The 144,179-nt window shown below is 40.5% G+C and overlaps 1 protein-coding gene, 1 non-coding gene and 1 pseudogene across 2 annotated transcripts; 2 read left to right on the top strand and 1 right to left on the bottom strand.

Annotated features, from left to right (window-relative positions):
• Window positions 1-20,315: 20,315 nt before the first annotated feature.
• LOC148093667 (U6 spliceosomal RNA) lies at window positions 20,316-20,422 on the bottom strand. The gene has a single exon (XR_015714183.1). It is a non-coding gene; the product is annotated as a U6 spliceosomal RNA (small nuclear RNA).
• Window positions 20,423-36,440: 16,018 nt separating this feature from the next.
• On the top strand, window positions 36,441-142,526 carry CLYBL (citramalyl-CoA lyase). The gene is made up of 9 exons (XM_016203838.2): window positions 36,441-36,541; window positions 60,972-61,158; window positions 112,721-112,909; window positions 116,853-116,954; window positions 118,689-118,782; window positions 120,093-120,260; window positions 124,764-124,888; window positions 140,719-140,838; window positions 141,844-142,526. The coding sequence occupies exons 1-8, from the start codon at window positions 36,441-36,443 to the stop codon at window positions 140,812-140,814; spliced, it is 1,062 nt and encodes a 353-aa protein (XP_016059324.2). The 3' UTR covers window positions 140,815-140,838; window positions 141,844-142,526.
• Window positions 103,584-104,318, top strand: LOC107530175 (small ribosomal subunit protein eS6 pseudogene; annotated as a pseudogene).
• Window positions 142,527-144,179: the final 1,653 nt, after the last annotated feature.

Raw genomic sequence — 144,179 nt, 5'->3', positions numbered from 1 at the left:
TTCTAGGTACTTGAGATCCATCAGTGAACAGAACAAAGATCCACCTCCCTAGACCTTAGATTTTAGCTGCCTGACAGTAGACCACAGAGATAATAAATAAGTAGGGCATGCACGATTTTACAAGATGGTGAAAGAAAATGTACAGCAAGGCAAAGGAAATGGATGGGGGTGGGAGTCAGGTTGCAATTTGAAATAGGGTGGTGAGGATTGAGTCTTATTGAGAAGGTGAAATTTGAGCAAAGGCTTAAAGGAGAGAGGTACTGTATCTTATATATATGCATATATCTTACATATGCCTATGTCTTGGGGAAGAGCTCTCTAGACAGAGGGATCAGCTCTGGGTGTACAAGGATATCAAGGGGTCCTGTGGGGCTGGAGTGGAGTGAGAGAGGGGTGCAAGACAGTGGGGGATGAGGTGAGATAAGAGAGGTATTGAGGGCCATATTGGCGTACGAATTTTGACCTGTACTCCACGTGAAATAGAGAACCATTGCTGAGTTTTGAGTAAAAGAGAGACTGATCCCTCTGGAACCTGTGTTGACAGTAGATTGTAGAGGGCAAGGGTAGAAGCAGGGAGACCAGTCTACCAGAGGTGGTTGCCTTGAGCCAGGTGAGAGTGGACAGCGGCTCAAACCAGAGTGGGAAGTGGTGAGATGTATTTTAGATATGTCCTGAAGTAGGACCAACACAGTTTCCTGGTGGTGAAAGTTTCGCAGTTGGAAAGGAGAGAGAAGTAAAGGATGGCTGTCAAGGAATTTGGCTTGAATCACTGGGAGGAAAGAGATGGCCTCAAATGATATGGGAGAGTCTATAGATAGAACATGGTTTTCTTGGGTGTTGGGGAAGGGGGAGAGGAAAGGATCTGGAGTTTAGCTTTGGACATTTTGAATCTGAGATTATCTACTAGAAACCTAAGTGGAGATGCCAAGTCAGCAGTTGAACATAGGAGTCTGAGATTTGAGAGGTGTGGACTGGAGATCTACATGTGGAAGTTGCTGGTATAGAGGTGGTATTTAAAGCAGTGAGGCTGGGTAGGGTCACTTCAGAAGTGTGCGTAAGGTTACAGACACTGGGATGGCTGTGGGCTACCCCAGCATTAAGGGGCAGGGAGGGGGAAGTGGGATGAAGAACCAGCCAAGGAGACGGAGAAATAGGGAACAGTAAGATAGGATAACTAAGGAACATGTGTCCTGGAAACCAAGTGGAAACAATGTATCAAGATGGGGTGGACTGGTGCTTGTGCCAGATATTCCTGGTGGATCAAGTAATTTGGGAATTGAGAATTGGCTATTGGATTTAGCAACAGGAGGATTGGGGGTGTCACTGGTGGGCTCAACAAGAGCAGATCCAGAGGAGGTATGGGTTTTTCCTAATTTTCTTCCTCTTCAGGGGAGGACAGTTTAAATAGAACTGTATTTGGAACACCCATCAATCTTTATGGTTGACCCAGCAGCTTACAGTGGAATATGCATTAAAGGGCCAAACACATAAGTGAGCTCTAATATATATGTGTGTGTGTGTGCGTGTGTGTGTGTATTATACAGGGTGTCCAAAAATGTGTACACAGTTTAAATAATTATTAATTTCAGTGAGTTAAGTCAGAAAAGAAAGAAACATCAACTGAGCTATCAGCTGTTAAAGTGTGTATACATTTTTTGGGACACCATATAAAAAATATATAAAATATATATAACAGCTTTATTGAAATATAATTTATACATCATACAATTTACCCTCTTAAGTGTATGCAATTCATTGGTTTTCAGTCTATTCACGGAGTTACGCTACCAACAATCAATTTTAAAACATTTCATCACCCCAAAAAGAAGCCTCATGTCCATTAGCAGTCATTGCCCCCCAAACTCCCCAGCCCTAGGCATTTGCTAATCTACTTTCTGTTTCTATAGATTTGCCTATTCTGGATATTTCATATAAATGGAATCATATAATATGGTCTTTTGTGACTGGCTTCTTTCCCTTAGTGTAATGTTTTCAAGGTTCATCCATGTTCTAGCATATATCAGTACTTTATTTTTTATGGCCAAGTAATGCTCCACTATATGGGGAGATACCACATTTTATTTATCTGTTGACCAGGTGGTGAGTGGATGGACATTTGGGTTGTTTCTGCTTTTTAGCTATTATGGGTAATATTGCTATGAACATTTGTACACAAGCTTTTGTGTAGACGTGTCTTCTGGGGTATATACTTAGAAGTGGAATTTGATTACTACTTTCTTGCTTATATTACCAAATAGACTCTATCGATATTGCCACAATTTCAGGGCTAAAAATTTAAAAAACGAGTCAAAGTTGAAGAATAGGACCTAGAGCACACATTATCTTCCGTTCTGTCCCAGCTCCCTAGGTTCCTCGAGCTATTTCAACTATAGTTACTGTTGAGTTCCTGCAGTGCTAAATGAATGGGTCTTTTTCTTTGTTCAGTTTTGAAGCACAATGCCAGAGTAAGCCGCATCAAAGAGGGCAGGGAGTGAGGGAGAGAATCCACCTGCGTTGGCTTTTGGAAAAATAAGGTTATTTCAGAATGCAGGTCATTGTTTACTTTTAGCTGCATAAAAATCTTCAAGTAGATTTTCTTATGGTATCTTCAAAATAAAGATGCGAGGAAAGGCAGCCAAATACATTGCCTTCAAGAAAAAAAAAAAAAGACTTGTAATTGCCTATCAGTCCTTGGATTTACGTCTGGGAAGCACCAATTTAAAATCTCAAATGTGGATTTTTCAGTGGAATTATATTAACATGAAAGAGTTTTATTAAACATGATCGTGTGCGCGCGCTCATGTGTGTATGTGTGTGTGTGTGTGGTTTTAAACATTTCCATAATGAGTTCCCAAGTGCTTTTTTGGCCGTGGTTATTAAAGCTTGTGTGTTTGCGATTTATTTGGCAAAGTGCCTTCAGTGAAGAAAGGATATAGTGTTCTCTTGGTTCTTTGCCCAAAGTGATTTTGGAGAAGTCTGTGACTATGTTTAGTTCATGTCATTCATTGGAGACAAGTCATTGTAATTACATTTGATCGCAATCAGTTTACAGTTGTTTTATCATGTTTTCATGCTGAATATCTACTCAGACATCATAGCAAAACTTAATGGCTACTGTTTTATTTGTATATAAAATGTTTTATAGCCTTTTTTTGTAGTACACATCGGGTTTCAATCATCACTGTTACATAGTGAGAGGAAAGCAATGGATAAAAAACTATCAAAAATCCTTAACTACATAAAATTTTATTTCGGGTCACCTTGCCATAAAAGATATTGAATGTATTTTGTGGCTTTCCCCCCTGACATGTTAACCATTGTGGAAGGGTTACAGTATTTGGAGGAAACCATATGAAATGTGGAACTTATTCACCTAAGATGGTTTACATTTGCGTTCGTTTTCCATTGGAAGTGGGCCTACCAGTGTTTTGGATGGCTCCTATGTAATAGAATAAAAGGCAACATATTGTTATTTTAGGGATTTAAAAGCAGGTTTTTCTTCTTAACTGTAAAGCTAAACACTTTGTCACTGTTGTTTCCGAAAGTCTGCACTAACATCTGCACTGTGGGGCAGAGCTACGTTTCAGGGTGTTATTTACAGCTACCAAATGCTGGAGGCTTTCATGGATCAGACAGTCCCTGATTTGCTAATTGTGGAAGACTTGCTTCACCAGTGAATTTGGGTAAATTCACTAGTTATCTCCCAAGTGTCAATTCTCACCATTCTTTTTTTTCCCCAAAAGGTCCAACCCCTCTGAAAACTGCTGTTGGTCTATATGCCTGAGTCTGTATGGTTGAAGAAGCTCCTGTTAGAAAAGTGTAATTAATGGGAAACTTTGACATCCAGCTGAGAAAATTAGTTTGCATCAAAAAAGGCAAGATAGAGGATTAAAGAAATTTTAGTCCTAATCCAATTAACACCAATTAAAAGATGCAGATGAATTTGCATCAACAAATTGTTAATTATGCACCAATTTGCCTTTTCTATGACCAAACTAAAATTAGGGAAGTATTATTATCTTTTTTTGTTTTACAAAGCTTTGGAGTAGGTTTGTTACAATCATCTTTTGTATGATTAAAGAAAAGGTAGGAGGTAAGAGTGTGAAGTATTTCACTCTCTTCATACTTTAGTGTAGGGCTAGCTCTTTAAAAACAGAAAGCACAGGATAATTCTGTTAACATTCATTCACTTACCTAACATTTAATGAGGCCCCACTATGTGCTGCCTCATTACTCCGTGCAGCGAAAAACTGAGCATGGATGCGGTGATTGATTGGTTTTTCTCATTCAGAATATTTTAACTTTTTTTAAAAAAATAAAAAGAAATTTTAATTACTGTTGATATTCAATATTATATTAGTTTCAGGTGTATACATAGTGGTTAGACATTTATGTAACTTATAAAATGATCCCTCGATAAGTCTTGCACCCACCTGACACCATTATAGTTTTTACAATATTATTGACTATCTATATTCCTTTTGCTGTATTTTACATCCCTGTGACTATTTTATAACTACCAATTTGTAAAAAAAAAAAAAATTAACAGTTTGTGTTATTAATATACTGTTTCTTGTGAACGTGTGAACTAAATTATACAGCTAATTAAACTCTGCCCTGGATACATGTTATAAAGGGAGAATTAAACTTATTTGGGACCTCAAGAAATGCTCTTTAATGTCCCAGAACTCCTCTTAAACACCATGGCCTTTTGGGGTATTCTGCTTGTCTTCCTCACTTGGCAGATCTGTGTTTCTGTTTACCAGAGTGTTACTCAGATGTCCACTGTGCTGGGACTGGCTTTTTACCTTTTGAATCACTCTTATAGCTCCTCAGATGGTGATCTGAGTAATTGTGTAGGGGGTGGTAAAGCACAGACCTGTTATATTTGCAAATGACACATCTGTCCAAGTGTCATGTAATGAGTAACCACAACCCACTTTATAGAAACCATATTTCTTCTGTTTCTAAAATGGGAGAGGGAGGGGGGAATGTCTGCTAGAAATGGGAAGAAAAGCATATTTATGAATTCATCTAGCCATTAATTATATATACAATTCATCAGCTGCCCTCAGATTTCCAGGTATCTATTGTTAAACTTAAAGAAAATGTTGGTCAACTAGGTCCTGATGTCAGAAACAACATTCTAAAGAGCATATACTATATTATGGTCTAGTGTATATACTTAGAATTTAAATAACAATAGCTAAATGCCCATGTTTTATTCTTGGGGCAGTAATAATATATAAATATTTAGGATGCTTGGTTTGTATTTTTTTTATCCTTACCTGAGGATATGTTTATTGATTTTTTACAGAGAGAGAAAGAAAGAGAAACATCAGTGTGAGAGAGAAATATTGATCGGCTGCTTCTTGTGCGCAGCCTGACCGGGGATGGAACCCCCAACCTTTTGTGGTATAGGATATGCTCCAACCAGTTGAGCCACCCGGCTAGGGCTTGGTTTGCATTTTTTAATATTTGTGTTGGAAACTTCTGTGTTTACGACTTAGGCTGAAAGCAAACTGCGATAAAGTAGCTTTTACTGGTTGGTGTTTTCATGGGTAATCGCAGTGGGAAGTTGGCCTACTAATGGGAGAATTTCAAAATGGCAACACCTATGGCAACAAATGGAAGGCATTCTTTAAAAACAACGTTTCCCTCTACACATTCACAGGAGAATATCTGATACCATCTTTGACTTCCAGAGCATCCACCGTACTTTTCTGCACTCATGCCCACAGATCTTTAAGGGTGCAGTGCACCCTTACATAGAAAACATATTCCCATTTCATAGATTCCATGGGAAATGTTTTGTGAATCAAATGAGAAGATGAGGAACGTAACTCGATGAAATGGGATTAGTAGGGTTAGGATAACAGTTGCCGTACTGATATTCCTGTTGAGTTAAAATGAGAGCATGATACCTAAATTGACCAAATTGACCTTATAAAAGGCAATTTTATATGAGGCCTCCAAAAATAATTCACAAGCACTGATCAGCTGCAGACCAAAACTCTCACCCTCCAATCCAAAACCTGAAGTTTGTCGCTATTACTAGAAAAGCTTGTTTGTTTTATACCTAAGTAAGATCTTGAGTTCTCCAGTGTGCTCGCGTCATTGAATGGGGATGATTCTTGGAATTCTCCATTGCTGCTACTGCGTGCCTGTGCAATGCCTGTGCTCCACATTCAGCCCCCACTCAGACCAGCAGCACAGATGTGGGGTGGCTGCTGAGATTAAGGGTACAGTCTGCAATCACTTTGGCTCACTAGTCATTGCATCACGCTTGAACCAAATAAACAGTCTCGTTGTGAAACTGAATCACATTTTTCATAATGTTGTACTGTGGCCTACTCTATATGCTCTTTCTAATCCCATTAAAGGAAGAAAAAAAATTATATTTTTTCTATAAATTTTAATTTTCCCCATGTGATTATTTTAAACCAGAGCCATAACATCAGAAGATTCTGAGGGGAGTCGTTTGTGAACAAAGTCTTTAAGAAGGATGTAAATTTGCAATTTACATGAGAGTCTAAAGAGGCATGAAAACTAAATGCAACGAGTGATTCAGGATTGGATCATGGACCAGAAAAACAACAACACATAAATCACATTATTTGGGACAGTTGATGAAATTTGAATAAGGTCTGTAGACTAGGTAGCAGCATTGTATCAGTGTTTTATTTCCAGATTTTGGTCATTGCAGTACAATGGTGTAGGACAGTGTCCTTCGTCTTGGAAAGCAGTTAGGGGTAAAGGGGCACAATGAATACAACTTCCGAATGGTTCAGGAGAAAAAAATAAACATGTACATAATATATGAACATCAATCAATCAGTCCATTGAGAGAAGGCAGTAATGATAGAGCAAGTGTGATAAATGTTAACAGTTGTTGCATCTGCAAAAGGGTATTCAGGAGTTTTTTGTGTGCTATCCTTGTAGATTTTCTATGAGTTTGGAATTATTTTTAAAAATTTAAAAATTCAAGTAGAAATGTTGGGTTATTTCCTCAAATAAATAAACCTTCTTGTGCATGATTCTGGAAAGAAGTCAGAGGTTCTACTACAACAGGGATTTTCAGACAAACGCTGCCACTGCCTCCCACGTGAGGATCAGTTGCACTGACTCAGCCAGTTAAAACGATTCTTAAGATGGTTTACCAGGGTAGATTGGTTATTGTCAACAGTCTAACATATTTCTTCAAAATCTACCAGCCTGATGAAACAGTGAACTAAACGACCCCCCCTCACCCCGAGTGTACAAATAAGACAAAATGTTCCCATGTTCATTCATCTCTCACTAACACCTCTCTCCCCTATAAGATTGTGCCATGGGTTTAAGTGAACATGAGAACTGAAGTTTCCTGTATTGTATGTTCCCTTTCAGACAGAACTTCACAAAGACCCTCTTTTATAAAGAGAACAACCAGCCAATAAAATACTATTAGAGTACATTATATATGTGACCAATCATTTTTATAAAATCTGATGTAAGCCTTTGGGCATAATTGAAGTTCTTAGCAAAATACTTTGGTTTTTAATATTTCTATGACCCTCTAAGGGGGACTTAGCAATTACTCTTAAATTTTCAAAGTGGTACATGGAGTTTTAGCTGTGTGACTCCCATTAAAGCCCATAGGAGTCTTGTTTCTAAAACATCACACACTCATGAAAATGTGCTCCTTCTTGTGAAATGGTTAGAGGTAATGTGCGTGGAAGGGTAGCCCTGTATTCCTGGTACATTTACAGGCTTTCTGCACTTGTTTCACATTTTATACTTTTATAAAAACTCAACAGTTCCATAAAAATTGACAAAAAAACCACCTATTATATGCATTCCAAAAGTGATGGGTAGAAAAATACAGTAGAAATGATTTTTTTTAAAGAAAAAAGCAAGTTCTAAAATCAAGAAAATCTAGATGTTTAAAAATATTTATCTTTTTATTTCAAAATTAATATATCAACGTCTAGATTTTTAAAGTATGCCTTAAAGTAACAACAATTTAAAAATGACATTTAATGACAGACTTTCAGTAAAATCACAAGGTTTTGGGTTTTCAACCGCCTCTTTTATAAAACCGTCACAGCTTAACTTCACTCTTTCAGGTAAGGGGTCTTCCCAGGGGATAGCCTTCAGGTTTGGTGAGTCCCCTCTGCCAGGAAGCTCACACACATGCTCCGCTCAGCGGCCTGGCACAGCATCAGCCTGGTTGGCGACTCAGCCCAGGGTGCTCACGGTGCAGAAACATCCCCTCTTAGGGCAGAGACATCTCTGGAGTTCCGTTTCCTCGGCCCTTTGGGGGACACTGGAGACCAGGAACTGGCCTCAGACATAGATGTATTTGTTTCAGTACATTCAGAGAGAGAGAAAGAGAAGGGGGGGTGAGAGGAAGTGGGGGAACTCAATGACTACCTCTTGAGTTAATTACCGTTGGCTCAGTTTCAGTGGTGCTGTTTTGCTGTAGATTTTTTCACTAAGCAGTATTGAATTATCACTTTTATTCATTATTGAACCTCAGGAAGATCCTATAGGCATTGTTTTTTTTTTTTTTCCTGAAATCTCTAGTAATTTCTGGGTAGTAGATTTTAGGAAAGGTTTTAAAAATAGCCAGTTTTCCCACATAGCATTGAATGAATAGTATCAGTTAGGCGTGAGCTACGCCGCCGACCTGAAGTGTCCCAGCCGGGGTCAGAATTAGGGGCTAAATAGGGAATTTCAGGAAGGCAGGGGGAGTATCAGGGTGCAAATGGGAGGAGATAAGCTGTTGTTCCTTTAAAAAGCACTGTAACCTCAACAACGAGAGGCTATGGAATAGTTCTTTTTATCACAGTGACTTCTTAACTTCACAGCCCGAAGAGCTCCCAGGGTCACTTGTAGAGAGCCCCAGGGCTACACCTGCCTCGCACAGATTAGGCCTGCTGCAGCTGTCTTCATTTGCAAGACTAAGGTGCAGCCCGGTGGGGTGGTGGGCCTCAGCAGGGAGCACTCCTTTTGGATCTCTGTAGGCTGGCATTTCAGGTTAAGATGGCCACTGCAAGCCAGGCTCAGAAACTGCAAGATGAGGCAGGTAACCCTTTCCTGAGTTTTATGTATCAGACCTTACTAGGTATGAAGCTGGATTCCATATATACAGCTGCCTTGAATGCACCATGCTTTTCCCAATCCGCTCTGCCTAAAGTATCTAGCATATCCAGGGGCCAAGCTTGCCTTTGGCACACAAGCTTGTTTGTAAGAGCGTGTGAATGTATAGAATGATCTGTTGATGAGGACAGAAGGGAATGCTCTTTGGAACTTATGCCCGTTAGCAGCGGTCTGGATTGGATACGCTTCCTCTGCAATGTGCATTTGTTTCACAGAAAATACAATTAAGATAATTCTTGTGTGTTCTCTACAGGAAGGAAGTAGTATACTGCTTGTGAATGGTAGGCTAAATGAGGGAATCATTAAAGGGTTTTTAATAGACTTTTGAACCAAAAGACATAAGGGACTATAGTTATGTTGCCTTAATTGAGAAATATTTTGCAGTATGAGAAGACTTAATCAGATTTTCATTACATACCTGGTCAGGGACTAGGCTGAATGTTTCTTTAAGTGATTTGATAAAATGCACATGGAAGACTTATTAGTTGTGTGAGAATCTGTATGAAGTGCTTATCATCTCTCCTATGGGTGCCTGAGTATCACATACTTGGTTTACTGTGTTGGGTTGAATGCTTCTGTTCTAATTTCTAATGAACTTTACCACCAGACTACTTGATCATGACTAAACCCAGGAACAATGCAAATGGAATTGCCCCCTGATGGGGAGGAATGGGCCCAGATGGCCCTTAAAAGGTGATAATTAGGAAATATAGCATATCTGAGTAGCTAGAAAGAGAGAAACTTGTTAAAGACAGTCAATCTGTTTGAAGCAATGGTCTTTCCCTTAATTATATGCATTTTTATTTAGAGTTACTTTAAAGTAAAAATTTCCCAGGAAAATTTATTATTAGTAGCCTAAACCTAGATACTACACCCACTTTTTTTTTTTTTTTTTTGCTACTTTGAGATTATTTTGAACATTCTTTTTTTCATACATTTTTTGTTTTGCTTTGTAGATCTGTGTGACAGACTTGCTGTGTGTGTTTTAGGGGGCGGTTTAGGTTATTTTAGCTCTTATGCTAAAACAGTGGGGGAGTGATTAAAAGTGAGAAAAATATTGGTATATATTTGTAAACTGAGCTTTTAAAATTAAGATAGTTGCAGGATCTTACAGTCTGTGATTTCATATACTTTGTAAGATCATCTTAAATGTACTTGCCTTCTTGGCAGCATAATCTCCAGATTCTTCTTGAATATGTCATTAAAATAATTTTACATATGACAAGTTGGACTTTTTAAGCATTACATTTTTATCTTAATTAGCATATTTGCATTTGCTAATGATATCATTCCTTTGGCTTTTCTTTAGTCAGATTTTTTTCTTAGTGTACAAACTTGGCATAAAGAGAAAGAAGAAATATGCTCTATTTATCTCTTCCAGCTTCTACATGTGATGGAGGGTGGAGAAATTAGCTGTTCCTGGGAATTGAAGCACAGAGCAAAAGCTGTAATGGCCAGAAGGCAACTTTTCCCTTATTTGTAAAATCAGAAAGTAAAATTACATTGAAGTGCTAAATTGCATTATTCCAAATATCTTGGCAGTCATATTTTGGAAGATGAGTTGCTTTCCCAAAATTACTCAACACTATCCTTCATTCTGACAAAGCCAGTGGTACAGATGCACCTTTGGGACTGTGGCCAAGGTAAGACCAGAATTTTCCAGGTTTGCCCACTCAGGTTTCAAAGGACTCTCTATAAAATAAACCTCACACTCCATGCATTGCCCTTCCCCTTCTTAGTTGGTACACTCAGGCTAAAGTGGAGGGGTTTCAGGATCTAGGCCTTGGGGCTTAATACACATTCAAAAAGTATCTTCTTCCACTCAAAAACCTCTTATAGAGTCTCTGACATTTTAAGTGTAGTTATTGAAAAACGGATACAGTTCCTTCTCAGTTTCAGAATTCCAGAAACACATCTATACCAAGAATGGAGAAGCACCAAGATGTCCTTCAGCAAGCTTCAGGGGAGAGTAGGACCAAGAACGAGCCATAAATACACTATTTGCAGGACGTTTGGAATTGTATCCTTGCAGTCATTGACAGGTGGTCCCAAAAGAAATAATCTGGCTCAAACTTCTCATTATCAGTGAAAACCAAAAATTATTTAGCACAGGCATGCTTAAGGGAAGAAAAAGTCAAGAGGAAAATTAGAGATAAAGATCAGTGGTATCTCAGTAGGTTTACATCCCATGTTCCCGACTATATCTAGAAATGAGAGTATGCTCTTTGAAGATTGTACTTAATTATTTCAACTTTAGTAATTGCAAGAAAGAAAGATCTAGCACTGTTTACTGAACAGTTACATTTATTTACTGTTACTTTCTAGATACTATCTAACTTGAAACCTTTATAGTTGAACTTTTTACCATCACAGAGCATGCTCTGAGGAAAAAAGCAGCTTCAATTTTTTAAGTGTTTCTTAAAAGGACTTAAATTTGACCAAAACCTAATTTGCCTTTTCTTAACATAACTAAAACATGATTTGCTATAACAATATTTGGAATTTTGTTTAACAGCAAATATAAAGAACCAAGTTGAAATAGCCCAGAAGAGGGGTGGCAATTAACTCTGCATTCTTTTTCAGAGTTTTATTAATTAGCTCTCTAGACTCAAATTAGTTATATCCTCTGAGTAGTAAATTGCATTCCATTTGTAAGCTCTGTGGATGAGATTTGCATGTGGCCTAAATACCATCCACATTGTTGTGTTAAGTAGCATTTTCTCTCTCTGGACCCTCTCCCCACCCCAGTGGAAAGTTTTATCCATTTTTCCCGCAGGAAGAGAAGGTCCCATGCAGTTTGGAAGTTTGGCGCCATCTTCTTTTCTGATTGTTAAATCCACTAAAGCCCGTCATGCCTGGCAGTACCAAGCAAGCTCTTTCAGGTGTTCTGGTCTGCTAAGCATTCGGAGCTCTTTGCTGTTTATTTACATGGAATGTTTTCAGCTTCTGTCTTTGCTTTAAGAGCTGATAAAAGGAACCTTTAAAAAATGAGAAGAAAGTAGTTTTTGGTGTAGGCTTTTTCTTTCTGGGGTCTTCCCTTGTCTTCCTGCCCGCCCCTCCATCACCTCCTTGCCCCTGCCCCCAACAGCATGTAACTTTTTAAATGTTAAGAGTGTCTTAGGAAGCTCATTAATACTGCACAGCTTGGAGGGTAAGAGAACTGGATTTCTCGCCCAGCACCAGTTGTTCACATCGTCAGTGTCCCAGTTCTACTTTTCATGATTTGAGAATGTTCCTAACAGCCAGCCACCCTTCGGAGGATGTGGTACTAAGACAAACCCTCCTGTCGTTTATCTGACTCACAACCACAACTCTTTTGAGAGAATCAGTGTCAGACTTACCTAGAAGAATCTACCACTTAATGGGTAGATTCCTTTTCAGTACATTTCAGTTCAGCAGGTGGGGGAGACCCTGTCTATTAAAAAAAATAATCCCATACTTATGACGGTTCCCTTTGTCTTTCCTCTGGGGCAAAGCTATCTGAATAACAAACAAACAAAACCCTTCGTTACAAATAGCTGTCAACCTCCTTCCAGCAAGAGCTCTGTCTTACTGAGGCTACATGTCCTGTTTGGTTAGAGGCCGCAGGGTGGTGTAAGCACTGCAGAAAGGCTTGGGTTAATGGCACTCTCTGGATTCAGTGTCTCTGCTGATTAACCCTTGGACTGCTGCTTTGAGTTTCTGATCCACTGTCACTGCCCCGTGCAGAATTTCTGACTCAGTAGAGGCCTCTCCCTTGACTCCCTGAGGGTGCACAGCATGAAAATTTGTAAGCACTATGGTTTTCACCTGAACTGAGAGCAAAAAGCGTAAGCATTACTTCTTGCTTCCTTGACCTAAGGACCATTTTCTTAATGAATAAGTTGATCTAGAGCTGTAAATAAGCTGTGCCAATTAATTTTTAGACACACATTTTTAGGTCTTTACTTTGAATCAATTCTTTTTTTTTTTTCCCCCCGCAAGAGGTAGTCCAGGATCAGAGACCCTCCTTGCCTCTCAACTGATGTTCCCTAAAAAGAGCTTTCAGTGCTCCCAAGTTTAAAACACATTTTGTGTAATGAAATAGGACTGTTTCTGTGAAAGTAATAATAGTTTCAGAAAGTGGAAACTTAGTGTCTATTCCTCATGGCCAGGAGGTATCACAGTGAGCAATGAATCCAGTGACTTACCTGTTTTCTTCATTTTAAGAAAGTGCTTAGAAGCCTTACTATGTTCTTAATACAAACAGCCCTATTCCCTTAGTCACAATTACTCCCAACTCTAAGCTTCCATAGCAGTTTAAAATAATAGTTTTCTTGAGATATTATTAAATACCATAAAATTCACCCTCTTAAAGTATACAGTTCAAAGTTTTTTTAAGTCTATTCATCAACTTGCGCAACAATCACTATCTAATTCAGAACATTTCCTTACCCCTGAATGCAACACTGCAGCCATTAACAGTCACTCTCCAGGTTTCCCTCTTCCCTTCCCGTAGCAACCCTGATCTACTTTCTGAATCTGTAGATTTGCCTATTTCATGTAAGTGTAATTGTATAATCATGCCTTTTTGTGACTGGCTTCTTTCACTTAGCATAATGTTTTCAAGGTTCATTCGTGTTTTAGCATGGATCAAAATTTCATTCCTTTTTATTACCAAATAATGTCCTATTGTAAGAATATACCACATTTTATTCATTCATCCATCACGGACATTTGGGTTGTTTCCAGTTTGGGGTATTATGAATAATGCTGCTGTGAACACTGTGGACATATGTTTTCAGTTCTCTTGGGTAAACCTAGGAGTAGAATTGCTGGATCATGTGGTAACTCTAAGTTTCACATTTTGAGGAGCTAGGATGCATAATGTTTTGTGCCTGTGTTATAAAACTAATTATGAAGCAAGTTATCAAGTCAATTATTATTAGGCCTGTCTCTTCCACTAGGTTTCAAGTTTCTTGAGACAGGGATCATCCTTGTTCACCTTTGAACCCCTCGCCCCAGTCCAGCACCCACCAAGTGACATAATAGATTCTCAGAAAGTTGTTGAGAATGGAGCTGAGCAATGCAGTGTCTTATTGCCTGTGACATCACCAACACTCCTGAGACTCAGACTCTGACCTGACACCCCTCCCCATCTCCTCCCTGTAACAAGTGACAGCTTGTCAGGAATACAAGCTCTATATTGCCCAAGGAGCTTTTTCAGCTGGTTGCTGACCCTCTTTTATCTGCTGTGGGGCCTTCATCTGGGTCTTGAGATTTTTCCAGGCTGCCTCATGCCCACAGCAGCATCAGGACCCAACTCCGGTTCATGCAGATGCTTTAAAAAAGATTATTTTAAGCAGCACTGAAACCCAAGCAGAGGCAGGGCTGGTGGAAGCCCCGGCATTTGGGTGCACGCCCCCTGTTTGACATGGTTCACACATCTGCTTTAAGGGGACCTGGGCTGGGAGGCCCTAACATGCCTCTCCAGGCTTTGACTTGGAACATTGTGTAGGAGGTTTAAGAAAGCTTATTTTAAGACTTCCTCAGAAGGCTAGAGCAGCATCTTTATGATGTATTCTGCTACCTTTCACTTTGAGCTTGTGATTTCTAATAACATCTATTTCAGGCTGGATTTAAGAGACAGCGGCCTCTACTGAATTGGACACCTTTGATATTACAGTACTGAGGAGGGGAGGGACACATGGAACAAAAGTCATTATTGCCCAAATTTACAATAGCTTCCCAGCAGCAGCCTGCACAAAAGAAATGTTAATGCAATAAACTGTAAATGGAAGGAAGCTAAGCAGGATTTATGGCTGGTGCAAACCTGCACCCAGTCCCTGGAACCTCCTTCTTCCATCGGTGAGGCATTTCAGTAGTCACAGGAGAATTGATTTCATTTGAAAGTCAGTGACCACTCTGCACCCCTACAACAAACAGATTCCTGCAGAAACCTGGGAAATCTGATAGAACGGTTAAGGGGCAAGATCAGTCACTGAGGGCTCAAACCTGAAATCCTGGCTGTGCCAAGAGCACACATCAGCTCTGAGCATATGCATTGCAGCTGCAACCAAAGCACACGTTCTGCTCCTCCTCTGAGTTGGGGATTTCTGCAGATACAACAGATGGCCGGAGTGTTTCCATGTCTCAGCCACAAAGTGAGAGGGCAGTGTGTCATTCGCCAGTCAGGCACTTAGCCATCCGTCAGGGCCACTGCTATAAATGGCTGTTTTTCACCTTTGGGTTCCTGCAGCTTTCATGTCCATTTAGGCTCACACATACCTTTACCTGTGTTGTAACGTGTGGGTTTTCGTTGTCTCCTTGTCCAGACTGCTGTCCTGTTTGGTTTTTTAATTAGCCAAGGAGCACAGTCTAAGTGGAAAATTGCTTTCTGAGATCCCTGTTCTTTGGCTCCATGCTGTGAGGGGCTTCCCTGTAATTAAACACATTTTAAAAGTTGTTCTCTTGCGAATGTGCTGTGGATGTCAGCGCTTTCCCACTGGCTGCAGAGTTCTGTTTTTGGTCTGAGACTTAAATATTAATATTAATATTAATACTAGCTGTAATTAAAAGAAAACTTGTGTATCAATCGATTAAATATGGGGGATTTCCTCCCCTTTTGGTAGCTGGGGGAAGCAATTTTTATGCCTTAGAGCTAGGAAAATGACTAAGCATCGTGAAGCACTGAGAGGAAGCCTAATAGGAGGTCACGAGATCAGGAGCACAGATGCGAGCAAATTTGAAAAGCCTTCAGTCTCAGGTTGCTGGTCCCCTCACAGATCTAGAATTCTAACTTTCAAAATAAAGTATCCGTATTTCAAATTCCTGCTATAGTTTCAAATGCTACACAAGCTGCTCCATAGAGCTTGCACAGAGAGTGACATGTTATTGGGGCCTCTTCCTTGTAGGGGGATCAGTTTGTTGTAATTAACAAAGGATGAAGGAAGCCTTTAGGAAGTTTTGGCTTAGAGGCTCAAAACATAAATTTAGGGTAATAGTTTGTAAGGCAGCTCTTAGAGAAAGTTTGATATGCTATGTGGGATGGCAAGCTGTCCTCTAACCTTGTCTGAAAAGACTTTGCAATTGTTTCTAATAAACATATGGACAGCGTTATGGGGCATATAGAAGTCTGACACCAAAACCATGTAATAAAGATCATTCATTAGGCAAAATTATTGGAATTAAAATCCACTTTTCAGGTCCTAATATATGGCTCTGGGCACATGGTAAAAATCAATTTGATCGCTTCCTAGGAGGCCCAGACTTGGGCAAGAAAGAAAAAGAAAAGGGTGACAAGAAGATGAGAAAAGAGAGAGTATGCATATGCTCAACCCCTCTTTTTCCACAAACGTACATGCCGTTATTTCATGACCTGCGTCGTCTCCTGACCCTGTCTTCTCTATGATTCAAACCAGAGCGCATAGTTCCTCTCCGTTCCTGCTGCCTGTACCTTCCCAAGCCTTGGGCCATCGTCCTCCAATGCCCTAACCCATTTGGTCAAGTTCTTTAAGCTGCTTTCTTATTTTTGAGTTTTGGTTGATATTTTATGGGCATGGCAATATAGGACACATGGAATTCCCGTATGGACTTGAAGAACCCCTGAGCTGTAATCGCAGCACGCTAGTTTCCTCATCTGTAAAATGAGTACAGTCAGAGCGTTGGAAGGCTGGTTGCTGAGAAGTGTGCAGGCAGTGGGGTTGTTTCCAACAACTTCCTAGTTCATTTCATCTGCAAATGTCACAAGCTTGTGATGTGTAGTCTCACTTGGATCCTCTTTTGCACCGATGGTGCCTCTGCTTCACCCCACAGCTTCTTAAATCTCAGGGTTAGCAGGCCACTGGGTTGGCAGGTATATTTGGCAACATGCATTTGGTTTAATGTTAATAGGAAAGAGATTAATTAAGGATGTTAATGTGGTTTAACATGAAATCTTATGAAGCCTCACAGGAACGTGAAACACCAATCCATACAACACTTACGTATTCATATGCTTCTGAACATTTTCAAGACTATTTGCCTGGCTGTGTTTTTCAATTGTTGGTATCAGATGAGCTCGGGATGGTCACGCCTTGATGGAGTTTCCAGTAGAGGGATTAGTGTCATTTCTGGGCCCCCACCAGAATTCCATTCAGGCTATAAGTAGTCATGCGAAGTCGTAGGTTAAATGATTTGGGAATAAAATGTCATTTGACGTGACAGAAATGAACCCTCGGAGGCCCACAGTTCCTCTGGGACTTGCTCTCACTTACAGTTCTCGTGTTAAGTAATTTTATTAAGTGAGGCAAGGGGGGGCATGAGGTGACAAGAGAAACATTTTTTGCTAACATTTTAATCCTAATCACAAAATTTATTGTGTGTGGCTTTATATGCATGTGTAGCTATAAAGCCCTGGAAGACGATGAAAGTAAAAATTTGAATGCGTTGTTTTTCCTCCCAGGTGTTATTTCAAGCATTGTACGAATTGTCAAAAAGATTAATTGTTGTTGCTTGCAGCTAAACAGATGATAAATTTTAAAATTATATTATTACTGTGTGTCAGCATAAAAGCTCCGTGTCCCCAGTGCGTCACCTTTCTCTATTGCTGTTGACAAGGTTCACATTTTATAGCACACCGCCAGAAGGTGTTGACATATATTCAGATCACTGATTAAATGTTTTAAAAACGTGCCACTCACAAACTAACCCTGATGTTCTAGGAAAGAGTCATTTTTAGGAGTAAGGTTTTTTCTTCGTCATTGACACAAGAGATTTTAAACAGTGCCATTATTTTTGAAAAACCTAATGTGATTACATTTTCTTATTTTAAATAGTGGCATAGCAGTGAAAATCTTTCTTAGGGTTTCATTTCTTCTCCTTCACACGAAAGGCAACAACACGGTGTAAAAATATCCCAAGGAAGGTGCTAAATGGTTACTTGTCAACCCCCCTTTTGGGCACAGGACCCGTGATGTAGGAGCCTGAGGAGGGTTCTGAGGTTGTGTTCCTGTTGTAAAGTCTGGTGTTGTGACTCCTTCGCAGTTCAATGCTGTGACAGCCCTTGTGCTACAAAGTAGAACAACAGACAACTTCTACACAGCAGCTGAGCAGTGCAGAGCCTCTGTGTTCCTCTTCACACTGTTACACTTGAAGGCATCACAGGTCATGGGTTTTTGCATTTTGTGGATGACATAGGCTGGCCTTTAGACCAAGGCTACAGTGAAGCCAGGTGTGTATTTGCTACAGTGATAAATGTAAAGCCTCAAGAATCAACATTTTAATGCTTTCCTTTTCAGTGTATTTGTGGGACACTGTCAATATATTCTCTTGTTTCTCTGAGCACAGCATGAAAGAACTTTAAAGCAAATGATTTATTATTCATTATGGAAGAGTTGGATTTTTTCCCCTCCCTGATTGTCAGGATTGCTTTGTCGATGTCACTTTGGGGTGTGGGTTTTTCCCTCTCTGTACAGAGGAAGCTGACGTTGCCTCAGTGATGTTGCAGAGGATGATGTCAAACAGCCATGAACCCATGTCGATTGTCACTTCGCCCCAGCATGGAGCAAGCTTAGAGATGTTTCAGTGACAGCCTTGGTGCCCTCGGGGACCAAATCTCCAAATGATCTCCATGACCAGAAGTATGTAGGAGGTTAGGAATTGCTTATGGCAGCAGTAATGATAGCTGTCATTTATGAGGCACTTAAAACGTATCAGGGCCCGGCCACGCATGGCTCAGTGGTTGAGCCTCAACCTAGGATCCAGGCGATCGGGGTTCGATTCCCGGTCAGGGCACATACCCAGGTTGCAGGCTCTATCCCCAGTCGGGGGTGTGCAACTAGATTACTTAAAAGAGTAATCTAGTTGAGGTGAAAATTTCCCTGGACCCAGACCGTCATTCAAATGTCAGTAGTTCTAAACCTGCTCTTTTATCTGGGGGTTGCTTTACCACCTGGTTTGTGTTTCCATTTGTCCGTCACCCTTTGCTTCCTGGGCCACCATCTCCACAGTGCTTTCTCTGTTCGGTTGACCATAGCCTCTTATATGAAAGCTGGTGGGGGGTTTTTCTTCCTTCTTCGCAACTCCCGTTTTTTTAATGTGTTGATTTCTTTGGATGGCATTTGTTTCATAAATAAGTTATTTTCTCCACATAGGAGATTTATGCAGAAAAATCTTCATATAAAAAAATTTCTTTTATATAAAGCATTTGTTTTTTTCCTCAAAAACTCACCTTCTGGGTTGAGAGAAGAGTGGAGAATTTGACCTTCTTCTTCTCCTATCCACCAGTTGGGAACTTTTCTACTCTTATGTCAACAGGCATTAAAAACTTGTGCATGTATGACAATGCCTAGCATTCATAAAGACAAGTAGAATGCCTGAATGTTGCATACATTTTATATTTATAAAGCAAAACCAATCTTACCTACATAGAAAGACTCCTGCGTTTAGTTGTCACTGACTTCTAGAGAAAGCCATCACTGTGCAGGAGGAAAGCACTGCTGGCTACACAGCCACAGTAAGCGAGTAAGCCTTCTTCCCACGTTAATGATGCTGAGAGCTTCCCTCTCCTTCTCTGGGAGCCTGTCATGCATTTCCTCCAACCCTTCAGATGTCCTTTTTCTTTATCTGACATGTTACAGGGAGGAGTAAAGGAAAGATTTATTCACATGACTTTGATGGTGTCATTCTCTTTTTGGAAGTTCAGTGGTTTAGTTATAGGGATGTTCTTGAATATTTGAAGTCCTGTTCTGAATTTTGAAATAGCCCAATGGGAATAGATTGATTTCCTCCAAAACTAAAACATGGTTATAAACTAATTTGGGTGCTAATTAGGACTTAAATAATGATCATATCATTAATTTGTTTGTCTAATAAATGTGTGGTGTGTTTTTTGATAAGATATATATTCACATTATGACCTGTGAACAGGGAAATCAGCCAATGTGTTGAGTACTTTCTAAGCACCAGGCACTCAGCAATGTACACACAATCCCAAAAGGGATGGGTCTACAGCCCAGGAGTGGGGGCTGTTTGACAGTCACACTCAATGAATAGCTGTTGTTTAAATTGATGAAATTAATGCAAAAGGAAGTAGCACACTACAGTAGACTATTTGTTTCAGATTTTTTTTTTGAAGGAGGAGTTAGGGATGGGGTTTGAAGATGAGAGGGCCCTTGATTTGAGTAAGGTACTTCCTTATCCAGCCTTAGTTTCCCCACCCAGGGATATCAGAAAAGCAAAATGTGAAACACTTCACGAATTTGCGTGTCATCCTTACGTAGGGGCCATGCAAGTCTTCTCTGTATCATTCCAGTTTTAGTATATGTGCTGCCAAAGTGAGCGCTGTTCCAGATTATTAAGCCCTTGGTTGTCAACACACTGACTTCCTTCATCTGCACAGGTCATCCTTAGTGCTTAGCCTTTTACCTCCCTTAGCATTGTGCACACAGCCAAACTCAGAAAGCACTGAGGTGACTCTCAATTATCTGAAGCATTTAGAAAACTCAGCTGCCTTCACCTCACCTGGCACATTGCAATGATGCATCTGTTTACATGTAAACAAGTGCAAGCAAAATACCATGAAGGCCTTAAACATAGAATTACCGGATGATCAGCAGTTCCAATTCTGGGTGTATACCCAAAAGAATTGGAAGGAGGGACTCTAACAGACATTTCTGCACCCGTATTCATAGCAGCATTATTCACAATAGCCAAAAGGTGGGAGGAACTCAAGTGTCCGTTGATGGACGAATGGATAAACAAAATGTGGTATCCATACAATGGAATATTATTCAGCCTTAAAAAGGAAGGAAATTCTGGCACATGCTGCATTACAGGTGAAGCTTGAAAATGTTATGCTGGGTGGAATAAGTCAGATGGAAGAGGGCAAATACTGTGTGATTTTACTTCCATGCGGTACCAAGAGGAGTCAAACTCATGGAAACAACATATAATAATGGGTACAGGTGGAACCCATTGGGGATAAAAAGGGACATCTGTAATATTTTAAACAAAAATAAAATTTAAAAATTTAAAATAATAATGGGTACCAGGGGCTGGAGGAAGTGGAGGAAGTTAGTTTTTTAACAGGTATAGAGTTTCATTTTGGGATGATGATAAAAGTTCTGGAGATGGATATGGTGATGGTTGCACAACAGTGTGAATGTACGTAACGCTACAGAAGTGTACACTTAGAAATGGTTAAAATGACAAATTGTATATTGTATATATTTTACCACAATTAAAAAAACAAAAACACAAGAAAGCAAAGCTACTGGAAAAGGTACAGTGTACCTCTGAACCGAATACACCCAGAAGAGCAAAAATATAAAAAACGTTTTAAAACTTTGTGTAGCTCGGCCGGGCGTGGCTCAGCGGTTGAGCGTCGACCTAGGATCCAGGCGATCGGGGTTCGATTCCTGGTCAGGGCACATGCCCGGGTTGCCGGCTAGGCAGCTGATCAGTGACTCATCATTGATGTTTCTCTCTCAATCCCTCTCCTTTCCTCTCTCTGAAATCAATAAAGGTATATTTAAAACAAACAAACAAACAAAACTTTGTGTAAATCCACCAGAGGTCTCTTGCCTGGTCTGCATCCCCAGAGGCCCCTTGTTGAATGCTGCGGTTAAGGTATCATTCTCAGGGAGGCACAGGGGCTGCACTGTGGCAGAGATGGCGTTCAGATTCTTGGTAGTATTGGATTATCTGTGTCATGTATTTCTGAGACTAAAACTTATCAATAGAGTACCATGTGTGGAAGGTGGTATGGAGTAATTGCAGCTTTCTTGGGCATTTGGCATAAAGTCAGTTGGTAAAGTCACATATACTCAAGTTCAAATCTCTTATAATGTTCTGTTAGACCAACAGGTCACTGAATGGATCACAAATTTGTTTCCCTCTAGCACTGGAGCAGATCTCCATTTATTCTGCTTAGTGTCAGAAGGAGAAGGTGGCGAAGGTGGCTGTAATTAGAGTCAGAGATGTAAACTGACATTATCATCCTTGGCTCTATTCTCTGTGTTTCTCATTGACCTGAGAATCTAACTCTGCCTATTTCCTGGCCATTGGGAAGTATATTTGCTCCTTTTCAGCTTGTATTTTTTCCCTCGCGCCCTCCCTCCCTCCTTCCACATGAAATAGCATGCAGAAAACGTTCCTGGGGAGAATAGGTGTCCAAAAACATTCCTGTGCTCTGTCATTCCTGTGTCTTCCTAAAAAGCCATAGTTGAAAAGTTGTTTTCTCTCTTGCCACATTTCTTCTCACCTTCTCAGCTTGATTTCACTTTCTTTGAAAGATCACAACCCTTTATAAATTTTTAACTTCAAGAAATTGCCCACTCTCTCCCAAGTTCTTGACTAGAGGTGGGAGTTTATTTTGTAGGCTTTGATGTGTGAATTCTTTCAATAAAAAGAAATGCAGATGAGCAACTGTATGGAATGAAGCGGTAGGTAGGAAAGATGTGGTCAGGAAGAGAGTCCGCTTACTGCATTTCAGTGGCTGGCTTCACTCCTACCTATCTTTAAATTGGTGGCTTGGGTTTTTCTTTGTTTGTTTGTTTCTAAAGAAACTTGAGATTGGACAGTGTTTCTCCTTCCCCTCCAGAGGCCCAGAGCAATGTGGCCGGTTGCATTCTGGACTGGGCAGCACTAACATTTGTTCTTCCCCGGGACCGTCTGCTACTTTTCTCTGCCCCAGTGGAGCTGGGGGAATAATAAAGCTGTTATTATTTATCCTGCACAGCATTTTTGTCAGTGGTCTTTGTCATTGAGACTTATGAGGTCAACGTAGGACACCAGGGAATTTGTGAATTTTTATCCAGCAGGGAGAGAGGCAAAAGAGGGGGTTATTTTTCCAGGGATGTTGCTTTTCCAAACCCCGTCAGTTTTCCCAGTCCTTTTCTTTGCCCTTTTCCTCTGCTGTTCTTTCACGGGCTGTATAGTGACCGCTGAACTCGACACCCTTGTCAAGCCCTGTCTCCTTGTTGCCATCACCACCCTGTTGATCAGCCTTTTCCCATCTGTACTACCCAAATAGCTCCCAACCAGTTTTCTGCCATTGGAGAATATAGAAAACCCATCTCCTTAATCATCAAGTTTCTCTACAGTGGTCTCTAATTTTCCTCTCATTTAAATACCCTTTTCTTCAAGACAAAAACCGTTAAACATGGTTCCGGAAAGGGCAGTCCTTGACTCAAGCATCACAGCTCTCTCACTCTCTTACCCCTTTGCTTGGAAAGGAACCTGCTTCCTGCCTCCCTAATTTTCTCAGATAAGAGGAGTGATTCTTCCTCTCCAGTGTCACCCCCTCCTCATTTCTTTCTTTTCCTTGGGGAACCCTGGTGCACCAATTTAGCCCCTCTCTCTTCTGGTTTTTACTCCTTCCCCCTTGGTGGAAATCTTTCCCACAGCCTACAAAGATATTCTACACAGATCTCTGTCAAAAGTGAAATAAAACAAACTTTCCTAAGCTGTCAGTGTCTCCCAACTTCTCTTGATGCCTAACTTCTAGAAGAGTGGTCTGCACCCACCTTCCCTACTTCCCATTAAAGTCCCGCTGAATTCTCAGCCCATTAGGACCATGCTCATCCCTCTAACTCTGAAACTGACTCCTACGGCCTCAAATGCCTTCAGAATTGCCAAATCCAAGCCTCTGTTTTTAATTCTCATACTAGTTGGCTCTCTCCCATTCTTTGGTGCTATAGATCATGCCCTCTTTCTCAAAACTCTCTTCCCTCTCCCCTACTGTCAAGGATGCTGATCTCCCTGGATTTTCATCCTTCTGTTGGAACATTCCTTCTTGTTTTCCTAAGAGGGGTTTTCATCTTTTAGTGGGTCCTAAAATCCTGGTACTGTCCAAGGTGTCTTTTCCTCCAAGTCATTTCCTTTGTTGATAATATCCTTTTCATTTATGATGGTCTCAGAATCTTATTTTAACCTGGATGTGTGCATGGCTGCTCAAATTTGGTGAATAGCAAACTGAGTTTATTAGATTTCTCAAAACATTTTCCTAAATAATGGCTTGGTTTTAGCATGCTCTGTTGTGATATATCTCTTTGCCTGTCTATTAATGCAACTAAACTTTGAAAGGGAGGACTTGTGTCTTTTCATTTTATTTTATTTCATTTTACAAAATCTGTGCTTGATTGTTGCTGGTATATGGAAATGTTGCTTGATTGTTTTATATGAATATTTAACTTTTTATGAAATAATACAAGATATAGTTTTAAAGTCAAATAATGCTATAAGGCCTCCTGGACTCCACGTCTGGCTCCTAGCTCCCCAAGGCAACCACTTTGAACTCTTGGCTGTTTTACCTCCAGTGCTTTTAAATAATATACTGTTATTCTTGATTTTTACTTCAATTTTAGACATTATCCCTTGATTTCCTCCTATAGAAGATGAAGGCATAGTTCTCTTTTGTCATGCCACACCCCTGTATAAACACACTACACACTTCTGTATTTATACTCTGCCAATGAAAATACTGTTCACAGCTGAGCCACACAGTACACTATCAGTGTTTCCTTTCTTGTACAACTTCTTCCTTTCTCATACAACTTTTATTCCCCTACAGTTTGTCACTGATTCCGTTTTATATTGCCCTTATTTTCTGTTTAGGTAAAACTAATTTTCTCTCCAAGCCCTCTGATAAAGTCCTCCATATTAAGCAATCTATGCTTCCCTTTTTAAAAAATTAAAAGAAAAAAAAATTTTTTTAGGAATCCCTTCTGGAGCCTTCTATCCTGAACTTGTTACTTTTTAGGCCAGCTGCATTTTATGTTTCTAGGACTTCGCTTATCTATAATCCTGATTTTTTTGTCATTCACTCTCTAAACTGTCTTCTTTCTTGGCTTATTTCTTCATTTGGGGTTGCATATTCTCTAGTAGTTATCTGGAAAATGGTGCCTGAAAGGGAATTTGTTTTAATGACTTTATATATCTGAAAATGTCTTCAATGTTCTTTAGACTTCATGGAGAATATTTTCTTTGAAAAACATTTTTTCATATAATGTTTAAAGGCACTGACCCCTTGTCTTCTTGATCCCTTTTTATATGAAAAATTTTCCCCCTCTTGAATGTTCTAAGGTCTCTTTATCCCTGGTCTTCTCACACTTCCCCATGATATACTTTGACGGGGGTCATTTTTAAATAATTATGTAGATGCTCAGTAGGCCTTTCAGCCTGGAAACTAGTTTTTCAGTTCTGGGAGCTTTCTTTGTATTTCTCTCATAAATTATTTTCTCCATTTTTTTCTAGTTCCTCTTTCTCAGACCCTCATTGCTAGAATGTTGGACCCATTTTAATTCTCTCATTTTTATCTTTTCTATTTTCCATTTTTTTATTCAACTTTTTGGGCGTGCTCAACTTTATCTTCCACTACTTTTCAAAGAAAAATTATTTTGCTTTCATATTTTTATTTCTGACAGCTTTTCCATGTTCTCTAATTTTTAAAAAAATAAGTGATATTGTTTTTTTAGATGTAGTATCGTATTTCTCTTAGAATATTAATACCAAGTGTTTTGTTAATTTTCTTCTACTGTCTGCATTGTCTGTTTCTCGAGTGCTCTGGTTGTTGTGGTCAGTCTTTCATGTAAGTGCCTTCATCAAATGTCTGATTTGTAGCTATCAGTCTATACTTGAGAGTGAGGACTTAAAAATCGGTAGATAGCTCTTTGTGTGCTAATTGATGGGCCTCACTGTAGGGCTATCAGATGGCAACCTGACACCTTTACTAGGGAATCACAAAGTATCAGGGTGCCTTTTGGGCTGTTCTCTTGGGCCCTTCTTCGTTACTCAGAGAGGAATCCTCCAGCCTTCTGGTTTCTGGGGATAAAACCTGGCTTCCAGCATTCTGGAAGCCAAGGGGGAAGGGATGTGGGGAATCCCCAGCTTTCCAAATGCAGACTTTCTCTTAGTCCTAATTTTCACCTCCTTGACGAAATCCTCCCCAGTGTTTTGCATCCACAAACTGGAAGCTGTTTTGGTTCAGTTTCTTCTGTTACTTCCTTTGCCCTATTGGAATGGGGAAGTTGGTAAGGGAAGGTTCTAAGCGCTCTTTTTACAGGTTTTCAAACAATCCTTTTGTTTAAACCCACAACCTTGCCTTCAGAGGTACCCGGACCCTCAGTTCCTAAGCTTTCCCAGAATTCTGTTGTGGAAAGAAGCCTGATTCTTTTTGGCTTGTCACACACACCTCTTTGTCCCCAGCACTGCTGGCAGTCAGTAGTGAGCTTTTCCTCTGTTGATTCACTTTCTTTTTCCAAATTTGCTGACATTTGTTATAAGGGGTTTTCTTCCTCCATTTTATCTGTTCCTATGGATTTATACTCCTCCTCCCTTTAATGTGGGTGTTTTGAAAGGAAATGGAGATAAACACTTATTGATCAGCCATGTTTCTGCTTTTGATTTTAGTATTTTTATCTAATATTCAGCCAACCTTATGAACTTTTATTAGTTTTTTAAAATTATGATTATTGACTTTTAGTTTTTCAAGTTTGTTTTATTGTGGTAAAATACAAATAACAAAAATTTATCACTTTAACAACTTTTAAGTGTACAGTTTGTTGGCATTTAAGTACACTTACATTATTACAACCATAATTATCATCCATCCATCTCCAGAACTTTTTTCATTTGATCAAACTGAAACTCTATACACATTAAATAATAACTCCCCATCCCACTTTCCCCATCCCACCTCAGCCCTTGGGACAACTACTGTTCTACTTTCTGTCTTCATTATTTTAAGTACTCTAAGTACCTTATATAAGTGGAACCGTACAGTATTTGTCGTTTTGTGACTGGCTTATTTCACTTAGCCTAACGTCCTCAAGGTCATGCATGTTGTTGTATGTGTCAGAACTTCCTTCCTCTTTAAATCTGAATAATATTCCATTGTATGTATACACCACATTTGGTTTATCCATTCATCTGTGATGAACACTTGGGTTGCTTCCACGTTTTAGCTGTTGTGAGTAATGCTGCTTACACATGCATGTACAAATCTCTCTTGAAGATCCTGCTTTCAGTTCTTTCCAATATACCCAGAAGTGGAATTGCTGCATCATATGGTAATTCTACCTTTTAAGTTTTTTGAGGAACTATCATACTATTTTCTGTAGTGGCCCTACCATTTTACATTTCACATTTCCACCAACAGTGCACAAGTGTTCCAGTTTCTCCACATCTTCACCAATGCTTGTTATTTTCATACTTTTTGATAGCAGTATGAGGTAGTATACCATTGTAGTTTTGCTTTGCGTTTTAATGATCAGTGATATGGAGCATCTTTTCATGTGCTTATCCGCCATTTGTATATCTTCTTTGAAGAAGTGTCTATTCAAATCCTTTACCCATTTTTGAATTGTTTTTTGTTTTTTGTTGAGTTTTAGGAGTTCTCTGTATATTCTTTTACTTTTTCATCCTCACCTGAGGATACGTGGTTTTTTTATTGATTTTAGAGAGAGAAGAAGGGAGAGGGGGAGAGAGAGAAACATTGATATAGGAAACATCAATTGGTTGCCTCCCATATACACCCCAACCAGGGATTGAACCCACAACCTAGGTATGTACCCTGACCACGAATCAAATCCAAAATCTTTTGGTGTACGGGATGACACTCCAACCAACTGAGCCGCACTGGCCAGGATTCAAAGTGTTCTTTCTTCATGAGTAATCAGTTTTTCTTTCTGTTTTATTTTTTTTTAATTAGGCATTTAAAAAAAATTTTTTTTTAAATATATCTTTATTGATTTCAGAGAGAGGAAGGGAGAAGGAGAGAGAGAGACAGAAACATCAATGATGAGAGAGTCACTGATGGGCTGCCTCCTGCACGCCCCCAACTGGGGATCGAGCCTGCAATCCGGGCATGAGCCCTGATTGGGAATTGAACACTGATTGCCTGGATCCTAGGTCGACACTTAACTGCTGAGCCACGCCCAGCCAGGCTAATTGGGCATTTTATAGATTCACTGCGATATGTTTAGGTGTTGAGTTTTGTTTATTTATCCAGCTCATGACTGTACTTATTTAACGTGAGAACTTACAATTTTTTTAGTACTGGAAACATCCCAGTCGTGACTCCTCATTCTTTCTATTCTCTTAGACATTTATTTTACATGTCTCATTCTGCCCTTTTTTCCTGTCTTCATGACTTCCATCACCTACCTTTCTGTGCCTGGTCTGTATGGTTTTCTTTCATTCATCCTGTATTTCACTAATTCTTTCATCAGCCATGTCTAATCTACTGTTTTACTTATTAATTTTATGGTTGTATTTTTCCTTTTAAAAATGCTGTTTGGTTCTCTTTAAAATTAATTTTTATTTTCAATACAGCCCTGTTCTTTCAATGGTTACTATTTCTTCTTGAATTGCTCTAAGAACTTCAAACATATATATTTCAGATTCCTTCTTAAGTTTTCACTTATTTCTATTTCCCAAGTATTTATACACCCCTATGTTATACTTGCTAACTCTTCTGCCTGGTGGTTCACATGGTTGGGACTCTTTATTGTGGGCTCATCTTCAGTAGGAGTTGTTTATGCCTCTGAATCTTTGTGCCCTGGCTTGGGATACATGCTTGCAGCACTGCTTTGTATTTTTCTTCTGCAAATCAGTTGTTTTAGGGTCTCAAACTCAAGTTTTAAAATTTTAATTTATTTATGATTTCTAACCCTTCCAGGCAGCATAAACTTGATGCCTACACTTGCTCTTAGCACAGGCTCCTGGTTGAGATGACTTATACAAAAGGCTTTGTTTATTTTCACAGAGCCTAAGCCAGACCTCAGATGCCTTGCTGTTTCTTTGCTGGATATCGTTCTTCTAGTTCCCTATTCATGGATTAGATAGCTTTTTAAGGGGTCCAATTTGTCCAGTTCCTTCACCTTGCACAGGCCCAAGCTGGTGTTGACATCCCGGCCGCCAGTCCTTGTTCCAGGGCTGATACCCCTCTTCATACGTAGCATCAGCTCCAGGAGCTTCAGCCCTGGAGTTCCTGCTTTGTTTCAGCACTTAAAGATTTCCTTTCCTTTTTGTTTCAAGCTCTGCTATACATTAAACCTTTTTAAAAAAAATTTGGAGGGGCCTGGACAGTGCAGCTCACCAGTTGAGCGTTGATCCACAAACCAAGAGGTCGCTGGTTCTGTTCCCAGTCAGGGCACATGCTCGGGTTTCGGGCTCAATCCCCAGTAGGGGGCATACAAGAGGCAGTCAATTGATGTTTTTCTCTTATCTATGTTTCTATCTCTCTATCCTTTTCCCTTCCTCTCTAAAAATCAATCAAAAACATTTTTTTAAACTATTTTTTGCTTTAGATTATCCAATATTTTTGCATATTTTAAGCAGGAATGGGGTCTTCGTTGACTCAGCCTGACATGAACCTTATTTGTCTTTGTACTGCTCATCCCAGAGGAATTACTGGTCCATACCAGGTGCTGGATGACTGACTGACTGACTGACTGACTGACTGACTGACTGACTGACTGACTGACTGACTGTAGGAATGAATGAATGAGTTTTTTACCTCCAGAAACAGATGGAAGCAGTGTTTTGGTGAGTAACACCTCTTATCTGTTCAGGGGCACTGGAGCAAGCATAATTTGCTTGCCCGTGAGGACATAAGTGAAGAAAGTTCCCAGTAAACAAAATGAAGAGAGAATAGGACTTCTTATGTGCGCTTTCTCTAAATGCTGAATAGTGGGAACATTTACTGCCTCACACTGCTTGCTATCCAAAGGTGGACTGAACGTGGACTGAGGAGTGAGTTCCTGTATCGTTTGCCAGTGCCTCCACACAGCATCCTCACCAAGAGGAAAGATTAAAGCATCGCTGGGCCTGTTTATTTCCCTCTCTCCCCCCTGTTTTAAGAAAAGCGTGCCTTTGATGAGATATAGCCGCAGGCTCTTGTTTTACATTTTACGTCAACCACCTTTGTTAGAAGCTGGTTATTGATGCCGTGCCCTGTTTTAATTCACACTTCTCGGCTAATCAATTACAGCGTTTATCCATTAATCAGGCGTTCTGACAGGGTCAATAACTGCTTTTTGGAGTTTTGTGAGGGACTGCACGTTATCAAGCAGGAATAATGCCCAGGAGCTCACTTTAAAACAGTGTGACTTTCCCAGGCTGGTGGACTTCCGGAGCAATAAACATCTAGTGGGGTTTTCATATGGTGTTTTTTTAAAAAAATATATTCAGTTGATGGGATTTTCTCACTGAACACTTCATTAGCAGGGCTCAACATTAGTGAAGTGTGGACAGGTGTGCCTCTGTTTAAGAAAAACAGAAACATCAAAAGGTAATTATTCCCATCACATACAAATGGCTGCATTTACCTAAAAAAATAGCATTAAAGCATGAGCTTCCTTCCTTCATAGTCGGTGTTTACAAACAATGTCTTCTTGGCAGTGGAGTTCGAGAGCAAGGAAACTTAAAGCCAAAATGTTTCGAGCTGCTACTCGATGAAAACCAATCCAAAATTTAGAGCAAATATCTCTATAATTATAATGTGAGTCAAGCAGAAAATGTTTTATAAACAAAAGCTGAGTTTATACACAAATTTCCTAAAGCCCATCTTTTACAAAGAGTGTTTTAAACCTTTGTATCCACATCCCCATATGTGTATACACATACATTTTCAAGATCCCTCAGCGGCTATCATTTTTTACCACATAAGTAGATGTTGTAAAATGTCATAGATATAAAAACTTTTCATTTCACCAAGGGTAAGAAACAGAGGTGGCAGCGTTTAAGTGGAGAGTTACAGTTCGGGTGTTTAAGTTTAGCATACATAATGATGCCAACAGGTTTCAGTGCTTTTTTTTTTTTTTTTATGACAGATGTACCAACATTTAATTGTTTTTCATCCAGGGTGGAGAGAAAAGACACTTCTGTAGATTTTTCAATTCTCCTATGTGTCACTTAGCTGTCCTCACCATTGTCTGAGCTCCTTTCTCTCATCCTTTTTGCTGCAATGAGTTGTGTCATTCCCTCATGATCAGCACTTTTGTTGTCTTTGTTTTTTGCTGTACCTCAGAAGTCCATCTTTTCTTTCATCTCCTTCCCATTCATGTGCGAGGGAACAGTTGTGCCCTGGGTGGGGATGTTCCGCTGGGTTTCAAACAGTAGGGTTTCTTTTCATCCCCTTCTGAGCAGGACAATGGGGCCGGACGTCTGTTGCAGAATGCACACACTAACATGCCAGGTTATTTGGTTTCTAAGAAGTCAATAAAAATACTACAGTTAGGCTTAGTCCTTGGCTTGCTTTTTCCCTGTTTGCCTCTCAAGTCTTCTGTTATAAATCTGTCTGTTTCTGATCGTAAAATACAATCTTCCATATTAAATCAAAGCGTGGAATCAACAAACACTTAGAGGAAAATGTTCCTGGCGGTGGAGTATTTTCACACTAGCAGATTTGGCAGTCGGCACCCTCCCTCAATAACAGCCTTGAAACACCCGCCAGAGCTAATTAATGGCAGCTACAGCTTGGAGAGGATGTGGAAAAGAATGGATCCCAAGTTGGTCTTGGCAAAACTTTCCCGTGTAAGAAACTAGCTCATCTTTGCATTTAGAGGTGTGCAAATCTGACCGTTTTTGTCCAGGTCACCTTGCCTGATTCTCATTTTGGGGGGAGGTGAGTGTAAGCAGGAATGTACCTAGTTACAAACCAGACCCTAAAGGCCATCCCAGCAGTAAAAGGCTAAAGACAAAAAGCTAGAGATGTCTTAAGACACTTTGTTCTCATATTCAGGAACAATCTTCAAAATCCTCCTTAATGAGGTCATAAAAGAAAAAAATGGAACAAGTGTTCCTTGTGTATCTCACTGGGGCTCACCATCAGGGTCACTTGCCACCAGTATCCTATTTAAAAAGGGATTGGGGTGGTTCAGTCAAGCATTGCATTAAGAGAGAGACTTTGATTAATTCCTTCTCTTCTCTTTTGTGCCACAGATAATTTCAGTAAATTTGTGATACTTTCTGCTTAGCCATGGCTGAGGCTTAAAGTTCTTGTTGCGTCATGCTGAGTATTAGCATTTATTGGGGCCTACTGGGCTATGGGGAAGAGGAGCGTATGCTGCAGACAGCTCTAATCTTTAACGAGCAGGGCCCGTCTCAGACATGACTGTTATCTGAGATCTTGGCTTAGAGAAGAGCCTGCTCCCAGGTTGGTGGCAGAAGGGAATCTTGGTGTAAAAGAAGGAAAGACCTAACAGTAAGTAAGATGGTGATTTATGATTTTATTAACCAATGTCACCCCAATAAGTTCAATTTTTTAAAATAAAGATGGTAATTTACTGTGGTTAACATTTTTAAAGGTACTGCGTCTGCCTCTCACTCAGAAACTCACAGCTTGGGGAGTTTTAAGAATGGCTTTCAGAGGAAACAAAAGTGAGAAAGGGACAAGTGAGGGCTACCAATTTGTGCTATCACAGAGGCTGTTGGGGAGTGTTGAAGACTGGGCCCGGGATGATCAGGATCAGGTCGGAAACTAGATTCTGTTGTCTTTTTTTTTTTTTTAAACTAGTCAGCTTTGTTGAGAGAGCATCAGAGACACGAAGTGATGTTTTAGTACTGTGCTACAGAAACCCAGTGGCAAATGTTAATTCTTTTGGTTGTTTTGATCTCGAAACGGGTTATGATGTATTTAAAGCACTTAGTTAAAAAAAACACACAACAACTCAGTCACATACCTATTGTATTTTATAAGCTGATTTTGGAGAGGTACATAATGTTTACTCTATTGCAAATGCAAGGTCTATTATTAGGTATCCATACATTTAGATGTCACTGAAAAGTTGGATTTGGGTTCTGATGACGGGAACAGCTCCCAGGGGGTTGTTGTGGTGGTGTGTAAATACCCTTTTGTTTGTGGTTACCCACTCTATATCCAGGATCAATTTTTAGGGCTGCTGCTTTCTGTCCTGTTAACTCGGCCCCTGCACATGCGCATGAAAGCAATAGGTTAGTAGTGCTGATTCAGGAAGATGGTTTTGGGTATGTATAGATAGAATCCCATCTTTTCCAGTTGAAGCACTTGTTTTTCAGTGGAAAGGGGGGTAGTTGGGTTTATTTTAATGAAATTATGCATCAGATATGTTTATGTAAACAAGTTAAGGCAAGATGTCAGAATTAATTTTAGAATATGTTTCATAATAATTACTACTGTCCTGCTAAAGGCTTAATAGCCAATCATAAGAGTTTTTAAAATTATCATTTTAAAATGTAAAAGATGTCAGTCTTCTCGTTAATTCTTTGTTTTGGTACTCTTCCCAGATTAAGGACCCAAAAATGAACCCATTCATTCATCGAATGTTATTTATTAAACTCCTACTTTCTGCCAGGCTCATGGTGTTATAACACCATTGCTACAATTCTTAGTGTAATTAGTTTTTAATTTATATTTGCAATGATTATTGTAAGTAGTGAAACCCCTAAGTATCCTAGTTTTGCTAATCAACTTTAACTCTGTGGGGTAATGATGTTGTCTCTGAAGCATATCTGTGAATAGATTACTCAGGCCTTACCCTAGTCTTGGAATGCTAACTGAAGTGGTGTGATTGATAGATTTTTCCAGAGTTGAAACTGGTGAGAGCCATGGAGGCAATGTGATGCCATGGGAAGGGCACAGGCTGAAAGGGGAGAGCCACTGCTCAGGGCTTGGTGTAAAATTTAAGTTCTCCAAATGTGGTAAAGCAGCCAGCACAGGGCTTGACCCAAGTGATGTCCCCTCCCCCACAGTCTTGTTCCTAAGACACAGGTATCTACAGGACATCAAGCCTTTACACTCTGATTCCCATGATGCACGCTGAGCACCAGGGAAATTACCTAGTCATTACTTCTCTGTGCCACCAAAAAGGGTGCAAGAATGTATTCAGAACCTCATTTCTGTGGGAAATACCTCAAAGACTTTTTATGTCCAGGGAATACCTGCCCCACTTGCTTACTTGATGCATAATTGCAGATATTTGAAGTATTTCCTACAGTGGAAATCTTCCAAATGTTGCTTTTTCACGAAATCAGCATGGTGATTGCCGAGAAGAAAGAGGCCACAACCTGAACTTCCTCAGCAACACCAAGCCCGCCACCGCATTTCTTCCAGGAGTGCAAGTCCTTGATCAGATCAAGGTTTCAGAGGACAGGCCGGGAGGAAGGTCCTGATAAAATCAGAGGAGTGTGGTTCTCCCAGCACCTCATCTTCTGAAACCAAGTGGAAAAAAGGGATGAACACAAGCACATCTCACCATCCCCCAGACCTCCTTTAGGTCAAATCTGGGATCCAGAAAGTAGCAAAAGTAGGCCACCTAGCAAATGAGCCATTTCCTTTGAACAAAGTAGGAGATCTGCACTTAAAAATACACCTAGTTCTCTCTCCCGCACCCAACGTGTAGTAAATGCTAGCTGAAGAAGTTGTCCTCTTAAACCTTACAATAGATCTCACAGGAAATGATATCTTTTGGACTTCACGTAGAGATGATTAGTATTAACATTAACAGAGCCCACGATGCTGTGTTTAATGTGTTTTGTGATGAGTATTTCCCAAAACCCATTCAGTATAAACTGGGTCCTTCTCAATACTTAACACAGCAGGTTTTTTTGACACATCCAAGATAGCTGTTCTTCTGCTTTGGATTGCCGAAAACTTCTTTCTGCATAGTTATGTTCTAGAGGTTCTACAGGACCTTGCTGTTTGAGCCAGGGAGAGCTAAATGGCAAGGACTATCCAATTGTCTTCGTCCTGTAGATCAAGATGAAGACCTGAATTAAAAGTTCTTTCTTGCCCAGTCAGGCGTGGCTCAGCGGTTGAGCATCGACCTAGGATCCAGGCGATCGGGGTTCGATTCCCAGTCAGGGCACATGCTCGGGTTGCGGGCTGCAGCCGATCAGTGACTCTCTCATCTTTGATGTTTTTCTCTCTCTCTCTCCCTCTCCTTTCCTCTCTCTGAACTCTCTGAAGTCAATAAAGATTTTTTTTTTTTTTTCAAAAGAAAAAAAAAAAGTTCTTATCTTAAGCTGGAAATAGCTAGCACTGAAAAGAATGACCTGGACTGACTTCTCTTGTCTTTTAAAAGACACGAACCCTAAAAGGGGGAGAGAGAATATCTCTGCATGCTGTGGTATGCCTTATACAATGTTGGTGACCAACAGAGATACTCAGCCATTTATGTGGAGATGATGCACATATGATCTTAGCTCAAGGGCCCTCCACCTATAGGTCATTTACTCAACCTTTATTCTGTGGCCTGTTAGGTTGGACTCCTCCTTTGTCAGTGATCAGCTTGAGTACAGTTGTGCTTAAGGGCACAGGGAATGGTGGTTGGTGGCACATGTCATAAACGTTTCCCTGAGGCGTAGTATCATCTGTGTGCCGTTGGACACATGAGTCTACTTGGGGCTGAATATCTTCCGAGTTTAATGGGCTTTGGAAATGTATATAAATGGGAGGGGGGAAAGAGAGACCCGAGGGTACATCCTCACTCCTTTCCTTCCCTCCAGAGGGGACCAAAGAAAGTGCAGATGGCCATTGGGCCGTTGGTGAGTCATTGAAAGGATTCTTTTTCTTTCTCTGTCAGTTAACACAGCATGATTTTCATCTGTTGATAAACCTTAGGGAGAAGGGAGGAAGAGAGGCACTGCATCCTGGACCACTTTCAGCCTGTACTTGAGTGTCTTGTAGGTATGACTTCCTGACTCCCAAGAGCCACTGTCACCCCCACCCCCCATCAGTGCTGTGTTAATATTGTTAGTGTTGTTATCAGACCAACTTTTGGCCAGATGGTGGCAGGGGACAGAGTCCTGTTGGTTCCATCTTTCCAAGGTCTTGCACCATAGCTCTGGATCTCAAGCTGTTCCCGTGGGCACTCAGGAAACTGGCTGCTTGTTTGGGTAGTTAAGGCCTCGGGTTCCTAGGTTAATGCATCCATTCAGTATCTGGGTTGCTGTTCAGAAATGGACTAGCGGGTGTGCAGAACCAAGCACCACCACGGTCTGCAAGTGCGTGGACAGTGTGGCGGCCTGGTAGCAGGTGGGAGTGAATGGCTTCCCTCGGGGCAGCCTTGGCACGAGCCATGTCTGGGCAGAAAGCACTTGGCTGCATTGCTGACCTCCTTTTTAGTGAGAGCCTGGGACCTGAAGTACTTTCCTTTCATCTTTCTTAGGACGGGCCATACGAAACATAAGAGGAGGGGCAAGGTGGCTCCATCCCTGCATGGAGATGGGGTAGGACTAGGGGACAGGGCGCCTCTGAGCAGTGGCTTGCAGGGGACTGGCCACACACAGGCCCCATAGGCCTAGAGAGCAGCAGTGCAGCCCAAGATGCTTCTGCAGGGAAGCCAAGGGGCAGGTGCCACAGCCTCAGTGGGAGGACCATGGAAACCAGGGAGGATGGCAGCACAGCACCAGCCTGCCGGAGAACCCAGGAGCCCCAGAGTGAGCTTCCTTTAGAGAGACTTCGGGACGAGGGTCCTGGGTATGTTGTACTTTGTTAAATACCTTGCTGACCAGTCACAAGTATACATACACGTGTTTCCGTGTCTAAACCTTGCTGACCAGTCACGATGGAAAAGTAGCCTGCCACATGGGCCAGTTCTGCAAGGTGTTTAATATAAGCCAAATATTGGCAGCTTGTAATATATAAAGAAAAATAAACATGGATTGAACAGTTAGATGGATTAGTATAGTCAAAATAGGGCTAGAAAATCCTTGCTCAAAAGCTGAAGACAACTTTAATTTCTACCTAAATAAAAAGCCTAGCAGCACAACAAATGACTCTCTAGCTTGCTTTAAAAAAAAAGGAAGAATATCTCAAAACATTGAACTAAATCTTACTATAATTCCATAGAAAGAACAAAAACATTTGCAGGTGGTTAGCTTGTGATAGGTGATGAAGTCCCATTCAATTGGTCTTCTAATTTTTAAAATGCTTTACAATAATTATTACCAATACCATATAATTAGGAAGGGAAATTTATTTAAAGCTAATTTAATATTTTGGCTTTTGCATTCATTTATATACTCATTTCTCTATTTAAATAGCATCTATTGTATGCCAGGTATAGTGCCGGGGTCAGCAAAAAAAACCATGAAAACCATGACTCCCTGAAATCATGGCTCTTAAAACTAGTCCTTTGTCTCTATTTCCCTTCCCCCCAACTGTTACATCTTGTTCCGCCTTATCATTGTGTTAAGAGATTTAGATTAATTTTTAAAATCTTGTAATCCCAGGAATGTAATATGCATAGGAATGGTTAGAGAAGAGAAAATCTTAAAGAAATTTTAATCACTGGGCAGTTGGCTCTATCAAGGAAATGAACAGACTTGTTTGTGTAGACATGGAGGGCTGCTTAGGCTGAGCTGAACCCCTGTTGTAATTTGAATGCTTGAAAATGCTTTCCACTTTATTGTCAAAATTACTGCCTTAACTTCCTCCCTCTCTCCATTTGCCTATTTCCCTTGCTTTTTATCCTGTGTACCGCCAGTGTACAGCATAGTGGTGTTTAACTACTTCCTGGAGGCATTGTTAGTCATCGGGAGCTCTAGTTCGTTATGGATGCAGATAAATGGGGGTTCAGCCCATCAACTACAAGTTGGACTAATTTGGAAAATCTGGTTCCTCTGCTCAAAAGAAATGGCTTATGCTCCTGTAAAATAACTGTGTGCATTTCGTAGTTATTCTGAACCACCAGAATTTGTGGGTCCTGCTTGATGCTAGAACTGGAATTTACTTCCCAATGGCAAGGCGTCTTCGCCTAGAATGTTTGTCCCTGTGAAAGGCGAGGAAAAACTGGACAAGTTCCTTCTCCCTTTCCGCGTGTGGCGTGCCTTTGACTTTTCTTCTCCATGGTTAATATTGAGTGGAATGTAACCCTGAATCTTTCACCAGATGTCGTCTCGCCATCTTAAAGGGAAGAAGAAAATTAAAATGGATGTTTTGAATGTGCTCGACTTTTATTTTGTTCAGGCCCAAACTGAATGAGGCAAAGAGGTTAAAATCTTTTCTCGTTCCACCTGAGTAAGCATGAAAACCTACAGTCCTTAATCTTTTAAAAGAAAAATAGCCCTCCTCTGTCTGTGGGATTTCTGATCCATTTCTCCCACCCTGCTCCCCTGCTCTGCACTTTTTTAGTCAAATACTGTCTGGACTTTTGTGAGCCAATAACCTCCCTCCTCACCTCTTCCCCTCTCGTCCCCCACTCCTCCCCTGTGGTCACACAAAGCGAGGAGCCCACAAAGACAGAGTTTCTGGGTTTTGTATTTGACAGGAGGATGGAGTGCTGGATATATTTAGGACACAAAATGATCGGTTAGAACTTTATCAAAAAAGAAACGTGTTGGTATCAGGAGAGGGGGAATAAGGAATGTGAGAGAAACTGAGATTTTTTTTTTTAAATAAACAAATAAAAGAGAATATAACGTTGCTTTTCGTGACATTTAACTGACTTTTCCTTTGGCACAAACCAGTAGGTGTGGCAGTGACTTTGAACCTCCTAAATTAACAAGTGATATTAAAAAAAAAAAAATTCCCACGGGAGGGAGGGGAGCTGGAGCCTGGAAGCTTTCTGCTTATTAATGTCTGTCAATAATAACCAGGGCTCGTATACCGTCTGCAGTTTAAAGCCGGGGACGTGAGTCCTCACTGTTTTGCCTCCTGTTGCCATGATTGTGGTCAGGGCACTTCTTTGTGACTTAGTTCTGTGTCTGTATAACTCTTGGTCTCCAATGTGTCTGTGGCTAAACCCTTAGTGAAAAGTTCCAAACCCGGTTCCGTGGGTCAAATCCTGCCTACCACCTGTTTTTGTATGGCCCTCAATCTGAGAATGTTTCCTTCAGATGAATGACTTGATAATAGGGAGTATTACCTTTGAACTCCAGTGAAGCAAAATGCTGTGCCTTCCCAAAAGAGTGCTTTTTTCCTCATGAGTGATGCATATTACCAAAAAATTGTACTCAATTTAATTTTTAATTTTGTCAATAAAAAATGTGTGGGAATTTGTGTTCTATCTTGTTATACAAGTCCTTATATATAATTTGCTTGCATTTGTCTCTCAGCTTACAAAGCCTGAAATATTTACTATCTGGCCCTTTCAGAAAAAGTTTGCTGAGCATGTTTTACACTGTAGCACATAGAGACAGAGATTCTTGGCCTAAATACCTGTATTTTCTAAGAGTAAAGCTTTTCTGGCAAGGTGGATGTGAGTTACTATGCTTCAGCTTGTGCCACGCCCTGAGAAAACTGGCATCAGTTGTGAAATGTGGCATAACGTGGTCAGCAGCTACATGTTTGAAAATTTAAACTTACAGAATAAAATAAACCTGGGTTTCCCTATATAAAAATAGGAGCAATAACAGTACTTATTTCATAGGATTGTTGAAAGGGTTTAGTGAGATAATGCAAAAAAGGATTTAGTGGATGTTAGAAAAAAAGAACAGAGTCTACCACTGAGACTTACGTTTGTTCGCCTTCATGTGGCTCCTGGTAGCTTTTATTTTCACATTTTGTATCTGTGTACAGACACACTGTCCCTTGTACACTACAGGTACCTACCTAATGCTCTCATAAATTTCAGGTAATGGAAAATATACTCTGGTTGTGTCAACCTATTAATTAAGCTCTGAAGACCTGGGGACATCAGAGAGGAGATATAAACCTGACTTCTTTATTTTCTGCAATGCTGACCAGTCATGGAAGCCGGCTCCCTGGTCTCCTTGATAGGTGTGTTCCCCATATGTGGCAGAGTGCCTGCCACCATCTGCGCGCGCGCACGTGGGTGTGGGTGTGGGTGTGTGTGTGTGTGTAAACAACATGCCTGAGTGGAGTCCTAGGTGACGCTGTGCTCCAGACCTGTGTGTCAGGGAAGTGAAGGGGGAGTATCTTCTTAATAGCAGCTATTATTGATTGGACTTCCGGTGTGTGAGGCACTTGATTGGCCGTGTTATGTGCATCATTTCATTGACTTCTCACAATAATCCAAGTCAGAATATGAATCTGAGATTTAGAGAGGTTAAGTAACACTCTTAAGGGGTCACCAGATCCAGGTCTGCTGGGTTCTAGAGCCCATGCCCTTAACTGCTGCTCTTTCCTCACCGATCACCTCCTTTCCAGGGAAGTGGAGAAGGTCTTTGGAGCTAGCTAGTTTGGGACTCATGAGCATTGTTTTCTCCTTGAAACACAGACTAGAGCAATTATGTGGGCAAGTATATTATTAATGACTTTCTTTACCTCTTCTCTGAGCTCAAGAACAGCTGACATCTCAGAGTTAGGAATTATGCCCTGGTCACCAGGTCCCCTTGTTTCTCTCCTAACTCAGGGGTGTCATCACACATCTGCAGACATGGCTAGGCTGCAAGTTGAAGTGAGGCAAACTACAACACAAGTAAGGGGTCCAATCTTTAGAAAGGGCAAGCTTCTGTATACTTCAATTTCTTCTCACCTTTTTTGGTGGATTGTATGGAATCACATGCAAGTTAAATCCTTGAGCGCTACATGCTGGACGTTTCAGGCAATGAGAAATGAGCTTTATGGTAATTGAGAATGAAGCTAAGGAAGAAAATTTTATTATTAATCAAAGGCTTAATTGCCTCTGGGACATTTCAAATAAATGCCATGCTGTATTTAAGGAGCAATGTTCTGTAAGTGAGATGCAGAAATTCTTTAATTAAACCATCGTGGGTATTCCCTGATTGAAATATCGGCCTTTATTTTCATAGTTAAACCTTCATGATTCATGTAACAACTCAATCAGGGATTGAGTAAATTAAGGGCTCCTTGAAAGAACAAATCAATTGTATGAAACTGATTGAAATTATTTGTTATTTCTGGGACAGTCTTCATTATACTTATTTGTATTGATCAGAGCATATTTTTGGTGCATTTTCTATTTAGTGGTCTTGTAGAATAAGCTATTTTTCAGCCTGCAGGGGACAGATTGTGGCTATGGTATAGTATAGGGCAGACAGTTCTTAGAAGAATTTGTCTTAGAAATGGAACAGAAGTAAGGTTTTCTTGCCATTGAGAAAAGCAATGATGATGACTTGGATGGTTCCTACAATTAAGCAGGAAGGAAGTTGGTAAGCAAATTGGTCTAACAAACGTGAGAGTGGCAATGTACCAGGCCTGTGCTAGATGCTGATAAACTCGTATCAGCAAAAGGCTGAGTTCTTATTGCCAACTAAACAGACCCAGAGACTCAGACTCAGAAACAGACTAAGGAGACTTGCTGGCTTTCTCATCGTACTTGGAAAAAACAGAAACAAAAAAATGAAAACTTAGGTAGTCAAAAGTTTCAACTTAATAGACTGCTCACTTTGGCAAAAGAGCCTGACATGGAACTCAGTAAATTTTTAAAAGGCAGGAATGGTTTATTTTGCCAAGCTAATGCTGTGATTTCATTTAATTCTTAAAAAGAGAAAAATTACCATCTGAAATTATACCGAATCTTCATACAATCACAAACTTCAAAAAAAATTATTTAGATTGAGTAATGAGCAAGTAAAGAAGTCATCAAGTAATGGTGTTTTATAAAATGAGTTTGTACTGAAGCTTTTATCTTCTCTTTTCAGGGTTCTTGACTTAAAACATCCGAGCCCTGTAAAAGTGGTTGCATATTCAAATAAACACTTACAGACACACCTTGTGAACTGAGTCCTTAGGAAAAGGAAATGAGGAGAGGAAAGAAAAATATTTGAAGTCATATTTTCATAAAGGCTCTGTGGTCTTCAGCACATGTTGACCGATTCAGGCCAGGCTCAGAATGACAGGTCAGGTTTTGCTTGCTGTCTTGGGGCCACACTAGCCAGTGTGTCCTCTGAAAAGACTCTCATCCTCCAGAACCCCTGTTATGGGCACAGAGGAAGCCCTTGTGGTGCCCACCAGCTGCAGAGGGATCCCTGTGATGGGTTAAATGCAAAACCACACTCAGTTCTATGACAGCGGAAACCCAGCATTGTGATGTCACCGCGAGAAGAGGAATTCCTTTAGAATTCTGCACGATGATGCAGAGCAGTTACTTCTATTCTAATTTCCATGCCCCAGGAAGAGCTGTCTTAGTCCAGACTTGGACATAGACAAGCACATCTTCACAGTCTGTGAAAAAAGGAAAATGCACTGTGCTCTCCAGAGCAAAACTAACTGCCTTGCTCCTCAGCCTATTTCCAAGTGATCTAACTTACTTAAAGAGATGTTTATGAGGCCATGAAAATGAAATAGCTTAGGGTTCTGTCACATCAACTTTTTTTTTGTTCTTTTCTGTCACATGAGATATTTATGAAATCACTTTCTGTGACTCTAGTACATCTGCCTTCCAGAGCTCAGTGGTCAATACACAACTCACATGGATACTAGGATGTTCAAGGTTCTCATGACAAACCAGTCCCTGCTCTTTGCAGAGCGATGATGCCTATGAGCATGTCTCCTTAAGTGCCCTCTTGATCCCTGGTTCGGGTTCCGAGAGTCTCAGTCACCTCAAGAAAATCGCCCTTTCAGCATCGCGTTGCAGGCTCTGGTGTTTGCGGCTATGTGGGTTCTGTCTGACCCTTTTTCCTCTCTATTTGTCTCATAACATTCTATGTGCTGGGCTTGCTCTAGTTCCTGTGCTGCAGGAGAAGGTATCATGAACCATTTGATGCCCATATTATGACTTAACGAGTTGGAAAGTCTGTGTGTATAGTACATCTCCAAACTGCAGATATTTTATTCAGAGACAAATTGTCTGGAGACACTTCCTGGAGGCCTTGGCTGTTTGAGACAACACTGCATTTTCAAGTCCTGCCTCCAACTTGACCTGGCAGCAGTTAGCCAGCGTGCACACCACTGGATCAGGGGCAGGAATTGAAGGGCCAGTTGTGGGGCTGCTCCTGGCAGCTGGTGGTTGGCACCATCCCTGGGGAATTCCAGGGGAGCATCAGGGACAAGAGAGCAGTGCGGAGACCTGGGGTGAGAGAGGAAAGAAATGTGATGTTGGTAAAACACCTGTCAGTGGGAATTGTTACAGGAGTTAGATTGCAGTCCAGACTTTTGCCAAAAATTCATTATCAATGAATTTGTTTTTCTCTCTTGTTTATTTCAGTTTTGGGTCTCCCTAAAATGTCCCCTTTTGAGAGAAAGTACTTGCCTGACTTGATCCAAGCTAGTGAAAAAAGTTGTAGGACATGGAACAGATACTTTGATGGGTCAAAAATGAAGATTTGGGTTTGTTTGTTTGTTAGTGCCCTACTTTCAAGTAGCTTAATTGGAGCAGCACAGTTGTGGCAAAGAAACACTGATGTCCAACCATGAAATCAGTTGTCTGGGAATTTGGTGGTGATGGTGCAGAGACAGGGAATCAAGATCAGGGGTACTTCTCTCATTCACTTTCCCTTCTCAATTCCAGAGTGTGCCACCTCAGGGCAGCTAGAAGGTAAGGGTGATAAAAATATGGAGGTGGGGGTGTCAGCCCCATGACTCCCACCCACTGAGGACTGATTTTGAGTGACTACTTAAAGACAGGCTGAACATTGACTAATAATAAATGGGTTTGAATTTATAGGAAATAATTAATTTCACAACACACAACCATTTGAACATCTATAGTATTTCTAGCACTAGAATCAGTATAGTTGAAAAAGCATGGAGCCCCGCCGGGCGTGGCTCAGCGGTTGAGCGTCAACCTAGGATCTAGGCGACTGGGGTTCGATTCCTTTCAGGGCACATGCCTGGTTGCAGGCTTGATCAATGACTCTCTCATCATTGATGTTTCTCTCTCTCTCTCCCCCTCTCCTTTCCTCTCTCTAAAATCAATAAAACATATATTTAAAAAAGAAAAAGCATGGACAAATTAAAAAAAAAAATAGATTTTTTAAAAGTTTGATTCTAACTAAAGACAGAAACACAATTTGTGCCATTTTTCGATAGTTCATGTAAGATTAAACTTTTTTTGAAAAAGTGACTAGAGAGAGAGGGAGAGAGAGAGAAAGAAACATCGCTTTGTTACTTTGTTGTTCCACTTAGTCATGCATTCATGGTTGCTTCACCCACAGCCTTGACTTATCAGGACAATGCTCTAACCAACTCTAACCAACTGAGCTACATGGCCAGGGCTAAGGTTAAGCTTTGCATTTTCAGTTGTAGGTTTTTGCACTCAAACTGCTAGAATATTTGTGTGGAAAATGAGGCCATTCTGTGTTTAAATGAACTGTTGTTGGGTATCTCACTTGAGAATCATTTTATAATTTGAATGACAAGTCATATGTCCCTCACATACTCATACAAAGTAGTTCTCGGGCCACAATTACATTTGCTACTAATTTGTATCTTAGAAAGTGTTTACAGATGTGGCTGTGAAATGCTGTGTTCTAGTGGTGTGGAGTGGCTCATTTCCACTTATTTGCTGCTTCCAGAATGTACTTTATCCTGGGAGTAACCTAGTGTCATTCCTGAAAAACTCCTTAACATCCATTAGGCCACTTAGGCACGTGCTTAGCATTTTTTCCTGAAATTCTTTTGTAAATCAACAGGAAGCCTTCCTTCCGTGTTTTTATTATAAAGGGGGAAATGATGGTAAAACTTAAACACACATTGTTATTTTAACATCTAGTTTTACATCTCTTGAGGAGTTGTGTTTTTACTTAAAAATACTTTAGCCAAGAATCAAAACCAGAGAATTATGCCTGTTCCCAGCCTTCTGTCATTGATGGCTCTTTGTTAAATGCCCACAATAGAAAACATTGCGCTAAACTCACGCTGGCTTAAAAAGCCAAATATGAACCTGAAACAGCTCAGCACACAATTTTTGTTTTTAATTATTTAAGTAAATTGCTTTAGAAAACTTTTAAAAAGTACTTCTCACACCTTGCTTTATAAGTGACTGTGGAATTAGACACACCACAAATTTACTTTGTATTTTTCTTAATAAGTTTAAATTTTCAGTTAGCCTCTGCTTTTATGTTATAGATAGTACCAGGCTGTTTACTTCATGTTGAAGAGATCCAGGCAGTATTGTTACACTTTTTCTTTTTTCCTTAACTGCAAAAGTTGGATTGGGATAGGGACTGGTGAATTTAGAAAGCATCAGTTTTTTCTTTTTCCCCCTTACTTTCCTTCTGTGTTTATTTCATTTTGGAGCAGAGAATTATGGGCGGTTTTCTTTTCACTTCAGACTTGCATTCTCCTCCTTTTTTCTTTACAGTTCTCACGAGGAGAGGGTGGTGGGCTTTTTTGTTGTTTGGTGTTGGGGATTTTTTTCCTTCCTATTTCTCCTTTTCCTGCAGATATTGTTGCTGACCAAATTTAAAACAGTACAGTGTTTAGGATCCCTGCAGGACCATTTTAAGTATTTGGACCCGTAAAGGGCCCCAAGCAGTAACTACCTGAATTGCTTTTAATTACACAATGTAGCTGCATCATTTTACTTTAGATTCTTTTTGATAGATGCTGCAAGGCAATTGGAACCACGGATGATGGGATTAAGTGCCTCTTGAAGTGACTTTAGCTTCTTGTGGGAACAAAGGGAAAGAGGAGAACACTTAGTCCCTTTTTGCCTGAGCTGCCTTTTTCTTTGCTTGCGTATAAAGAAATACAATTAACAAACATTATCCCCAGAGGTAAATTGAAATGTACATGCAGACAAGAACTGCTCTTGACTGCAATTAGACATATATGATCCGAGGTATTCTGACCATTCATTAGTGCTAATTATTTGAGAAACAAGCCCAGAACAAATGATTAAAATGTAGGCGACATAACTGGGATTATTAGCATGTGTGATAAAATGTGCGCTCTGCAGCTGCACCAATAAAACGCTTTGGAAAGTGGCTCTGATTAGACAAATGCTTGGTTTGGCTCTGTGGTGAGCTCTTGGTGTTTGCTCAAGACCTGGTGGTGTTTACAACAAACAACTTATATCTTTCTTTCTTAATTAGTAGGAATTACTATGCAAATGTTGCTGTTTTGTAATTTAATATCCTATCGTTTTCCCTGCCTTTGGGTTTTTATTGCAGTCTACTGGTCTTGCTGGGAATGGGATAAACTGAGTTCTTAGGTTTTGCTTCTTTGCTTTCTTTAAAATGCTGGATGCTGTGGAGAACTACTGCAAAGTTTGTTTTTTTATTTGTTTTTGAATAGTCACTCAGCCATATCTAGATGTGATGAGTTCTGCTAGGTCCTCTTGTATTTGGAACTTGTATTAAGGTCACAGAGATCTGGCAAGAGTAACCTAGTCAAACATTTACTGGGAGCTGGCTGGCCTGGCCCATATGGATGGTCAGCGTTCTGCTAAGTCCTCCAGCCTAACCCAAGCTAAGTGAGATGACCCAGGGGGAAGGCAGGAGTAAGGACCAGTTCAGAGAGCTGGATAGCAACTGGATTCCCCTTGGAAATGCATCTAAGAGTTTGGGGTTAGCAAAGAAATGTGAGCTCAGTTAAATGTGGAGTCAGCAAGAGATTTCAGAGGCACAAATGGGAATGGAAAGTAGATATGAGATGGCAGAATGGAATCAGGGTGCCAAAGAGAACTTGGGAAATGTGCCAGGCAGACAGAAGCTGAAATTCGAGGTCAGTCCTAGAATGAATGTTTTGGGTCTCCTAACTTGTAGCTCAATGTTCCTTTGTCCCCTGCTTGCATTTCTGAAAATAGAGTCAGAGGAAGAACCATTTGGAGATTGTCTGTTTGGTGCCATGAAAACCTGCAACAACTTTTCAATCTCAAGTGGTCTGTCCTTTTCACCCAACAGATTTCTGAGCCACCTTCCTCTTAGCATATCATTAGCACTTCCCAAAGGAAGACAAATATCAGTGTTAGTGTAGATAAAATATAAAATTAAGTTAGCTTTTAAAATTAGTTAATGCATTCCATAGAAAAAGGCAAAAAAATTGTCTGATTATCTTGGTCTCTGGATAACCTGTTTCATCTCTCCTGCCATTGTCATAGAAAACTGTGAATAAGTCACAAATAAACCATAACATAAATTATTATGGATATATAGCTTGTGGGAAGGATTCACCTCTTAATTTTTTATTTTATTCTCTTTGAATTTACAATAAAAGTGTTACTCTCTGAGTTTGACCCATTCATTCTACAATACAAATTCAGTAAGAGTGGGTTTGCGGGGGGGACTAGAAAACAAAGGAAAAAGAAGCTGTGTTTGTATTTTGAGCTGGTACATTGCTAAGTGTGGCACTGAATTAAGAAAAAAGCCCTTAAACTCCCCTAAAATTAGAGCGCGTTCTAGGAAGTCTTGCCTTAAATAGATATTTAAAGGAATTAGTGCCTGTCACACATTAAACATACTAAAAAAACAACAACAACAACAAAAAAAACTATTAGAAAAACCCTTCATGATTATATCCATATGTTTAGTTTTAATTTTCATCACACTTAGCTCTGAATAATTAAGAAAGAAAAAAACAATCTTAATCTTATTGCGGGTCCCACACAATCAAAGGCACATACACGTGATTCGTGATCACAGCTTGTATTCACAGCTTTCGTGTATGTAGTATGGGTCTGGCAATTAGACTCAGACTGTGTGTTTTTTCTAAAAATTATTCAACGCTAGAGAGAAATCAATATTAAATTCTCCCCAAATCTACAAATCAGGATAATCAGGGGACTTTGGCTAATAAAATATCAGAATTTTAACCTGTGTAACATTTTGGCCTCATTTGATTGAGATTGACACTTGAAAAGAATTTTTTGAAAGAATCTAGGAAGAAGCAAACGGAGATTCCATTAACCAGATTATTTTCATGGCAGTTACCAAAAAAAAAGTTAAGATGCAGAGAGAGAGGACTGTTTTCTGAAAGTTGCAGAACCATTTTCTGGAGGGGGGAAAAAAAATTCCTTCTCATGATTAGTTTCATATCAAAGAACAGGTCATGGGGAGATGCATTAATTTGACACATTTAGCAGCCTTAGAGCTTTTGAAGAACTCTGTAAAAGAATCCATGGTTACATCTGTCAGGTGGACAGTCTTCTTTTGTGACCTTTAATAAAAAGTTAAGGATAAATTGATCTTTCTAGTTCACATTGGCTCAATTACCTCAAGAGCTGTGCACAAGCCAGGAAATAATCATCTCAGCTATAAATCTATTACTTCTTGAGATAGAATAACCTAGTGCTAATGGAATCTGTAAATGGAGAAATTTTGTGAATGGTCTTCTTTGTGAAACTTTCTGGTGGTGATATGGTAATAATTTTCCTATACCCTCCACTGGCTGTTTCAATACATTAAATACTAAATACTGTCTTCTCTGCAATTGGTTTTAAAATCAATATTCTCAGGCAGGAATGCCAACAATGAACAATGTAAACTGAAGGCTGTGCCCTGAATGTTCACCTTTGGCCAGGATTGGAACAAGTATGCTCTTTACTCCTGACACTCAGCATTTCACAATCAAAAATACCCAATCGTCTCTACAGAGGCAATGGGAAGTCAGAGGGCACGTTCCTTAGATTTTAGTTACAATCCGAATGCTCCATGTTCTGTGCTTGACAGGTGCTATCTCTCATAGTTCCCGGTGCTGGGATTGCACTTGGAAATCCATTTATCAAATCTCTCTGGGTAGAGGATCCTGAGCCTCATTCCTGGACCAAGTTCTCAGCAGCATCAACAGTTAACTATTAATGAACAACATCTTTGGATTCCTTTGTGTTTCCAGAAGCCCCGGGTTGAAGCAGCCCAGAAACAGAAGAGATGCTAATCGCATTGTGTGCTTAACCGTGTTCAGTGAAGGAGTGCAGCTTTCCCTCTTGACCTCGGTGTCACTCCAAGGGAAAAAGCCCTCCAGTTTTCCGTTTAGATAAAACCTTGCACCAAAAGTGGAGCAAGAAAGTGGGATTACAGTGAATACCCACCAGCAGGCACATGCTCCATTGTTACCCTCTCTTTAACACAAAACAAGGAGCTTTGTTTTTAGCTTTGCAGAAAAACAAAGCTCCTCTCCTGTCCCCTCCCTCTCCCTTTTCTGCCTTCTTTGCCCTCACCTCCGCCTTCCTTTCTTCCCTCCCACTTTCCTCTGCACCCCAACTTTACCTCCAGGGCCCATCCTTTCCCCCTCCCTCCTTTCCTTTTCCTCCTTCTCTTCCTCTCCCTCACCTCCCCTAAAATACTGTCTCCCCACCCCCTCCCCGTATTGTCTGCTGAGCTTAGTTTGCACAGAACTCTTCCCTTCCCTTCATCTTCCTTTCAGAAAAGTGGCAGTGTTTGCCATCAGAAGTGCTACCAGGCACCCAGGTGCCAGAGGGTGGAGTCACTCTGAGTGGTGCCCCTGCCACACTTATTAATAAAAGTCTAAGCCACATGGGATATAAATGTGGATCTGTTTTCATGGAAAACTTGCCCTCTTTTCTGGGATCCACTAATGGTCACACAGTTGTATGAGGGTTTCTCGTTCCTGGGATTTATCCCACTCACATGCTATATGCCTACTTGGAGAACTAGACTTCTGTTGCCATACCAAGCGCACTCCTGGGTGACAGTGAGGGTCTGGTCGGCTGGATGAACAGCTTTCTGTCTATGTTTGCACACCCCACAGCCCTTCCTGAGCAAGGGCCAGCTCGTGGTAACAGTATTTATTGGCTGCATGATCGATACTGAATTTGGTCAAATACGTAACATGGATATGACAAGGGAAACTGATTTCATAATTTTAATTTTTTTCATTGTAAAATATAAATAATATTTATATTTATATAAATACAGTTTACCATTTTAACTGTTTTGAAGGGTACCGTTCAGTGGCATTAAGTACTTTCTCGTTGTGTGAGCATCGCCACCATCTCCAGAACTTCCAGCTCCCCAAACTGAAACTGTTCCATTAAATAATGCCCCCAATTCCCCCACCCCGTTCTACTTCCTGTCTCTTGAAGTGGACTGCTCTAGCTATCTCCTGTAGATGGAATCAGACAATATTTGTCCTTTGTGCCTGATTTCATTGAGCACAGCGAGTAACTTAAATTTTTTTTTTAAATCTTCACCTAGCACCGAGGATATTTTTTCCATTGCTTTTCAGAGAGTGAGTAGAAGGGAGAGAGAGGGGGGTGGAGGGGAGGGAGAAATACTGATGTGAGAGAGACACATCGATTGGTTGCCTCCCACATGCCCCCTGACGGGCCAGGGATCAAGCCTGCAACCAAGGTACATGCCCTTGGCTGGAATCAAACCCGGGACCCTTCAGTCCGCAGGCCGATGCTCTAACCACTGAACAAACTGGCTAGGGCAAATTTTTGACAAGATGTTTGTTTGCTTTCACATTCTTTGTAAAGAAAGACCTCTCTCACCAGGTTCACTGGCTTTATCCCCTGAAGGTCTGAGAAGGCAGGGATGTGCACCAAAACAGCGAGACACTAACTTTACCAAGCTGGGAATAAATAAGGATTCTGTGTTTTTCCCTGTTCCTGCTAAATCTGTCCCTTATCTGACACCCCTTTTCCTGGGTAGACCAGGAGAGAATTCCCTCACCAGTGCCCCACCTTGTACATGGCACACCACCATGGCTGAAAGGCTGGCCCACAGGCCGTGGGTTGCCCCATCCTGTACCTGGGTCCTTCCTTAGCAGCAAACCTGAGGGCAGAGTGACCATAAACTGCTATTCTGTGTGTGTTCACTTTGGACACTAAAGACGAGTTCTTCATCTCAGTAGAAAATAGAGCACTTGATTAAGGTGTGATATAATTGCTTCATGAGAGAGTTTGCCCTGAAAATATCTTTTCGGCTTTTCTGAAGTGGGCTGCATGCTTATTTGCATTAGCACCACATGTTAATCTCCTGAAGGGCCCTGTTCTGCCAATGAGAGGACAAATCGCTGTTGTTTTGCTCTCGTGCCTGAGGAGAGCTCCCTACTTCGCTGTGCACTGTTGCCATAGTAACTGAAACAGTTTTTTGAAAATAGGGAAGGAATCTCTCTGGGCACTTGGGAACTTAGTAAAGTGAGAACATAAGTAAGCCTCAATTATTATAGATGCTGGCATAAATACCTAGTTATTAATAGTCATGTGCATGGTTGAAATTTGTAGGTGAATTTTAGTGTCTGTTAGGGAGGTGGGGGAACCAGTGAATGGCTCTAATCTTTACTCTAGTTGCACAGATTCTTCCATGAACATCAGAATTGTTATGTGAGCTCAGACCCATGGGCCATACAACAGAGAACTCAATTTTCCCCAGTATATAACCTTAGAAGAGGCCATGCCCCTCCAACCCCCTCAAATGATTGAAAAGATGGACCCAAGTAGAGGAGTCTGCCAGGAATCTGTCATATAGCTGTGGATCTGTGTAAACGTTCCTGTAAAAAATTTTTATTTTCAACCTTTATCTGATCTTAGAGTAAGTCATTTTAAAAGAATTTAAAGGGCCATATCATTTTTATTGGTATCCTAAATAGAAATTTATTGATATATTATTTTTAAATGATACTCTAAGTGTTTTCTTTTTATTATATAGACAAATAAGAATTTATCAAAATTTGTTAGAATTTGTGGAGGCAATTTCTAAAGGTCAAGGACACATAAAGGATGATTCTTTTTTTCTGGTTCCAAAACACCACTTTAGTCATAACTGCACTTGAATGCAGCAAAAAGTATTTTTGAGTAGCATTTGAGTGGAAATGTAAAATGATCCGGCCACTGTGGAAAGTAGTATGATAGTTCCTCAAAAATTTAATATAGAATTACCATATAATCGATCAAATAGAATTACTAATTCCACTTCTGAGGATATATCCAAAGACATTGAGAGCAGAGACTCCAGCAGATGCTTGAATACCAGTGTTCATGACAGTGTTACTCATAATAGCCAAAGGTGGAAAAACTCATATTCATTGATAGATGAATGGATGGGTAAATAGGATGGGACATATGCATACAAGAGAGTATTATTCAGCCTTGAAAAGGAAGGAAATTCTGACACGTGCTACCACATGGATGATTCCTGAGGACGTTAGGCTAAGTGAAATAAGCCAGTCACAGAAAGATAAATGCTGTGTGATTCCAGTTCTGTGAGGTACCTAGAGTAGTCAGATTCATAGAGACAGAAAGTAGAATGCTGGTTGCCAGGGGCTGTGGGGAGGGGTGAATGGGGAGTTAGTATTGAATGAGTGCAGGGTTTTAGTTTGGGAAGATGAAAAATTCTGGAGAAGGGTGGTGGTGATGGTTACACAATGAAAATGTATTTAATGCCACTGAATTGTATGGTTAAAATGGTAAATTTTATGTTACGAGTATTTACCACAATAAAAAAATGTCTGACATGGCAGGGGAATAAAATGATGGAATATAGGTCAACTCCAGGTGGATAATGCTGATCTTCAAGGATTGACATGATGGGTAGACTGTTTTATCATTGCTCACAAGAAACCATTCTGAAATTTCCCCAAAACTTTGGGTCTCCAGCCCCTTCTACGGCCACCTTCACTCCTTATATCATATCTCTTTTCTGTAGAAGGTCACTTCCTGAGAATTGCAGGGACTTCCCTTCACCTTTGTGCTTCTTCTCCCAGGGATCTGACCCCCTAGTGGACACTAGTTACCTAGTGATAACTAGCATGAGATCTGGGGCTGAAAGCTGCATCCAGCCGACAGGCCCCACTTCCTGACCTGTGTGTATTGGCGTGAAGTCCTCCCTTCCCAAGTCACCAATGTATTTTGAAAAGCCTGTCAACGTTTTTTGACAAAAATAAATATTACATAATATTACAATCTAGTCACTATTTAAAAACTCCAGTTGCTAGATAAACACATTTCACCTAAATAAAAATACCTTTGTTAAATAGGCCAACAGTGAGTTTGGTCCAGCACTTGTGAAAGTATCTGATATACAGGGTTTTAACTTGGAATATGAGCTCATTTTAACCTCAGAAGCAAAATAGCATAAATTTGGACACTTTGCTGAAGCATTGATAGGTTCTTGGCAAAATAGAGGTGGGATTCATTGGTATGTGTTACCTTGGGATTCTGTCTCTGCTGCCTTCAATGTAGTCCTTTCTCAAGGTTTGGCAGTTTCCCTTTGGGTCTAGTTTGTAGATTGTTTTTATCATAAAAGAGTTTGTCAGATACTTTTTCTGAATCTTTTGAAACGATCATATGATTTTGTGACAACTGTAAATTGAGTCAGATTGGCTCCAACTAAGGGGGAAATGTGACTTTTGGAAAAGACATAGAGTGGGTAAGATTCGGCAGTATACCCTAATGGGAAACACCAGACTTGGCCACAGCAAAGCTTAACTGATGGAACTGTTTTGTTACCTGAGGGCTCACGGGCCGTCAGAAGCTACTGAGTTGCAGTAAGGGCACAGTCTTTCCCACAGCTGAATCCCTCACTGTATTGTGCTGAAGACAAAGAAAGTTCCTGAAGAGTCTGGAAGTGAAGGAGGAGAGAGAAGATGGAAATGAGGAAGTAATGGAGAAGTTGGCAGGGGCACACATTAGAGCACTCCAATTAAACGTTGGGTTCTACATAGATATCCTGCCTAAGCTGGCTTGAAATGTAGACAGCCTGATTCAGATGTGCCAAAAATATAGTTTCATTTTCTATTCTTAATCTCATTTTGATCTGAAATTTCCATTTCTACGCATTGGTAGGAAAAAAAATACCTACAAAACTTGACTATTCAAATGACTGTTTCTTTTGGTTTACTTTCTCATAAGCACAGTCAATATTCAGTTTCAGGACTTCTTTCTGGGTGGCAGGGGGTTCAGGGAGAGCCTATATAATAACTTCCGGCAGCTTTCTCTTTGGGCTCTGATGAAGAGTAACTCACCTCTCTTGGCCCTTGGCCTCTGTTCTCTGGCGCAATTCCAGTGGTCGGTGGACTCATGGTCTGTCCCCTGGGTGTAGATGATGCACGAGGTTTGTCTGCAGGCTTTGTTTGTGGTTCTGCTCTCACAGGCGCTGCTTAGGGTGGAGACTCAGCAGTGTCCATCTTCTGGCCCCCATCCGGGTGTCCACCTGTCTCTCTGACATGGAGTCTCCTGCAGGCACAAGGCGGAGGAATCACGTAGAAACTCCTGGATCTCTTGCACGTCCTGGGGGATTGGGAGCATCCTGCTCTATCTAGCACCTCCTGTACCTAAACAACCATGTTGCTGTGTCTCCTCTCCTCCACTGTCTCCATGAACTTCCCTTCCAGCGTTTGAAATGGGAAGTTGGCACAATTATTTTTTGCTTTCAGCTCGTCCTCAGCTTATCTTGGGTGTTTTGTCACCTCTCTATCCACCTTTGCTACCTGCAGGTTCCTGGGATGGGGGATTGGGCCAGGCAGATTTTAGAAGTCCCAGAGCCTAGGCCTCTCCTCAGACTAATGACATCCTCCCCCAGTCTTATCACTCGCACTCTCACCCTCACCCTCAGAGCTTCTCTCAGCTTCTGAAGGGCTTTGGCCCTGCCAATGGCAGGGACTTCCTTTACCCAAGTCTCCCATCCTTTCCCACTTTGCTCCTGAGAGCTCTAGGTTCAGGCCATGAAACTGTTGGAAATTAGACGTCCTTCTCTGTCAAAAAGGCACGTTTATTATCTCACTATGGACTTGATGTAAAAATCTAGTTTGAAGCTCTAAGCTCATCAAGGACTTCTTGTCCACCCCCCATAATCCCCAAACCTTTGCAGTGATGGCTACTGATTCAGTGGGTGGGGAACTCAGAGCGTCATGATTTCCAAGTAAGGAAACTACCACTCCTCTTAAAATTACCATTCCCCAGTCGATTGATTAGTGGCAAGCTGCATAATTGGTACCCAGCTCACCTGCCTAAATCTGGCAGGATTACATTCAGCAACTGTTAATGACCAACAACCCAAGTCCTTTCTAGGATTAATAAAACACTGTTGTATTTACAGACCCTGGTGCAGAGGTTCTCATCCTTGGCTGCACTTCAGGGTTTCCCTGGAGCTTTAAAGAAACACCGATGCCTGGGATCACTGCAAGGCTCAGGTTTAATTGGCTTGGGTGTGGCCTGGGTCTCTTTCTTTTTCTAAGTTCCCCAAGTGATTGTAATGTGCAGCTGAAGTAGAGACCTTTGTACTACCTCTCAACTAAATAAACAAGCCACTAATTTGAGTGTGGAAGTCACATACTAAATTGTAGATGGTAAAATAGACATTAGCGTAGTTGATGATCACTGCTGTTTCTAATATTGTTAGCAGTTGGAGCGTCAATTTTATCAGAAAGCCTTTCTTTAAACATGGGTATTTTTCATGTTTTCTGCATTTTCAGTTATGATCTTACTGTCATAGCATCTGTGTATATATGTGGGTAGCACATGGCTCACTTATACATTTTTGCTGGAGCAGACTTTCCTGCTTTAGGGCAGTGGCTACACATTAGAATCATCTAGTGTTGCAGTCCTCCAGCTTGCTACCCATCAGAATTGGCAGGGAGATCTTAGAAGTCACAGAGCCTAGGCCTCACCTTAGACTAATGACATCAAACTTTCTGTGGCCAGGGCTTTAGGGTCAGCATATTAGAAAGCTCCCCAAGTGATTGCTGTTTGCCCCCAAGTTTGAGTCAACTTATAGCAGTTTCTCAAACTTTCATATGGTAAGCATCCTCTGGGGATTTGTTAATATGCAGGTTCTGATTCAGTGGGACTGGGGTGGGGCCTCAGTTTCTGCATTTCTAACAAGCTCCCACATGACAGGAAATGTTCCTATGAGAGGTGGGAGATGCTCACATGAGAACAGATAAGAGACCAGTGATGCCGCCAGTCTGCAGCAACACATCTCTTAAATGGCAAGGGCCTAGAGAGCTTCAAACCAAAACAAAAATGCAGAACCTGGACCCTGTCTGTTACCTGCGAGTTGAATTTGATTGCAGTGGGTGGGGTCCAGAATTTGACAGTTTTTAAGAGCTCCCCAGGTGATGGTTATTTTGACTCCTAGGTGGAGAACCCCTGCAGCATTGGGGACTAGTTCTACCTCTAGTTATATAAATGGTTAATAAATGGCATCAGAGGGAGGAGGAAAGGGATATGGCCAAAACAAGGCCAGGAGGAGCCCCCTCCAGCCAGAATAACCTCCTGGGTCTGCTGAGGGATGCCTTGTCTTAAAAGAAGTTCCCTTCTGCAGAGAGAATTCACCATAAGGCTACCAGATTTTTTCAGCTCATCTTAAGCCCGTTTTGCATATTGTTTGAATACATTTACGTGTCGACTATCAAGAGGCCCTAACTCCAACTATGTTAAGATAAAATAAAATAAGTTAGATCTTGTCACGTACATTCATACACAGCAGTGCTGAACACAGCTCAGCTAGGGAACAGATTTTGAAACATCTGGACATGGGGGAAGGGAAAGACACACCAGCAGCACATGGAGGAGCTGGGCTTGGGGAAGCCATGACAGACTTCTGCCACCTGCCCAGGGACAGCCCCCTCCTGGGCCTCAGAGTCTGCAACAGAACCTGAAGCCTGACCCTCTCCACACCTTTCTTATTATTGTTCCAGATTTGCCACCTTTAGTCTCTTTTTCCCTCCAGCCTCATCATGTACAGTCTTTAGCCTTCTTGACCTGGCTTGTAGGCCATCCTTTGGTTTTCCTCCCTGGACCTTCTGATTCTTTTGTGCTACCTCCCCATAGCGCTCAGCACAGTGTGGATCAGGGCCACTGCATACAGTTGTGTGTGGAGGGGGTACTCTGATTGGGACACCTACCAAGGGACGTGAGTAGGGGCTGAATTTCAGCTCATCTCCACTCACCAAAGCAAGCAGCATGCTACCTGCAGGAGGGCACGAGGAAGCACCTTTTTCTAATTTGTACAAAGGTATTTGCCACATGTGCCGGTACAGGTCACTCACTGGATGCTTACTGAGCAAGTGCTCAGAGTGAATGGATGAATGAATGAATGAATGAATGAATGAATGAATGAATGAATGAACGAACACATGTAATAAGAAAGTGGAGGCAGTGAGGATAAATAAGAGGCTCCTGTGGTTGTCTAGCTAAAGGGTAGTGAGGCCCTAAACTGGGATGTAAGCTGTGGGGAAGGAGATAATAAATATAGAAGAAGCAACAGGCCATGGGTTAGTTTAAGGTTCCATGATGGCAAAGGAGACAGGGAGTGTAAATGACCTCCTACCTGTAATCACCACTAAAACCTGACTCCTGCACAAGAAGAGTAAGGACAGCATGGTTCTGGATCAGTACTACGCATCCTCTTCTGGAGAGCTGGCTTTGGTTGGGTGGCAAGGTGACAGGAATTGTATGCCTCTTGTGGGCAGGACCCTGCGCTGAGCAGTGTCAGGGAGATGTAAGACCACCCCTCCCTCAGAGAGCTTATGATATCTTTGAGGGTGCTGGATACAAGAAACCTGGTGCAGGGCTGTGCTGACTAGCATCGCACATGGACGACAGGTGTCAGCTGATCATAGCAACTACATGTGCATGCTGCGTTACTGCTGTGCTGCTTCTCACTGAAGAGGACATTGACACTTGGGGTGGTAGTGTGGCTGGCTCGCCATCCCATCTTCTGACTGCTGTCACAATATTGGGTTAAACTATATCAAGTTACCATTTTTGCAGGTCAAACATGGTCAGACATGAGCAATTCGATATATTTCACCCACTTTCCACTATATTAGCTGCCATTTGAGACCTTTTTGCTGTGTCCTCATGTGATGTGAGGGGCAAGGGAGCAATCAGGGGTCTCTTTTATAACGGCACTAATCCTATTCATGAGGACTTCACCCTCAGGACTTCTAATACCATCCCATTGGGGATTAGGTTTCAACATATGAATTTTGGGGGGACACAAACCTTCAGTCTATAGCAATTCCCAAAAGGAATTAGGTCAAATTACTTGAAATGATTGTGTCAAGGAGTAGGAACTTTTTAAAATCTCTCTTTTTTTAACGTCTCTTAAGTGGTGTCATCAGCTGGCTCGCCAGAAAGCTTGTGCCACTTTGATTAACATGAGCCTAGATAGTGGAATCAATCGTTGGTTGATTCTGGTTTACTTATGAGTGACAAATTAATTTAAAGATAAGAGAGTTTAAAGATGATGGTCAGGAAAGGCTCAGGTGGATCTTGAACTGAGTTTGAAGGATCCATAAGGTTCAAATAAACTGAGAGGAAAAACTTTCCCAGCAGAAGCAAAGGTACAGTGGAAACAATGAACATGGCATATTGTGGAGACATCATAATCTTATTTTCCTTAGGTGATAGCTACTTCATGGGAATAGTGGGATATAAATTGAGGAAAGGGATATCAACTGAGATTGAACTGAATCGGGTAGGTAATGGGGAGTTGTTGACAGCTTTTGAGCAGGGGAAGAGATGAGCAAAACATTATTTTCATGATTGTAGAAGACTTTGGGAAACCAGAAACATTTTTAATAGTGGCAGATGATCTTTTTTTAGATGGTCGTCTGTATTAAATATTATGCATGATATAAATGTCCTAGGAATGCTTTGCTCTAGTGCTTAGCATGTGACAGTGGTATGACTTGTCATGCCACAGATGACCATCAGCCATGTCTGGGTGGCCCAGGCTTCAAGATTCATTGTGCTTGGAGATAATAGTGTATAGATCCAATACGGTGGTGAGAAGCTATTTCACATGGAGGAAATCTCAGTGTTCATGAAGCAAAGGTCAGTTACCACCAGGGCAGAGATATCCGCACATTCAAGCTGTCAGAGACGCAGAAAGGAAAGGTGAGAGGAGAGCTGTAGGCAGGGCCCTCTTTCCACCACAGCCATCTGATCCTGTCTTTGCTTGTTACACATGTGGTTACAACAAATCCTGATGAGAAGTCATTTTGCATTTCCTGGTAAATAAAAATTTCATCTCTTTTAATTGCATATTTGCTATTTTTAAGGAAATATATATTGAAAATTCTGGTTTCCAGTGTGAATGGTAAGTGAAAGTGATTGTTGCTATTATATCATTATATAGGGTGTCCCCCAAAAATGTGTACACACTTTAACAGCTGATAGCTCAATTTTGAAAACGAAATGTTTTTTAATAAATACTGCCTTTATAATTATCCAAAGTGTGTGTATACATTTTTGGGGGACACCTTATGTTTCTTTCTTTTGTAAGATAAACCAGATATTTTCAATCAATGAAAAATGATGACAGATATTTCAGACACTCTTCAATTAGCAGACCATAATACATTTTATATTAAATAAAATGTCTTCTAAGACGTGTACACTTTTAAAATCCATGTATATCTCACCATACCTCACATAGCACAGTGCTTAATTGTGAAGAAGTAAGACTCAGACTCAAATCTTAGACTTTATGAAGATTGGCTGCAAGGAGGAATGAGGCACCCACACAGAATCTGTAGGCCCCAGAGAGACAGTGATTTTTCTGGAGATACATTGTCAGAAGGCACACTAATCATGGCAGAATGTTACAACCATTCAAAATATTCGATGGCATTAACTTAGGAAAAAAACAAAAAGAGCTCTCCTGAAGAGTCTGGCTGACCCGGTTTTGAAAAGGATGCTACTGTTAATCCCGGGAGAGTAAACAGGGCATTACCCATTCACTGGGGCTTTAACCTTCCTTACCTGGAGCCTTCATGACATTCACCTCTGTCTATTGTGGGCAAGGCTGGCTTTGTGGGTGTGAGACTGGGTTTAAAAGAGTCTGGTACTTAGTTTGATGTTCTTCTGTCACCATCTTGAAATTCCTAATAGATTTTTTTTTTTTAATATATCTTTATTGATTTTAGAGAGAGGAAGGGGGGGAGAGAGAGAGGGAGAGAGAGAGAAACATCAATAATGAGAGAGTCATTGATTGGCTGCCTCCTGCACGCCCCCGACTGGGGATCAAGCCCTCAACCCGGGCATGTGCCCTGACCAGGAATCGAACTGCTATCTCCTGGATCCTAGGTTGATGCTCAATCGCTGAGCCACGCCCTGCCGGCTCCTAATAAGAGTTTTGAACAAGGGCTCTACATTTTGGTTTTACACTGGGAGCTGCAAATTATGTAACTGTTCCTGTCCTGGTTATAAAAGCTGATTTCACATTCCTTTATCATATATTATGGGCTAAAATTTGGTTTTCCCAGGATCAAGCTATGGACCAGGTGAGGGTGAAACTGTAGGGGCTACGGTGAGCCAAGGGAGCTTCTGGCCAACTGCTCTTATTTCCTCAGGAGGCCAGACTGAGTACAATGGGAAAGGAAGGAAAGCACAGAGTTTAGGAGCAGGCGGGGGGCTACTGGCAGTAGAGTTTCTCCATTAGTAACAACAACAGCTGCTACTGTTCTGCTACGCCCACCGCCACATCAAGGAGCTAATGTCTGCCAGGCCCTCGCCAAGTGGTTTGCGTGCATTATTTCCTCTTTCTTAATCCTCTCGACATCCTGCAACATGAGTATTATTTTTATAAATGAAAAATCTGAAGTTTCCAGTAATTAAGTTGCCCACAATTACACAGCTATTAATGGTCTTTTCTCATTAACTGTCCTTTTTACTCAAGAAGTGGCCAACTATCCTTGTCTGTTATTAAAATTGAACTTGAATCATTTATTTTTCCACTGGAAAAGATTCATGCTTGCATCATTTATATTCTGTTTTTTTACTTTCATATAATTGTAGGTAGTGGTGTTATTTAGGAACTTTTGGATATAAATGTTATTTAGGAACTTTTGGATATAAACTTTACTTTTCCTCCATGGATGATATCTGGACAGTATACTAATACTGGATGGGTTTTTCCAAGAAGAAATAGGTACACAGCCCTTCTTCTCTCAGAAGATTGTGTCACTAAGCAGTGTTATATATTTTTAAAATCTCAGCCAAAATGAAATTTCTTTTCTTGGTTATTTCTGTTATTATTGTTTTCCCAGTTGTTATGTGTGATTGTGTTCTGCCATAATTAAAAGAAAGTATCCATGTTTTCTATTTTAATTTTACATTAAAATGAGGTTTTTCAAAAACTTGTAAACAAATTCTATTTCGGACTAATCCCAATTATGTCTCCTGCAGGAAACCATCTCTGGCAGCCAATGTGCCCAGGCTTGGATATAGTTCCTCATCCGATCACAAGTACATTCCCCGGAGGGCGGTGCTCTATGTACCTGGAAATGATGAAAAGAAGATAAAGAAGATTCCATCCCTGAATGTAGACTGTGCGGTGCTTGACTGTGAGGATGGTGTGGCTATGAACAAAAAGGTAATGATGTAATTTTTCCTTAGGATGGGAAAAAGAAATGGGTTGAAATTTGGTGCTCTCCTGGTAGCATTTGCTCACTCTTTGGAAAGAATCTACTATTCTCCCCTTTTGCTGATTACTTATCTATTCTTGACTCAGCCCTTGTATGGGTTCTGAATGTGTGTGTCTCTTTTCTCCAAGAGAAAGGAAGAATCCAACAAAATGTATTTAAAATCATGACTGTGCATGTATAGATAAAGAGATAGTCACAATTCATTTTACCCATGATATTTGTTAGTTTGGATAAGTGATTTATTCCTAGAAATGTGTAAATTTTTCAGGCCAGTAAGAAGCAATTAGGAATTTATTCCTTTTACCCTGAGGTACATTAAATAGTGGCCTTATCTCTTCTGGGACAAGTGCCAAGAAAATAAAAAACTAATCTTCTACAGATAAATCACCATTTTCCCTACTTAATTAAAGGGAAACTGCCCATGGAACCTTAGGGTTGCCCCTTTTGGCTGACTTCCTCATGGCCTGACCAGAGAAATGAGCCTTAGAAAATGTCCAATCCTAAACAGGTACAAAAGGTTCTTGCTGGGTGGTAGCATAATGGGGGCTTTTCATTTTGGTTTGCTTAACTTTGTTTGCCAGGTTTTTGTAACGAACATGGATTTTTTTTTTAATATTTAGGTGAAATATGTAAATCGCTATAACAATAATTAGCATTTGCATGGAACTTTTTTAGTTAAAAACATGCTTTTGCTTGACCTTTATCCAGTCCCTATACAGTGAGGTGGGTCTGGGAATGGATTGTGGGGCTGGGGGACAGAGGAGCTGACCATCTCAGCTTGTGTCTAAGTGAATAGTTTCTGGTCCTTGGTGAAAAGGGTGGCTGTACTATACAACTTTCTTGATTAATTGCTTTTCTTGGAGATTCTAGCAAACAAATATTAGCTTTAAATTTTTTTTAAGTTGTTTTCTAGCATCTTACTAATGATCAAACCAAGGCTTTCCAAGTATTTGGAAAAAAATTAGAATAAGCATGTGGAATCTAAAGTGTCTACTCAAGGTCTTTGGCATGCACCAAGGAAAACACAATTAATCTTCTTTCTCCCAGAGATTAAGGTAAATCAGCCCTTTCTTGAAGGATATAATGTGATTCCAGTATTCTCCCTTCCAAAACTCACGTAGTGCTCTCTTAAGATTAGATACTAAACTGTAATTCCAGTTCTGTGTGACCCAGGGCAATTCACTTTACTTCTTTCCCTCAATTTCTTATCTATACTGTGGGATAACAAAATCTTCTTTTGTCAGGGACAGGGATTATTAGGAGGAAAAAAATTGATAAAATGCCTGTGAGTGGCTTGATTTCCAATAGGAAATAGATTAGATAAATCCTGCAGTAATCATGATTAGAGGGGAGTGTATTTTAGCATGTAGCACAGTGAGGCACTAGGTGACCAGATAAACTTCTAATTACATTTCTTCACACATCTTGAGGCTATCTTCCCATACCTACCTGAGGCTGTTTCCTGCCATCCAGATGAGTTGGAAATATGGTCTATTATTGCCTCCCATTTCCCTCCTGTTCATCTGTGTTCCTAAGCCATTCTTATACCCAGTGCTCATTCTTATATCCAGAACCTAAGGAAGGAAAGGAGAGAGAAGAGTTTATGATGGGCAAGCTGTGCCCGCCATCTTGGCATCTGTGTCTTCATCAGGGCACTCCAGTTCTCCTAATGCACTTAAACTTCACATTAATTGCTACACACACTGTTTTATGCATGCTGAGATTTTAAATTTCCCTTTCTTATCCACAGAAAGTTCTGGAAAGCCAGGCTAGTACTTGTTAAAAAATTTTTTTTTCTTAAAATTTCTATCCAGTATTTCATTTTATCTCATGTATTTTATTTCATAGCCCTAGCCAGGCATGGTCTTTTTGGATTTTTTATTTCATCATCCAACATTTATATTATCTGAGCAATTGACCAGTATACTGTATGAAACTTTAGCAAGTTTCTGATGGAAATGTTGAAGAGGTTGGAGCCAAACACGCCACTAGAAACTTCTGATCCAATTTATTTAACAAGCATTTATATAGTGCTGACTAAATGCCAGGCACTGCTCTAAGGGTTTTCTGCATGACAACCCAGTGAGGTGATATACTCCTTCTACGCTTAAGGAAGATGAGGCATGGAGAGGCCAAGTTCATGAATCAATACTGTAAATATAGTTATCAACCACACAACTCTCCTAAACTCAATCTTTTCACATGGATATTATAAGAGATTTTTCTCTAGTGCCATTTCAAAATGAAGATACTTTCCCTACCTACCTGTCTAGGAATACTTTCTTCCCCTACAGCTCCATCTCGCCAGAAAAGTGAGGTTAGTTAGGTGAGACTTGATTGAAAAATCCATGTCAGTATCTAGCTGTTATCACCTTCTTTTTGAAGTGATACCATTTACTGAGAGTTTTTTTTCTATGTAAGCGGTGCTTTTATTAAATGCTTCGTTTTCTTATTTTATTGAATCTTTACAGTAAAGTTTTGAAATATGTCCAAGGTCACAGTACCATTAAATGGCAGAACTAAGATTTCTATCTCCTAGAATTTTTGCCAGTGATCAGCCTCAATTTTACCTGTTGACATATTCCATGATTAACTTTTCCCCCCTTTCTTGGAAAGCTAGTGCCTTGACTTCTCTTTCTCGTTTGTCACCTTTGTGTACAACTTGGTTTTTCAGAGATTATGGCAGCAATCCTGTGTTCATATTTGCAGATTCTTTCAGCGTCCTGGGGTTGTAATCCATTTAGACCTAGGGACTTTCATTCATTTGCAATGTCCAGATAAATCTGACACTTCTCACATATCTCATATACTTTTTTCTGTCTTGAAGTTCACCTCTTAATCATATTTTTTATTTGAATATTATTTTTGATGGAGGAGATAGAATAGAGACCATTTTCAGTGTGTTTATTTCATATGAAACACATATTAAACCTTTCATTTCAGAGAATCTAGTTTTATATATAGTTTTGCTAAACTGAACTGTTATTGCCTAATTCAACTTTCTTGGGATTATTAAAATTTAGTCACTTCATTTTATATCTCATTTTATTTTATTTTTCAAAATTTATTTCTTGATTTTAGAGAAAGAGAGGAATGGAGAGAAAGAAACATCAATTTGTTGTTCCACTTATTTATGCATTCATTGGTTGCTTGTTGTATGTGCTCTGACCAGGGATCAAACCTGCAAACTTGGTTTATTAGGAGTTGAACCCACAACCTTGGCATATTGGGATGATGCTCTAACAGAGTTACTGGGCCAGGGCTATATCTCATTTTATTAATAGACTAACCCAGAATTTCATTTGATTGACTCTGTGGAGCATTGGCTCCTAATGAAAACAATAGGAGTTCCCAGAGCAGTTTATAATTATGTAATACCTTTCAGCGGGCTCTAATCCTGTTCTGCTAATCCAGTTTGTGTTTAAGTAGTTCCTTCATGTCAAGGAAGGCACTACTAGCTCACCTTCCCAGGCATGGGTGATGAAAAGACTGTCTCCACTTCCCTCTTACCTTCTCCTCATGGTTAAATGCATGAGGAGATAGATGCAGGACTAAGCCCCTGCTTGCTGGGACACAGTGAAAATAAGCCAAGTAGTCCCAGATTTCTGGTGAATCTCCATGATACTTGGGGGAGCCAACAAGGTAGAAGCGGAGTAACTAGGAGTCCAGGGTTGCTATTTTTATTTATTTACTTACTTAAGTATTTAGTTATTTAAGTTTAAATATGTAAATGTAAACACTCAACATTTAAATGAGTATTGAGTAACTACTGAACTGGGTATCATGGCAAGCAGGAGGGGAACAAATATGGCTGCATGGCCCCTAACCTCTCATAAATCAGAATTAAATTCACTTTTTTTGTTGTTGTTTTACATTGGCCTCTGGAAAATTACCTTACATTCTTATGATCCCAGCAATGCATTAAAAAGTACTTTTGCTGAAATGTATCCATTTTATACTAAGATGGCCCTTTAGAGAATATGATCTGCCATATTGCCAAAAGTAAAGTACCCATTCTTTTAAAAAAAATTTATTGTAAACTTGAACAGAATTAGTATAAAGTTTATTCTTACATATAAAAAGCCAAATAATTATGAAATAAAGCAGCCCCCTAACTATTATTTGATTTCCCCTCTCCAGAGACCATTCCTTTTACCTCTTCTAGCTTATTCTTGGGGAATTCACTCACATATCTCTAAATAATATACTTCTTGAATTTTTCCCCAATTTTAGGCATGATATTGACTCCTTCCTATAGGATTTATTTCTGTCTCCACTATCACCCTATCCCTACTGTGTGTGAGCCATCCCTCAGTTGTCTCAGTAAGACTACATGTAACTTTGATGAGACTAGTATTCAGTATAAAAACAATTTAGAGTTGAACTATGTTATAATAAACTGATTGCCTTTCCTTTTCTGCCAACCTGTTGTTTTCTCTGGAGTTCACAAGTTTAGTTTCCCCCTCCTCCTCTCCCTCTCCTCCCCCCTCCTCCCCCTCTTCCCTCTTCCCCTTTTCCTCCTTCCCCCTTCCCCCTCCCCCTCCTTCCTCTTTTTGCTGGCTTAGTTTTCCATTCAGTTGTCACTCATTTAACACCCACCTCTTCAATGATTGTCTAAATCTCTTCATAATATGTTCAGAAGCATCCAGTATTTTACCAGTTTCATCTCTGTGAAATCTCTCCTTGATTCTCCTGATCCCCTCAAGTCTGGACTGCATTCCCTTCACCTTGCTCTTGTGTTAGATACCTGTTTTCTGTATCCTATGGCTTTGCATCTCTGGGTATGTTTCCTTGTTTGGGTGAGGACAGCCTCAAATAGTTCCTGAGAGAAGGTTTCCCTCTGAAGCACAGAGGCAACTTATATAAACATAAACTCATTTTTTTCTATTTGATTTGTAAAGAGCAGGGATAGGTTAGGAGTTTATGGTCATGGGAGGTCTCATACCATTCGGGAAGTCAAAGAGGAACTCTGAATTGTGATTCAAGAAAGGATTTTCTATAGGAACCTAAACTAACCTGGGCTGTCACTGTGGGCAACTTACCTTGATACCAGCAGTATGGCTCAGTGAAAAGGGTAGGGCACTTGGCAACAGAAGGCCCACTTACATTTCCCTGTTTTAACCCTGTCTAGCTGAACTGGAGCCCTGTCATCTCATGAGCCTCTGTTCCTTATCTGTCCCATGAGATTGGTGATGATGAAACTTGCACTGCCCGCCATAGGGCAAGCTTTGAGACTCAAATAGAAAAGCACTGTGTAAACTCTCAAGTGCTAAATAAATGTTGCTTTTTATTAAAGCAGTAGTGTCATTTTTAAAGGAATAAAGCTTAGAAAATTTAGGAGAATGGATAGTTAGCATATTCCTTAAGATGTCTCTTTCACATAGAGGAACATATTTGATGGTCAAGAACACAGACTTTGGAGCCAAACTGTGTCTGGATTCTGTTAGCATGTCATCCTAACGGTGTGACATTGGGCAAATTACTCCGCCTCTCTGTGCCTCAGTTTCCTCTTCCATGAAAGAAGGGTAATCATGCTAAAAATAATATTTACTCCACAGAATTATATTAAATGGGCTGATTTTTTTAAGTACTTAGAACAGTGCCTGTCACATAGTAAGTGCTATATGCATGTTTGATAAATACGTAAATAGCAGTTGTCTTAACTATACTCCTCGGCATGGGTCTGATGTATACTTCAAGTCTCTGATGATTGTTTACAATGCCAAGGTTTGCTGGTATTGATTTAGATGTTGGATTCCTGCCTGTCATAGGGTAATATATTGGCACAGGTAGGAGTTTGCCAAGTTTGCTGTTGTTTTGACATTCTCCCCCAACTATTGTAGACAAAGAAAAGACTCTAGAGACAGCAAAATACCACTTTTTCTCTCAAGTTCCCTCACAGATTTCTTAACACTGTGGGGCTAGGAAAAGATATCTTAGATCTTATTTTTTTCTTTAGGAAACCAGAGAGAAAATTATCTTTCTTAAGCAATTGACTTTTACTTTGCATTTCTGTGCCAGGTTCTTGAACAGTTCTTGGCAGAAAGGGAGTAAAACAAGGGTAGAGGGAGCTGGCCAAATCTGCCTGTGAGGGCCTGGGCCCCGAGAGAATGATTCGGAGCAAGAGAAGGCTGGGCTGAGGGCTGGTCCTGAGCAAGACTGGCGGGACTTTCTCCGTGTGGGAAACAGAGGCAGGAGGACTGTCATGGGAGGAGAGCTGCCCTCAGCAGAGTGTTCAGCAGAGTGCCTGATTGGAGCAGGGACTCCCTTTCCCACCATCTTCTCTGCCTGGCACAGAACCTGTGGCTGCCAGGAGGGCTGACTTGTCCAAGCTGCCTTCCACTGTGAAAAGCAAGAAGAAGCCATTTGTCCTCTTAGCAATGGTCAGTTTTTCAGAAGTTCCATAGGATCACCCCTCTGTTCTTTGAATGCTTCTGCTCCTTCCATCCGTCTTGGGTACCAGGACACACGTGAGGCCTTAAGGAAGGTTAGTGGCTGTAGAGGCGATGGGAGTGTGATGGTGTCCCCCCACAGTAAGCCACTTTCAAGGTGCCTCTTCACAAACAATTCATACAAGGACTCCTGTCAGACTCTGCAGAACCTGCAGTCATTGCATTTGCAAATGAGTTGCTCATTAAGAAACACCAAATATCCAGTTATTGGCTTCCTATTAATTTTTGAGTAATATGAATGATTTCCTGACACTCACTGTTTTAAACCAGTTAACTCCTGAGTTACTCTCAAATACCTCTAATTGCTATCCACATGGAAAATCCTTTTCTACCCCAAACATATGTATTCTATTTGATTTGTGCTCTCTTGTTTGACTGCATTTTCAGCATGTGCACATACATACTTCTGCACACTCATACATAGACACTAAAGCCCCATTTGTACTCACCATATGCACACACAAATCCATTTGGTTAAATTTTAAATACCTCAGTGCTGTCACTTTGAAATAAATTAGTAGATTAGCGAGGTGTTCTCTCCCCACAGGGAGAAAGCTAGCTGACGGGCAATGAATGATTAAATGTATACAGGGGTGTGGGGAGCTAACTCCTCTTCAATAGGGGTGTGAAATTAGGATGGGAGGGCTCCTCTCCCAGGGGCCTTGCCTTTATTAAAAGACTTAAGAGCTTGGGAGATTTCTTCAATAGGAATTGGGGTTTCTGTGAGTCTTTTGGGAACAGTATGGAAAGCTGAACTGTGCTTAGCAACGCTGCAAGGTCTTTTTGATCCTTAAAGTTTCTGATATAAAAACCTATCCAGGTTTTTATAAAAGTAGTAAAGTGTTTTCAGTGTTATGTCAATCTCTTCATACCCTTAAATAACCTGTCCTCTTTTGTGGAGTAATTGTTTTCAAAACCCAGAAAACAAAACAAAACAAAAGTCACACCCTCTCCCCACCCTCATTGTTTTATTCTTCAAAACAGGCATCTTCTTAATGCAAGAATTAAAATATTTCTATTATGGTCGTAATAGTCAGCAATTTCCATTTAATGAGCTCAACAGAATCTCTCTTTACAAAGAGATGCAGGCTTCAAATTGCCAGTTATTTCTTTCCTGAAATTCCTAGGAAACCAATTAAGTAAGACTGAGTATGATCTCTAATGTGATGTACCTGACTATGGAAAGCCCAGGTATAGGCAATAAAACAGATCTTTGAGCTGCAGCTCAAAATAAGGATTGAAAGAAAGAAAGCCAGCTTAAATGAACCGAAACTTTATAAAAGTGGAAACTGTAGCCATTTCCTCTGAAATGAAGTAAGAAATAGTTTGGAAACTATAGTGAAAATCATTAAACTTAACTTATTCCAAGTTTAGCTACCAGTTGTAAACCTCTTCTTTTTTTTATCAGAAGTCCACAGGTGATTTTCACAAAATGAGCCCAAGAGGTTTCAGTTTGCTAAATCACTGTGACTAAAGAACCAAGTACCCATTGCCACCACCAAAATAAAGGGGAGACAGCAGGAAACCTCACAGAGCAACATGTTTTCTATCAAAGAGAATAGTGTTTTATTTCAAGCTTTCTTATTTTAGTCGACACAATTCAAAACGAAGTATTAAATACCACCATGTTTTCAATAATAAATAGGTGGAAATATTTTAAGGCATAGTTCAACATTCTGATTTAGAGAGATAACTAAAAATAATAATAATAATAATATCACATTTTTGCCATGTATTTTAAATATATTAGAGCTTATCAGGTTGTTGGTGGTGGTAGTGATAATGGTATAATTCTTATTCTATACCTGCTGTGTAGATTGGGGAAGATGATGTATTTTTTTTGGTTTTTTGTTTGCTTTGTTTTTTAAGATGATGTTTTAATGGGAAAAGAAAAGGGGTAATTGTCAAGTCAAGAATTAACCCAACACATAGCCTGTCTTTCTACTAAAGATATGCTGTCTGTTTCAAATACATTTTTGCAATTTTCCCCATGTGATGCAATTGTGCTAGCCATTCATTGGTCAGAAATTAACCAGCAAAAGTTGACATTTGGGCCCTGAATTTCCAGTCAAGGCTAGTCTAAGAAGCAATGTGTTCTTTGACAAAGTATTGATTAGCTCCAGATAACTAGACCAAAAAGACCTTTTGAGACATCCGTCTGAAGAGCAAAAACCTAGAGAGAAAGATGAGCCAGTGAGCTGGCCTGAGATGAAAGTGGGCTTCCCAAAGACTACTCAAGTTTTTTCAATAGACGATAAATTTTTGGAACCTTCTAGGGCAGAAGAACAAAGCTAGGGTTAGGACCCAATAGGCTATTTCACTAAGCCTGTCATCCATATTGTCTAATCTCCCTTCCCTAGTACCAGGGGAAGGTTGATAGTCTGGCCCAGCTGGTGCAGGGTTGCAGTGTGCAGGGGGTATCAAGAGCCCCTCTTTCCTGGTTATAATGTATGGGTGCATGGGGGAAGGCAAAGTAGGCAGAGCCAATAAATGGGAAAAAATTGTTCCAAGTAGGCTGTCAGGGCAAAGGTAGCCTGAAGTGGGTATGAAAAACCCAATTTTGGAGTCAAGACATGAGAGTGTCTGGGAGAACCAGATCAAGAACTCCCACGGATCAGGGCAGTCATGACTCTCTGAGCTGGGAGACACAACTGGGCTTTTCCATATTTCCCCTGGAGACATATTGCACATATAAGCCTTCAACTTTGGGGGTCAGAGGGGGGACAGGCATTATCATACCTATCTCTTGAGTTGTCTAGAGGATGACAGTCTCCTTGAATTTTTTGGCCCATTTCTGGGCTGAAAGCAATTTCCCACAATCATTTTTTCCTCCATCTGCACTTCCTAACAGAACAGACTTGGAGCTGACCATGGTGCTGAAGGTGCTCTAAGGACAATACAGTACTTAGAGACAATGTATTGAGTACTTCCGGTGTGCCAGCACTACAGTAGTCCTCCTTTATCTGTACTTTAGCTTTTTGGGATTTCAGTTACCTGCTATCAACCACAGTCCAAAAATATTAAATGGAAAGTTCTAGACATTAACAATTCATAAGTTTTAAATTGCACACTGTTCTGAGTAGTGTAATAAAATCTTGCATTGTCCCTCTCTCTCCCACCCAGGACATGAATCATCTGTTTATCCAATGTATACATGCTGTATACACCACTCACCCATTGTCACTTAGTAGCCATCTAGCTTATCAGATCAGTTATAGAGAAAGACCATGTTCACATAACTTTTATTACAATACATTGTTATAATTGTTCTATTTTATTAGTTTTTGTTCATCTCTTACGGTGCTTAATTTATAAATTAAACTTTATTGCAGGTATGTACATATAGAACAAAATATGGTGTATATATAGGGCTCAGTACTATCCCCAGTTTCAGGCATCCGTTGGGAGTCTTGGAATGTATCCCTCATGGGTAAGGGGGTCTACTGTATTTCTAAGTTCTTTACATGAACTAACTCACTTCATGCTCACAGCATCTCTATGCAAGAATTCCTATTATTTTCCCCATTGACAGGTAAGGAAAGTGGAATACAGAGAGGTTAACAAACTTACCCAAGGTCACACATCTAATAAATGAGGAAGCCAGACAGTCCACACCCTAGAGCTGCTCACTACACTTGCCAATGAGAGTTATTAACACAGCCATACAGAACTTGTCAAATTTTCACTTGTCCAAGTATTGTCCTAGCAAGAAGTGATCCATAGTTTCCTAAATCAAGTTTCCAGGGCAGGTTGCTGTGGGTTGGCATCTTGGAGGGCTAGACACAGCAGTGAAGACTGGTTGTGGGCACATAAAAGTAACTGTTCCACCTACTCAATCATGGCAGTCATCACACCTTAATGTAATGACTTGTTCCACATCTGCTTCCCTGTTAAACAGTCAGCTTTGTGAAGAGGGTGCCATTGTATCCCCCACAGCTTGCCATTGTGTCTGGCATATAGTAGGTACTCACCAAACATTTGATGAATAAATGAGTTACACATGATCAGTGTAATGATAACTTACATTACATGTATTATGTCAACATTAAAAGAAACACCATCTATCAAAGTCTAAAAAAAATCTATCAAAGTCTAAAAAAAATAGAAGCCTGTGTTGTGGAAAGTATAGCCCTTTTGTATTTCATATTTGTCATGCTCCATCTCAGGATTTATATGAAGTTTGGAGTGCACCTTAATCTTTCACAGATGCATCAATACAGGCAGAATGAAGCAAAGAGCTAAGGTCATGATTTGGACCATTTGAGTGCCTAAACACATATATGATCGAATTTTTGTTAACAGGTTTTAAATCTTGTCCTGTATTTTAGATTTGGATCTTATAGTATGTCGGGAATGTAGCTCCACTGACATGAAAATCACTGAGCATCTTTGTTAGGGTTGTATAAGCATTCTGTGGTAATAGAGCTTGTTGTGGCAATTATAGCACATTCCAATCAAATTTCCCATTTTGGAGCTGAGATTATTGCCTATTTGTTGTTTTATTTTAGTCAAGCCGTGTTTTTGTTGTGTTGTGTTAACATGTAGAAGATTTCCATATCTGCCATGTTAATTCTTTTCCAGTGTGTGTGTGTTTTTAAACAACACTCCGCAGCTGAGTTCTTGGAGGACCAGCCTATTTTGACAGGTCCCCTTAGTCCGTGTATCACCAAGCTTGTTCTCTGCCAATATGTTTCACATGATTCTGTGGACATGTGTAGAGCGCCTGTGCAACTTGCAAACACCCATACATTATTACAATAATAATTGGGTTTTGATGCAACTGGAACTCAGTACTACCAAGCTGCCAGCATTTCCTTTTGGCTACCAGTACTAGGCAGGAAAATTATAGTCTAACTGTCTTCCTGTTTATTGATAAACAAAGTGGCCAGCCCAGCAATGGAGCCTGATTAGCAGTTTGCACCCTTGGTGAAAGGATAAACAGAACCCTACTGTTTTCTGTGTTTGACGGCAATTTGCATCTTTAAAGAGGTTGAACTGCCCTGAGATTCATGTTCAACTTCCTAGCACTTGGATATTCTTTGATATGTTACATGTCAGCCTCCTTGTTTTCCTCTCCTTCATCTTGAAACAGTATTTGCCAGCATATCTCTGTTCCCATCTGGCCTACCATAAGCTTCCCGATAGTCACCTGTCTGAAGGAGGAAGAATGGGAGAAGAAATATGTCTGTTTCACCGAGCTCGAGTTTTACATTCCCAGAAGGCCCTTTAATGCCTACTCAACTGTGTTTTTGAAGAAAGGGCGATACAGGAATGAAGAGCCAAAGACAAAAGGGAATCTGCTTCCACTCACTCTGGCTCATGGGATCATTTGGGGTCCCTTCCCCCTTCCCTTATCTTCACCCACCCTCCAAAAAATGCCCTCCCTCTTCGTAAAGTGAAATATGATATTAGCCTTCTACCTTGAGTTTGGCGTAGTGTTTGTTCTATTCTGAAATTTATTCTAACCTAATTAGTTTCTTAAACTAAATGGTAACAGACCAAATAGTCAATTCCCCCTATAATTGTTTTCAAATGAAAGAAATGAAGATCATTTTAACTTGAATTTGCATGATGGAAAAGGGAGCATTAATACATGTAAACATGAATTAATCTGTTTAAATAAACTTTCCCCATAATCCTTACCGTATGTAAACAACATTTGTTCTGCCTTAGAGATATTGCATGATTGGACCCATGAGACTCTGGTTATCCCACTGAACAGTTTCCTTTTATAACTTCAAAAGAAATGTTATGTATTTATTGGAGGTTGTAGGGTGTTAAGTGTAGTTAGACGTAAATTGTACCTCAGCTATTTTGTTAATGCCAATAGGGATTAAATTAGATTTTATAGCTGTTGTAGAAGTCTATTTGGTAGCTAACAAGTGGGGTTTTGAAATCCTGGAAAACATAATCCTATTATAAAACAGGCAGCTGAATTAACATTACCCAGGAAGGTTCTCTTCATGGATTAGCATTTTTTTACAATAACAAAGAAAATCATCGAATTCTATGGGGATATTACATGCTTTTCTCAAAAGTCAGAACAGTGAATTGGGAAAAGGGAGCAAGATAAATGACTAAACATGCTATTACTTAGACTGTTTCTTTTTAAGAGCATGGAGGCTGGGAAGTAAAGCTGAGTGTGGTCTTGTCTGTAACATGGCACGTGCCCTGGAGTTGGAAACGTGGCCTTACTGCGGCACATGTGAGCCCCACCTTCAGTTGTACATAGTTATTTGCATCAGCAATTCCCTTTTTATGTGGCCACCAAGGGACCAAAAATAGTCACTAGGAACTAAAGTCTGTGAACTAAAACACGAACTGATGCCACTTTCTATGAAATCAGTAATCCTTTTCCAGTTATTGTTAGACCCTAGAATCTGAGAATTTTAGAGCTAAAAAGAGCCTTGACATTTATTTTTATTCACTTTTATAGTCCAATTCCAAATTTTACTGTAAATGCTACAAAAAGATGGATCTCTCACACACACATACATTTATACGCACACATGTAGATACACATATACACTTAACAATGTATGTGTGGCCTTTTTATTTTTAAAGAAGAAACTTCCTTAAGTCTTAGCCATTAGTGTTGGCTTATTGGTGAGGATTGTTATTAGAGCTTGCAGGACTTGCCAATTTTCATTTGCATGGGTATCATCTTAGCAGATAATCACATGGGTATCAATCACTGGCATATTATTGTGCTAGATAATTGCACGGGCATCAATCACCTGTGTATCTGGAGCAAGTTACCACATGGGCATCAATTCCATCTATATGGAGAAAGGTAATTGCATTAGAAACAGAGAAGGGTATGTCTTCATGGTAAATAATCACATGGGTATCAATCAGGTTAGGGATCGAGGTAGCTAATCCTGTGCATATCCATCCCATTACTAATGGGGATAATTATATGAAGATCAGTCACATCAACACCCTGGTTTTCTGGTAGAGGCTTACATGTGAAGCGATCATGTCATGTCATGTCATATCATGTGTTTGCTTATGTTGGAGAAGAGGCTGTGTGTCCCTGTGCACACACCAGGTCAGGTGGCCACTGGATGCCTTAGGCCAAGGACCTGAGGAAGCAGTGCCCCCAACAAGGTTGGCAGAGCACTGGAATCTCTATGATTCGAGAGCCATTCGAGACTTTTGTTCTAAAGCTCCCTCTCCTGCAAGAATGGAAATACTCCTGGGAACAATGTGAGTGGATATAACAGACATTTGTGGTTTGCCACCAAGCATCCATTTTTCCTTCAGTGGTCAGCTGCTGGTTTCCATTCCATTCCCTGCAGTGTGGGTGTGGCTTCAGCCCCCACAGAGTCTGGGGTTCAGGGCTAACCAATCAGTGAATTGCATTCAGTTGGTCACAGTGACTGGCTCAGTCTAGGACATGTGACATTAGCCAGTCGAATCAGTGAACTTCAGTCCTGTTGTGGGAGAAAGGGGTGAGTTTTTTTCTTAAAGGATCTCACCTGAGAGGAGGTGAGTCTGGGGTTGCTGCAGCCATGGTACCTGGGGAGCCAGGTGTGTCCAGGGTTCCCCTCATGGAGCCAAAAATGAAGCCTCTTCAGAGAAGTCGGGACTGAGGGATGGAGAGGAATCAAGCCCTGAGAGTGCTGTTTGGGCCTGATTCCAGCAGAACCTGAAGTAAAATCTCTGACCTGCAAAACACTCACCTGGGCCACTGAAGTCACCTTTGGCTTAAGCCAGTTGGAGGTGCTTTTCTGTCCCTTGCTTCAGGAAGAACCCTAACAGATAGGACAACTTTATCAGATCCTTTCCTGAGAACAAGGTTTCACTGGAGCAGGCCCTGTGGGAGAAGGAGCAGCTCTCCGGGAGGAAGCGAGGGCAGAGGGGAGCCTGGGCTTGGTTAAAGAATAATTACCTTGGACCTCAGCCTGGGCCTGGAGCTGCACTTGGCCCTGTTGGAGTGCCCTGGTCTCCTGGCCTCTACACAGCTGAGCTCAAGCTGTGAGGAACGTTTATTAAAGACCTTTAAATGCAGCCTGAATGCTTTCCCTTTTCTCTCTGCCTATTCCTACTGCTTTGATATTTAGCAAGTACTCACAATGTGCAAGTTACACATCATTGTCCAAATGCAGTTTCAACCACCAAAATGAATGAAAAATATAGATGTCCTCATGGCAAGAATCATTTTGTTCTAAGGCATTCTTTTATTGACATTTCAGAGGGCAGAGTTTTTTTAATCAGACTAAATGCTGCATCTGATGCTTATTGGTTTGGAAAAGCCTAAAGTTTTGAAAAAGCAGTAATAGAAAGTTATAATTCTCCATGAAGTGAAATATACTGCTATCTTTTTTTTTTTTTTTTTTTAATATATCTTTATTGATTTCAGAGAGAGGAAAAGAGAGGGAGAGATAGAAACATCAATGATGAGAGAGTCATTGATCAGCTAGCCTGCAACCCCCGGGCATGTGCCCAGACTCAGAATCGAACCCTGATCGCCTGGATCCTAGGTCGATGCTCAACCGCTGAGCTACACCCTGCCGGGCTATACTGCTATCTTAAATAGAATGTTTCTCAGAAAAGCTGAGTGAAATTTATATGCTTTGTTTACCAAATTCTGTGTGTTAAGCAGCTTGTTCCTTTTTTCCTTCAGCTTGTATTTTTATTGATACTGTCACTTTCTGCATATGCTGAAGTTTGAAATCAGAAGTGCATGGGCCTATCCATAGACACTCCTAATAAGACAACACAAGTTGTTAAAATATACTTATAATCTTAAAACCTCATTTGAACTTAATAATTCCAAATTCTCTTTCTTTCAAACTTAACTTAAACCTTAGCGATAGCAAAATGTACCATTTGTAGTTTGAAATGTAGTTCAGCACTTTTTGGGGGGGGGGGTCCAGAATCCAATGGAAGTTCAAATAAACAATAGGATGAAAATGAGAAAGAAGGGAAAGGGTTAGGCTTGGCTCATTCACAGACTGATCATCTGTTAAATAAGTTCCTTTTGCCAGTGATGTATACATGTTCTCACCTGCTGCAAGTAGATATTTGTGAATGAATGCAGGCATGAATGAGTGGCTGAGCAAATGATTGGTCTTGGTCTCTGGCTGGGAGGTGTCCCAAGGGACTTAACGTCAAGTGTGAGAGTTGTACAGCTTGTTCTCCACTCCAGTCTCCACATGTGCTCTTCCCTCTGCCAGCATCCTTCAAGTCTCACCAGGAGCATCATCCCTAGAAGGCCTTCCAGACCACTGAGATTTCTTGATCACCCAGGCTCTATGTTCTGCGTGTGCTAAATGTACTTTCCCTTCTGTAACATGCATCATACCTGTCAGACTTGTGCAGTGTTTGTCTTTCATATGGCCTGGAAGCCACATGAGGGCAGGGGTAGGGTCTGTAACCTGGTACTCAGCACTGTGCCTGCCTGCGCTACTTTGCTGCTCTCGGGAGAGTTGGGGGTGACACCACTGTGGTGTACTCCCCCTTCTCTGACACTGAGCAATGGGTATTAAGTTTGGGGAATCCATCCCAATTCAAGGGCTTAGTCTGACTAAGCCAGAGAAGGGTAATTCAGTCTTCTTACCAACAATCACATTTTATAGCCACTGAGTTATCTGGAGTGGCTTGCTGAAGATTTCTTCTAAAGTGTTTTTTCCTCTTAAAAGAGAACCATGGCGAATCAGTTTTTCTTTCCTGCTAACAGTGACAAAGAGGCATGTCGCCAGTTACTACTAAGGACGACCTGCCCTAGAACAAAGACAACATTGTGGGTGGCAAAGTGGGTACAGAAGAGACAGGCATCCTTGACACTGTTGAGCTGCTTTCATTGCCATCCCAGAAGCTCCCCCACCACTGAATATTGTCACATAAATACCCCTAGTGTTTAATTGAGCCAGTCTGGATTGGGTTTTCCATTCTCTGCAGCCTAACGTATCCAGACTGAAATGTAGAAGGCATATGGGCCTTGGCATCAGATGCGTTGGTTTTGATTCTTATTGGTAGACTTAGGCCTGACTTTCTTTTTTTGAAAATTATTATTTATTTATTTTAATCCTCACCCAAGAATATGTTTTTATTGATTGTTAGAGGAAGGGACAGAGAGAGAGAAAAACATCGATGTGAGAAACATCAATCGGTTACCTCGATCGACCAGGGACCCAACCCACAACGTGGGCATGTGCCCTGACTAGGAATCAAACTGTGACCTCCTGGTTCATAGGTAGACATTCAACCACTGAGCCTTGCTGGCCAGGCAAAAATATTTATTATTTTAATAGATGTATAATATGCATCAGGTAGTTTCATTTCAATTCAGTTAACCATTCTCCTACTGCTGACTATTTACATTCTTTCTAGTTTCTTACTACAATTTAATAGTATAGCTATTATGTAATTTTTTAATAAAATTATTATATAACTTAAAATTTTGTAATTTTAGCAATAAGGAGTTTCATGTATATAACTTTTTCCTTCTTGAACTTATTTTCTTTTTTTATTGAGATATAATTGACATATAACATTATATTAGTTTCAGGTGTACAACATGATGATTTGATATTTGTATATATTACAAAATGATCACCATAATAATCTAGTTAATATCTGTCACCTTACATAGTTCCAGAATTTTTTTCTTTAAATAACTTTTAAGATCTACTCTTAACAACTTTCAAATATGCAGTACAGTATAATTAACTATAGTCAGCATGTTTATATTACATCCCTATGACTTATTTATTTTAAAACTGGAAGTTTATACCTTTTGACCCCCTTCACCCATTTGGCCCACCTCCTCAACCCCAGTCTCTGACAACCAGAGCATGACTCAACCACAAATATCTGATTTGATGTAGAATCCAGTTGGGTCGCGTGAAAGTTTATATAAGAAATGGAACCCAGCATACCTATGTTCATAGCAGCGCCGTTCACAACAGCCAAAAGGTAGAAGCAACCCAAGTGTCCAAGATGGATGACTGGATAAGCACAATGTAGTATATCTATACCATGGAATATTACTCAGCCTTAAAAAAAAAAAGAAAACGGAAATTTTGACACATGCTACATACAACACGTATGAATCTTAAGACATTATGCTAAGTGAAATGGGCCAGTCACAAAAGGACAAATATTGTATGATTCTACTTATATGAGGTACCTAGAATAGTCAGATTCATAGAGACAGGAAGTAGAAGGATGGTGGCCAGGTGCTGGTGGAAGGGTTGAATGGAGAGTTTATAGTTAATGGGTACAGAGTTTCAGTTGGGGAAAATTAAGAAGAAGTTCTAGAGATAGGTAGTAATTGCACGACAGTGTAAATGTACTTAATGCTACTAAATCGTACACTTAAAAATAGTAAATTTTACGTTAGGTAACTTATACCAGGATAAAACATTTTTTTAAAAGGAAAAAAATTGTGACCCAACCAAGAATATGAATAATATGAAAAGAGGTTAGTTGAAAAAAGTTAGCAGCAACTTGGGTGAGAAGGTTACAGCTCAAAGCAGAGCAAAGAATTAGGTTAGATTGTAATTTAGATTCAAGAAAACCAACTCTATCTGAAGGGTATGAACTTGAAGTTTCCTGTTGTCATGACAACTATAAAAGGGCTCATGATTCTTGTGGCAGAAGACTCACCTGGGCCTCGTGTATGTGCTGGACAAAGATCTGTGGCCTACAAGCAACCTTGATGCCAGTAATTTATAGACTTACAAGTATTTGGGAAGGTTTTGCTTGTTAGGTCAAGCATTTGAACCACTTAAAAAGAAAATAAACATATTAAGTTCATAAATACAGATTTTAAAATTTAAGGGAATTTAATAAAGTTGTAAATGGCACCAACTGAGATGTAAACTTACTTAAATCTATTCAACTTGAATTACTCCATTTTATTTACAAGGAATAAGATTGTAGACTAAACACAAAGGCCTAAGGAAAATAGATTGTTGAGTTGGTAAAAAAATTTTTTTATCCTCACCCTAGGATATTTTTTTCCATTGCTTTTCAGAGAGGGGGGAGGGAGAGAAACATCGATGTGTCTATAGATTGGTTTCCTCCCACACTTGCCAGGGGCAGAGCCTGCAAGGAGCCAGAGCCTGCAGCCAAGTTATGTGCCTTTGTCCAGAATCAAACCTGGGACCTTTCAGTCCCCGGACTGATGCTCTAACCACTGAGCCAAACTCGCTAGGGCTGAGTTGGTAATTTTTTAAAACCAAAGTACCCTGCTTGGTCTTTTCTTTGCACAAAAGCTGCCCTCAGATGTTAAACAAAACAAACCTCATATTGACAGCTCCAATCCTAGTACTTTCTACCTCACAGTCTAGTTGTTGATTTATTTGTGGGTTTCTTCCCCTAGAACATAAGCTTCTTGAGGCCAGAATGACATTTGTATCATAAGCACCTAGTACAGCTCCAGACACACAAAAGGCTTTCAACAGGTGGTTCAGATAAATGGCTTAAGGAGAAAAGGTACAGGTATGCTTAAATCTATCCAGGTGCTATGCTTGTTTGTTTTACACACACACATATCTCCCAGATACCTGCAACAACTTTGGTTTTGACATCTATGTGAACATTCCCTAGATGAAGCCATCCACTTATTTTGATGGATTATCATTTATAAACACATTTATAATAAATATAATTGAACAAAGAAATTATGAGGGCTATTTTTTATTTTATTGTTCTCATAGGAACCTTATGCACTACACAGTGAGTGTCAACCCCTGACTGCCCACATAATCTCCCAGAAGTAAAATGTTACACTTGGGAGACGACCCTCTGTGAACGGCTGACATCACACAGAGGACCATCTCTGCCATGCTGGGCTCGCAGTCACATCTCTGACATCCAGTGGCACTGCATTCAGAGAAAAGCATCAAGATTTAGAGCTTGGTAGCAAATAAAGAGAGGGCTCCCAAAGCATCTTGTGAGAGTTGGGGAAAGAAATGCCCTTTCTCTGAGACAGTAGCAAGTCTTCATGCATGGCTTCCTCTCTTGGCACCTTTCCCCTCGTGGTGGGACAGATCTGAAGTGAAGAAAGGGACGGCTGTAGGTCCTTGGCTGTCACGCTGTTAGTGATTAGCTGTTTTCGGCAATTATGCCCTTCCATCCAGGGTGTGACGGCTGGCACCTCTGGTAATGAGATGCTTTCTGGGGCTCGCGTGTTTAAGGCTCTGCTGGCTTCCTCTTGGCCTTCGCTCACTGTTCTCCTTGGCAGCTTCCGAGTTTACTGACATTATTACCAATGTGACATGTTCCTCTTGGCCAACACAAAGACTCAGGGAAGACATGCCAGTCTGCCGTCAGAGAGGGCCCTCGGAGGTTCCGGAGAGAAATGTGAAGCGGGATGTAGGCCCCAGGGAGTGGAGACACTGGCTCACTCATCCAGACTCTCAAGAATAACCCACGCCCGAGTTTTGCCAGGAAGTGGGAATTTTCATTCTACACTGAAGTAACATAGGAATTTTTTCTTACATAGGAGTAGCATTGTTGGTGAGATTGTCATACCAGCTAGATAAATGATTCACTCAGGGACTCATCAAAAAATTATTGAGGAACCACTATCTGGCAACACAAGGCTAACACTGAAGGTGATCATGGTGTGGATCACCATGGAGAGGAAGAAAATGCAGTCCCTCCTCTCACAGAGCCTATGGGCTGATGACAGAGACAGACATCAGTCCAACGGTCACTAAAATAAATGTATGGATGTGAATTGTGATAGGTGATGGGAAGGCAAACGTCAGGATGCTGTGAGAGTATAATATAGGACTCCAGGCTGGAGAGAAGAAGTCTCTATGGAAATGACATTTGAACTAGGATACGAACTAGACTAGGAGAAACTAGACTGAGGGTGGGGTGCAGGGGGAGATGAACAGAGGAAGAGCCTTTGGGCAGGAGGAGAAGCACATGCAAAGACCCAGGAGCAGCAAGAAGCCTGTGAGAAGGGCGCAGAGGCCAGAGTGCGCAGAGCTTGGGGATTGTGCAGGATAAGGCTAGAGAGGTGGGCAGGGGCTCAGTGGTGCAGGATCAGGGGCCATGGTAAGGGGCCTGTACGTATGTTCTTAGGTGATGGAAGGCCACTAAGGGTTTTAAACGGCAGAGATAGTGTCTTACAGAATATCATTCTGGATGCCGCAGAGCCGAGTGAATCTGGGAAGGGGTCGGGAAGGCCATTCACACACTGACACATGGTCAGTGAGAGGGAATGGGGGGGTGGGGAATATAGATGATGTGGGAGACAGGGTTTCATCTCCTTCCTTCCTTCTCCTCCCAACCGAAGCCACCTTGTCTGCTCCAAAAGACAGAAATGGATTCTTTTTCTTGAAGACCTTTATCTTTAAGTTTCCTAAGTAAAGTTATATCCTCCTGTCTCTATGGGGAAATCCCTCAAAGAAACAGGATGAAAATTTTAGGGAAGTCACCTTCCAGTTCTGAAAGAGCAAAGGGGCTTCTCCTGTGCCACTCCACACCCTTCCTCCAGACCCATGAGAACCCCCAAAGTGATCCAATTTCCATCACTCCCGAAGCCAGCCAAGCAAGGGCACGTTTATAGGATTCCCTCCCAGCCACAGTCCAGACAACAATAAAAACAGATGCAAGCCCCGCTGTGGTACCAAAGCCCTCGCTGGCAACCAGGGGGTCAAGTGCCCATTATCCAGGTAAGCAGGCTCTCCCTGGGAGATGAGAAGTGCACATTGACGTGCCAAGCGGAGAGGGGCTGGAAATCACAGGGGCCGCCTGGGAAAGGAGGTCTCAGCCAGGCAGTGCTAATAAAACCAGACAATGCCACGGAGCTGGCGTGGCTAAGCCAGGAGCAAGGGAAGGATGGACTGGGGGACGAAGGGCCTCCCTTCCTCCAAAATCAATGTCCCTGTTAACTTGGGCAGAAGAAAATCTGACAGCTCTGGAAAACTGCCCATCTGATGAGAAGGAGGAAGCTGAGAAGCAGTTGGAGCCCGAGAAAGCCCAGAGACGCAGGCGTGATCGGTTGCCCATTGGGGACCTGGTGGCAGCCCACTCTGCTCTGCTTTTACCAAAGCCCAGGAGGACAGGGGCTGCTGCCAGTCCCCACCACCACCTCCGCAGCTGCCTTGTAACGTGCCTGCCCCTCCGGTGATCCCAGCTGGGTCTGTCTTAGAAAATATCCAGGAACAAACAGGGCATTCAGCTTCTGAACCCAATCTCCCTGAGGTCTGCGCAGTTTGGGGCCATTTGGTTTTGTTATCTGGTATATAACTGAGAGGCAAGTGCAATAACTGACATTTGCAGAGAAACAGAAGTCTTGCCAAGAAAATTGTAGTGAAAAATCACCCTTTTATTGATAAAGGGATACCATCAGGATGTTTTTTTAAGGCCGCTTGTGTGAAGATAGTGGTATGAATCCACAGTCTACATTTTCAAAATCCAAAGAGCTCTGAAAACTAGAATTTTTATCATAAGCTTTTGGCTAACTCACTCAGCAGTAAAAACTGACCTAAACTGATGTGAGACAATTAGTAGACTCTATCTCCTTAGCATGATTAACCCTATATTTTGCCCCAAGTTTCCAGGGGGGTCATATGAAATAGACTGTATGGGTACCATTTTACCTTTCTAGAGTCCAAAACACTCTTCATTTCAAAACTCTTGGGTCGTCCAGGTTTTCTAATAAGGGATTGTAAACTTGTATTGTTATGTATTTGAGGACCTGTGGTCCGTAGACAAACAGGAAGTCCAAGAGCAGACTAAAATAGAGCCCTTAACACTATAAATATTTCATAGACACATAGATGTTTGGGGTTGATGGAATTGCAGAAGTCCCCTCATATGTCTGAGTCCAAATTTCAATGGAGACAGCATGTGGTGAAAAAAGCATGGGTTTGGGCGTCAAAAGGTGCCTGGGTCATTATTAATGACCCATGTGGCCTTGGGCAAGACTTTTCTCCTCCCTGGGTCTCATCCATAACGTGAAGGACTTGGATGAGATGACTCCTAAGGACACCTCCTGTTTTCAGATTCCATAATTCTATAAACTCCCTACGGGAAGGATAAGGGGCCGGGTAACTAGAAGCTCAGAAATGTCCTCGAAGTGAGAAAAGCAAGAACATAGTCACGTGTTCCTGTCCATCAGTAGGCATGAAAATAACACTAACTGGTCAACTAGAGTTTGGCAAATCATGCCACCGTTTATGGCACCATTCGTATATCCTCAGCGGCTGAGTGATCAATACGCCCAAGACCCTGGATGGAAACAGCTCTGGCACTGAGTGGGGCTGAGGAGGATCCCTGTCGTGCCAAGGCTGTGACACTGCATTCTGCTGAAATCAATTTGGCTCTGTTTCATGCGTACCTAGCAGATTCACCAGATTGTGAAAATGAATGTTTTCCATGCGCGTGGCTGATTTTTGCATGCATCTGTTCACTCATCTAAACCTTAGTTACATGCTGCTAGGAGAATGAAAGGCTATAATTTTTTCTTTCTGAAGCAGGACTGGTAGAGGCATCATGATCTCTGCTTTACAATTCTGCGCCAAAATGGTGAACCACTTTTCTTCTTATTGTCTCGGGGGGGGGGGGGGGGGGGGGAAGAAGCGATACGGCCGTATTTTCTTTTGGATTTGCAAATGATCCTGACCTTAATGGGAGTCCAGTGCCCGAGAGCATGGTCTTCAGAATATAAATATCCAGTGGAATGCGAACATGAGCATTTAACTATATCATTTTAATGTGACATTAATAAGCCCTTGCTAGCTTGTCACGTTTTCATTTTAGATGACAGCGCTTCCTTCAGATGTCAGTGGTCAAGTGCAAGAGCAGTAATACTAGTATTTACTTAGTACTTTGCATTTCTGGGATGCTTTTATCACCAGTAATTAGTAAACCACAAATAATTTCTGCTCCATAGTTACTACAGTCCTCAGTGTTCATGACACAATATGCTCTAGTGACTGATAAGTAGGATGCAATTTGGAATCAGTTAAACTCAGTTTGGGCTCTGACTTACTGTGTGTCTAGCCCTTGGCAAGCCTCTGTGTTCTCATCTGTAGAAGGGGGATAGAGACAGCATGGGTGTGAGGAATAAATCAGAATGTGGATTTAAACTACATAAACTAGTACCTGGCATACTGGAAGTGCTTAATTTATCCTACCTGTAAACTGACGGTCACTTTGTGTTCCCCAAGTCCTCCAGCCTCTAGGAATGACACCACAGACAATAAACTACTTAAAGTAGAAAAATTGCCCTACCACCTCACAACACTCCCTCTCTCCTTCTTTCTCAAACTTCTGGAGCCTCTCCATTCCTGACTTTATTTTGCAGGGAAACTTGGTTTTCTTTGTCTCACTCCTAGTCCCTACCCACCTCACCTTGAGGGCTGTATTTCCGCTAGCAAACGACCCAACGAGTTATTGTTTTTTAACCAAATAGAAATAGCTCTTTCTACCTACATTGAGGGTGGTTAAATTTATATTTTTAAAGAGAGTTTTCTGAACAAAACAAACAAACACTCATTGACACAGACAACAACATGGTGGTTACCAGAGACAATGAGGGGTGTAGGTACTATCCATACTTTAATCGTTTCTGAATTACAGTCAAACAATATGACATAATTATGTCCATAAAGGTTACCTCAGTATTTACTGAGCACCTAAATGTTCAAGGCATTGCACTGGTTAGTCTTGGCAAGGGAAAGAGAACTCTAAACTAGCAATTCTATTTTTCTCATCGTCAAATCTAAGCTCTGGCTATAACTTACATATTTGTCATAAACAACACTTCCCTAGCCCAGCTGGGCCTGGCTCAGCGGTTGAGCATTGACCTAGGATACAGGAGATCGCGGTTTGATTCCCGGTCAGGGCACATGCCCGGGTTGCGGGCTTGATCCCCAGTCGGGGACGACTCTGTCATCATTGATGTTTCTCTCTCTCTCTCCCTCTCCCTTCCTCTCTCTGAAATCAACAAAGATATAGTAAATAATAATAATAATAAGGTCTGCATTTTAAAAACAAACAACACTCACCTAGCTCCACCAACAACCAGTGAGATTCGGTGATTAGTTCTGATTTGAACTGATTTGTTCACCAAATAGGAATATTTGACATCAAAAAATGCCAAACGTGGGATGGATATCAGTTTTCCAGGATGCTGGAGTCTTCCCCAATGTAATATCTTAATGTGTTTGTTTAAGATGTTTTTGCTTAAAAATGGCTCACCGAGTCTACTTTTGTTGGTCACGACCACAGTGGAATGGACCTGAAAAGTTGGGCAAAGGCCTAGTAAAACAGGCCTCAAAGACTATAAGTATGCCAGGTCTTTTCTAGTGCCTTCTGGCTGGGTTTTCATGGAAGGTGGTAGGGGGTCTTAATGTGTGCTACAGGTAGGATTGGATTTTCCTCTTACCCATCAATAACAGATAATGCCTAAGCAAAGATGTGCGTGACACCAGAAATATAGGGCTACATAATTATGTCGATACTGGATCATTCTTTCTCAGCCAAGTCAACTCTTGTCCAAATTCTCTTGTTCCAGAGCCTTGCATTTATCTCTGGGATGATTTTCATTGAGAATATAATGTGTTTTCTAAAAGGGATCAGATTGTGTATTGGGAGTCCTTAGATGTAGAATAGCTGTTTTCTTTTAGATTTCAGCATGTAAGTCTTTATCTTTCATGTATGTGTATGCGCACATGCGTATGCATGTGAGAATGAGAGACGAAAATATAAATAAGCACTAATCTAAGAGAGGACCTGGAATCCAGTTCTTGCCCTACCTCTGATTCAATGTGAGAATTTGTGTGGCAGAGATCAGCCAGCTCTTCAGCAAAACCCACTTCCACTTCTTCCTGTTACACGGCCAATCTTTCCCAGCCTCCTTTGCAGTTATGTATTGCCTTGTGATTAGGTTTTGACCCACAGAATGTATACTACTTATACATATACTACTTCCAGACCTCACCTATAAAAACTTTCCACTGTTCCCCACGTTCTTTCTCCTTGTTGATTGTTAATAGCCAGAGAGAGACCTTGAAGTTGTGGGTTAAAGATGATATTGCTACTGGCAGCCTGGGTCCCTGAAGACCGCGTGGAGCAAAAGGCACAGCTCCTGCCATTCCACCCACCGCAGAGTAGATCCAGCACAAACAAGAAAGGAGCTGCTGTTGTGTTAAGTCTCTGTGATTGTAGGTGTTAGAGCAGCTCACATCGCTGTAGTTAAAAAGTGAAGTGCCTTACCCTCCTCAGTTTCTGTAGCTATAAAGTAGGATTTGCTTTTTGAAAATTCCACTTAATCCGCTTGAAATTGAAATGTGATGTGTGTAAAAATAACTTCCTTATCCTGTGTTCTATTTTAGCCTTTTCCCATGCATTTTTACTTGTAGTTTAAATATAATTTTATATTTAGCTGTTTTCACTTGACACCACAAGTGTTTTTCCACATTGCCACAATCTTCAAAATTATAAATGTTAATGACTGCTTAATATTCCAGCAAGCTGATGTACCATAATTGTCTAAAACAAGTGTGGAGATGCTACTGTTACACCCTGCTTTGAGAAAATTCAACTTATCAAAACAGTTAAATCTGGGCAGCATGTGTGTGAGGTTACTACTCCTAAAGTTAATGAAACTTTTCTCATTCAAAGAATTCTCTACAAGGGACTTTTAAATACTAAGCTCCCCTTGTGTTTCTTTGGTATAATTTAAATTATAAAAATGTACTACACCCTCAGCTATCTACTATAAAAGCAAAGTATTTGTATTTTATATATATACATTTTGACATTTGCCACTGGTTGCAGAGAATCCCAACTTCTCTAAAGTGGATCTGAACCCAGGTGGTCTTTCCTGAGTGCCTCACCTTCTCTACTTCCAATGGTCTAACCAGGCAGAGGATCATGTGGGGGCAGGGTTGGGACTGTTGCATTTACCTGTGCTCACACTTCTATTTGCATTCATTGTTTTTGCACATGCCCATATTTTTAAAATCTTGTCTTAGCTGCCAAAACGACAATATAGCAATGGTAATAGAATAATACAAATGGGAAAAATCACTGAAACTTATCACTGTAACAGATGTGCCCCTTCAGTATTCTTTGTTTACCTTGCCATATGCACACAGAAAGTATACCTAGTTGTATTTGTCTGTATACAGTTTTATTTCCTCCTTCGATCATGTAACCCCTCTGCAAGGATCATTGTCACCTTACTTCATAGTCTCAATATTAGTATAGAAGTCCCCACTATCTAAAATCTCACCGTTGGAATAGTCACCATAACAACTTAGAGAAACTTTTAACCCACATTTTACCATCTGGATCAAAATCCAACATGAGTTTGCATGTGTGTACTGGCAAAAACATTGAGGTTTCATATGGATTCTGATTAGTGGATTGGAAGGTATTCAGCTGTTCTGGGGGGATTGCAATGTGTGTTGTTTATATGTGTGCATTATTACTGATGTCCACCTTGTGTTATTAAGTCTTCTGAAAAAGGTTCCTTAGCATATTGTTTCATTTATTTCTGTACATTACCACACATGTTTAATATGGCATAAAATGAAAACAGAAGTTGTACCCACTACTATACAGTATCACTTACTGTAAAAAAACATATGTACTATAAAAAGGCACTACTATACAATATCATGTACTGTAACAAAACATATTCATGTCCATTTGTGGCTTGATAGCTCTTCTTTTTAATGCTGGATATTCCATTGTATATACATACCACTGTTTATCCTTTCACCTGTTGAATGTGCATTATTTTTTATATATTGCTTACTGATTGAGTCCCAAACTCTCCAACAGGGCTGTAAAGTGTCTTTAAATACATCAAGTAACCATAAGGTTTTTTTCTTTTTTTTTTAAAGTCACCATACACAGTGTTCCAATATGTGCTGGCTGCCCATTAAATTGTTATCTGGTAGCTTCCCTCACTGTTATCTTGGGAAGTCCTTTGGCCTGATTTTGGAGTTGGATCTTCATTTTTCTGGGCCTCATGTATTTTTATTTCTTGCTTTATTTCCTAATTTTAATGGAGTACATCCTCTAGTAACTTCCTCAGAAAGGATATATGGGGGATACTTTTTTAAAAAGATTTAGAGTCTCTGCAAGTCTTTATTCAATGCTCCTAGTTCAGACTTTTCTAGACTTGAATACCAAGAGGAAAACTAGTTGGCTTGCTGGTGGCTTAGTATAAGCATACTATTAAGAGATTTCTGAATGGTTAGTATTCTACTATTTCTTATATCTTTGTCTAATTTTCCTTTTCTACTAGCTTGAAAACCTTCTGACTAATAGCCCTCCCCACCTAATCTTTTTGTAAAAAAATTTGAATTGGCCTCACTTCATTAATTGAGCATTAGAAACAATCCTTGCGCAGAAATCTATATTACAGCATAAGAATGGCTGTGTTCACTTACTAATATTTCCCTCCCCACTTTTAGATTGAAGCAAGTACAGACTAACTAGACAGAGACTATTTCTGGCAAGTGAAACAGTTAGTAGTTGGAAAGGTATGTTTTAGTGAAGATTGTTTATAAACACACCTCTTGCTGCCAAGATCTTAACGTCTAACTAATTAGCATCACCCTAGCTTCCCCTTTCCTCTTCCATAACCTGCTTTCACCTTCCTTCATTTATACACACTCACATGAGCACACACAGCTTATTCTCTTGCTTTCTCTTTCCTTCTTTATTTCAGTCTGCACAAGTTTGAGCACAAAATTGGCTTCCCTTCTAGCTGTTTGTCTCTGTACTCCATCAAAAGATATTTTCTGCATCTCTAATTTCATCAAGATATGCCTGACTGAGAATGTCAAAACCACTGAGCAGAAGTGTTTAATCCGAAGTTGGCTCTGCCGGTGATGATCAGCTGAGGAAACGACCTCGAGTTTTTTCTTAATTGTTAGGACGTTACGTCTTCACTTCATGGAATAGATTCCCATCCTGCCTCTCATCCCCGGCTCTTTATGTGCACAGACCCCCACTGATTTCCAATAGAGCTCTCTGCACCGGGAAGGACACATGGAGGGGAAAAGATATCTGACCATATGTAGGAACACTGCCTTTAGTGAAGGTTTTCCATAAGCAGAGAGTAATTTTGTAATTTATTGGACAGTCAGATCCTGGCCACATTTATGTAACTCTGTAGACTAGGGGTTGAGAGTTGAGCTGGTCACCAAGCAACAAGCCCTGGAGAGGTCTGGGCACTCAGGGTGTAGTAGGGAGAGGAGATCGCAGTTCCAGTCCCTGCTCAGCATCAGATGGCTGTGTGGTATCAGGAAAGTCTGTTCACCTCTCCGAGCCTTCGTAGCATCATCTGTAGAATGGGGAGAAAGCCACTGATCTCCCAAGGTGGCTGCAAGGAGAAAGATAAAATAAGTGTGTTTGAAAACACTTTATAAATGATAAAGTACAATGTGAAATGTAACTTATTATTATCTGACCTTAGAGATAAGAACCAAAATGGTACATTTTTATCCCAAGGTGTGTTTTTTATTTTGTTTCCTATTGATTTAGAGTCTTTAAATGTATGATGTTTTGTTGTCTAAAGTATTTTATAACTATAAAAATTATGAAAGGAAAGATTCAAAGTATAATTAGTAGGGGACGAAGCTTATGTTTCTCTGGTATGAGAACACCCATGACTTGCTGGCCAAGATGGTACATTCATGAGGTTTGCCCAGATGGTGAGGGAATATCATGCTCAGAGGGCACATTTAGTGAATATTTGAGAATGATGGTGGTGAAGAGCAAGTGTTCATATATTGGCTGCTTCAGAGACATTGGTGGAACCAGAATGAATACTATGAAACAGGTAGATTTCCTCCCTTCCATTTTGGCCTGTTTGCCGGTCCTTTTTCTGCACATCATCTGTACCAGGCTCAGGATCTGCAACCCTCTTCCAAGAAATATCTGGTGAGGAAGACTAGAGAGCTGCCGATCGCTAGTGTATAATGTCTCTTTTGATGGGGTGTAGCTTCTCCCTTCCAAAAGGGAGAAGGCTGAATCTCATGGACACAAGACATTTCTTATTTCTTCAGTCTGGAAGAAAGCTACTGTGATGATCTGCTTTATGGGCCAACTTGGCTAAGCTATCTAGTGCCCATTTATTAAACACTGACCTGGATGTTGCTGGGAAGATATTTAGTAGATGTGGTTAATATCTACATAAAGTTGACTTTATGTAAAGTAGATTACCCTGGATAATGTAGGTGGGCTTCATCCAATCAGTTGCAGGCCTTAAGAGCAAAAACTTGTTTCCTGGAGAAGAAATTCTGCCTGGGGACTACAACATCAAGTCCAGCCCACCAGCTTGCCTTGTAGATTTTGAATTCCTTAAATCTATCTATCATCTATCTAGCTGTCTATCTGTCTATCTATCTATCTATCTATCTATCTATCTATCTATCTATCTATCTATCTATCTATCATCTATCTATCATCTATCTATCATCTATCTATCTATCTATCTATCTATCTATCTATCTATCTATCTATCTATCTATCTATCTATCTATCTATCATCATCTTTTGGTTCTGTTTCTCTGGAGAGCTCTGACTGGTACAACTTTTCTCTATTCAGGGTTTACCTTTTTCTTTGACTCAACTCTCAGCAGCCCTGGCTACAAAATTTTTATTTTCACAAGACAAATCAACTGTGTTACTGTAACAACAAACTGTATAAATTAACTCCAAATTATAATACAACTCTGATCTTCTTAAAATCTACTAAACTTTGATATAACATTTGAAGTACATTTTTTAAAATCCTTGTCAGTTTTACCTCATCAAAAGCCAAAAGTTCAAAACATCTGCATTCTAATCCATCTGCCTTGGTTCTTATAACTCTACAGCATCTAATTATTCCTCTAGGTGGTCTCCTTACTTGAACACATGTTAAATAATAGGGAATCTCAATGTACCGAGAGGCAGCAGTGGTCTCAGTGTTCCAAGGCAGTAGAACTCAAGTTATAAGTTTTATATTTTCAATGAAGTAATCTTTCCTTTGACATGAAACTTGAAAGATGGTAATCTCCTAATTCAAGTCTTCAGGATCACTCCAGAGTAAAAAATTCATCCCTGTTTAAGTAGTTATTTTTATTTGCAGGGCCAGTCCTAGAATCCTTCACATACATTCTAGTCACTTGAACTCCATAAGTCACAAATGTTCTGAACCTCACCTCTGGCCATTCCTGGGAAGACTAGTCAGGGTCTGGGTTCCATGAGTCATTTATCACAGACTTCATTTTAACCAGTTCCCAGTGGGGTTACATGTGAGCCTTTGCAGTTGTCCGTGACTGCATTGTATATGCACATATCAATCTCCCTCTCTAATTCCCAGACCTGGTGCCTTGCCCTTCTGTCTGGCTTGAGTGAAGCAGCATGGAGGCGCCATGCTAGCCCCTGAGGGGTGGGAAAGAACCTGGTGCCACTAAGCAGACATCCCTTAATGGTAATCCTCCAGTGAGTCAGTGGCCTCCAAAGAGACCATGAATGTGGCCTTACTGATGAGAAATGTAGTCATAGTCACACACAAAAAGTCCTCAGTCTCTGTCTTAGGACCCCATGCATGGTCCATTATCCGTGCTACAGAAAGAAAACGGACAGAACCTCCCCTTAGGAGCCTGTCAACCCTCGTCATAAATCAGCCCAGGGGCGACTCAGAATGACTGGAGGCACTCACTTCCACCCCCCACACTGTCCGCTCTCAGCCCCTGCCACCTGGGGAGCCCCACACCAGGCCAGGGCAATCAAGCTTGGCTTCTGCATGGTCGTGCAAAGCTTGCCATCAGCCAAGCTCCTGAAATATTTATCTTTATACAGGCAGAGCTCAGACTCTTTTTCTACCAACAGAAGCCACAGCAGGTAAGGACCAGATATGGTTTGAGGGGGTTGTTCATCCCATGAGAGCAAACCTATCAGCAATGTCTCACCTGGCGGGGATCTTACTTACCAGAAGAACCAAAAAGTTGGTCATTGTCACATCTATACATTGGAAGAAATCCACATCAGAAAATCACATAGTTTCCCCCTCCCTTTTATTCAGAGATTTGATTTCATTCATGCACAGGGAAAAGTCAAAATGCCCATCCTGATGCATGCTTGTCTCAGGACTCAGCGCTAGCACATTGCAGGGTGGGCGGGCACAATATATGTTTTTATTTTCAAAGGTAGCATGACATGTCACCATACAACTTTTGCTGCTACCTATTCTGTTTTGAACTGTTAGAAAACTAAATGACTGGCAAGAAAATCTATAGAACGGTGGGAGGCAGGAAGACCCATAGTTTCAGCAAAGATGGATGGGTGTACTTGAGCCTCAATTAGCAACTGTTCCTAACTATTTCAGCAAACACCTTAGGCACAGGGTTTCTGAGAGAAGACAGTGATAAAAGCCTGAGGATTAGGTGAATTTTCCCATAGTAGTGACAGCTGTCCCCATAGAAGCAGCTCAGTTTATCTCAAAACTGAAGGTTTCACTAGCTTGCGCCTCTCATCAAATTGGTTTTTGCATGGATAGGAATTATTTTTAAGCACTCTAAAATGGTGTCATTTCCTAGTGGCAAATTATTTGGGTGTATTTTGAAGCTAATTAAAAGGGAAATGTCCTATTTTGTGAAGAGCAGCATTTCTACATTTTAAAAATCAGATGTTCTCAGTGGGGAGCAGGGTTTTATCTTTGTCAATGTTGGCTATTGCTAAGTGCATCCCAGATTGAAAATCTAAATGAAATAGCTACAAGGGGAGGCATGGGGGAAGTTTATGTTGAAAAAGCAGGAGGAAGACACAAACACATATATAATACAGAGACGATTTATCTGAATTAGAAAGCCTTTTCATGTCATTTTTTTTTTCTCTATCTTGCTAGTTCCTTGTTATTTCACTGTGAGCATTGCAAACATGGAGGGCTGCAGAAGTGCCAGGCTCCATCATGGTGTCCAAAAATTGGCTTTGTACATATGCTAAATTAGAGATTGGCTGGCAGAATCAGTTCACAGATCCTGGATTGGCAGGGATTTCTCATGAAAGAAGACAGGGCTGCAAGCCCACGGGACTCACACTCCAGCCAGCAGCAATGCAACATGCTCCATCCAACAAGCCAAAACCCATTTTAAAATAAATTCAGAATCTGCATCAGGCATCAGTCCAGTCCAGGTGAAATACTCCCCAAAAGTGTAGTCCCCTTTCCTGTTTCATAAGGAAGGGATTGTGTTGACTCTTACATGGGCAAGAGCTTTGAGATTTTTCTTAACAAAAGATCCAGGTCATTTCATCAAAAGACTCAGGTCATTTGCATCCTGCATTGACTAGGCTGCCCCAGTGTTGAAGGAGGAAGGGAAGGTAAGACTCCTACAGGACAAAGGCCTTTCTGTTTTTATCTTTCTTGGAACTAAGCAAACTGTGTGATGGTTCTGATATAGGAAGAATTAATGCAGTGAAGAAACAGACAGCCAGAGAAGATAGGTCTATGCCAAAAGGATCCACCATCTGGGTCTTTTTAGCTCACTGTATCAACTAGAAAATGCCTCTCTTGTTCATGAGTAGCTAGTTGATGGCTTCACTATTCCCAAGAGATATACTTTATTCTGTGGACAATGATGAGTTTTAATAATTAAAAAAAAAAAAAGCTTTTTTGTTATGGCTGACCTTGGGTTGCTGGTTCTCTCGTTAAGCACTAGAGAGGGGTGAGGAGGCTTATTTTCTAGGCCAAGAGGTGCTTTTGACTCAAATAATGACATCTGACAAGATAAGGAACACTTCTAAGTGGGGACGGTAACACCAGCTGTTTTACCTTTCCTCTAAGGCAGCAATTTTCAACCTTTCTCATCTCATGGCACACATAAACTAATTACTAAAATTCTATAGCACACCAAAAAATATCTTTTTTGCCAATCTGACAAAAAAAAAAGGTATAATTTTGGTTCATATACACTAAACGACTATTGTTGTGTTGACTGTTGTCATTTTTTTTATTTGACAGTCTAAGGGAAAAGAGGTCTGTGTCCCTGACTAAATAGAGTCTTTCATCTTTCAGATACTAAATGTGTAAGCTCAGTTAGATGAGAGACCTTATCTGCCCATAGCATGTTAAATATCATTGAATATTTTCATTGGGTTGTGTCTTTGTCAGTTATGGCTGCTATAACAAATACCATAGATTGGGTGGCTTAAACAGCAAACATTTATTTTTCACAGTTATGGAGACTGAGAAGTCCACAATCAAGGTACAGGACAGTGTTCTTCCTGGTGAGAACTCACTTCTTGGATCATAGTTGGCCACCTTCTTGCTATGCTTTCTTATGGCAGAAAGATCATCTCTCTTGTATCTATTCTTATAAGGTCACTAATCCCAATCAAGGACTCCACCTTATGACCTAATTACTCCCAAAGGGCTAACCCCCAAATACCATCACATTGAGGGTTAGGGCTTCAACATATGAATTTGGGGGAGATGCAAACATTCAGTCCATAGAAGGTTGGTTATTTCATCGGGTGACACCAAAGAGGCCAATATCTTGAATAATTCACGTAGGAGCAAACTCTGCATCACATTCTGTATCATGTGTGATAGTGTGAAAAAGTGCTTAAATAGATGTCAGGAGCCTTGAGTTCTAGTCCCGGCTCTTCCCCTGTTATGTTCAGTGGCCTTCAATAATTTGTTGATCTGTCTCTGGGACTTCTTTCTCTTTATTTCTAAAATGACTAAATAATTTCTGGACTTTCTTCAGCCCTAAAATTGTATGATTTTTTTATTCCAAACCTTAGCCACCCATCTAAAAATGCATTCTCTGGATGATGAAAGGTAACTACTAGGCTTAAATGGAAGAGCTAGATTTCTTGGTAGAAAGAATTACTCCAAACACACAGACTTTTAAAGATAGTGACTCAGCACCACCACCTCTCTCTTTTCCTTAGGTGCTCTTTCAGCGGAGGTCAGAGGCAAAAAGGAAAGAATAGGCAGTGATGCATAGAATGACTGGGGAGACAGAATATGGCTCTAAACCGCTCTACAGTCTATTGTGTAGTAATTAGAGAGGGAAGAATGGAAAAGGGAGAACTCACCTTTATTAACATACTATTTTCTAGTAGATCTTTAAGGAACCATTTAACCCACTGGTCATGGAATATGCTTCCTGTAGTAGATTGAGTGGCTGCTTCTCAAAAGATATGACCACATCCTAATCCTGGAACCTGCAAAAGCAACCTTAATTAGAAAAAGGGTCTATACAAGTGTAGTTAGAATGTCAAGATGAGATCATCCTGGATCATCTAGGTGGGCCCTAAGTCCAATGACAAGTGTCCTTATAAGAGACACTCAGAGGGGAAGACCACATGGAGACAGAGGCAGAGATTAGGGTAATGCAGCCACAAGACTAACATGCATAAGGTGATCAGAGAAGCCAGCAGACATCTGGAACTCTTTTTCCTACTGTCCTCCTTTCCATTCATCTCCCTATCCCTTGCTTTCCTTTCTTAAAAAAAAGTTAAAAAATTAACTCACTGTATATAATTCAACCGTAATCATAATCACCTCCATTCAAAAAGGTTCTGAAAAAAAATAAGAAAATCTTGTTCTTTATGGCCTTCTTAGTCAAACACCACCAAAGTAGTGTTTGTTGGTGATGTATTAAATATGGCTTAAGAAATCAGCTTAAACCTAGTCCAAATTTAAATCTTAAAATCCTCCTCACTTCTAGAGCATAGCAGCAGCAGATGGACAAAGGAACCAAATGGAACATGGTCACATTTTGTACCAACAGCACAGACCCTTTCAGATCGCAGTGAGTCATTTGCCATCTGCAACCTGTGGCCTTCTATTCCTGCTGAGGCACTGACTCAGGATTCTGGGATTGAGGTTTCTAAGTTAGAACAAAAACATTCAGCAGGTTGCTATGTGTGTGTGTTGTTTTTTTAACACACAATGGTGAGTACACTAGCCTCCCTGAAGAACTCAGCAACCTGAAGGTCACAGTGCACATAGGAGAACAGACTTTGGATATTTAAGATCTGATCTCAGACAAAATAAAAGGTCTAAGATTCGGTGGACAGGCTAGCTCCCATTATCTGTGAGTAGATTGGCCCCTTTGAGGACTCTCCTTAGTGTAAGGGGACCAGCCACCTGTGTTTTTGTTTCAGTTAAGTACTGGGACACAAGAACTATAAGATACACTCCCTGTCCTCATGTGGTTACAGTCCTGGTATGAGGACATGTGTTATTGAAAACAGATCAAGCTAGTACGACCTCATAACCAACCCCAAGTGAGATGGCATCAGGAAATGGGAGTTTAAGTGTGCACAGCCCTTTTGAAGAAAGCAGTTTTAGTATACATGTTAAATGAACATGCATTTTTGTAATCTAACATCTGTTAACCACTTACGTTACACCATTGTCAATTTTCACCAATCCCTGAGTCAGGCATTTTTATTGTCCCCATTTTTCAGATGAGGAAACTGAGGCATAATGAGGTTAAGAGATTGTCCATTCTCTTACAGAGCAGTCATTGGGCACATTTGGGAAAGGAACCTGGACTTGTGAAATCCAGAGCTGGTTTAGAGGGAGGCAGAGAGAAATGGAACTTCATGGCCAACCCTTTGGAACCTGAATGAGCAAGTCTCTTAACCTATCATTTGCACTTCTAGGATTTGTCCTAAGGAAATGTTCAGACAAATGCTCTAAGATGAATGCTCTGGGATATTTGTTTCAGCTTTGTGTATAATCTTTTGGTATCAGGGCAAATGTCACATCTTCAAAGAAGCTGTTTTGCTTCCCTATCTCAAACAGCTCCCCCAACCCCATCACTCTGTGCCATTACTAAATTCTGTTGTCTTACTAATCTTTTCACAGTCTGCAATTATTTATTGGTTTGCTTATTTATTAGGTGTTTTGTTGACTGGAATGTAAGTTCCATGTAGGCAGGGAGACGTACCTGGCACATAAAGAGTATTCAGTAAACATCTGTTGAATAAAATGAATGAATTAATAACCAAAAGTTTGGAAAATTTTAAATCTTATTCATTAGGAGATTGATTAGATAAATCATGGCATATCCAAACAATAGAATACTCTGCAGTCAGTGTAAATGACTATATAGATTATCCCTTACATAGAGATGTACCCTACCTGTTGTTGGGTGAAAAAGGTAGGTGACATAATATATGTATAATACGATCCCTGTGTTGGTTACTGCTCCTGGCAGCCAACCATAGAATCTACCGAGTTTAAGCAGATAAGAAAATAGTTTATTATAGGCTACTGGGTAACTCACAGACCCTATAAGATGCAAGGAGGATTTCCACAGACAGAACACAAGATTGGGAGCCTGACACGTGAGTTCTGTCTCACCTCAACTGCTGACTAGCTATTTGACCTCTGGATAAGTTAAGTCTTATAGCCTACATGTTCTTCAGGCAAAGATGGATAATAAAACCTGCCTTGTCTACACCTCAGAACTGCTGTGAGGGCAAATGAGAGCAAGCTCTTTTAAAAGTTAAAAAAAGAATAGTGTATACATATGTATGTCATCGTTATCAAGTGATTTTGAATGTGTGAGCACATATACTTCCTTCCAAAGCCATATTACACCACTGGGACACCATTGGTCTTCTCCATTACTTAATTGTACATCACTAAGCATTAAATTGCCCGTGGCAGAGATCTGAACAGAAAGGCTGGTAATTCTAGCAGTTGTGTTTGCTAAGCTTGTCCTAAAATCATCTTCCATGTGACTTCAGCCACTCTCCCTGTGGGGTGACCTGTCCTTTTCTGAAGGCTCACTAAGTTTGTCAACATGGGGAGCTTGCTGTTCTCATCTCTGGGGTCTGCATTGTGCTATCCTCAAAGCTTGGCTGCTTCCCTAAAAGTCTTCCCTATACAGTATCCGAGGGGCTGACACCTGGAACCTCAGGGTCATGGTTTAGGCACTGATTAGGTATATATCAAAGACTGGATTCAGTGATTTTTAAAATTTCCTTATACAGTTGACCCTTCAACAACACAGGTTGGAATTGTGCATGTCCACTTATATGTGGATTTTTTTCAATAAATACTGTGAATGTATTTTCTCTTATGATTTTCTTAATAACATTTTCTTCTCTAACTTACTTTATTATAAGAATATATATACAAAATATGTGTTAATCAACTGTTCATGTTGCCGATAAGGCTCCCAGTCAACAGTAGGCTATTAGTAGTTAAATTTTTGGTGTAAGGAACAACGCTCCAAACAACTGAGCCACATCAGCCAGGGTACTGTGGTTAAATTTTTGAGGAGTCAAAAGTTGTACTTGGATTTCAACTGCATGGAGGTCAACACTCCTGACCCCATGTTGTTCAAGGGTCAACTGTAATTCCATTTTTTGCATATATATATTTTGTTGTTGTTCTCATTGCCTACCTATCATTAGAGGAAAACAGCATTGTGGTATGATGGGGCATTTTAATGGGGTTCTGATATCATTAAGAACTTTAATGTTCCTAAAACCAGGTGTGTGTCACCAGGTGGAGCAATTTTCCCATTTCCTATATGTCCAGAGGCCTTTCCTGGCAGAACCTCTAGCCCAGGAGACTTTCCTCTTCATCTTGCACGAAGGATACAGTTTGGTTCTGACGCATGGAGTATCGAAGCTGCTCAGCGTCCACACAATCTGTTCTGCTAAATCACACCTGGTGTCTGCACAGAGAAGGGCCTGGCAAGCATCCTCGCCACTGGGACCCAGGCCTCCAACTCTGGCGCCAGAACATGGCAGTGTTGCAGAGCCTTCCGAGAGCCTGGCTCACCAGCACGGGAAATTAACCTGCTTGTTCTCACGTTAAATGCTTTATGAAAATTTCCTGGGCACAAAAAGAAGGAAGAAAACCCAAGTGGTTCCACAGTGAGCCTGCCTGGCACCAGTGAAGGAATGGAGCCGCCGAGAAAGTCAACCTGAAGAGCTGGCAAGAGGGAAAGGTGTAAAACGCAATGAAAATCAAGTGTGGGGCCAGCCATTGCATTGTTTTATTAGCATTTTCTCGAGGAAGACATTTAATGATAGAAGACCTGGGGTTCTTGAGCTAGGTCAGATGACACTGGGCTCTGCCACTCTCTCCACGTCGCCCATTTTCAGAGGATTGTGACTTGCTCCAGTACACCGTAGAGAGAAACCTCTACGTGGCTTGGTCCTTGAGTAGGGCCCTTCGCTGTAACCAAACCATAGTCAAAGGGCAGAATCTGCCTCTTTTTTTTTTTTAAATAAAATACTCTGGTGGCCAGCCTTCTCCTCCAGTCTTCAGTTTCCCACATTTTTCTTCTTTGTTGATTTTAGAATAAAATAAAATAGGTAACAAATAGGGCACAAAAGTTCTGCCTTTTAAAATGCCTGTCGCCCAGCGGGGTGTGGCTCAGCGGTTGAGCATCGACCTAGGATCCAGGCGATCGGGGTTCAATTCCCAGTCGGGGCACATGCCCAGGTTGTGGGCTCCATCCCCAGTCAGGGGTGTGCAGGAGGCAGCCAATCAGTGACTCTCTCATCATTGATGTTTCTATCTCTCTCTCCCCCTCGCCTTTCCTCTCTCTGAAATCAATAAAGATATATTTTTAAAAAAAATAATAAAATAAAATAAAATGCCTGTCAATTTGCCACCTAAAAGAAAGTTTTTAAAAATTACCACTTTCTTTGGGAAATAATTAGGAAGCAAGAGAAACAACAAACCATGAAAGACAAATGATTAGCTCCTATAAAATGAGGGTGCGAGGGTAGATTTGAGCAGCAGAAAGCAAAGCCTGCAAAGGCAGACCCAGCTGGCGGTACGGCGTGGGGAATTTTAAACTCTACAGCCTCACGCCCCTCAGAGCAGTTCGCGAGGGTAACGCAGCTCAGTGTCCTGCGAGCAGTCTTTCTTTACGGTCTGTTTCTGCCATCGCAGGGCTTACTCAGTTACCTGATTTCTTCACTCAGAGCTGCCCGGAACATGACAGCACTATGGGATGTAAAGAATTCCGCATGGGATGCTGCCCTGCCACCCCATAGAGCTTCCTCTCCAGAATGAGAGGACAAGGCCTTGACCCTGCAGCCAGTGGAAACTCCCATTCACTCAGTCTGTTGAACTGCAAGGCTGCTTGTGCCTTATCACTAGACATTTCAACTTCTCTCTGTGAGCACTTACAACCTCCTGCTTACGGAGACAAGATTCTTTGTGTCAGCACCTTAGAGAAGTGTTGTTGAAGCAACTGGCACACAGACAGGAATCCCCTGTGGGCACACCTAGCCCCCTTAGAACCTACCTGAGTGCAACCTTGGAGGGAAGTGGTCTAACTTGCCCCCCAAATTTGGTGATGGGCTGGGAAACAAATGTTTTCCTCCGTAGAAGTGAAGAGGCTTTGGCTTAAAAACAACAACGAACAAACAAATCCTGGTTCTTGATATTTACATTAAGGAGACAAATTTGGAACATTTCTAGCAATGTATCTCAAGCCAGCTTAAGAACTAAAGAAAGTCATCAGCCAAAATACGTTGCTAAGCATCACAGTAAAACTGCTTAGGCCAGGACAGGTGACATGGCTGTTATCTGATGCGTAACTGGAACCGTGGCAAGGCTGCCTCATTAAATTATGAACCGTTCACTCTTGATTTATCATTTCAAAAGAACGAAAGGCCAGTGGGCGCCGCCCTGCGTGGGTAATCCATGGCACCTGTGGCAAACAGCAGTGTTTTCACCCTCGTAATGAAGAAAGGTGGTTCGGAGTCCTTTGATGACACTGTTCCCTTTCGCGCTTGTTTATTTTTATTCCCCCACGCAGACTGCAACCCAGCAGGGGCTTTTAAACCAAAACAGTTAATTACCTCCTCTAACCCAGAGAAGTTGCGAAACACAAATACAGCTAGTTGCAAGGGAGAGGGCAGCTTTGCTTGGGGCTGTGCTTTGCACCAGGTGAGGAGGGAGGGCAGAGGGAGACCAATTAGAAGGCCCATGGGAGGGAGGTGGGCCAGGTCCCCACTCCATGTGTACTTTACATTTCTCTTTCATTGCACTGCACTGTGACACTCCCCCCCCCCCCCCCGCCCCGGTTCGGAGACCCCTGTACAAACACCTCTTCCAAAGACAAAATCGAGTAGCTTTGCAACTGGAGGCCCTTTCCTGACAAAAGCCCATGCTTTGCACTCCAGGGATGCCCATGGGCAGGGCAGTCTCAAGCAGGGACCTTCTCCAGTTAGTGCTCAAGGGACTTCAGGGGACAGACCTTCCCCCAGGCCAGGCCAGGTCACCTTCCAATAAGGAAGGTACTTTCTCCACTGAACTGCAGTGCTTGGCCTGCCACCCCCCTCACTGTTTCCTTCCCCACTGGAACAGGGCCGCTGCCCTTTGTTCCTAAATCATGGGCTTACCCCTGCCTGCTTTGGAATCTCCTGTTCTTTCTGCCCATCTCCTGGCACCAGCACCTTCCCTAGCTAACCTCATATGTCCTGACCATCTGCCATTTTATTCACTCCCTCCTCCTGCCTCTGCCCTTTGCCCATTTCTAGCTTTCTACTGGGTGCTACCCCCTCCTCTGCACCTACTGAAATCCCCAACTCCCCTGCCCCCATCTCAGTCTCTAGTGCTCCATCCTGCCTCCCAGTCCCGTAGTCCTGTTGTCTGTTCCACTGGCTGGAACTGTTATTTCGCTTCCTATTCTGTGGGCCTTTCATCACCACAACTAGATGATACATTCCTCCATTGATTTATATGGCAATATAAAGTGCTCTCGATACTTCCCTACCCCCCACCCATCCCCAGCACCCTGCATAGTGGATAGCGTTTGATTGGTTCCTCTTCTACTGGTTAAAAAATTTTAAATGCACCAGATCAGGTACATCAGGCAGAATCCAGGGATAGTATTCAGGAAATTTTCTTTTCACAATCACAATCTTAAAGAAAAGAACAAATCCTGTCAGTTATCTAAAACACCTACTGAGTGATGGTGGTGTTTGCTGTTCCTCTGGCTCCTGCCCAGCATGTGGACGTGCTGGTGGCCCCTCCGGAGGGAGCATGGCACAGCATCCATTCCTTCACTCAGGGAGTGCCCCTCCTGGAACAGATCTCCTGCTCCTTGTGCCTCTGCTGCCCTGCTAGAAAACAGAAATCAGAGCATTGCCTCATGGAGGCTGTGAGAACAAGCAATGAGTGAGAACTAAGAAAATAATAGGAGTGGGAAGAGCCATGAACTTGTAGACTCCAGAGCTCCACAGACAAATCTGAGCATGGTGGTTGTTACTGGCACAAGCCTTTAATAGGTAAATACTTTTTTAAAAGTTGTGTGCAAAGTGTACCTCAAAGCCACACTACTACCTCATAAAGTTAATAAGAATTGTAAACGGTATAGCTGTGCCCGTGAGGGACATCTCGGCCCTCACTCGACATTTCCCTGTGAGCTTGGATTTGAGGCCCCTCCGAGGCCATGAGGATGCCTGGCAAGGTGCGCACAAAAACACAAGGTCTGTCACAGGCAGAGGAGGAAAATCCATCTCAGGAGCGGGTAGGGAAAGGGTAAAATAAAAGAGAGAGAGAGTGGGGAAAGGGGATGGACAGGGCTGTGGCACAAGAAATCCAAACACCAGCCCCTCGTGAGGCAAGGGCTGGGGCAAAGCTGAGTGAAGAGGCTGATGAAAGTAAGCCCCTTTTTTCCTCTAGAGTTTTCTTTTCCTACAGAATGGGAGAAAATATTTGGGAATCATATATCTACTATCAGAGTATATAAAAGACACTCATAACTCAGCAACAAAAAGACAACCCAATTTTTAAAAATGGGTAACGGACTAAAATAAACATTTTCCCAAAAAAGTATACTGATGGCCAAGATGCTCAGCATCAGTAGTCATTAGAGAAGTGCAAATCAAACCACAATAAAATACCCTGTCACACCCACTAGGATGGCTATTATAAAAAACAAGCAAATCCTCTTTTCCGTGGTGTCTTGGAGGCGGTCAGGGACTTCAGGATGAAGCTGAACGTCCCTTTCCCAGCCACTGGCTGCCAGGAACTCATTGCAGCGGACGATGAACGCAAACTTCGTACCTTTTATGAGAAGCGTATGGCCACAGAAGTTGCTGCTCATGCTCTGGGTGAGGAATGGAAGGGTTATGTGGCTCGAATCAGCAGTGGGAACGACAAACAAGGTTTCCCCAGGAAGCAGGGTGTCCTGACCCATGGCCGTGTCCACCTGCTGCTGAGTCAGGGGCATCCCTGTTACAGACCCAGGAGGACGGGACAGAGGAAGCGCAGATCTGTCGGGCTGCACTGTGGATGCCAATCTCAACTTGGCCATTGGAAAAAAAGGGGCGAAAGATCTTCCTGGCTTCACTGATACTGCTGGGCCTCATCACCTGGGGCCCAAAAGAGCTGGTAGAATGCGCAAGCTTTTCAGTGTCTCTAAAGAAGCTGATGTCCGCCAATGTGCTGTGAGAAAGCCCCCAAACAAAGAAGGTAAGAAACCTGGACTAAAGCACCCAAGAGTCAGCGTCTCATTATGCCACGTGTCCTGCGACACAGATGGCGGCGTATCCCTCTGAAGAAACAGCGAACTAAGGAAAATAAGTAAGAGGCTGCAGAATAGCTAAACTTTTGGCCAAGAGAATGAAGGAGGCCAAAGAAAAACGCCAGGGACCGACTGCTGAAGACGCAGGCTGTCCCCTCTGAGAGCTGCTCCTCTAGGTCTGAGTCCAGTCAAAAATGAGATTTTTGTAACGGTAACAAATAAATGAAGACAAACATCAAAAAACAAAACCAAAAAAACCAAGCAAATACATAAAATAGAAAATAACAGGTGTTATTAAGAATGTGAAGAAACTGGAACTCTGGTACATTGCTGATGGGAATGTAAAATGACACAACCAAATTGTGGAAACCAGTTTGGTGGTTCCTCAGCAAGCTAAATATAGAATTACTATATGGTCCAGCAACTCTACTCCTAGATATATGCCCAAAAGTACTGAAAACAGAGATTCCAAGAGCCATTTGTAGGCCAGTGTTCATAGCAGCAGCATCCACAATAACCAAACGGTAGAAACAACTCAGATCTCCATTAACAGATGAATGGATTAAAAAATGTAGTATATACATACAATGGAATATTATCAGCCATAAAAAGGAATAAAATTCGAATGCATGCTACAACATGAATGCACCTTAAAATATTATGACGCTAAGTGAAATAAACCTGATGCAAAAGGACAAATATTGTATAATTTCACTTATTTGAAATACCTAGAATAGACAAATGTATTGATACAGAAAGTAGATTAGAGGTTACCAGGGCTAGGGGTAGGAGGGAATGAGGAATTATTACAAAATGGTTACAGAGTTTTGGTTTGGGGTGATGAAAAACTTATAGAATTAGATAGTGGTGATGGCTGCACCACACTGTGAATGTAATTAAGACCACATTGAAAGGTACACTTAAAAATGGTTACAGTGGAAAATTTTATATGTATTTTATCACAACTTTTTTAAATGAGCAAAGGATTTACGTAGACTTTTACCAAAGAAGATATAAAAATGGCCAATAGCACATGAAAAACTACTCAACATCGTTAGTCATCAGGAAAATGCAAATCAAAACCATAGTGAGCACAGTGAGAGACGCTTCACACCCACTAGGATGGCTGTAATCAAAAAGATCATAAGTGGTGGTGAGGGTGTAGAGCAATTGGAACCCACATTCACTGCTGGTGGGAATGTAAATGACACAGCCACTTTGTTAACAGTTAACAGTTCGTCAAAAAATTAAACATAGAGTTACCATATAACCAAGCAATCCTAATTTCTCCTAGGTATGTGTCCAAGAGAAATGAAAACAGATGTCCACACAAAAACTTGTACATGTATGTTCATAGCAGCATTTTTCCTGATAGCCAAAAGTGGAAACAAACCATATGTCCATTAACTGGTAATAGATAAGCAAAAGTGGTATATCCATACAATGGAATATTATTTCCCAATAAAAAGGGAGGAAATACTGAGACATGCTACAACATGACAAACCTTGAAAAACTGTACTAAGTAAAAGAAACCAGTCACAAAAGACCACATATTGCATGATTTTATGTCTACAAAATGTCCCAAATAAGCAAATCTGTAGACACAAAGTAGATTAGTGGCTGCCCAGATCAAAAGGAAATATACTGCTAAAGAGTATAGGGTTTCTCTTTGGGGTGATAAAAATATTCTAAAATTGGTTGTGGCAATGGTTGCTCAACTCTGTGAATACACTAACAGCCATTGAATTTTACACTTTAAATGGGTGCATTACGCCATTTGAATTTTATCTCAGTAGAGCTGTTAGCAAAAATAAAAAATAAAATCACAAGTCTAAAAATAACCTCCCCTCAAATTATTTCCCACAAATAGAAAGTAAAATGAAGTTCAAATCACTAACTAATTTTTAACATTTGATTGTAGAAGTACTCAAATACATACAAATATAAAGAGAATAGTGTAGAGAGCCTGCATGTCTACTCATCAATCAGCTCTAGAAATTATCAATGTTTTAGGGGTATTTAAAAAATTTTTTCCTAAATTTTATTACAAGAATTTCAAGCACCAGAAAAGTTGAAAGATTGTGCAGGGATTACCCATATGTCCACCTCCTGTACTCTGCCAGTAATGTTTTACTCTGCCTGCTTTTATCTATATCTGTCCAGCTATCTGTCCCTCTACCCACCCATCAATTAATTTACTTTTTAAAAAATTACAGTTGACATTCAATATTATTTTATGTTTCAGGTATTCATTTACTTTTAAAATTCATATCAAAGTAAGTTGCAGAGAGAAGCAGTATACTTCCCCTTAAATATGCTGCATGTGTATTATTGAACAGAGTTCAACATTTGTTCAACATTCTCTTTGTCCTTTTGAGGTAAAATATGTGTACAATGAAGTATACAAATTTTAAGTATACATTCTGTGAATTGTTACAAAAGTAAAACTGATTAATTTTTACAGATTTTTTATATTTGAGTAGTGTGTTTTTTTGTAGAGATTGTTCTTTTTCCATTAAATCTCTGAGGTGCAGAAATGCCAATTACATATTATGAGCCACCCATCCATACATACCCTTTGTTTTTTTAATGAAATCTTATTGGTCATTTTACTATAAACCTATGTATGTATTAATGTGTCTTTCATAATTAACACATCAGAAACTTTGCCCTACCAAATCTGTTTTCAGAGTAAACATGTACTATTACATGGTATGTAATAATTTGTGAGATGAATCAATAAGTGAAATTTTTCACCTGTTTTAATTGTGGTAAAAATATATAATAACAAAAGTTACCATCTTAACCATTTTTAAGTACATTGTTCAGTGTTTTTTAAATTTGCCCACATTGCTGTGCAACCATCACCACCATCCATCTCCATAGCTCTTTTCATCTTGTAAAACTGAAACTCTATATCCATTAAACACTAACTCCCCAGCCTCTGGTAGCCACCATTCTACTTTCTGTCTTTATGATTTTGACTAAGTACCTCATATAAGTGGAATCATATAGTATTTGTCTTTCTGTGACTGGCTTATTTCACTTAGCATAATGCCCTCAATGTTTATCCATGTTGTAGCATGTGTCATAATTTCCTTCCTTTTTAAAGTTGAATAATATTCTCATTATATGTCTAAGACACATTTTGCTATCCATTCTTGTATCAGTGGACACTTGGGTTGCTTCCATGTTTTAGCTGTTGTGAATAATGCTGCTATAAACATGGGTGCACAAATAAACTCTTTGAGACCCTGTCTTCAAGCCTTTTGGGTATATACCCAGAAGTAAAGTTGCTGGATGATATGGTAATTCTATTTTTAAATTTTTGAGGAACCACCATCCTATTCTCTAGAGTGACTCTACCATTTTACATCATTCCCATCAATAGTGCACAAGAGTTCCAATTTCTCCACATCCTCACCAACACTTGTTACTTCCTTTTTTTTTTTTTTTTTTTAAATAGTAGCCGTCCTAATGGATGTGGTGGTATCTCATTGTAGTTTTGATTTGCATCTCCCTAATGATCGATGATATCGAGCATCTTTTCACGTATATATTGGCTATTTGCATATCTAACTTCTTTAAAGAAATATCTAGTCAAGTCCTTTACCCGTTTTTAAAAGTATGTTGTTAGTTTTTTTGTTGTTGACTTTTGGGAGTTACGTGTATGTACTGGATAGTAATCATTTATCAGATATAGGATTTGCAAATATTTTCTCCCATTTTGTGGGTTGCCTTTTATAAATTTGCTACAATTTTTAATCTTTCATAAAGTCCAATTTGTTTATTTTTTTTCTTTTGTTACCTAGGTCTTTGGTATTATTTCAGACCAGTTAACTCATGATATGCTCAGTAGTGTTGTAGATTTTCTGTTTTCAAAAATAGGCAAACCAAGATTTGTTTTTCATGTGAAAATACAATGGGATAAAAAGCTCAACACTATCATCTTGCCTAAAGAAACACTACCAGGTTGTAATAGTGAGAATGTATTTCCCTTTTTCCCCCCAATACAGTCACTACAAGTCTCTTACTATAATAAATGTTATACATTTAATTGAAAAATATAAAAATATAATTTACTAGTGATGGCATCTTTTATATCACAAGCACTTCTATTTTTTAATATAAACATATAAAAAGAAGTTATATGAAAAAGGAGACCTTAAATGGGACAATTCACTCAGAATTTATTTTAAACCACACATTCTCAAGTTTTCCCAAAACAAATTCATATAGATGCTAATATACAGCCCTTCTGCCCAAAATTTGTTCCACTCCATGCCTGTGACATCATTTTAGGAATCAGATAAAATGGAAATGAGATGAGCTGGACCAATGCAGAAAAGACAGAATTCACTAGTGCTTTTGGATATGCAGCATGGCAACATGCCTTTTGCAGGATGAAAATATTAATTACACATTTTTAAAAATCACAAATGTTATGCATCTCCCTGGAGTGTAGAAAGTCTTTGGTATTTCTTAATTACCAAATCTCGGTTCTGCCACGCAGCTTTCTTTCTCATTGCTCCTGTTGCATCCAGGGTCATCTTTGCGATTTCCTCCGAAAACGGACTATATATTAACACACAGGATTTCACTGTATGTTGGGGTGGGGGGAAGGGAAAGGTGTTAATTCAGATGTTATGAAACTGTGATAATGCTATTATTTAAGGCACTTATTTGGGTCTGTTTATACTTCGTAGTTTTATAAATAAGCCCAAGGGGCTCCTCCTGGTTGTCACGATCCTCCTTGAATCTCGTATCCTGTCTGTCTCTTCCTATCCGACAGTAGAATTGATGCGGCTCTAATCCCTGGAAGTTTGGAACTAATGAACTGACTGCTGAGCTGCCGCCACGGAGCTTGGTCCCAAACTATACTGTACTTCACACTCGATTTATTCTCCAGATGGCGAGACTGTGCCGCCCTGCCGCGAGGGACCACCTCTTCCACTGGAGTGTAAAAGTGGACGGATGTTGTTTTCTTTGCAGATTTGATCATTCTGCGCTAGAAACTTGCGAGGATGATTAGTTATTAGCTTTAATGGGTGCCAATTGAACCAACTGCACGCATATTTTCTCCTTTAATTTCGGAGTCTGCAGGTCTCGGTGATGGTTGATTTATCCGCTTTCTTACGTCACCGGAGCATGTCTCTTCTCCAGGTGACAGGGACCCGGTCTCTGAATTCATTGCACGCCTTGGTTCCTGGCCCAGACGCAGGCACATAATATGGTGGCTTATGTATAAGGACAAGTTTATTAGCCACCGGTCCACTGCACTGAGCAGCCCATGGCACGAAATATTGATTGAATGCGGGGACTTTGGTAACACCTCTTTTAGAACAGGGGCCTGTGAAGATTCTGCTCGGTGCCAGCTTTCTCCTGACCTCTGCAGAGCCCACCTCTGGAATCAGGCCTGCTATGGCGCACACTGTGGTGATTAGTCTCTGTGAAGATCCAGTGTAACTTGCTAAAGGCCTTCACTCCATTATTCTGACTTTGCCAGGTTGTCAGCTCTTAGGGGGACAAGTTCATCCTACATGAGAAATGCTCACCAAAGCCGTCCTGTCATGTTAGCATATTCAGAATACGGTTTCAGATTCTAAACCCCATTTTGAACAACCTGTTTTGCTCTCAGAATATGACTCCCCCCCACCAAAAAAAAGGTCTTTTTTAGTGTGGCCTCTTTTTGCTTTTGTTTTTGTTTTGTTTTCTCCAGGGAGCACTCAGCTCCCAATAATATCAGCAGATCACCCAGCCAGCCCTTCTGAGAAGATGGTGTCTGCTGGGCTGTGTCTTACTAATCCCCTAACAAGATGGAAATTACAGGATGGTCGGGGCCAAACAGGAGCCAGAGAAAAAGAGAGAAATGTGAAAGGGAGTGAGGTGATGGGGATGAGAAGGAGATGGTAGCAAGAAGTAAGGTACGTGTTAGAGAGAGGGGAGGAGGAGAGAGAGGGGCAGAGATCAGAATGAACACAATTTCTTTTTTTCACAACTGGGTGGACTGTGGTTCTTTCTAGCTGAACACCCAGAACCAAACTTAATTGTTCTTAGACACTGCCTTCCTCTCACCCAACAGATGGCATGGGTGTGTTTGCTAGCACTGTAACATATTTCACCATTAAAATACCAAAAAAGGAAAAAAAAAAATCAACATGCTTGTTGGTTGGTATAAATTCAGTGAAGTTGGATATTTTGGGATACATGGCAGAGGGATGCACACTTAGTTTATGTAAATTGCAATAAGCAACAGCCTGTTATTAAGGGTGTTGTATGGCAATATACCTCCAAAGCCATCTCTTTTTTTTTGAAAGGTACAGAATGATGAAGTAGAGTTTGGTTATAATTCTGAGCCAGAAAGAGAAAAAAAGTCATAAAATGCTGATTATTTGCTGTTCATTATTATAACAGGAAAAGTACTAATCAGATTATGCCTAGCGTTGGAATTAGGTACTTCGTTTGCAGCCAATTTCACAAGGACTGAATTTTACTAAGTAAACTGGAATGTGCTGAAACCATGGCAATCTGACTTTAGATAAAAATCACAAACAGGTTTAGAACATGAGCTTTGAACAAACAGTCCCCTTCAAATCCAAGTGAAACAACAAAACAGTTTAGAGGTCACATTTTGTTTGACATCAGCATCAACAATGTAGGAAGCTGATATCGCCAGCAATCCTGTGTCCTTGAGCACGCAGATGAAAGTAGAGAATGGAGAGGAAGATTCAAATAGCTCTAGTTCAAAATGCGTTTCAGCCTAAACGATTGAGGTAGTTCCCTTCCATTTTCCATCCACTCTGTCCCAACAGACCCTTCACCAGCCCGATCTGCTATTGAAAGAAACCCTGCAAGTTGAAATGTTTACGAGCTGCAGCCATCCCGTTTGTAGTTGTGCAGGCTACATGGAGCACAACACATTTTAGGTTCTCTGGGGCCATGGATCTAAATACACGCACTGTCCAAGAACTGGAAGCATATCTCTTGCCCGCTCTAGATGGCCTTGGAACTGTGATATTGAGCTAACTTCTGCTTGTCCCCTTCAGGGTTTTCATATTTAGTGAATGTAACAAGAGGGCACGGGAGAGCAGTGGAAGAGTTTTATAGCTGTGGAATGGCCAGCGGCATGGTGTGGAACCAGGCCACTGTTGGCTGCGTTTCCCTCGCTCCAGCTAGTGTGAGCTCCCGCTTGCTTTCGTCTAAGCTTGCTCTGATTATTGGTAGTCGGAGCTCTGTAAATCAGGACTCCACAGAGCTGTCTTAAACTGGTCCTACGTACTGTTTCCATCTGACCTGACAACTCTAAGCTACTGTTTCCTCACACTGTTTAACTCAGACCACATTTGGAAGCCTTCCCTGCTTCCACGGGGTCGTAGACCTACATCCGTCTGGTTTAAATCTACTGTCCTGGCTTGTCTTGTTGATTAGACTTAGACTCAATATCAGCTCAAATAATTCTTTTTTGTCTCCGTTTCGGTTTGCTCTTTTCCTAGATAAGTATTGCTGTTCAAATGGCTGCATATTGTTAAGACTTTTTTTTAAACCACATTGATCAGCAGTGAGAAGCTTTAAAGTTTTATTAGTATCATAAAAACCCTTCCCAAATGAAACTACTTTTGATACGTGTTCATTCTGACAATGAGAATTTGTTGAGGGCTGTTGGCAAGTTGGAGGAATTTGTTTTTGAAACTGAAATTGGCAGGAAGTAATGACCCCAAAGTGCTTTTTTTCCCTCAACTCCAACCCCCACCCCTTCAATGCACTCCTTTCCCTGCCCCCCTCACCTTCATCACCCCCAACTCAAAGCCAATAAATAGCATGTTTGGTTTCATACAGTTTTTCCGAGGACAATTCAAATACTGAAGTAGACTTTCAACCTTTCAGCTTTTCTTAACTGGAGCAAAGACTGTCAAATCAAAGGGGAAAAATGTATTTTGTCTACTACTTCATGAGGGGGTTTCTTGGTGATATTATTGCCTTCCTTCTGAGTGAGTTGGAGCTTTTTTGTTGTGTGGAGTGTCATTTTCCTATGAGTGCCTTCCTAATTAAATGTCAAGATTCAACTCAATTGCAAAAAATAATTTATTTTTTAAAAGTGAGTAAAAAAAGCATGAAGCATGTGGAAAAAGAAAAACAAATTCTTATTTTTTCCCTAGTGTGAATATGTTGACAGACGAGATTGTCATTATCCATATTCTAGATTCTCATATTTATTAAATGAGAAATAACAGGTAGAAGACTTAGAACCTTTCCTAGTGTGTAGTAAATGCTTAATAAATGTTACCTATCAATTAATCTACCTTTGCAATTGAAAAGTAATGCTAATGAGCAATATGACACTACTATTTAGAAGTATGCCAGTATGCATTATAGTGGGCATCATCTATGTTAGTCACCTTGAATGAAGTCTGGAAATCAGTTGCTTACCTATGAGATTGGACAACTGACTTCAAATACCATTCATTTGGTAGACAGAAAATTTGTAGATATAGTAATGGTGCTCAGACTCTGAATCCACAGGACAGTTTTCACAGTCAGTTCGATTGTTTTCTCTCAATGATAAATATACTCAGGATACACATTTTATCAATACTTACAGAATGAAGCTCGATTAAGAATAGTAAAAACTCTCGAAGACTTTGATCTGGGCCCAACTGAAAAGTGTGTGAGAATCAACTCAGTGTCCAGTGGTCTGGCTGAAGAAGACCTGGAGACCCTCCTGCAATCCCAGGTCCTTCCTTCCAGCCTAATGCTACCGAAGGTGGAAGGTCCTGAGGAAATCCAGTGGGTGAGTTTAAGCTAATGCTTTGCTTTAATTAAAGACTCAGGACTGGTTGAGAAGGAGTAGCAGAAAGGAAGCATTTGGGTGCTGCTGATTTTGAAGATACAGACACAGAGCAGAAAGGGAATTCAGAAAAAGGAGTGAGCCCACGAGACCATATTCTTCACACAAAAGAACCTGGCTTTGCCCAGACTGTTCTGATGGGACAGCTCTACTCCTGAAATCATGCGTCTGCTCCCTGATCAGATTTGTGGTCTGGACAGCACAGGGTCCTCAGTAGCCCTTACAGAGCAGTCCTTGAAAATGAGCTTGCCTGAGAATTGGATCGCTTCTTATACCCTGCCAGGCCCTAACCCTCCACCTGGGAGAGCAGTGATGTAAATGGGCCTTACCCAGCCAGATTCATTGGAAGACATCATAGACAGAAAGCATATTAGCTGCAAATGAAAAAATGAACCTAGAGGAGAGGTAAAGGTCACTCCTTAGGGCAAACAGAGGAATAAACAGGAAGCTTTTAACCAGTGGTTTTAATTAGCACAGATATTATTTCCTGAACAGTCCTCTAGTTCCTCCTTTTTAAATTGCTGACAGGTGTGTTTGTGTTTCATGACAGACTTTTCAGCCAATAAAAACCTGGCATGTCAAATTACTTAAGAAAACTTTGAAATGGGCCTAATTATACTATGATTGTTTTCATTGTTAAAGTGGGGGGAGGCGAGATTTTATTTAGGGGGTGCTATGATTCTGCAGATCTCTGCTAAATAAAATAACATCCCGTTGTGCCACTCCAGGGCAGAGAGCCTGGGACACGTAAGTGCTGGAAGTGTGGTAAGGGCGTGTGGACACTGGTGATCTTAAGGCCACATCTGGGATTACTCTAAGGCTGTAGCTGCAACTGGAGCAGTCCACTGAGTAGCTGTAACACCTGAGGAAACTGCTCACCTTTCTAATGCACGTAGATAAGGTGGACCTGTGCTTTTCCAATGCCGTGGCTGCCTGCCACATGTGGCTACGCAGCACTTGAAATGTGGCAAGTCCAAATTGAGATGTCCCGGATGTCTAAAATACACACTGGATTTTGAAGATATCATAGTCCTCTCACCCCCAAAAGAATGTAAATTATCTCAGTAATTTTTATATTGATTACATGTTGAAATGATATTATTTAGGATATATTGGGTTTTAATGTTAACTTTAACATTATTAAAATTAAATCACCTGTTTCATCTTACTCTTTTAATGCAGCTACTGGAAAATTTAGAATTGCACATACAGCTGCCATTATTTTTCAGTTGGGCAGCTACTACGTTGGTGCCTTCTTGAGCCCCATGGTGAAGGGCCCATATTTACTTTCTACCCTGGAATTCTCCTCTCCAAGGTCACCCCTCAGAGGCTGAGAGATACTGGTTGTACTAGGTTAATATCTTCAAGGGCTCCTACCCCATTCGAATGTGTCCTAAGTTGATTGAAATGGAATCCGAAGTCACGTTCTCTTTTGGTTTCATAGTTAATGCCTATTTATCACCATTATTACCCTCATTTGAGAGGGGAGGACCCACCCCAGCCTTCAGCTCCGGCTTCTGTTCAATGTTTTAAATCCCTGGATGTGAGGAACATACCGAAATCTAAATAGGATTTCTAGTTAACAGAAGTCTTTTGGGCTGTTTATTTTTTCCTCTCCGTTTGTATTTATGTGAAGCATAAAACCCAGAGCCTGATGCACAACTGAAAGATGGGCTTCCTTGTTTTCTTTTGTGTGAGAATCTCTTGCTGGCCTTTTGTCGCTAGTGTGGGTTCTTGTTTGACTGGCACGGCTTATTGGACTATAACAAGCGTGACTCTGCCTCCTTTGTCGTGGGACAATTCTCCCACAAATCCCGAACAGTGTGCATTCTTCCAACACACTATTGGGTGTGCACTGGAATTGAAAGAATTGCTGAGCCCTGCTACTTCATCTCCTCCCCAATCTCTTTGTGATTTTCCCCCCTTCTTTTCCTCCCCACCCCCCAGTCCCCTCCACCTCGCTGAAATGAACACTTTACCAGGCCGGAAACATTTAATCGTCTCCTTTTGAAAAAATTAATTGAAACTTCTCCACTAGTTACCTTTTGTGTGTGTACTTAATGCAATTTTTTAAGAAAGAAGAGGAGGAGGGGAAGGAGGATGGGCTAGAATATTTAATTTTTTAAATGGCCCTATTGGCTTAAAAACAAATGCGTTTGAAATTTTTCTCACTGAGAACAGGGAATATGTTGTAAAGTGTTTACCTAGTTTTAAACTCGATGATTTTTGTAATTATAACTAGTATCACAAAGCATGGAACAGGTAACATTGCACAATTTTTTTTTTACTGAGAAAAAAATTTCCTCCACTGCATATGTAACACCAAAACCACCAATATGTCAGTCACTACCTACTTTCTAGTGTAAATGTGGCATAAATTATGTTTTATTTTCATTTCCATGGAATACTGTGCATTTTGTACCCTTAAATTGTAGCCCTCTCTTCTTTCTTGCTGTTTTGGTTCAGTTCTTCCTTTCCTTGCAAAGTTACTAAGGAGGTGATGATGATGGTGACAGAGGAAGGGGGGCAGTGGGAGCAACTGGGAATAATTCTTCATTACTGAAAGCTGTGATTTATTTTAGCCTAATTGTAAAGTTACTGCAAATTGCTCAAAAGCTTTTTAAAGATCCCAGTGATTAGATTTTTTAGGGGGGGTGCTGCACAGGCAAGGAGGGGGCAGCTAAAAGGGGAAATAACACCTCTAATCCTGCTTCTGGTAAATAGGCTGCCAGCTTTTAAAATGAGTTTCCTTTCTATTAGTCAGAATATTATGCTAAGCCTTAAGCATTAGTTTTTTTATGTTGCCATAGCAGCCCTATTCCTGCAGGGTGGTGACCTGCGATGATTACAGTACAAAGCTTATAGGGTCTTGAAACCCCCTTTGAAGATGAAAAGTCTTTGATGGTTTATATTTATGCAAATCTCTTAGATATGATTTACCCAACTGAGACTGAATGGAGAGATGATTAAAATTCCCTTTTCCTTTGATATCCATTAATGGCTGAATATTCCTTAAATTTAAAATGGATATATGTGTTTTCATCCTTATTTACAAAAATATCTTTGTCATACCTGGTTTTTTTTTCTTGTCGGGGTTTTTTTTTTTTTTATCTCCCCACATCTTATTAGATCTAGATAGACATAATAGATTTACAATTTAGAGTGTGGTGGGGTTTTTTTCCTTTTGAAAGGAGGGGGGGTCTGTGCAAGAGCTTTTGTATGTTTCCAGATGATAGATTTTGGAATTTGGGCTACCCCACTGGCAGCACAGAGCTAGCTGTGAACTGGTCTCATGGAAAAAATTGGCGAGCTTTGGTCTTCAAAGAATTAAACTTCCTTTTTAAGGTCTTCCTAGGTAAGCTAAAAAATTATGAAGAAACCCCTTCTGAACAAAGGGTAATGGTGCTATAATGAATAATATGGATTCCACGCAGAAGGCTGTGAACAGTTACACTGATGTCAGTGCTGGGTGTGAAACAAAAACAGAGCGGCAGGTAGGGCAAGGCGGCATTGTTTCAGGGGCCTGCCACTCGCATTTAAGACAGGAGGGCGAGAGGTCTTAAGTAAATATGTTTTTAAGGGATGCATTTAAACTCAAGAATCTTTCCTTCCAGTTCTAACTCCTAGGCCTCAAATTGCTCCTTTAGAAAGAAAAAAAAGTATAATGCTTGGGGTTTTACTATTTAGTTTGGTGGGAACTTTGTTACTTTTTTTTCCTTTGGTCTTTCCTCTTTTTTCTTTTCTTTTTTTAAAATTCTTTTGTGTGGACGAAAGAGGCTGGGATATTACTTCCTCAGGTCAAAGACTTAAATACTACTTCTATGTCTACATTTCAGTGGTTGTACATTTCCCCCCCACTAATCACCTATGACACTTTTGATTTTAGTTTTCAGACAAATTTTCATTCTACTTAAAAGGCCGAAAACTTGAACAACCTATGAATTTAATCCCTTTTGTGGAAACTGCAATGGGTTTGCTCAATTTTAAGGTAAGAAAACCCCAATGTGGCTTAGAAGTTACTATTTTACTACCTAAAGAGAACTCTTCTATTTTAACATCTACTTAAAATATTTTTCTGAAAAGATTTATAAGCAAAGTAAACCTTGAGCACAATTTGTTATTTGTAATTATCCAAAACCAGGTTGTGAACATCTTAGAGAAGAAAGAAATTGGCTAAATAACAAGGAAAAACTTCCCAGTCCTAAATATTTAAATTGTAGATTCCTAGCAGTAATTTTAATTAAATAATCACTATGTAAATATGTGCTTTGAATTATTACATTTATAGATTAAATGTGCATGAAAATTTATGTTGTCACCCTTATGAATTAACTTTCAATTATTTTTTTGTAACAATTGTCTTTTATTGGGAAACTTTCTGGTCTCTTTGTAGCAACATTATCCACAATGTCTAGTTGATAATATTACTATTTGTTAGTATAGACCAATAATTTGTGGTATATTATTTCAGGTTACCACAGTAGGACATAAACTGTTTCCTAATATACTTCAGGAAGATTACCTGAGCCAAGTGTTTTCCAGCATTGTATGGTTGCATTGAACTGTTTGCCTTAACAAATTTATAGCTAGCTTGTAAAAAACCCCTTTATCAGTTGTCATTTAAATTGTTTTCCAAAATATGCCTCACGTTCTACCTGACTTGTGAATATCAATGTAGCACCCTATCTCAGAGGGCAGGAGAGAAGAAACCTCTAAAAACAAAACAAAACAAAAATAGTTGAACTTTACTGGAGAGGTAATATGTGAGCAAACGCTCCGAGAGGAAACTTTGAGACCTATTGGACCATGCAGGAGGGAGAGAGTGCAAATGTTTGGGGAGCTGCTTCAAGCCTCGTGATCAAGCGTGTTTATACCACTAACCACAAATTCTTCCAGCCCACCCTAGAATTCTGGGAATATAATCAAAGCACGTCCCTTAGATGCAGCTAGATACATATAATGATTTAATTTTTAGCGCTGTTTTGCCATTTTATTCCATAATGTACTTAGAAGCACTTACAACCCCTGAAATTAATCAGCAGTGTCCTCCCGGGTTACTCATGTCCTCCCCACCCGCATATATTAGCATGCTGCATCTCCACCTTTGTAGGCTCACAGTTATGTCTACAACCAATGTCATTTATCTTTATTTCACACGGAAATGTCAGAGTTGCTTATTAATACATCTTGGATGACTTGTTGCATTTTTATTTTCCCCTCTGGCATTGTAGATTTTTGTATTGTGTGTCATTAATCCTAAAACCATTTACTAAAAAATCTTGATCCTAATGCAAATAATCCAATTTGTTTGATTTAAAAATTCTTTCCTTCTCTCCTGTGGCTTTATGTTTATGGTTTGAGTCTCTTAAAGCAAAAACAAATTTTGGAAAACTACAAATAACTTATAGTACGATCAAATTGAGTTAACTCAAAGTTTTTCTAGCAGTTGGATGAACTACAGTTTGAACAGTATAACTGTATTAATATTTGTTAATAACTATATTAATAGAGTCCATTAAGCAAAGCCAGTGTATACAACATACTTATCTTGGACGATATTAAATACCATTCGAAAGGGGTAAATTTGGGCTGCATTTTCAGGACTGCTTTCCGACAATCTGTGTTGTATTAGGGGCTGGATCTTTCTGTCACTGAAATCTGTGCCGTGTGGCTTCTCTCTCATGCGTTTCTGTGAGACATGGTTCTGTCTGCTCTCTTACAGGCAGTGTGCGAGGAAGCAGCCAAGACCGGGCCTAGAGTGGGCCTCTCTCTAGATGCTGTTGTTTTTGGAGGAGAAGACTTTCGAGCCAGCATAGGTGTCAGAGACTCATTTCTCCCCCCGCCCCCCGTGCCCCTCTCTCTCTCTCTCCCTCTTTTTGTGTGTATGTGTATATATTTTTTCTCTGCCCCTTCACCAGTGGACGTTTACATGACAATATATTTGCCAACCATCACAATGGTTTTTCAGCTGAATGGGCAACACTTCCTGATAATTTAGGACACCTGGTCGTTGCCCTGCTTTCAGAACACATTACTACTTCTGTTCATTTATAAAGTGACTAATAAGAAGCCTGTTACAGCCTCAAACATGTTCAGGAATATATGGCATCTACTTGGTTCATAATAAGTATTACATGAACAGCCTCTCTACTGCTTAAATATTTTGTTTTCACATCAGTTGAAAGGCTATCGAGGCTCCTGACACAAATTTAAAGCGATCTCACATTTGCTTTAGTGAATGATTTTCTATATTAAGTGTAGTATGTAAATATTATTTAAAATAGATTTTAAATTCCTCCTAAAATATATTTCGGATCTCGTATTATGAAATATTTGTTGAGACGGTACGCTTGTTTCCACCGATCTGCCCCGTCCCTTGGGCACGATGCCTCTGGTCTGAGTGCATGTGTGGCAGGGACTGCGGTGCACCTGGAAAAGAGGCCCAGGCCACAGTGTTTCAGAGCCCAGTCCCAGTGACCTGAGGACAGGAGCTTCCCCTGAGCAGACACTCCCTCCCACCCCCAGGCTGAAAAAAAAGCAACTTATTTAATACCAGTCTTTCCAGGAGACTGTGTCGCTAATAGTTTAGAGGACACTTTCTGCCCCTCTCGGAACGAGTGCCCTTCTGTTTCCCCAAGCTCTCATCCAAACCCCGAAGCTGCAGCGTTTGGCTCGGAACCTGTGACAACAGTGCATGGCAACCGCAGCTCGTGAAGTTCTGGGCTCAGTGAGAGAGCTTAACCATTGCCTTGTACAGCTGGTTGGCCACCTTCTGCGGTGCTGCCTCTGGACCGACACTTTCCAAGTGATGGCAAGAAGGGAAAAAACATATCAGGAGTCATTGTGACCTATTGGGTCATTCGTGATTCTAGCTCCTGAGATGGGGAGGGGCCTTTTCTTAGTGCACGCTAGTAATTATACCGAAAGGTGCCTTGCAAGTGTGACACGTGAGATTTAGCTCTGCCTCCATGTATCCCTCCCTTCGTTCATATTTGAATCATCCCTTCGCTGGGGAGCAATTCCCAGGAGGACGCAGACGTCCTTACAAACCGAGTTCTTATGAGAGGTGTATGGGCTCAGTTTCCAAAGTTAACGTCTCTTTCTTCTGTCAACATTCCATTTGCAGGTGCAACAAGTAGTAAAGACACCCAAGATATCCTCTACGCCCGACAAAAGATTATTGTCGTAGCGAAGGCCTTTGGTATCCAGGCCATAGACCTGGTGTACATCGATTTTCAAGACAAAGAGGGGCTTCTCAGGCAGGCGAGAGAAGGCGCTACGATGGGATTTACTGGTATGATTCTCCATGATATCTCAGAAAGCAGCGGCTAGATTTGCAAACATTCCAGAAAAATAGAAATTCAACCAGAAATTAGTGTTCTTAAGGTAGCCAGATATTTCACACACTTAGTCCACTATTTGAAACATGAAAAAGCCACCCTGGGCAAGAACCTGCCCAACGAATTGTCAGGTTTTTCTTTGGCTCTGCCAATCAACAAACATATCACTCATTTTATTATTTTCTCTTCATATTAGTGACTCTTTTTTTCTGTCCTCTTAAGTATCTTGTTGCAGTTTTTGATGACACAAGGGATGAGACTGTTATAAAAATGTTTTGGGGTGATCTGCCTTAAGAGTTTGGGTTGATAGGTCGAAGAAAAATTTCTTCCAGGAGTCAAAATATTAATTCATTTCTGAAAAAAATTTTGGTGATATCTTTTTAATTTTTTCCCACTCAGAGCTAGGTTTTTATTCATCTGCCACTCCAAGCCCCTTCTTTCTCTCCGCCTCCCAGTAAGTGTCTATGCACCTGGCAACACCTACGGGTACTGGCTGGCACTGAGACAGCGGGCCCCTCGCAATCCAGTCCTGGAGCACAGGCGGATATTTGTTGATTGGTGTGCCCGATCACTCAGTCCCCAGGAGCCCAGGGAGCAACCGAAAATTGTGTTTTTGCAACAGAAATGTATTTTTTGAGAAACCACAATAGGCTTCTACACCCAAATACATGTCTACAATAGCATACACACACACACAGGTGCAACCATGGACAAAAAAAACTATAAAATCTTTTATTCTTATTTGCTCTGCTACTGCAAGTTCTCAGACTATCATGCTCAGAAATGTACCCAGATAATAAGGTCAAGAGACAAGCATCCATGCTGTCGCTTTGGTAAGCATTTTTGAAATGTGTCCAGGTAGGGGTTACTAAAGAAACATTTCATAAGGTAACTTTAAATGTAAAAGGTATCTAAGTGGATGATGATTTAGCCCAAAATAAAACTGAAAGGCTTAAGAACCCATTTTAAGTGTTTTATTAGAATTAAATAAAGCTTTGACATTTGATTCTGTGTTTTTAACATAGAGTTCAAATGTGACCCCTACAAATTTGTTTGATAAATAAATAAATGTAGTCTCTTATAGGGAAATATTTTTCAATCCCAGGGGCCGTTACTGAACCCTCCCTACGGGTAACAGTGACTGAGAGAGAGGCCCTCTGCCCAGGCCCTGGGGTTGTCCTTGTCCCTGCCGCCTGTTACACCAGCCTTTTCCTAATGACTGGTTAGGACGTCGCCCAAATGGAAAAGTTGGAGAAAAACTCCATGAAATCTATCTAATAGACCCCAATGTTGTTGGTCTAAAATGTGTGGCATTGGCTGCCAAGCAGCCAGATGTTGCTCTGAAATGGGCACTAATGCAATAAAAAATAGAAAACACAGAATTGATGTGGGCCTCTGTCACCATTGCTCAGTATAACCTGGGTGTCCTCGGTCTCCTCTGGGGTAAATGTTTGCTCCAGAACTCATAAAGGAGTTTGAGGGTTTCTCCAAGATACAGGACTGCATTAAATTGGTCCTAATTCAATCGCAGAAGACAAGTTATTTCAAATCAGATTTAAATTTCTAGACTGTGCCCAACTCAGCATGAGGAGCTTATGGGCTTGGCACTATTGTTTCTCAACAACAGGGAGTATTAAATCACAAAAAAATGGAAGGGGGGTTGGGGAAGCACAGAGGATACAGTGCCCATTATATATTCAAGTGAACAAGTCAGTAAAGTAGGGAGCTACACTTTATAGCCACTTTGCAATTTTTAGAAAGAAGGTCTTTGTTGTCCCAATTATATTTCTACATGCCAATAAAAGTTAATTAGTGTGATAACATATGAGATTATTTGTAGTATTTTTAAACAATAAATGATTTAATGAGTATTTTAGGCCACTCGTGATCTGTTTGTCCTAATTATTTGTCATTTAATTTCATACCCTGGACTTTGCACAAGAAGGGAGGAGAGGAAGGACAGAAGGGAGGAAGGAAAGAAGGAAGGAAGGAAGGACATCCCATCTGAAGCAGGTGGTTGAAAGTTTAAAATCTAATGAAAGTATTGTGTTATCCATAACACTGATAAGAAATAGTCTATGTTATAAGGATTTTCTGTACTTTTAAAAGTTACATATATTTTTAATGAGTTGTAGTTTTTTAAAAGTTAACCATACATGGAACAGTGAGTTATAGTTTCTTTTCTGCAGTCATTGTTTCACAGAGCCACAACCCATTTATATAGATTTTAAATCAATGCATTGGCTGTACAAATAGCTGTTAACTTTAGGGATTATTTTTATAAAAATAAACCAAAAATAAATCTTAGAATAAAGCTTTAACAACTGACTTGGTCATCACAGCTACTCCAGTACAACATGCTGAGAAGAAAGATTATAAATATGAAACTCTATAGGTTTTCTGCTTTTTTGCAGTCTTTTGTAGAAGACAAAAATGACACCATCATACAGTTACCTAAAAGACTTGACAGGTATTGATTTAAAGCACGATATATATCAAGTGGTACTGTAAAAAGGATTTCATGGTCATAAATTTTAATGTCTTCCAATTTTGCACCCTCTCAGTAACTTGTCAATAACAGCTCTTCTGTATAAAATATTTGCTTTGCTCCCACATGGCATTAAAGTCTGATGTTCAGTTGTTGGGGTATATAAGATTCGACAAAAGATAACTTCACGCATGGCTGTTCATGAATTTCTAAAACCTAACACATATCTTAAAATTAGCCTCATTACCAAAATATGGGCACTTGCAAGCTATCAGTAGTTTTACTGTATTTTAAATAGTTTGTGTTTTGCTTTTCAAATTATAGTGTCTGTACCAAGAAGTTCCCGTGAAATCTGGCTTTTTACACATCAGTGTAAATTATGTACATAAATTATAAAATTCAGGACTAACAATTAGTACAAAATGACTACCAGAACTGACATCCTTTATTAATAATATTGTAACAACTATTAGATTACTTAAATATAATTTCAGTACCTACTATTGAAAAAAGCTCTCATTTGTCATCACTGGTGTTATTTGTTCCCAGAAATTATTCCTCAAATAATTTAAAGCATCTTTATTTACATAGCATTTTAATGTTTTATTAGTATGCTGACAGATTAAAAATGAAATAGCAACCTGAGGATGTTTTAATTATGCCACCATAAGAAAAGATATTACTGTATTCACTTAAACTCTTTTTCGTAAATACTAAAAAAAAATTTTTTACAAACGTTCTTTTTTCTATTCGATAGAATAGTGGTGTTAATAGGAAATGACCTTTTTAAAACATCAAGGATATAATTTCTACTGACTAAATGTTAAAACAAATATTTCAAAGGCAAAACAAATTGATATACCAACAAATATATTTAGCAGAGTAAATTATCATTAAGTGTACATTCATTTTTAAAGAGCCAAGTATGTCCATAATTTTATTATATAATAAAATATAATCTCAATGTTATTATAACATTAAATTATGTTTCATTTTTATTAATGACCTGATTAGGTTCTATTCTTCCCTGGTTGTTTAACTGTGTTATTTTTTTTTTAATGACTGCATGATTTCCTAGAACCCTGTGACTCTTATCTTTGTATGTTTTTATTTAAGATCCTCAAACTTCAGAAAGAAGCATAAAGCTTTTTTAGAGCAACTAGTACAGAGATAAGATTTCATCTGGGGTGTCTAAGTATCTATATAAGAGGGAAATATAAAATCTTCATTCTACAAGGAAAAAGGGAAAATCTGGTTATGCTTTTAGATAGAGAAACTTTCTGTAATTTTTACTTCAACATTTGTAAATGGAATAATTTAGAGACCACACTGTTCAAATCCGCCTTCCATTTTACTATACTGAATAAAACTTTTTCATTGAAATCTAAATTTCTATTAGTGGTTAGAAATGGCATACTCCATCTAAAAGAAAGAAAATTAAATTATTGTGAGACACTATTTGATATTAATATAGTTGTAGTACCTGCTTCTGTAAGCTTTATGAAAACCAACAGATTACTTCTAAAAGAAACCATGGAAGGCAGGATAATAGCACAAAATAAGCCAAAGACAACTTATAAAATTTGAAAGAATTAACATATAATTTTTCTCTACTTTAACTCAAAATAATCACTCTAATTTGCAGACATTACCCTTTACAGTTCCAGCCAAAGCAACATTATTCAACGAGCTGCCTAGTCAGTCCACCTGTAACTAAAAATGAGAGATTATCTGCACCAAGGTGGCATTTCTATAGGATAGAAATACAATCACTCCCATTGTTGTGTTTGTTCTTGCGTGTATTCTGGAAAAGCCTGCCCAGTTGCCGTTATTTTCTTTTTAAAATGTCGTAAAATAATGAGTTATTTTACATACAGTCTGTGAGGCATTCAGGAGCCTCGCGTGGCCGAGCCGTTTTGTTTGAACATCTATTTGTTTTGTGTTTCCTGTGTTATTAATCTCCTCGTAGGTAAGCAGGTGATCCACCCTAACCAAATTGCAATCGTCCAGGAGCAGTTTTCTCCTTCCCTTGAAAAAATTAAGTGGGCTGAAGAACTGATCGCCGCCTTTAAAGAACATCAACAATTAGGAAAGGTAAATGTTTTATTAATGCCCTGGATGAAACCGGTGTTTAAAATACTCTGGGAAGAACGGGGGGAAAAACATTGAATGATTTTTTTAAAAACTTGGATTTTGGTGGGGAGGGTTTGTGTTGTGGGGTGGACAATATTCATCTGTGAGAAAATCGCTTAAGGTAAATTTGTCCTTCCATGTTTCCTAAATATTTCACCAACTAGCTCTCAAGTCTCTCATTTTATTCTTTTCATAAACTATATTGGCAGCCTTTGAGAAAAGAGAAGTCTGTTTAGTGTTTCTCTATAGACTCTGATGCAGCTTTCATATGAAAATAATTTTTGATCAAAGTGAGAGCAAGTTGTAATGAAATAAACACAGTTTGATCAAATGGTTCTTGAGGAGAGAAGAAATAAATTTCAAGTTACTTTAATATTGGGGGGGAGTACAAAAGTCTCCTCCGGTTTACTCATTTAAGAGTGGGAGGTTGTATATGTGCTTGTACCAATTTCTGGACCTGAGATTTGGATAGAATGGAAAGCAAATTAACACTGGAGTATGGTTGTTCCTAATTTAGTGCATCATTGAGCCTCGCGTTTCCTGCTCTGTGGGTTTCTGCTATGTAAATATTGCAGTGGTGATGCGCAATCTGTCTCCACTTTGTGCCAGTAACACTTAAATTAGGTGTCGCCTGAAGGAAGATTTTATGCTAGTTGCAGCATTGTCAGTTAATTATCTTAAAGGTTATTTGCAATAATACCGTGTGCCTCTTTTTAAGAGGATGGGGGGAAGTTGCATTTATAAATCTGTCCTCGAGTTAATATCTAAATTCACCCTTGTTACTTACATAAGGAGTGAGGTTTCATACCTACAAGGCAGAAGCACTTAGGGGAGAATGTCGAAACATTACTAAGGTCCTAAAGGTTAAACAATCCTCCTTACAAAAAAAAAAAAAAAGACAAAACTAACTGGTGACATCAATGTGAGAAGTGTCACTTGCACTTTTCACTGGCAATAAAAACACCTGAAAATCCCAGGACTTGGGAAAGTAAGTAACAATATTAAATGGGTCACTCTGTCCCTCTCAGTATGGATACCTGCCTTCAGTTCCAACCAGGCATGCATGCTCACCCACACACACCCACAAGATCATCTTTGCACAAACTTGCACTTAAAATCAAAAGGCAGAATCTGTGATATTGGAAACGTCCCTTTTGGATGTATACCACTTTAAGGATAAATCGCATCCTTTCATTTCAAGCCAGTAGTGACCATTGGAAAAACACTGCAGTTCATAGAGAAATATTTTTAAGTTGACATTGTGTTTTATGTTCACTTCTCTATCTTGACTCCAAAATTCAGACCCTCAAACACAGATATTTACCTAGAGAGAAGAGCCAGGTACCTTTTCATTCATACATGCAAATAACTCCGTCGGCCCTACTCTCCCCCATGCTTGCCTGCGCACACTCACTAAATGTCCTACACCTCTGTGTGCGCCTTATGCCAGCTGAGGACATGCGTGTGATGAGTACTTCCTACTGAAATAACCAACTGAGGCAGGGTATGGACCGTCCAAACAGCAGGCCAAGCAGGGTTCCAGTCTGGGCTGGCCCCGTGTTACACTGGGTTTCACGTTGGATAAAACCAAAGGATGCCACTTGGCATTGTCAGCAGCTAGGGGTATGGGAGAGGTTACCCTAAATTTCAGTAGCCAGCAAACAAAACTCAAACTAGAAACATGCTCTTTTACTGTCATTTAAGTTCCTGAATGAAGAAAAACACCACACTTTGCCATTGTATCTTGAAAGTGTTCCCAGGGGAAATGGTCTCAAGAGTACCCTTGCCTTTTGATAATGGCAACTTAAATGTTAAATACTGAACTTTCTTTTTTTTAAATAAGAAATGCCCTCTTGTTGGGGCATAAGCTTTCACAATGGTGTGGCAACTTTTCTTAACACAGAACAGTGGAAACTGGAGCAGAAGGGAGACTATTAGGTCATTTCTTCCCTGCCCCACTCGTGTAGGTTTGTTTCCTACAGCACATTCTCCTGGCGCTTTGTCCAGCAAGGTTTAAATGATTCCAGTAATGGGGCTTCCAGTGGGGACATATGGTTATTTTATACAGTTCGCATGTTCCTTTCACTTTGCCTATAAATTGGCTGGTCACAAAAATTGGGTCTGCAGGTAGGTCACTCTGGGTTTTGAGAGGTCTTGGGGTTTAAATAATGTGGGTTCTGTTTATAAAGATTTAGTATAAATAGGTTGCTCAGTTGTATGAAGTACTGCTTCCAACAAACATCTAATCTGTTTTATTCCACTGTGAATCACTGATGAAAACATACACCCTTGGTTACTTTGTCCAAAACACAGGTGACTCTGTCAACGAGGAAAAGCTGATGGTTGGGTCCCAGTGAGACAGTTACAAATTTCTAAAAGACCTTTTTCCCCCTCTGCCAAAAAATTTCCATTCAAGAAATGTTTTTAAGTAGAAATGACCCAAGAAGGCAAAATTATATATCTTTGCTTTTCTCTACTTCCTGCTCCCATCTTAAATTATATTCCTCCCTAAGACCAAAGGTATAGCTGAAGTTTACAGTTAGTGCTGGGTAACCGTGTCTTCTGTAGTAATAATTACTATTGTTGTATAGTTTATAATAATTATTATTCAAAAATAAAAGCTTTTTTCTTTTTTTCCTTTCCTCTCCCAATAACAAAATTCATGGGATTACTTAGATCATGAGTAGATAAATTATTTTTTGTTTTATTTTAATTAGAAGTTCTAAGGAAAGAAAGTTTGATGCTCTTAGTCTAATGTTAGGTGAAAATACATTAAAAATAATAATCTGCTCATATTAATCTGTCACTGTTTGGCAAGTAATGATACCTGTGACTACCTTAAGAATTTTGCCTAGTACAACAGTCCCCACTAATAAGAATTAGGCTATCAATTGACATTAAGGACTGAGATCATCATCTATTAATTCTGTTGGAAAATGACTAACCATTCCACATACTCTGTGCTCCTATTTTAATTCCCATAAACTAAAATATTTCTAATTTAGCTGACATCAGTTGTGAGGTAAATATCCATAATATTAATCAAGCTTCTTTCTCCCATCTTTCCAGGAAAATATATTTTGAGATACAAGCTGCATGCCATTAATTATTTTAGCTTCAAATTATATGATAAAATATTTTAGCCAGGATACATCACTTCCATGTGATTTATTTTAAATTTATAAAATATTTTTTGAAAGTTAATTTCATTTTTATTTTTCATAATGTTGATTCCATAATATTTAAAAATTCTCCATCAACTGAATTTAGTGTTGCCTATTTAAAAATATGATTTTAACAGTTTTTATCAACTAAGAATGATATGTAGTATGAAAATTGGATCACTGAAATGAAAATATGTCAAGCAAATAATTAGTTAATATTAGTTGATATCAGTAGAAACTATAATTTGTTTATAAATAAATACATATATTTATACTATATATACATCCAGGTATATATGATACTGTGTATTTTTTTCATGTCTGTATTATAAATTCAGTGCTAATTTTTTTCTGTATTCATCACTTCTTGGGCAAAAATGACAGCTAAAGGAAATAGTTGTTTTTTAAAAATGATTGATAATCCCAAGAAATCTTAATATAAGAATTTACCATTTCTTTCCAAATGAAAGCTCTAACAGAAAAATGTGAAAGAATAGCAAAATGTAGCATGTGACCAATTTTTAAAGGTTCTTTGCTAAAATATTCATATTTCTTCAGTATCTGCCTATAGACACGGCTCTGCCTCATTTTCAGTTTTCCAGGGACTGGTTTATTGCTCTGGTTTATTGCTTGTTTTGGAAAGATTTCGTTTCACCTTTTCAAGATATTTTGTTTGTTACAGTTTCGAAAGCTGGCTAAAAACCAAGGAAGGGGAAGTGTTCATCTTTAAAATATAGGTTCAGTGAACAATTACAAAGGTCAAAAACAAGGTCAGTACCTGACATAACAACTATAAATAACACACATAACTGAAACATTCTAATTTCACTAGAGAGAGCAATAATGCAAATTAATAAGTTTGTATTCAGAAGCAAATCCTCTACCGGAATATAAATTAGGAATTTATATCTTAATAAAGAAAGAAAAAGGTTTTTTCCTCATGTAAGTTCTTCATCTAAAAATTCTCAAGGAATATGCCCCAAACCAATCAGTATTGAAAGCAAATTATTTTCATAGGTATCCGATTGCAGCTCACACACCTTTCATTTGTGTTTCCAAATGCAGAGCTTTACAAAAGAAATACTGTTTGGTCCAGATGGCCTTCTAGAAGGCTCCCTGAGAGAACTCAGAAGTCTTTCTAGCCAAAAATATTGTTTCCGCTTATTCAAGTGCCAGAAATCCCACTGCCACTCTTTCACGCAGATCAAATAAACCATCTACAGACTTGGTTGTTGTCTTTGTCAACTGAAAGGGTTGATTCCACTAATAGACAACAGTGTACCCTCCCGCACCCCTGCTTCCCACCACCCACAGCCTTTCCCCCCTTTATTTGGAAGCGGGGACACTGAACTCCGAACGGAATGGCTTCCAGTGAAAATGAAAGGTGAAGGGACATAACTCCACTTTTGAGATTCTTAATCATTGTGTTTCTCCCTTTATTTCCTTATTTAATATTTAATAACTATACCCTATAATTTTGAATTTAAAAAGTCAAATTCTTAGAAAAGCCAAGAGTTTGCCAAGGGTGACTTTAAGGTTGATTTGAGTAACAACAAATTGCAGATTTCTAAACATTTAAAGCAAAGTGATACAATTCTAGTACTGACCATATCTTGTTTTACACAGTTTTAGTGGCAAACGGCTGGTGCAATATTAGAGGACAAGAGATTTTGTATGTAGGTTAAATCTGATAACTTTTAAAATTGTTTGCTTCATCCTTAATTTATAACACATTCTTAAGTATAATTTAATCAAAATAATTTTGGTTTTGTTTATATTTTTCAGGATTTTTTTTCCTGTTCATCTTTAATTTAAAAGGGTAGATTTTTTTAGTTGGATAAAATCTCAGAAATTTTCTAGTCAAATCCCTGCAGTTTGCAGCTTAATACACCAAGACCCAACAAGGGTTTGGAAGTTGCCTATGGTCACTCAAGCCAAGGTGATGAGAGAGCCCCAGCCAGAATTCTGGGCTCACTTTGTAAATAAAGCTGTGGATATAGTTAGCGTAAGTGTGGTTTCACTTGGATCACAGTGAATCCCCACGTTAATGACCAAAACTAGATGGAGCCTTAAAGTAGTTGGTCACAAACAAAATGTGAATTAGGTTATTTAGATTAGCCTCTTTTCCTTAGTCATACACTGTTTTGTTGCTGCTGCTGCTGCTGCTGCTGTTTGGCATGAGCAGAAACTGATGAGGCAAGAAAGAAAGAACAGGAGTGTCTGTGTGCCTTCCCAGCTCTTCCCTCGGCGGGCCCTCCCTCCCAGCCCTGTCCTGCGCTTGCCCGCCCGCCCGCCCTACCCGGAAAGACTTCTTCACTCCGATCTCTGCAAACCCCATTCCGTTTTATTAGTCTGCATTCAGTCAGTCTCCCAAAGAAGGCTGGGAGCCTTAGGCACAGAGGCCATATCTAGTCCCACCCTCAGTTTCATCTTCCTCAAAGGGCAGGTTCCCAAAGTCACATTCTCAGTTACACCTGTGTTTGCACAAACACACCATGGCATTCGATGCCTTTAATAGCAAGAGCTAAATAAGGGCCACGAAAGGATGGTTTTACTCCTTGGACATTTTTCTCTCTTTTCCCTTTACAGTATTTCTCCCTCTTAGTATGCCTGGCTATGTATGTGTGTTTATTTCTATGTATGTCTCCTGTTCCTCTCCCGTCTCCCTCTCTAAGAATTCTTTTTTGTTTCCTCTTTTTCTTTACATTTTTCTTTCTCATGACATCATCTCTATACCCCACCGCCATCCCTTGCCTTCTGTCCTTTAACTAATTTTAATAGAGAAGTTCAGAGCATTCTTTTAATTTTTGTTGTATTTATTAAAGAATTTTAAAATTCTTTTTTATATTAAAAGCAGGTAAGTGAAGTTTTATTAAAATATATAAATCAAGATTTTCTATAATTCCCCTTTTTTTTCCATTTTAGGTTAGTGGACCTCAATGAAAAAAAGGGAGGGAGGATTTCTCACTACTACCCTAGAGAGTAAACAATTCTCTCTTCTGTATCCTTTACTTCCCTGCAGCATCTTGGACAGAAATAGACACACAATATCCATTTAGTAAATGCTATTTGGCTAACTGGTTTCTAAATTTCTGCCAGTGCTAAAAAAATTTTGTACTTTTAACAGTATATATGATACTGACCTTTTGTTTCCTTCTAGAAAAATCAAAAGAAAAATATTTCACCACTTATTCCATCCGTTATTATTATCAGTTAGTTATATATTAGTAAATCCTTTAAAATGCCTCCTAGTTAATGTTTGTTCATTTAGATGTGTTTTCCTAAGAAAGAATAAGCCTAGAGTGTATAAAATAGGAGTTTGACATTATTGGTTTTAGTGGCAAGCTGCTATAAAAGTGCCTTCAGTCTCTGCTTTTCTCATAGGCAATACCAGCTTAAATTTGACATGAAATATTCTAAATTAAATTAAAAATATTTACACATTTATCTCAGTAAAATAAAAATGTTTCCAGACAAGATTTCTAGGTTAAAAAAAAAAAAAATCTAGGAGGGAGACGATAGTCACAAAACTCTAGATAATTACTAAAAATCAATGAATTATACACACTTAACAATGGGTGAATTTTATGGTATGCAAATTATACCTCAATAAACCTATTAAAAAGCTGAGAAAATTAAGCACAATGTCTAATTTGCTAGCAAGTGTGGAAACTCCTTTAGATTTTGCAACATGCTTATAAATCTAATTGTTTCACTTCTGGTAGCTTTCCACATGGCAAACTTTGTTTGATTTTTCCAGATTTCCTTATCAAAAGATATTTAAAACAAAGACTCGTCTATTTCTGTCTGATCATTCAGCCTGAAATTTTTTAAAGATAAATCTTGCTGCCTACATTTTGTGAGCTCTGAGAAGAATTTCAAAGACAGAAGGCACCTTTGGACTTCCCTGTCCATTCGTGAAGTAAGGATGGCTCTGGTCCACCGAGACCCTCCATCTGGGCAGTAGGCAACTCTGGACTGGCCACATATTAAGATAATTGACCCAACACTCACCTCGGCTCTCCTCCCTCCTGTTCAGCCGCCACCACCTGCCTGCCAAATTCATTTCCCAAACCTTCTACTGTGTCTTTTTTTCCTCTCCTCCAACTTCCTAAAACTGTTGGTAAAGTCTCAAGTTAATATTACTAATGTCCAATACTGTTTCTATTTTCTATGTACAGTTAAAGCTAAATCATTCCTTTCTAAAAAGCAAAATGTTAATATCTGTTCATTTTACATATACTCAGTAGCCACATTCCAAGGGATTTCCTCCTTTTTTAGGAACCCGCTGGCATTTGTCTTTGCCAGGACTCCCTGGTCCTGCTCACCCTCTGCTGAAAACTATCCTTCGTTCCGCTTTGTTCCACTACCGTCTCCAGCGAAAGTGATGCTCCCAGTTTCAGGTCACCTGCATTCGATTAGTAGCTCCTCCAGCTGATAGTCTACATTTTAAAATTCTATTAAGTATATTTGTTTTCAAAGCACCCTCGAGTCTAGTTTCTTAACAGCATGATTCAACCTGATGTATAAGCGTTTAGAGGGGACAGAAAGCTCTAGGCATGAGTTGGCCTCTCCTCACTGCATCTTCCAAAACGCTGATGTCTCAGAGCCCTTAAAGCTACTCTGAAATCATAAAACCCCGTTGAATTCAAATGCTCTGCTTCTCGCTGGGCCTTCCTGTGATAAATGGAATTAAACCACCTCTGGCTAACAGCAGCGGTAGCCGTAATCGCAGCCGTGGTGGTAGCAGTGCCGTGGGAGCAGCAGGGAGGCAGAGGTGAGGGCACTGGCAGAGGCAGCAGGCAGCAAGGACAGGCCACGGCGCTGGTGACAGCCATGGCAGCGGTGGCAGCAGCTGCAGCGTCCGTGTGCCGAGAGCCCGGTACGTGACAGGCCACTGCGTACGTTATTTTATTCAATTCTCATAGTGACTCTGCAAGGGAGGTATTATCATCCCTATTTTACAGGTGAAGAAACTGAGGCTCAGAAAGGTACCATTATTTGCTGTGGCCCACACACAGACAAAGGAAGAGCCTGGATTCCGTTTCAGATGTAGCTGACCCAGCTCTGCACCAAGGTGCATCAAACGGTGGAACCCGGAACAGCGAGCTCCTTTCTCCCTATGTACCTTTGTGGGCTTTTGTCTCAGCTGCAGTTACTGAGTACCACCTCAGAGCGTGCCCGTCCTGGAGCGTCACCTGCTTCTGTTTGGTGAACAGTCGCGGAGGAGCGGCTTGGCCAGGAGATCCCTGGTGCCCTCAGGCCAGCACTGACCTGGCAGGTGGCACCGTGCTGGGGAGCACACAGGGCCCTCCATTCCATTCTCCATTGAGGCTTCTGTGCTGTTTTTATAGCCAGAGAGCTACAGGGGAAAGGATGGGAGGGATCAAAAGGGAGCTCCTCCAGGCTTTTCCACCTTTCAGAACTTGGAAAATAAATCCGCTAGGCTGCCCAGGATGCAGGTTCCCCTGCTCCTCACACCCCCTCTAGGCTGTGCTCGCTCTGAAGCCGAGGTGGAAAGGACCTTCCCAAGCAGTTCAGCGGGCCTGAATTGTCACTGCATTCCCCAATCAGGTACGAAACCAACCCCCTTCAGATATTCCAACTGTTTTATTCTTATGAATCATTTAAAAGGCTTCCCCATCAAAAGCCGTGGAATGTCATCTGTCAGAATTTCAGCGCTAACAGCAACAAGAGATTAGCCCAATGTGAGTTACTGTCCGTGTTGAATGACTTCAGCAGAACTTTTAGAAATTTCACGTAGAGATACATTAGCATCTGTAAATTATCTGGCCATAGATGTAAATGGTATTGAATTTCAATTCAGAACATTATTAAAACACCTATCAAATTATCACTACCATTTAAAGTATTTAAAAAAATATCCTCTATTTCCCAATTCTTCAACAATATTATTTTACTCTCTTAATGGCAATTTAAAAGATGTTTATTCATAAAACAAAGGGTTACTGATATTCAGAAGCATATATAAAGATGAAATATGACTGTCTTTAATCCTTTTAAATGTTTTGGGTTTCTTTTTAGGACTTATAATGTAAGTCATATATTTATTGTTAAGCTTTTTCTCACTAAAAATATCCTTTGGTATTTCTCATATCAAAATAATTATAGTAAGAGCTTTCAAGTGGAAACTCGGGATAAAAGCATGTTATATTTTAGTAGTTCCCATTTGGTTATTAAAATTGCATTTTCACATATTTGCTTATCTGCACTTTACCTATATATCTTTTTTTTCCAGCCTCATCCTAAGTAATATCTCTGAAATAACCATTTACATATGCTAGTTATTTTTATAAATGACATCAAAATAAAAATTTAAAGTATATAGTGTACTCTATGTAATTATATATTAAAATGTTTTACATAATCTCAGGTACCACAGTGAACAGCCATACTCGGGGATATATAGATTAGTCTGTATAGTTTGAGATTTGGGGTGAAAAGCCTTAGACTCTAGTCCTCTCCTTCTCATAAGTTCCTTTAAAAATATTAACAATGAACCACAGTTTTCACATCTGTTAATCAAAAATAACCATGCCTTCTCTACTACAGCTGACAATATGCCTTAGAAAATATTTTGTAAAGTGTAAAGTACTATCAGATGAAACGGTTTTTGTTGTTGTTGTTGTTAATAAGATTGCACTCTTCCCATTTTTAGTTTGAAAACAAATATTCTAGGCCTTACCGAGGCTCTAGTTTGTAGACTATAAACCACAGTTGCTGAGAGAATCTTGATATTTTCTTCTCAAGGGAGAATGAACAGCCTTCACCTACCTCCCAAACCCCTCCTGGTGCCCAGAGAGGTGTCTGTGGATGGGGGTGGGGGGTCAATCCACCCATGATGGTCTCACTCAGAAGCAAGGCTGAGCTGGGACATTCAGCTCTTAGCTTTCCCATTGTTGGGTCCCCGGACCACCCCTGGACAGAGGGTGCCCAGAATAAAGGAAAGGAAACAGGTGGTTCAACTTCCTCTCCTTAGTCTCCAGGACGGAGCAAGCCGGGCCCACCAGGGCATGCAGCAAGAGCAGAGGGATTCCAGGGGGCCCCAGGCTGCTTCATCCACCAGAGACTAAGCCTTAGGTGCTTTGTCACACAGAAAGGCAAGCAGCTGATGAGCAGCAGAACCAATGTTTTTAAATGTCTGTCTTCCAGATTGCTTCCATTTGGGCTGGTTTAGGTTCCCTTTCCTCGAGCCCTAGAGAAAACCCTTTATCCATGGCCAGAGCCATAGAAAGATCTGTTATCTCATACTGTCGTCCTTCATTTTGCTTGATCTACTGGGTCACTGGTGACTGTAACAGCTGTGCTCAAATGCTATCATGGGACTCTTGAGGGACAGAGAGAAAGCCAACCCCCCTCTCAGCTTTGATGTACTACTCCCAGTCCCCCCATCCCTCTCTTTCACTTGGCATCCTTGACCTTCTAAACATGACTTTAAAAGTACCTCTTCCTCGAAGCCCTTCCCTGGCCAAACCATCCTTGTTTTTATGGCTCCTTCTCTCTGTTGGCTCCTCTGCCTTTGCACGAATATAACATACTAACTTGCATTTTAACTGTTAAATCATATGCACGAGTTAACCTGACCACAACCGAGTGTCACATTTGTTGAGGTTAGACACTGTGTCCTACTGGAGACTCAGCAAGTGTTGGCCAACTGACCAGTGAGTATTACCAGACCAGGGAAAGATCAAGCGGTGCAGAAAGATGCTGGCAGATAAGAAAAGAAGAAACATAAGATAGATTCTATCTTCCCAGATCATAGTCCCCTCAGTCACCCTGCTCTGGCCCCACAAAAGAGCCAAGCTCCACTCTGAACCATGTTTTGGGTACTGGGTCCTGTGAACTCAAAGAATTTGGAGATGGGGTGTTAAGTGTCCTGGCATTCTCCCCCTGAGACCTCTGCTCGCCAGCCTGGGAGCTGGGCAGGGTGACACTGAGCTTTGGGTGACAAGCAACCAAACTTACATCCTAAAAGGAACATCATAACCAAATTGGGAGGGTACCAAGGCTATACTGGGGCCTGTCCAAGGACTCTCCAAGTTGATAAGTTGAAACATTGGAAAGGAAGAAGAATGGAATGAAACGGTGCTCGGCCAGAGCACCATCTCCGCCCACGGTGAGCATCAGGGAGCAGGTGACTGTGTGTAAGGACGAGCTTATCACAGGCTGGACCGGAGGGGACTTAGCAAGTGGAGACACAACCAAGATCTTGAAGAGGAATCTGATAATGGCCAATGCTGACTGAAAGTTTTAGGAATTCCCTGGGAACTGCTTGAGGTAAATAATTCATTGGGTGTAAGACTTAGCATCACAGAGGAAGAGTGTCACCCTGGCAAAGAAGGACTGTAACAGCTGTGCTCAAGAGCAAGAGTTATCGTCAGTGCCGACAGAGGAACCCCCTCATGGAGAACTGCAGCAACACCATCCTTCGAAGGTGCCAGAGGGAACTCCCGGAATGCCCGAAGAAGTCATTTGAAAACGTTAGATTCCACTTACAGTTTCTAGGAAATTACTCTTTGAATACTCTAGAGAAAAAGAATCTCAAGTACTAAGTGCCAGAAATGCAAAACATGAATATTTCCCATGCATATGATTACTATTGTCATCATCACCACCACCATCATCGATACTTTTGCCATCAAATTATAAGTCAGATTCTCCCTCTATGAAGAACTTCAGGGTCTGATTAAGTTCATGTTATTTTGATGCCTAACTTGCCACCAGGCTTGACCAAGGTGTTAGAAAAACTACAGCCCAATAGCAAACATTTTCCTTCCTATGCAGGTAACACCCATGCTAAGGTGATACCACCCTTCACGTCCGGGATACTGAAAACATAGACATGTGTATAGTAAGATGTGCCAAAGTGATTGGCCAGTCATTTTTTACAACAAATAACTCAGTAGGTAATTGTGGAATAAAAGCCCATTGTGCAGGGAGCTCCGTGGCAACTCTAGTGGGGAATGCGTGGCCTGTTGTAGGAACCCCACATCATATCTAAGTGAACTGTGCAAACTGGCAAAGGATCCTGACTGGGAAGGGCAGCCAGTTCAGACCCTCCGATCCCTCTGTGCTCGTCACACTGGCTTTCCCTCTCATTCTTCTTGCATTATATTGTACCTGTTTCTTTCCTCCCTGTCTCCTCCAGCAAACTGTAAGCTCCTTGAAGGCAGGGATGGAGTTGTACCCATACCACAGCCGGCCTAACCATTTCTACCCAGGGGAGCTAAAACACTGAGCTTCTCAAACATGCATTAGAATCATCAGAGAATTCCTGGCCAACCCACAGGCCTTCTGCATCAAACCATATGGGATCCAGCCCAAGAATCTGCATTTTAACAAGCAGCCCTACCCTTCAGATGATTCTGATTCAGGCAGTCATGGACCTCACTCAGAGAACACTTTTCAATCAGCAAGCCCAGGGGATAAGCCAGGAACACATGCTTTGGATCAGAGAGAGCCAGGTTTTATCCCACTTCTGTGCCTACTAGCTGCAGGGCAGACAGGTACACGTTTCTTAAGTTCTTCGTGCCTCAGTTTTCAGTTATAAAATGGGGATGAATACAGACTCCTAGAAACAGAAAGCAGAATGGTGGTTGCTGGGGGCTAGGGGAGGGGAACTGGGGAGTAGTTGTTTAATGAAAGTGACCAAGTTTTACTTTTACAAGATGAAAAAGTTCTGGAGAGCTGTTACACAACACTGTGAACATGCTTAACGTTACTGAACTGTACAATCAAAAATGGTTGAAATGGTAAATTTTGGGTTATGTGTTCTTACCACAATTAAAAAGAAGTATTGTTAATGGGATGAGTAATAGTGTCTACCTCACACTATTTCGATGAGCATTACATGAAATAAAGTACATCCGGTGCCAAGCTAGCAACTGCTCAAAAAATGATAGCTTTTATTATTGTTGTAGTGGTAGTTGTTGAGGTTTTTAACCATGAATGAGTTACTATTTAAAGGCATTTTAAACCAAATTACAGTCTGAATCTTCAAGCTGATGGAAGTTCCTTTACTTTGGAAACGCTACGTGTGCCAATTTCTCAGGAATGCACTGGGCTGTGAAACTGAAACTTATCTGTAACCATTATGGCATGTTTCAAACCCTCCCTGCAAATCCAAGCAGCTTTTGACAAACTGCATTTTACTAAATCCTGACCAACAGTCCATTCACATTTCAAAGGTAGATCCATATGTTAAAAACCAACCCATATTGTAGGTCGATATATATGAAAGCAGGAGGATATTCATATTAGGCCGTCTAATTCCTAACACTAAAATCCTCAATTTGCGTAGATAAGGGAAACAAAGAACAAAAATGTTGAATTTTGTTGTCCAGCTTAAGCTTCATAAAGGAAGTTAAGCAAAATCTGCCACTGTAGAAGAAAGAAATTATCTGTGTCTTGAAACACTACATGGAATATTCTGCATCTTTGATATGCATGTGGAACCCAGGGCAGGTTCGGGAACGTGGCATAGACCCAACGCTGTCATTTTGATTCTCTGTGCATCATTGTGATTTCATGTGCATCTATGCTAATGTCATCTCGCCAGCCTATTATTTCGGACTTAGCAGGGCAGATGTGCTGTTTTACAGGGCCATAATCCACTTGGTGGGCGGGTAACCAGGAGGCCTTTGGTCTTCATCATTTACTCCAATAAGGGAACTAGACTAATGCCTTGTAAAACAGCATGAGTTCCACGCCCTGATTTCACGTGTCATGCTAACCCACGGAACATCCTTGGAACTTCTACCAAATTCATGAAATTTATCATAGTCACAGAGATGACCAAAATTAGTTCTAGACTGAATGAAATTAGTCACAGGCCCATCTGAGACTATAAATGGTAAAAGTAACAAGGTTAGAAATGAGTTATAGTACCAGATTTTAATCCACACAGGTGTTCACATGAATCAGATTTATCGTTCCAAGGCTGGGAAGGTTAAGGAATACAATCATGCATCACCTAACTGTAGGGATACTTTCTGAGAAAGATGTCACTAGGCTATTTCATCGTGTGCAAATATCATAGAGAGCACTTACACAAACCTACACACCTAGGCTATATGGCATAGCCTATTGCTACTAGGCTACAAACCTGTCAGCATGTCACTGTTCTGGATACTGTAGACAATTGTTATGTGTTGCACTATGACATTACAATGGCTACGACATCACTAGGAGATAAGAAATTTTCAACTTCATTATAATCTTATGGGGACACTACCATATATGTGGTCTTGGTCATTCACCAAAACATTGTTTGTGGCGCATGACTGTCCTTATGAAAATTCTAATCCTAGTGGCTTTTAAATCTCTCTATTGATTGAAAGATAAATTCTGAGGCCATTCCTAAGGATTCCCTGATAATTTTCTTTTACCTCCATCCTATGTAGAGTTCTCTGTTATTGTGGGAGATGAGGGTTTCCAGAGAGCCCAGGAGACCCATGTAGGGAGTCCTGAGTAATGGCAGCATTGACTGTTGACAGGCAGTTCTTGTGAAATCCAGCCATAGAGGGCAATCTATGCAGAGACCATCGGCTAGGATTGTGATTGTTCTAACCCACCTCCAGGCCTCCAAAGACCACCTGCTTCCCACTCACACCAGTATCCTTGCCAGCAGGTAGAAGGAAGGAGAATTAACATGAAGAGCTGTAACTGCAAACAGCAAGAAGAAGTGATTAAAAGAACATAAATATCCAGACATTAACTTCTATTCTGGGCATGCTGCCTTCTGTCCATTAAGTTTTTCTCTTTCTGATGGACTCAAGGAACTACCTTGTCGTCTTAATGTGGGGATCTGCGATGAAGGCTTGAAGTTCTGAGGCCCAAATATTAGCCCTTCCTGTACCTTTTCCTAGTCATATGACCTTGGAAAGTCACTTTACTCTGGGCCTGTTTCTCATCTAGAACAGGACCTAGATCACATGATGCACTCAATAATTATTTCCAGAAGGTTTAAAAAAAAGCATCTGTAAAAGGGGTAAACCAGATCTCAGAGATTCCTTCCAGTCTCACCATTCAACAGACCTATGATTTTTTTGTTACCGGCTCATGTCCCTTGTCATTCTAATCCTGCTCTGCAAGTGTGAACCAACAGAGGAATCTCTTTTTACTCAGTACAGTCCTACCTTATGTTTTCTCGTCCCATGATAGTGTTACCCCTCAATTATGTTATAGCATGAAGAAAGCATTTTGCCATTAACCTGATCATACATTCATTTTTCAAACAATAATCAGTTGCCAGAGCATATTACTGTTTTTAAAGTTCTATGCAATATTTCAAAACCTATAAGGAAGTATTTACATTTTCCTTCCACTGTTGTTTTTACTTGATTTCAAGAGTTAAATGAACAGTTTCTAATACCTTGTGTCTGATGTTTTTCCACTCCATTAAAATGCTAAAAGATTTTTTTTCCTCTTTAGAAGAAAAAAAAAAAACTTTACCCTGTAATTTACTTTGGCTTTCTCAAAAGTTGGGTTGGAAAGTCAGTACAATTCAGGTGGAATCTGAAATGTTCTTGTGTACAAGTGTGTGCCTGAAGGAAGCCTATAATTTCTGAGCTTTCTTTGAGGAAGTTTGTATTCTCTTTTTTCCAGGGAGCCTTTACGTTCCAAGGGAGTATGATCGACATGCCATTACTGAAGCAAGCCCAGAACATTGTTACGCTTGCCACATCCATCAAAGAAAAATGATCTGCTAAATCAAGCTCTCATCAGGTGGGCTGAAATATACAGTGGGTTTCTTAAAGGCAGACCATAATACTCAAGGCAACTTGTTAGTATGCCAGATCAGAACCTTTCTCCACTTACAGTTCATATTAATCACATTTTTTTGTGATTGTCGTTATCTCACTGGCCAGTTATTCCTCTAAAAATGAACTTTCTTCTGTTTGGTTCCAGCCTTATGATTTTATTGTTCATTAATGTGTTATACATATGGACTTATTATCTCACAGGGAGGTAAAACAGTAAGCAAAGATGAGCTGTGAGGGGAAGTTAGGTCTTTAATGAAACAGGTCTTTCCCAAATACGTGTACTCCCTTCACCCTTCTCACATTAGATGTTTCCCAAGTTGTTCATTTGTTCACTTGATCCCATAAATAATTTTAAGAAAGGCCAGGCTTTTAAAAAATAATAAGTAAAGGAAAAGGCTGTGTTTATTTCACTAGAAATCTGATAAAAACAACAGAGGTGGCATAGAAAAGTTGGTTAACTATCATATTGGTTTATATTGATATCTCTAAAAATAAAATTTCAAAACTGATTACTGTTAAGCTCCAACCCCCCAAATGAAGCATCCATAATCCTTGAGCTGCCAGGTGACAACTATGAAAGCTCACATCCTGGGCGAATGCTTTGGGTCAACAGTTACCAGCAATTAAAAAATAAATGCGCAGAAACAGGACCATCCATTCTCCCCCTTTATTTCCCCGTTTAACTGTTTGCCATTGAGGCCATTTCCCCTGTAAATGTATGGCCGGGACAGGGCCCCCTCAGCAATAAACTTGTAGCCTCTGAGAAGACACAATGCGGCCGAGCTGGTGCATATGGTCCCCTGCGAGATTTGCATCACATTAGAGATGCTGCTGCAGGTCATATGGGTGGTGTGGTTAACGGGCTTAGTAAAGCTGTTTTGAAGAGGTTATCCCAGCTTGTAGGAAGGGTAAATAAACATAACAACCAGCCATTCTTTCCTATTCAGCATGTGCTCTTATATTGAAGGCTAAAGGGTATTGAAGCTGCGAAGGATCAACTTGTGTTTGCCAGAGGACGCCAATGAAATTTGAAACACCAACAATCAGAGATTTTGTTTCTGCTCCTCATTAAATCATGAGCTTTTGTGTCGAGACTCTGGACGACTGTTCTTTAAGAAATTAACAGAATGGGAAGTTTTAAACTCTACACCAACCTTTTCATGACCTACACAGCAGCGAGGCTGCTACTCTTAGACAAACACCGCGGGGAAGGCTGTTCTATTTATTTAAATTTGTAAATAGAAAACAGTTGTTTTTTATTTTCATTTTTCACCTCCTCCTCTGTCCTTTTTGTTTATTTCCTATGTGGCCCCTACTGTGTACCCCAACCAGGGGTCTGCTTTTCCCCTGCCTCCTCCATTCCTGCAGGAAGCCCCAGAGGGGAGTAGGATTGAAGGTTCTATACCAGGAAAGGCACCATGGACCAAAGCAAAGTGGGGAGGCCCACCTGCTATGGTGCAACGCCCACCTGCCCACCCACTGCAGGGCAGGCAGGGCAAACCAGTTGTGACCGGGCACCAGAGGAACCTGATCCACGCAGGATGGTTCTGTGGACACAGATTCTTGAGACACCAACTAATATTCCCACGCACGAGACTCTTGGGGACAGCTCTCAAACTGAAAAGGGATGTGCCCAGCAGTCCTGGCCTGCCTTGGACAGTGCATCTCCCCTCCTGGGTCGCCCCCTCCAACCCACTCATGAGAGCACTGTCACCCTTCACCTTGGTCGCTCTGTGATGCTTCAGATTAGCTGGAAAGGAAGGTGGGAGCTGGCCCCATCCTCATGCTTAGGGGCTATAAGACGAAAGATGGCATCTCTGCCAGCTTTCAAGATGACTGGCCTCCAGCCACACTGGGCGTCAGGACTGCAAACAGGAGCAGTGGGCAGCAGTTATAGGAGAAGCAGCCCCCACCCCACCCCATTGTTGCAACTGTGCCCACCTAGGCTGGTAGCCAGGTGTGCACACGGATGATCCGGAACTATAGGTGTCCACACAGTCAGACCCCTCTGCTCAAAGCACAGACACAGGACTGCTTAGAAGGCAAAGGCCTCCTCTCATTCTGACCTGTCACACACACACACACACACACACACTCTCTCTCTCTCTCTCTCTCTCTCTCTCTCTCTCTCTCTCTCTCCCACCCCTCTCAGCGTGCTAAAAGTGTAGGCAGGACCAGACCAGTCTTAAGCAAAAGAGGAAAATAAAAACCTTCCTTCGTATTTCCCTGACAGGCAACCCCCACTTCAACCCAACTGCCCTTCCCATCCTCTGTGTTAGTCCAGATAACCCCCCCCACACTCCTGACAGGATGAAAGGGCAAGATGTTCCAGTCTCCACCCGTCACACAGACAACCCCCAAACCCTACAGGGAGCCTCCTCAAGCCAGGAGCTCACCTAGAGCCAAGTTGTTCTGTGAGGGAACCTCAGATGCTGTGATGAAGGCATTTAGACTGTGGGCAAAGCAGTCCCCTCAGCAAGGTCTCCACCCCCATCACCAACAGGCCTCTGGGTTCCTAGGTCCCCAGCATGTTGGACCAGTCACCACACCCTTTATCTCAAACTGCACTTTATTCCAACAAAGCCACCTTGCTGTGTAAATCTCCCCAAGCATCAGATTCATCATCTTCCTGATAACCCCCTGGTCCTGATTATGGTAGGATCATGACACAGGAACCCACCAGAGCCAAAAATCTCAACTAAGTGCCCACTCTGAGCAGAGACTCTGAGGGCCACAAAGAGTTTAGTCCGAGTCATAGACCCGTTGTGCCTCGTTCCTTGAAAGATAAAACCCCAGGACAAGGAGATGCTGGGAGACAAGGTACCACCACTGTTTTCCCACCCGCGACCCTCTGCGGGGTGGGGCCAGGTATCACAGGGAATGAGGGCGGGCTGGGCCGACTGATCCCACTGGACACCAGGGCAAAGGCCCACCTGGGGAATTCCTCTGAGCTAGGCGCCGACGCAAAAAGAGGATTTTGCAGTAACCCGATTAATTAAAAACCATACCTGTTTATAGTTTGTGTAGCTCATCACAAGCCACTTTGCCATATCACCCCCCTGTTATTAATTCTTGGGGCCTAAATTATGGGCAACACTATTAAAACATTATCAGAACTAATGAGAAACAATTACTTAGAAAATGAGCCTGGACAAGATTGAGTTGAGAACATCAGTGGTGATCACTGTAGATTAGTTTAATAAATCATCAGGTGCAAAGCAAGACTGACTGTATGTGTGCAAAGCCCTGTCTCGGGAAAATGAAACTGAGGCTTTTTTTGCATAATTTTTTCATTAATCTCAA

The sequence above is a fragment of the Miniopterus natalensis genome, chromosome 2 (genome assembly GCF_054644295.1).
Source record: "Miniopterus natalensis isolate mMinNat1 chromosome 2, mMinNat1.hap1, whole genome shotgun sequence".
NCBI lineage: Eukaryota > Metazoa > Chordata > Mammalia > Chiroptera > Miniopteridae > Miniopterus > Miniopterus natalensis.
This window is presented reverse-complemented; position numbering and strand designations above follow the sequence as displayed.

Bases quoted from the DNA above. Each gene is read 5' to 3' on its own strand.
- CLYBL (XM_016203838.2), top strand. From the start codon at position 36,441: ATGGAAACCAGGGAGGATGGCAGCACAGCACCAGCCTGCCGGAGAACC. The intron at 112,910-116,852 runs GTGAGTTTAAGC...TTTTGATTTTAG, and splicing joins GTCCTGAGGAAATCCAGTGG to TTTTCAGACAAATTTTCATT. The intron at 116,955-118,688 runs GTAAGAAAACCC...GCTCTCTTACAG, and splicing joins TGGGTTTGCTCAATTTTAAG to GCAGTGTGCGAGGAAGCAGC.